This window comes from Crocodylus siamensis, chromosome 6 (assembly GCF_052110815.1).
Source record: "Crocodylus siamensis isolate JL-2025a chromosome 6, ASM5211081v1, whole genome shotgun sequence".
Classification (NCBI taxonomy): Eukaryota; Metazoa; Chordata; order Crocodylia; family Crocodylidae; genus Crocodylus; species Crocodylus siamensis.
In genome coordinates this window covers 7227730-7361909 of record NC_143400.1, presented here as the reverse complement: position 1 = coordinate 7361909, position 134180 = coordinate 7227730, and the positions used below count along the sequence as shown (strand labels likewise).

At 62.9% G+C, this 134180-nt stretch overlaps 10 protein-coding genes across 21 annotated transcripts; 3 read left to right on the top strand and 7 right to left on the bottom strand.

Moving 5' to 3' along the window:
- Positions 1-15102: 15102 nt before the first annotated feature.
- Positions 15103-19419, bottom strand: SMUG1 (single-strand-selective monofunctional uracil-DNA glycosylase 1). Its single transcript, XM_090052974.1, has 2 exons — positions 17719-19419; positions 15103-16493 (listed from the first exon to the last, which is right to left on the bottom strand). Exons 1-2 carry the CDS (start codon positions 17989-17991, stop codon positions 15966-15968), a joined length of 801 nt encoding a protein of 266 aa, XP_089909100.1. The 5' UTR covers positions 17992-19419; the 3' UTR covers positions 15103-15965.
- Positions 19420-19563: 144 nt separating this feature from the next.
- LOC149860826 (uncharacterized) lies at positions 19564-24690 on the bottom strand. 2 transcript variants are annotated; one of them, XM_090052973.1, is made up of 4 exons: positions 24559-24690; positions 22745-22880; positions 21696-22322; positions 19564-20876 (listed from the first exon to the last, which is right to left on the bottom strand). In XM_090052973.1, exons 3-4 carry the CDS (start codon positions 22294-22296, stop codon positions 20431-20433), a joined length of 1047 nt encoding a protein of 348 aa, XP_089909099.1. In that variant the 5' UTR covers positions 22297-22322; positions 22745-22880; positions 24559-24690; the 3' UTR covers positions 19564-20430. The 2 variants fall into 2 exon arrangements, with proteins under 2 accessions (XP_089909099.1, XP_089909098.1); XM_090052972.1 differs by lacking the exon at positions 24559-24690 and adding an exon at positions 23190-24549.
- Positions 24691-40445: 15755 nt separating this feature from the next.
- On the top strand, positions 40446-43527 carry LOC149860825 (uncharacterized). Its single transcript, XM_090050518.1, has 6 exons — positions 40446-41811; positions 41934-42037; positions 42368-42680; positions 42801-42901; positions 42981-43104; positions 43224-43527. The coding sequence occupies exons 1-6, from the start codon at positions 41792-41794 to the stop codon at positions 43297-43299; spliced, it is 738 nt and encodes a 245-aa protein (XP_089906644.1). The 5' UTR covers positions 40446-41791; the 3' UTR covers positions 43300-43527.
- Positions 43528-43633: 106 nt separating this feature from the next.
- CBX5 (chromobox 5) lies at positions 43634-62187 on the bottom strand. 3 transcript variants are annotated; one of them, XM_090050521.1, is made up of 5 exons: positions 62072-62187; positions 50206-50384; positions 49279-49465; positions 46683-46780; positions 43634-45536 (listed from the first exon to the last, which is right to left on the bottom strand). In XM_090050521.1, exons 2-5 carry the CDS (start codon positions 50340-50342, stop codon positions 45386-45388), a joined length of 573 nt encoding a protein of 190 aa, XP_089906647.1. In that variant the 5' UTR covers positions 50343-50384; positions 62072-62187; the 3' UTR covers positions 43634-45385. The 3 variants fall into 3 exon arrangements, with proteins under 3 accessions (XP_089906647.1, XP_089906645.1, XP_089906646.1); XM_090050519.1 differs by lacking the exon at positions 62072-62187 and adding an exon at positions 61770-61919; XM_090050520.1 differs by lacking the exon at positions 62072-62187 and adding an exon at positions 50696-50813.
- HNRNPA1 (heterogeneous nuclear ribonucleoprotein A1) lies at positions 62032-67710 on the top strand. Of its 4 annotated transcripts, none has more exons than XM_090050514.1 (11): positions 62032-62177; positions 62820-62936; positions 64076-64222; positions 64830-65040; positions 65149-65241; positions 65332-65424; positions 65755-65826; positions 66124-66240; positions 66612-66737; positions 67119-67190; positions 67394-67710. In XM_090050514.1, the coding sequence occupies exons 1-10, from the start codon at positions 62145-62147 to the stop codon at positions 67181-67183; spliced, it is 1074 nt and encodes a 357-aa protein (XP_089906640.1). In that variant the 5' UTR covers positions 62032-62144; the 3' UTR covers positions 67184-67190; positions 67394-67710. The 4 variants fall into 4 exon arrangements, with proteins under 4 accessions (XP_089906640.1, XP_089906642.1, XP_089906641.1 ...); XM_090050515.1 differs by lacking the exon at positions 62032-62177 and adding an exon at positions 62323-62479; XM_090050516.1 differs by lacking the exon at positions 65755-65826.
- A 2982-nt stretch (positions 67711-70692) lies between these two features.
- NFE2 (nuclear factor, erythroid 2) lies at positions 70693-76615 on the bottom strand. Of its 2 annotated transcripts, none has more exons than XM_090052024.1 (4): positions 76477-76615; positions 73887-73961; positions 73057-73260; positions 70693-72279 (listed from the first exon to the last, which is right to left on the bottom strand). In XM_090052024.1, exons 2-4 carry the CDS (start codon positions 73935-73937, stop codon positions 71254-71256), a joined length of 1281 nt encoding a protein of 426 aa, XP_089908150.1. In that variant the 5' UTR covers positions 73938-73961; positions 76477-76615; the 3' UTR covers positions 70693-71253. The 2 variants fall into 2 exon arrangements, with proteins under 2 accessions (XP_089908150.1, XP_089908151.1); XM_090052025.1 differs by lacking the exon at positions 76477-76615 and adding an exon at positions 75243-75318.
- A 4202-nt stretch (positions 76616-80817) lies between these two features.
- On the top strand, positions 80818-85066 carry COPZ1 (coat protein complex I subunit zeta 1). 2 transcript variants are annotated; one of them, XR_016442936.1, is made up of 9 exons: positions 80818-80902; positions 82643-82711; positions 82990-83071; positions 83273-83364; positions 83768-83882; positions 84261-84451; positions 84561-84612; positions 84774-84812; positions 84936-85066. XR_016442936.1 is itself a non-coding variant. In XM_090051591.1 (9 exons), the coding sequence occupies exons 1-9, from the start codon at positions 80885-80887 to the stop codon at positions 84981-84983; spliced, it is 534 nt and encodes a 177-aa protein (XP_089907717.1). In that variant the 5' UTR covers positions 80818-80884; the 3' UTR covers positions 84984-85066. The 2 variants fall into 2 exon arrangements, 1 of the variants encoding a protein (XP_089907717.1); XM_090051591.1 differs by having other exon boundaries at positions 83768-83823; positions 84261-84338.
- Positions 85067-87274: 2208 nt separating this feature from the next.
- GPR84 (G protein-coupled receptor 84) lies at positions 87275-89308 on the bottom strand. The gene is made up of 2 exons (XM_090052122.1): positions 89098-89308; positions 87275-88567 (listed from the first exon to the last, which is right to left on the bottom strand). The coding sequence occupies exon 2, from the start codon at positions 88542-88544 to the stop codon at positions 87450-87452; it is 1095 nt and encodes a 364-aa protein (XP_089908248.1). The 5' UTR covers positions 88545-88567; positions 89098-89308; the 3' UTR covers positions 87275-87449.
- A 605-nt stretch (positions 89309-89913) lies between these two features.
- Positions 89914-105169, bottom strand: ZNF385A (zinc finger protein 385A). Of its 4 annotated transcripts, none has more exons than XM_090053458.1 (9): positions 104922-105160; positions 104652-104710; positions 101104-101246; positions 97486-97596; positions 97151-97307; positions 95974-96222; positions 95285-95463; positions 92427-92519; positions 89914-91770 (listed from the first exon to the last, which is right to left on the bottom strand). In XM_090053458.1, the coding sequence occupies exons 2-9, from the start codon at positions 104683-104685 to the stop codon at positions 91546-91548; spliced, it is 1191 nt and encodes a 396-aa protein (XP_089909584.1). In that variant the 5' UTR covers positions 104686-104710; positions 104922-105160; the 3' UTR covers positions 89914-91545. The 4 variants fall into 4 exon arrangements, with proteins under 4 accessions (XP_089909584.1, XP_089909587.1, XP_089909585.1 ...); XM_090053461.1 differs by having other exon boundaries at positions 97151-97319; positions 104922-105078; XM_090053459.1 differs by lacking the exon at positions 104652-104710 and having other exon boundaries at positions 97151-97319; positions 104922-105169.
- A 2322-nt stretch (positions 105170-107491) lies between these two features.
- Positions 107492-123857, bottom strand: ITGA5 (integrin subunit alpha 5). The gene is made up of 30 exons (XM_090051960.1): positions 122947-123857; positions 121103-121233; positions 120510-120610; positions 120311-120434; positions 120165-120226; positions 119942-119987; positions 119677-119802; positions 119318-119362; positions 118982-119025; positions 118512-118568; positions 118300-118352; positions 117925-118133; positions 117311-117502; positions 117139-117184; positions 116898-117005; positions 116308-116363; positions 116003-116157; positions 115770-115907; positions 115494-115561; positions 115235-115385; positions 114961-115053; positions 114756-114835; positions 114528-114608; positions 114338-114440; positions 113979-114131; positions 113616-113711; positions 113184-113297; positions 112692-112793; positions 112279-112401; positions 107492-108241 (listed from the first exon to the last, which is right to left on the bottom strand). The coding sequence occupies exons 1-30, from the start codon at positions 123579-123581 to the stop codon at positions 108158-108160; spliced, it is 3576 nt and encodes a 1191-aa protein (XP_089908086.1). The 5' UTR covers positions 123582-123857; the 3' UTR covers positions 107492-108157.
- Positions 123858-134180: the final 10323 nt, after the last annotated feature.

The window sequence follows — 134180 nt, the reverse complement described above, 5'->3', positions numbered from 1 at the left end:
CAATCAGCTGAGATCTGCTGGCTGGGCAGGATCGAGCCCATTTGCTACATGGGGGGCAGGGGAAGCAGTGGGGGAAAAAGCAAACACTCAAATAATTGCCCTCCCAGGCAGGTCTGGGGTCCCCAGTCTCAGCCTTGGCACCACTCAGATTCAGACTGCAGTTGCTACTCGTCTCTTATGGGCCAAATCAAAAGCAGAAGGAGGCTGGGAGCCCGGATGCCGGGGTTTGGTCCTCGCCTCTAGAAGTGCAGACTAGTAGTTAGAGCAGAGAGGTCTGGGAGCCCGGACGCCTGGGGTCCATCTTCCAAAAAATCCAATTGTAGCTCCAAAGGCGATCGTCTAGCCCGTGACAAACCAACACGCGTGCCGCCCTACAGTAGACAGAAGTCGCAGCTGCTATGGGGCAATCAGCTTCACTTCAGCACTTGGGATGAAGTCGGCCTCAAAGCTGAGCTCCAGGGACGTGAGACCAAGGTAGCCCCTTGTTGGGCTGAAAGCAGCGGTGGGGGGACAATGACATTTGGAGAATCCAGCAGGTGAATGCAAGAGCAGTGACCACCTGCCTCAGAGGATGGGATAGACAGACCCTGGCATCTCACAGCAGATGCTTCTGGCATGTCTCTGGCAGGACTTGGAGCTACCTCTGCTCCACCCAGCTCACAGCAGAGCAGCCCTGGGGTCATTCGTGTGTGCCAGCCTCCCCAGCCCTGCTCTGGAGACAGTCCAGGGCAGATTTTCATGGACCCAAGGCTGGAAGGGCCTGTGACTACAATCTTGCCTTGAGTGCAAGTCCTATCACAGCAATAGGGAACCCCCTGTTCACTCTGGGTTGCCCATAACCAGAGCCCACATCGAGATGCCCCCCATAAAAAATTGGGCAGCCACCAGGCTCAGAGCCTCTGAGCAGTGGGGAAGTGGTTAGGCCAGATCCCTTCAGGGTGCATGGGTCCCCGCTCTTTGCTAAAGCATCCTGTAAAGCATCTGGCGGCTGAGGTGGGCCCATGCTGTAACGCTTTCTTCCCCTTAACCTGCAAGATGGGTGCAGATCCTGCTGTCCAGCCCCAGCCCAGGGGCGGACAAGGCCAGATGGAGCAGCTGGACACAGCTTGTGGGCTGCATATTTGACGCCCTTCTTCTAGGAGAAGTTAAAGAAACTACTTTCCCATGAAGTGTGGGGCTCCAAGCCGCAGGAGGTGGGCACAGTCAAGCCTGGAGCAGCCACTCTCATGCTTCAAGGCATCAAGCAACTAGGACATCAGGGGTCGGGAATGGTATTTTACCCCTCTGTGGGTTTTGCAACTCCGCAAGGTCTGGCACTGCCTGGAGCTTGCACCTCCTGCAGGCTGCTGGCTTGGAGTGCCAAGCAGGTTGGTTCAGCATGACAAGGGGTGGAAAGCCAGCTGCGATGGTGCCAGGGCACTACCAAGACACCGAAGCCAGCATGACACGCTGCTCTCAGGCTACAGTTTCTCAGCAGTGGCCATGAAGTCCACGAACAAGGGGACGAGGCTGTGTGTATCACAGGGAGGAGGGGGAGAGGCAGGAGAGTGCGAAGCAAGAGAATCTGCCAGATCCCCGTTCGGCGCCCCTGCGCCCAGCGCTGCCTGTCCAGCGAGGCCCCCGCTGTCGAATCTCAGCTGATCGGCACCGGGAGTGATTTATCCAGGCTGCGAAAGACACAGGCCAACGCGGCTGTTATCAGTGCCCAAAAGCGCCGTCCGTAAATAACACAGCAGGCGAGAGTCATTCCGCTCGTTATTTATTAGGAGTCGTTTGTTCGGTATTCGTAGGGACGCAAGGAGGAGCTCGCGGGGCAGGGCAGGCTTGAGCTTTGGCGCCGGACTCCTGAGTCCCATCCTGAGTGTTGAGAGGGGAGTGTGGCCTAGGGGTGAAAGGAGAGGGCTGGAAGCCAAGACTGTGGCGCTCCAGCCTTCGGGAAGGAAGAGAGAGCCAGGGCTTTTCCAGAGAGGGCTGGGTGCCAGGACTCCTGGGTCCCACCCCCACCTCCAGGCTTGGAGTCTAGTGGGCTGTCGAAAGCCAAGATTTCCTGGCTCCTATCTCTGCTCTGTGCCTCAGTTTCCCCACAGACATTGCAGATTCATGACCTCCGTGGGAGGCCGGGGAAGGCGAAAGACAGAAAGACAGCAGATTGGGGGGTGACTTGATTTCAGACCCCTCCCCACCAAACACCTGGAGAATCAGCCAGTACAAAAACTCTGACTTGAGCGACTTTTGGTTGCCAGCATTGAACTAAGAGAAGGGGGGGAAGCCACCAGAATCATATTTCCACCCACCCCAGTTCATCATCAAAGACACAGAAGATTTCAAAAGCAGGGAAAGCACCCGTGAGCACTTTGATGCGGAAGAATCTTTCTATTTTTCTTAAGTGGAAAAACATCTGGTGGAAGCCAAAATTTCCCATAGTTCCCTCCTCCCCTTTTCACGCACAGTACTGCTATCGCTAGCATCAAAGGCACCACTGAGGGTGCTGGGGCTGGGTTTAAAATACAAGATTTCTAGTTCTGGCTTGTTTGCAATTTACCATACTTTCTAGTATACCATACACCCCCAAATGAGACACACCACTTGTCTTCGGAAGACCGAATGAAGGCAAAAGAAAAAGCTTTCTTGGAAAATACCAGTACGTACAACATATGCAACAGTAGCCGGATCAAAACCAGGGGGTCTGAGCCTCAGGCAGGGCCAAATCAATAAGCAGAGAGGATTCAGGGACAAGCCACGTCAGGACCTTGGAGACCAGAGCTCTCAATGGGTCTGCATCAAGAAGCTGCAGTGGTGGTCAGGGTCTGGGCAACGGGACAGCAGATCTGGGATCCAGAAGCAGCAGGTGATCCAGTGTCAGCAAAAGCCTGGTCGTTCAGACAGCTTCCTACTCCCTGCCCAAACTTTAGAGGGACCAAAGGGAACGATCCATAGCCAGAAGCCCTGACTAATCAGGGGCCAGCAGTAGGAGGCCTTCCCTGCCACACCATAAAAATCAAGCTACATCCTGGTGGACGGTTGAGCTTGTGATAAACCTATAAGGTGGGGGTTTGGGCTGCATCCTGATTGAACAGAGGCCAGACATCCTACAGCATCAGGCCCTCTTCTCCCTACATTTCTATATTGAAGACCTATGCCCCATGGGGGTGGGGGAATAGATAGATACGCATTGCACATGAGGAAATACGGTATGCGGGACAAGCGCCTGCTGTTTCTACCCAAACAGATCTTGGCCAGTGACCTAGACTACAAGATGGGAAGCATTTATTTATTTATTTCTCCCCTTCCCAAAGGCTGTTGAGAGCATCTTGGAAGCCAGCAAGGCTTTTAAATGATGCCCTTGCAAAGCAGCGGGTGTGCGAGAACTCTTGGAGGCCGTGTGGTATTTAGGCCAATGATATATACCTTGAACGGAGTCCAAGAATCTCGTCTGCAATGATGAAGTCAGTGCAAAAGAGAGAGAGAGAGAGAGAGAGACCTTCTCTTTGTCTTTTTAATTACATTATTACCAAACGAGGCGTGATGCACCCAGAGAAAGGAAGGAGAAGGGCCGGGAGGGGATATAGCAAATTCCCCCAGACTTCGCAACTTCACTGGCTCGCCTCTACGTCCATAAATTCCTCACACTCAAAATGGCCTGGCAAAGAGTTGAACCCCTTTGGTCTTCTCTGCCAGGAGAGAAAGTCAGGCTGCCGTAACAGCCCCAGCGTGTGATGAAGGGGAAGAAGGGACAGGATTTGCTGTGGTAAAAGGGTCCCACAAAAAATGGGGGACCTGATCCTGATCCCCCATTACCCTGTCACTTAAAGGGACTGTGTGCCAGCAGTTGCTCTCCTTTTGAACAGCCGACTTGCCTACTGCAGTGCCCACAAACAGGGTGGTATCTCTTTAAGAGTTGATGAACCCATTAGGGGTGCTGACTGTGTGGCGTGGAGAGGGGAACACAGAGGAAGATGCCTGCAGCGGAGATGGAGGAGATGAGACAGACCCTGCTCCACCCTCCTGACATGGCTCGTTACCCCCTTCCTGGCTCGGCTTTTTGCCCGTGCTTGACTGGGACCATGCTGGGACCAGGGCCATCGCCCGTACAGCACCTAGCACGGATCACAGGTCAGGTACCATGCTACAGATCATCCCTCACCCCCAGCCAGCTCTCTCCTCTCCCGGCCAACCCACCGTTCTCATTCCTTCCACCCCTGGCCCAGGGGCCCTGTGAGTCCGTGATGCCAAGAGGGCACTGGCAGCTTGCAAAATGCCAGCAAGCGGATGCCTGCTTGTCCTCCCACTGTCTGTGCTTGGAGGCAAGAAATGGCTCCTGGACTGAGCTCATCAGCACCGCACCCCACCCCAGCCCTGAGGCATCGGGAGCAGGGGGACTCTGAATTGCTGTCCCGCCCCCAGAGCCAGGCGCAAGAGAAGAGGGGAAGGGGCTGCTCCATGATCCTCACCCCTGACCCCACTTAGAGCTGCACCCAGGCTGCTATGTTTTGCACTGCTGGTGTTGGACAGAAGCTCAGGACACCATGGACCTACTAGCATGGAGTGATTTTGGGGTACAATCCTGCAGGCAACCACACTTGTGGGCAACCACATTGTAAAGTCCCGCCAGCAAGGGCCAGATTGCAGCTCCTTGTCGTAGCAGGTCCAATGGGGTCTGTTATATTAGCATAAGGCCCATGGGCTTTGGGGTTCACAACAGCCAGCCATTTCCCAGCCCTCTGCAAAGACTTTCACAGCAGACTCCTTTCAAGCCAACAGACCTGGAAATAAATACAGAGAACTGCCTGGAAGGACAGGCCAGCTCAGATTCCCCCTGCAAATGGCTCCCACCGTCGCCAGAGATGACCTTAATTTCTGTCGGCTGGCAGCTGGGTTATAACCTCCAGGTTATTTCACTTAACACTGAATCCATCTTCCCCACGAGGCTTCATCGCCCTGAAAGCCATGATTAAAGAGCCTTAAGGAAACTTGTTGCCACTGGAACCGTGTCCGGCACGAAGCAAACAGCCTGGGGAACGGTGGCGCATGGCCCTGGACTCCTTGCGCCTTCTCAAATGACCTCCTGCCCTGCAGCACTGCTGTCGGCTGGTCAATCATCCCTGCGTCCCACCCCAGAGGTGGCTGCATTTCCTCAGTGGAATGGTATCGTCTAGCCCCTAAGTACGTTTCCAGCCTGTTCCGGCTTCGTGGGTCAGGGAAGACACTGGTAGACAAAGGGTTAAGCCATAGCTACAAGTCGGGAGTGCAGCGAGGAAATAAGACTTATGATTTTAGCCGAGAGGGTAATTAACCCGTGGAGCAGATTCCGGGGGGAGCCGTGGATCTGCCGTCAGTGCAGTCCTTAAATCAAGGGAAGGAGAGAAGCCGCTCGGCGTGGCAGGGTCTCTGCAACCATTGCAGGCTGGGATGCTTGGGAAGGGGTGTCAAACATTGGTTCCTTCACAGCCTCTCTTACTTATTGCTGTCTTAGGCTGGCTAGGGATCATGCGAGGAATCAGGGACCTTTTGGGGTACAGGCACCATGATCTCAGCCCCCACCCCAGCCTGCACACACGTTCCTGAGTGCCTCAGAGAGAGGGTGATTTCCCCATCATGACCCCTGCACCCAGGCATGAGAGGTCACTTGGGAGGAACTGATGGCCTGGAAGAGCTGACATAGGCCACAAGCCTGAGCTTGTCACAAGTCCCAGAGAAATACTGGGTGCATCTACATGAGCCGCTTACTGCGCATTAGCGTGGCAGTTAAAAACCGTGCTAATAGCCTACTGCTCAGTGTTATTAAGCTAATGCGCAGTAGGCGGCATAAAATAACCATGCGCCAGTGCTACTGCACAGTAACTCTAGTTACTGCGCATTTAATTAGTGCTTTATTAAGCAAGTATTTCACTGAGTGCACAGTAATTAGGGTTGTGGCTGTACCTAAAGAACCAGTAATTAGGGCACATTAATGAACGTGTAGACGTGCCCACTGTGTCACCAGCACTCTCACACTGGGTTGGGATCAGATCTGTTTCCACCTGGTTTTATGGGCACCAGCAGGTCCCTGCTAGGGCATAGGGGAAGATGGGAGCCAAACAGAGGAAGGTTTTAGGGGGCCGGGAAGAGAAAGAAAGAAGAGGGGGGCCAGGAACAATGAGACGTTGGAAAAGGAAGGCAGAGAGGGGCCTGATTCTGCCCTGCCTTGCATAAAGGCATGCGATGTGGATTTAGGATCCCAGAAGGGCAGGGAAGCCACGGTACCTAATTCTTTATCTGCCTCTTCCACTGCAAAAGGCAAGAAATCTTGGGGTCAATATCTGATGGGAACAACTGCCTGGTTGGGATAGACATAGGCAGGCATTGGGGCATCACGGTGCCCTTCCTCGGACCTCTGGGAAAGGAGGAGACACAGGAGAGCTAAGTAGCAGATGGAAGAAAAGCTGGGGTAAAACTCCAGGTGTAAATAAGAACGGGATATAAGATAAATGAAACCAATAGCAGAAGAACAGGGTTGTTCAGGCAGGTCATCATCCCCTGCAAAGTGCAGAAACCCCCCTCTACCCACCAAACCAGCACTTGCACCAAAACCGTGGCTGCGTGTGATGTCTGTTTTCAAGCTCACCGCTGCAAGGGCTATTGAATATCGGGGCTGAATGAAGCATCTCAAGGAGCTGAGGTCCTCGCTATGTTCCCTCGTCTCTCTTTCAGCCCCGCAGGGCACGGACAGATTTTGACCCCTCCGTCGTCTCGGCGCTGGCAGCACTTCCCGGCACTGAAGTCACAGGCACAAATAGCAGCGCTGCTCAGAGGCTGGCTGGCAAGAGCTGGGCTGACAGCCACCTCTGCTGCCTGGGGCCCTGCCAAGCTCCCCGCCCACCTTGGATTTCAAGGGCAGAAATTTCACACCCGCTTGAAAATGAAGCTGAACTGGGGCCTTCGAATTCCAGCCCTCTACTCGCTGTGAGACACGGGGCTGTCCCTCATAAAGGGAGCGTGGGGCCACCAAGAGAGAAATCCCTGAGAAAACGAGATGATCTAATATTTAACGAGCTGGGGATGGACACAGGTGATCTGGTGTCTGTTCTGTCCTCTGCCACAGCCTCTCTGTGTGGCCCCGGGCAAATCACATCATCTCCTTGATGTGATGGTAAGCCTACACGGGTGGTAATGGGACAGCGACCTGTCTTGCTCTCCACCCATACCGCATAAGGGAGCCCTGAGTGTGACCGTCAGCCCCTTGGCGACATCGAGGAAAAGCTTCCTGTCAAAAGGGGAGAACAGCAGAAGCATTATTGATGGAGACCTGGAGACCACTGGGGACAGTCTCCAGGTCTGCAAGGAGGTCCATCACCACCAGTGAGAGTCTTCTTGCTTTGCCTCTTGCCTTAAAAGCCGAAATGAGAGAGCAGAAGTGACCAGCCCCGTGCCTCCAGGAATGGTGGCAGATGGTGGCACCGGGACTGGAAACAGGGCAGGGTGAAACATGAGTCCTGAGTGCAGAGATGTAGTGAACCAGGCAGGCAATGTCCTTGGACCCATCCGCAAAGACAGGGCTGGCGAGGGGGAATACATGCTATGAGCCAGGCCTTTGCCATGTGCCACCTGCCTTGTGTGCCAGCTGGTTCTCAAGGACTGAAGCAGGGTGGAATAGGATGGCATTTAGGTGCTTAAATCCCATGGGTGAAACAGGCAGCAGTCTAGCAACAGCAATATGGAGCTGGGCATGATCTCACCGCCCCCCCAAGCACCCTTGTGATGACTAGCAGCATCTCAGCAGCCTCGTCTGATACCAGCTTGGGTGAATCCATGCAGTGTCTGTAAAGCGGGCAACCCTAAAAACAGAGCCAGGCCCAGGCTGAAGCTGGATACATCCAGATGAGGCATCAGGTCCTAATGCTCATGGGCAATGAGAATTCATTCTTGGAAGAGCTTCCCCGGACAGGGGGTAGTCCCAGGTCCTTCCATTAACCTTTGGGATACTGTGGTGTGGACAGAATACAACCAGGGTATTAAACGGCTTCCCAATGAGCAGCTTGGAAAGCGCCGGGGCTCTTAGCAAGCCAGGCCTGAGGCCTAAGGCTTGCAATGAAACATGAAGCCGGGAGAGCATTTTCCTGGTCCAGGAGTTTGAGGCTGGGGTACCAGAACTCCCTGCAAGGTCTGATGCTTCCAGGTCTGGATCTCAGGAGGGAAGAGGTCTCTGGGAAGATTTCAGGCCCAACCTGCTGGGATTTTCCCTGGGAAGCGCAGAAGTGGGGCCGTTCCAGAGATGCGCCGTCTAGGCTGGAAGGAACAGCAGGATTTTCTCGGCTTCCCATTTCCAGAGGGGGTATAGGGATGGGGGCTGCATCATGTGATTCCCCCCCGCCAGGGAAGTAACGGGTGGGAGGAGGGGGCAGAGGCAGTGGGTGCTGACAGGTGCTGGGAAGATGCTGGGCTACCCCAGAGGTGACCTTGCTCCCATTCCCCTTTCATGGACTGCTGCGAGGCATCCTTGCCATTGCCTGGGCTGAGCATGCTCCTACATGCTTGCACACACCTGCACACCCCCGAGCCCTCTGCAGGGAGCAGGTCAAGGTCTTGGCCCTGCTACTGCCTTGCTCCTTTCCCCCTATCCAGGTCCCCCACAGTCAATGACATCCACCAGCCCTGGCCCTGCCCTGGGCGCTGGGCCTGGGGTCGAGACAGGAGCCCAGCTGACCCCCCAAGCAATGCACACCCCTAGCAGGGGGCTCTCAGGGGGCTGCAGGACCAAATGGTCTCCCTGGCTGAAGCCAGCCTGCATCAGGCTCAGGGTTGGACCTGCCCTGGACCTGTGGCTGGCTGGACTTGGATGGCGTGGCACCCTGCGGCACCTTTCAAAGGACCTTGTGGCACCCCAGGGCATCCCAGCTGAGAATCACTGATCTAGGGCCAATTACCAGGGCTAATTATCCTGGGAGCTGTGCCTCCTGAGTGTGATGACACTGCTCCCAGCCCGACTGGAGCCAGCTCACAGGGTGAAATGGCGCCACCCGCATCCACACACACAGGGCAGACCTGGCAGAGACACTTTGCCTTTCCAAGCCCTTCTTGGGGAACTGCGACAGCCCTGAAATTCAGGAATGCCCTGGAAAATCTGGGGTGCTTGGCTACCTTATCGGGGGAACATTCCCGTCAGGCATCCTCCGCGGTTGGCCACAGGGGTCTCAGTGGGGCCAGGGGGCTCCTGTCTCACTAAAAGGGGTGCTCGGTGGGTTGAAAGGTGAGTAGAAAGGTCCCAAAGCCAGCTCTGGAGGCCAGTGCAGGGCAGGATTCCCATTAACAAGGGAGAAAGGACAGCACTTTTAGCTTTCAGCCAGTGCCGGGGTCAGGCCAGTGTCTCCAGCCTGCTCCCAGCCTGGCAGCTGGGCAGGAAATGGCTGGTGCGACCTTGACCCCCTCCAGGGCAAGGGGCCTCTCCTCAGAGACCAGAGGGCAGGACCGTGGCCCTGGGCACGGGGGACTCAGGGCCTGAGGCCTGACACCAAACACCTACAGCAAGGTCAGGGGTATGCTGAGAGGAGGGACATACCCCTGGGCTGTGTGCACATACACTCACACCCACGTACACATATACACAAAAACACACCTGCACACGTGCATACATCCAGAAAGACCCTCACACACATGCACCCGCACACAAAGCAACACCCCTACGTATGTACATGTACTCAAGAATGCACACGTATACCACACATGCACATGTCCACTCTCTCTGAAACACACACAGCCAGCAAAACACTCCACATTCACATATGCATGTACACAGAAATGCACATGCACACACATACCTACAGAAAGACACACACACATGCACACAGAACAACAGCCTACTCATGTGTGCACCCATAATATGCACATACACCACATATGCAAATGCCTGTTCTCCCTTAAACAGTGCCCAAAACTAACGCTCCACACTTACATACACATATACACAGAAATACACATGTACATGCATGCACATGTACATACCTAAAGACCAACCAACTCACCCCCCCACACACAGAGTAACATCCCTACTCACATATGCACACAAACTGCACATGCAAATACCCATTCTCCCTGAAACACAAGCAGTCACCGAACCTAACACTCCCACATGCCCTCGCACAAACTCACAAGGCCTCTTGGTAAGACCCCAGTGCTACACACACACATTCACACACACACAAATTCACAAGCCCTTCTGGTGAGACCCCAGTACTACATACACTCATTCACACACACATGCACACTCACATGCCCTCCCTGGGATGCCCAAGGAGCTTGCACAAGCTCTCACCCAGTCCCCCCAGCACACAAAAACACACCCAGAAACCTGTGCACACCTGTATGGGCTGTGACACACAAAGACATTCACTCAGCTTCTCTCCCAGCCACCCTGAGACACTGACACAAAGATGTATGTTCACACCAGCACAACCTCACACTCCAACCGGTGACATCCTCACCCCATCGCTCCTATCAGCTCACCCCATGCTGAGAAGCCCCTCAGAGCCACAGGCCCCAATGGCAGGCAGAAAGATCAGCATATCCAGACCGGTACCAGCTTGCAGCCAGGTCCTCACCAGTTCACCAGTGAATCTAGAACCCACTTGCCAATGAATGTAGACCAGAAACCCACTCACCAACCGATCTAGAACACAGCACCCATTCACTAATTAATCTGGAATCTGCTAAAGGTACACTAAGCTACAGGCTCCTTCCTCAAGCCACCCAGCAGCTCCAGAGCTTGTGTCCAGATCCTCCTGAGGGTTTACCAGCTTCTAGATTAGCGGGGGGGATGGGGGGAGGGCAGTTCTGGACCATTTGGCACTGTAATCTCTAGATCACTGTACGGCTCGGTTCCTGACTCTCCAGCTCAGGTCCTGGACACGTCTTTGCAGGTTCCAGATCACTCTTGTGAGCTGGGTTCTAGATCCACTATGCAGGTTCTAGGTTGGCCTTGTACGTCCATTTTAGACTGGCCTCCTGCTCATGTTCTAGGTCCGCTGCTCCCAACCAGGGCTCCACAGGATTCAGAGTGCCATGAGATCCTTTTAAGGGTGCTGCATGGTGCTAAGCAATTTCAACCCTAAATCGGGTGCAGATACCTACACATGGTTCACAAGAGAACCCCTGAGATTTCCAGTAGGAATCATAGAAAACGAGGGTTGGCAGGGACCTTGGGAGGTCACATCTAATCCAACCCCCTGCTCCAAGCAGGACCAGCTCCATCTAGATGAAATCATTCCCAACTAGATCAGCATCCAGCGTGTCCAAACCATCCTGCCCGGTTGTGGATTTGCTGAGATTTTTGCAGTGGGAGAATTGCTCTAGGATTTTCCCATAGCCAAGAAATGAGTGAAAGCCAAGAGCTGGCATTTCCTGAGGGTGACCTGCAGTCCAACAAGGGGCCCTTGACTAGTGTAGGGGACAGTGATGAGGTGCTTTCCCTTTAAAGAGTTTGGGACCCAGCTGAGGGAGGTGTTCACGGTGTGCCACGCTGCAGAAGCTGCAGTCCACTGGGGCAACAGTAAGGGTGGATCTTGGACCAGGATGAGGGTTGGGAGGGAGGGGCTCTCTGTATAGAGACCATCACACCATACAGCCAGGCAGAGCTGTGATCTTCCTGCAGCGGCTGCACTTCATCTTGCTCCAGAAGGTGCTCTGGGGTTAATGAGGTGTGCCGTTATTTATAGCCTCGCACTCGGAGAATCACGGTGGATTTATCAGCAGCTTCTATAAATAACACATACACCCCTACCTTCTATGTGTCATGGACCCTGCCTAGCCAGCAAATCTAAGAGGCTCTCCCTTAGGGCTGGAGTCTGGAGAAACTGAGGCATGGGGGTGAGTTAGGGTCAGTCCAGGGGGACGGAAACCAGGCATCCTAGGGCTCTATCTACAGGCTCTCTCCTGGGTGGACTCCGGGCTAGTGGGGTCTTGAGTTCCCTTTGCAGCCTGTGGTTAATGCCAGAGAGGGGGTGGCTAGCAGAGGTGGGCTAGCACAGTGGGACCAAGCCACCGGGCATTTCCATGGAGCCTAAATCCAAAAGTGCCCCATCCTGGTAGCAGGAGGTGATGGTGGTTATGCATGGTGGGGAATGGTGGAAGGGGCAAGACAGGGCTCTACCCTGCAGTCTCAGCCCTGCACCCCACGGTGCTGAGCCTGTCTCAGGATTGGGCCCCTGGGGTCAGGAGGGGTCATGCCACATGCCTCTGAAATCCAGAGGCAGACTGTATGTATTAGCATATGCACACCAGCTGCTAATCACACAATAAGAACAGAGGAGAGGAGGTCGGAGGGCAGTATGACTCCCCCCATCGAACCCCCTCGCTCCACTAAAGGGGTCTGCAGGGAACCCAGGCATCCTGGCAGTGCCCGGTTGACCTGCATGCAGTGAAATCGAACCCCCAGCCGGGCCCACGGACAGCTCCCCCAGCTGCCCCTCACAGCTTTGGGGCTCCCTTGTCACTGCAATGTTGACCCCAGCTGACTCCAGGGCAGGGCAGATGCAGGAGCCTCCAGAGAGGGGATGGGAAACTCTCCAGCTGGACCGGGAGGGAGACCCCAGGGGTCCCCACCCCAGAAGCCCGGGCCCGATGCCAGCAGCTGGCTCAGGTGACTGGATATTGAGTGCTGGGAATGTGCCGACCGGGTTGCAACATAAAGCCGGGGCTGCGGGGATCACTTTCGGACAAATGGCCCCCACCCTGGCCTGCCCCATGCCAGCAAATCTTGCCCCTGCAGGAGGAGCCTCCCAAGCCATGCTCAGGGGAAGGGGGGCAGGGATTGGGGACCAGACCCCCCACCCCCTCCAGTCCCCAATAGCTAAAAGCCTCTGGGCCTGGCTTGCAGCTGAGCTGGAGTGAGTGCAAGCGTGGGGGGGACACACCTCTGCCTGGTACCCCAGTGCTGCCCTCTTCTAGGCAGAGTTGGCACCGCCCAGCTGCGTGTCTGAGATCCTATAATGTCCGGCTCAGAGGGGGAGTCTCCCATAGCTCCTGTCTTCCCAGCTTGGCTGCCCTCCCAGTCACCCACATTGGGGGGGGGGGGAATCACATGGGCCTCACCTCCCCCCCCACCAAGAGAAGCAGGACCCACAGTGCAAATCCAGCGAGGTACTTAGGCACTGGGAGGCCTAAAGGAGTTAGACACCCCCCTGCTTTGAGGATGCTGGTCTCATGTGTATGGTCATGTGTGTGCATACACATGTATAGGCATGTGTTTGCATGGGTGTGGGTATGGGTGTGCGCCTGTGTGCATGTGCTCACGTATCTGCTTGTGCGGCATGGTGCACCCTGCCTGGCCCAGCCCTCCAGCTTGTACCTCACCCTTCTCAAAGCCGGTGACGGTGCTGCCTTCCCCAGGGGTGAGACTGTATGGTAATCAGAGAAGACAAGGCTGGCATCACAGAGGCTTCTGGGAGACCCATGGAAGAGGGTTTCTCATGGGAAGATGAGTGGGGCAGGACACCCTTGGCTAAAAATAAAGGATGCTGTTTTCTTGGCCTCCTGGGGGGGGGGTAGTACCCCTCGGAGCACAGATGGGGAAACTGAGGCATGGCCCCACTGGGCTGGACCTGGCTCAGGGGGACTGAGGGACCTTGAGAAGAAAGCATCTGCCACAGGGAACTGCTGAGATCAAGGCAGGGCTTGCAGCCGGCCCGCAACACCCTGGCCACACGCCCTTCATTGGCTCCTAACCCTGGCTGCTAGCAATGAACCATCCCTCCCAGAGCCCCAGCACACTGTGTACAGCACCGAGCGCCTTCCCAGCACTCGCAGCTGGCTGGAATACACCACCCAACACCCAAAAGTGCCTCCACGGGAAGGTGCATTCATCCCAGGCCCAGCTGCACGGGTTTGGCTGCCAAACAGGGCCAGTAGCATTCGTGGAGAAAGGAGACATCTTCAGACAGGGAGCACATTTGCCGACGGCAGCTACACGATCCCACCTGGATCCCCCCGCGGCCGCGGGCGGGGACGCACCCAGAACAAACGGCCTTTGATCTGGCACCTGGGCCCCCGTCAACAGCCCGGGGGCAGGGCCGGGGCAACAGACGCCCGTGAACGCAGAGCCAGTTGCTCTGGGGAGGATGGGAGATGCGGGGGGGGGGAGCAGTATCAAGGTGCTGGCTCTGACCCTGCAAAGTCCTTCGTCACATACAAGCCAGCACAGGTTTAACCAGTGAGTCTCAACTGGGGTTAAACAGGTTCTTTTAAGGGTGCAACAACTTACCCACAGCTCACAAGAAAAACCTGGAGATTTCCGACAGGAATCCAGAGAGCCCCCAGCGTCCTGCCCTGCTGCACAGTCTGAGTTGCTTCCAACAAAAGAACGGTGCTAGGATTTTTCTGTAGCCAAGAAACGGGTGAAAGCCAAGGGCTGGTAACCAGAGTCTGCCCCGAGCAAGGGGACCCCAGGCTGCATGGGCCAGGAGTCTGCACTTTTACAAAGAGAAAAGAGCCCAAGGGGAAACTGAGGCAGAAGGCACGAGGAGGCGACTCCCCGCATGGCAGCTGGGGAATTGCAGAGCCATGTCTCCAGACCCATTAGCCCCCACTGCCTCTGACCAGGGTGGCGGGGGCACATCCTCGACACCTCTGTCAGGCATCCTTGACCCCTGTCTTCCCCAGAGGGTCGTGAAGTCAGCAGGGAAGTGCAGATCATCCCCACCCACCCCAGCCCAGAAGTGGGCACAGCAGCATCCAGCCAAGGAGAACATGACTACTGTCGATGGGGCTGGACCGGAGGCCCGCTCTAGGCAGGGCTCCGACCACCAAACTTCTCCAAGGACATCACACCCGCTAACACCCGCCGAGAGAGGGAGTCAGAGGAGACAAGAGGCCCCAGCAGAAATCTTTAATGCCTTGTCATCAGCTCCCCGACACCCCCCCCACCCCCTGCTTGCTGGGCAGCAGCATCCAGCCCAATCTTCCCCAAGACAGAGATTTTGCCAACCCTAACAGCAGATTTTTAACCCAGACCGTTTCTCTCCAAAGCGCAGCTTCAGCCTTGGAGTGAAACAGGCCATTGCACAGGCCATTGCACAGCCAAAGCCAGGGCAATTCACTTGTCCTCCTGCTACATTCCCCCAAGTCCCGTGTATGCTTGAAAACAACACGCGTCTCCTGCCAAGCAGATTCAGCTCCTGGAATTGGGGGTGGGGGTGGGATGAGTATAAGTGAGGAAATATGGAAATAGTAGTTTCTGCTGGTTGGGGCTGGAGTGTAAAAGTTAGGCTGTACTTGCTGCTGACTGTGGACACCCTTCCTGCTCCCCCTCCCCGCCCCATTGCAGAAGCAAAGACAGAGCTTTTCCTCCCTCGTTCTGCCTTTCTAAAACAACAGGCGTCTAGTTCAGGGGTGCATGGTATGCAAGACTGTATGGCAATCAGAGCCAGCAGGTCTGGAGATACAGAGGCTCCTGGGAGACCTGGGGCAGAGGGTTTCTCATGGGAAGCCGAGCGGGACACGAGCCCCTTAACTAAAAATAAAGGGTGTTGCCTTCTTGGGCCCTTAGGGGGTAAGGAAGTTACAGCACCCCCTCCTCTCCCTCCCTGCCCTGCACAGATGGGGAAACTGAGGCAGGCTCTGGGACTCGGTCCCAGCAGAAGGCTGCAGCACGGGAGAGGCTTAACCCCTCACCTCCCATGGCCCCATCAAGAGCCCTAGCCACTGGAGTATTCTTCCATGGCCCAGCTAGTCCCACCGTGATGGAAACCAGGGGGGCAGATAGGGTGCCCCTGAAACCCCGGCAGCCCCCGCGGGAACCCAGGCATGTAGTGTTAAGTGGGTGAGAGGAGAGGGGGCTGTAAGGCTGTGGGGGGAGGATGTAGTGTGGCTGTGAGCTCCATCTTATTAGCTGGGGGGCCCAGTAGCCAGTGGCTAGCACCATAAACACGGGTGCCCATGGAGGCACCAGGCAGAGGATGGAGAGGAGGAGGGACCCCGGCCCCGCAGCAGGACAGAGCTCAGGGGCTGGGCAAGGGCAGCACCCCGAGCTCAGCCAGCCGGACCTTGGCCGCAGCTTCCCAGCCCTTGTTGGCCTGGGGGCTGCGGGGAGAGGGGTGCAGGAGCCCCTCCACCCGCACCTGCAGGCCAGCCGCAGCCAGCGCCTTGCGCGCACGCTGCTCGGCCAGCCGGCCCACGCCGATCACCAGGGAGACCCTCAGCAGCCCAGCGGCCCGGGCCAGGCCGTCGTCGCAAGCCCGGAGCAGGGCCTCGCGCTGGGATGCCGGCAGGTCGGCCGGCGTCAGGTTCTTGCCGCTGGCGCCGAGGAAGAGGAGCGGGCAGAGGTTGTGGACAAAGCAGCGGCGGAAGAAGGCCTCCGGCTCCGGGCACAGGGTGCGGAAGAGGCCCCAGAAGCGGGCGCCACTCACCTCAGCCTGGGGGCAGGCCAGCCCCAGCACGGGGCGCTTGGGGTGCTCCTGCACCGGCTTGCCTACGTGCCCCCCAACCTGCAGCCAGTCCCGCACGGTGCTCACCTCGCCGAAGGGCACCTGGCAGGGAAGGAGAGGGTCAGAGAGGCTGGGCCCCTTCCCATGGCAGTCCTGAGACCCCCCACATACATATACACCAGGTCTAAGACCCCCCCACACGCCCACCAAGCCTAGGACCCCCTCCCCCTCTAACCGGCCAGGCATAGGACCCCCCCCCACACACAACCAGGCCTAGGATCCCCCCCACACTCCCACCAGGATTGGATCCCCCCCAAACACACTCTCACCAAACATAAGGACGCCCCCCCCGAACACACACCCACCAGACCTAGGACCCCCTCCCCACCCGGCTTAGGACTCCCCCAGTACACCCCCCAGGCTTAGGATCCTCTCCCAAACACACTCACCAGGCATAGGACCCCCTCCCCACCCCACACCCACCAGACCTCCTCCACACACACACACACCCCAAGCCTAGGACCCTCCCCCAGGGGCCAGCACCACAGCAGGAAGTGGGTGCCAACACAGGAGCCAGGACTCCTGGGTTCCTTTCCCAGCTCTGCCAGCGCCCTTCCCCTTACGATGAGCTCTCTGGGAACCCAGGAGTCCTGCCCCAACCACCTATTAGATATTCCTACTCTTTGCCCAGTGCTGGTGGAGAGCCCAGGAGCCCCAGCACCCCCTGCTCTGCCCCACTGGCTCCCAGTCAGAGCTGGGGATGGACCCCAGGAGTCCCCAAAGGGACCCGTAACCCCCGGCCAGCCCAATCAATCAATGCATTTCAGGGATAGCAAATCCACCGCACCCCCCCCCCATTATAATTGCCCCTGGGTCTCAGGTCAAGATAAACCCTCCCTGGCCACCGTCCCCAGAGCTGCTAATTAGCCAGGGCACTAACGCAGCCTGGCGGGCACCCACCGCCCCCCTCCCTTTACCATTTAAAGTGCATTATTGAATGATTTTGCTGATCCCTTGACCTCTGACCCCAGGCCCGGGGGCTGTCAGAGGGGGTCAGGGATGGAGCAGCTGTCAGGCACTGGCAGGTGGGGGGTCAGTCTTGGCTCACAGTGCCACAAGAGTCCAGCCTGGGCCAAGGGAAGGTTCCAAGGGCTGTAGGGCAGGCAGGATCAGGCCCACAGGGTGTTACCTGGAGCCCCCCATACCCATGTCTGAGGCCCTATGGGTCATCCTCTGCCACCCTATGAGCCACCAGCCTTACCAAGACGCCTCCTGCCACCCCTGTGTGCCCCCCGCACCCCTCCCCTGCCCTGCCCAGCTGCATTACCCCGGTCTGGGCCATGCCGAAGGGCCCTGGGTTCATGCCCAGGAAGAGGACGTCAGCGCTGGGCCGGCAGTAGCGGCGCACGTAGTCCTGGTGGGGCTCCCAGGCGTACTCCAGTGGGCTGTACACGTAGCAGACGGGCTCAGGGAACACCATCTCCCGCAGGCGGGCGTTCAGCTCCAGCTCGGCCTGCAGGAACTGGGCCGCCAGGCTGTCGCCCTCCGGGAAAGCCAGCACCGTGGGCAGGGCGCTGGGGGGCCCCGCCACCCCCTCCATCGCACAGCCAGCGCCTGTCAGACAGAAACCTGCTTGTGAGACCCCCTTGCTGGGGGACACAGGTCAGAGGGACCTCAGCAAAGCCCCTATTCCCCACGTGCTGGAGCTGGGGGCCTATTCCAGCCCGCACTGGGGGTTCGAACTTGGAGCCTGGAGGGGGGTGGCACTGTTATTCCCCTGAGGCTGGTGGTGCCATTGAGCAGGATCCAGAAACACAGGGGCCTGGGCACCACTCAATGCAGCCAGTCTGGATATCCCACATCCCCTGGCACCCCATAGCATCCCGTCTCCCTCCCCAGCGGCCAGCCCTCATTGCAAGCCCTCTCTGTCTGGCATGCCGATTTCCATCACTGCCTTGGTTCCCAGTGAACCGGGAGAGACCTCTGCCTATAGCCCTCCATGGGGAATGGGCTTTATAGCCAGTTTTATGGCTGCCATTAGCGACGCCACTACAAGCCATCCCTGTAAATAATCTCTAAACGCTTGGCGCTGTGATTAAAAATATCAAGCCCCGCATGCGCTACTGGTGAGCTCCCCCCTATGCCCCAGCCTCCGACGAAAGAGCCCACGCCCTGGGAAGAACGCGCCTTTGGGTCCCACGCCACGGAGATGGGGGTCCCGCGCTGGAGCACCCAAGCGGCCCCTCGGCAGGCTGAGGCAGCAGGGTGTCAGGCGCTGTACAAATCAGAGAAAAAAGGCAGCTTGCGCCTCCAAGAGCTACAAGGCCAAGTCGAAATTGGGCAAACAGGGGGTCCGAGGAGGTCATGTCATCACGGATCAGCTGTCAACACACATAGACAGCCCTAACAACCCCATAAAGGCTACCCACATCATGGACCAAGCGGGTGGAAACTGAGGCACACTGTACCCACATCATTCACACGGTACAACGGCGGCAGAACCCAGGTGTCCTGCGTGACAGCCCTGCGACCCAGCCTGCCCAGGCCAGGGCTTTTCAATTCACCTCTCAAGGTCTAGAAAGCCTTTGAGGGCCCTCGCTGCCAAGTGTGTATCAACCTGGACAGGTGTTTTAAGACCCCTGGCTGGAAAAGAGAGATGGACTTTCCTCCCAGACCACAATAAGGCTGCATGGGTCCCCTGGTCAGACCCCCCCAGCCTCACACCCTGTCCAGGTGGATGGGGCAGCACAGCAGCTGGACACCCAGTCCCTGCCACCTCCACCCAACCTCTGAGCCCGGGCGAGGAGCTGCGGCATCGTGCTTCCACATTGGAAACCTCCAGCAGCATGGAGCATTGAAAAACCCACCCACTATGGGATGATTTGGGCCCTCCAGGGCACCAAGCCCAGCTCACTCCGACCCCTCCAGCCTCCAATGCCATAGGGGTGGTGGGTATCACTGAGGGACCCCATCTCAAGTGCTGAAGGAGAGTCCACCCCAATCTCATGAGGCCTAAGCATGTGCTGGGCAGAGGACAGAGCAGTTGTGGAAGGGTGGGACATGGGAAAGGGCTCAACGGATGTGAAACGGGAGCTTGCACCCAGCTCTGCCGTCACAACCAGGGACGGGGAGGCCTGTCATGGGGGGCTAACAGAGGCAGTGATGCTGCAGCTCATGGGATGACCCAAGTTACTTTTATTTAACAGTCAAACCAACCAGGAATCAGTTCATAGGGAGGTGGGGGCAGGTAATTGCCTTATTATAGAAAACCAAGTTGGAGGGGGACTATTTACATTCCTGGGATGTGGGGGGGACCTCTAGAAAGGGGGAGCTAGTCTGTTCAGCAGGGATCCGGGTTTTCCGTCTCCCACGGAAAAACAGAGAAAACCACAGATTTCCCTATTTTATCAGAGAAAACCCAGTTTTTACCTTTTGGCAGAGAAACCCATGGATTTCCCACTTTTGCAGAGGGGGAGGGAGACGGGGGAGGGCAGGGCAGGGCCCGAGGCTCTCAGTCACCCAGGGCTTGGCCCACGCTCGGTTTCTCCTGGAGCCTGTCACGTAAGTGAGGCTTGCAGGTGGGAGCCAGCTCCGTGCTCCTGCTGCAGCAGCCGTTGACTTGTGTTCGGGGGCAGGGGGCTGCGGACCAGGGTCCCTGGCCCTATAGCCCTGGCAGCTGGGGGCCCCCTCCAGCAGGGCTGCAGGGTAGAGGCTGTGGGTCAGAGGCGAGGGGCATGAGCAGGGCTGGGGAGTCTGGAGTGGGGTGAGGGGCACCAGCAGGGCTGGCGGGGGGGCTTTCATTTTAATCATGGATTTGGGGTTTTTTATCATAGAATTTGCAATTTTTTTTATCAGGGAAAACCAGGATCCCTGCTGTTCAGTGTCCTGAGGAGAGAGGGGGCTCCGGCATAGTCGTGTGGTCCTAGGAGGGGGTCAAAGGTCAGCCGGTCCCAGCAAGCATGGCTCCCCCGCCGAGGAGGGGCAGGGGTGGCCCCATGCACCACCGGCCCCTGTCCCCCCAGTGCACCATGTGGGGGTGCTAAGAAGGGGGCTGCGAGGCTCTGCCACGGGCGGGCGGGTGCGGGTGGACGGCGGCTTCCATGCACTCGGTCTGGCGGGCCAGGAGCCCCAGCAGCGTGTGCTGTGTCTCGCGCTCCATACGCAGGTTCTCGCGCAGCAGCTCCACCGTCTCCCGGGCCACGGCCACCACCTCACGGGTGCCCTCGGCGATGCGCTGGGCCTGCAGGCTGGCAGCCCGACGGGCCTGGAGGATGCCGCGGCGCAGCAGGTCGGCACACCGGTCCTGGTGGTACTCCATGCGGGAGCGCCACTCCTCAGCCGCCCGTGCCCGCCGCTCCGACGAGGCCACCAGCTCTCCCAACATCTCCTCCTTGGTTCGCCGCCGGCGCCGCCGCATATTGGTCACACGCTGAGCTGCCGTCTGCGGCGGGAGCCGCGAGGGCCCGATGACGGCCGGGGGCGGCCCTGGAGGGGGAAGAAGTGGGACAAGACGGTCATGGCTTGGCCAGCTGGGGGTCTGCTAGTGCCCCCAGCAGGTCTCCCTGCCCCCAACCAGGTAGGGCATGGCCTATGCTCAGTAGGGTGATGCCCACCCAGCCCCTACAGGACGTTGCACTGGTGGGCAGAGGCTCAGCAGGAGAGAGGACCCCACAGGTTGGCCTTACTGCCATCTTCCAGGACAGTGCCACAAGACAGGCTGGAACTATGGATCAGGACAGCTGTCAGCACCAGGCCTCTGTGGCTCCCCACCCATGGGACCCAGCTCTGTACTGGGCACAGGGCATAGCAGCAGGCCTCAGCGGTGTCAGGAGGAGTTTGGGATCAGTCACAGCTCGGGGCTGCCATGTGACACCCATAGGGTAAGGACCCTGGCAGGGCTCCTGCATGGAGGGCAGGGAGGGGCCCAGATACCAAGCGAGCAGCATGGGGCTGCCCTGATAGACAAAGCACTCAAGGCAGGGGGGGCCCCGGGTGTTAACACAGACATGCTGTCACCTCCAACCTGGGCCCCCCAGTGCCCCCGGGTGGTGGGAAGGGGGTCAGGGAAGGTACCAGTGCCCCCGCTCTACAGCCAAGGACCTGAGGGGCAGACAGGGATCACTCATGGGAGAGGGGTAAAAAGGAGCCAGCAAGACGATACCCTCCCCGGGACGGGCTCCTGCTCTGAGGGGCGGGGGTGAGAGGAGTTCCATAGCTTCGCTCAGGGTCACAAGCTCCCGGAAGCAGGGGACATGTTGGGGGTAGAGGCAGGCATCTCAGAGCAGGCCTATCAGCCTCACTCACCGGGGTCGTCGGAGTCCGAGGTGGGGGGGGTCTCGGCAGGCTGCCCCGGCGGGGGCTGGCTGTCAGCGGCCACGGGCAGCGGGGGCAGCGGGGGCAGCTGGAACTCAGCCAGGTTGGTCTCATCCGAGCTGCCCTCATGCAGCAGGGGCACAGCCTCGTGCTCCTCTGTCTTGAAAAGCACCAGGCCCTCGCCGGGGTCCTCCGCCACCTCACACGGCGCCTCCTCGGACCCGCTGACATCCGTGTCCTCGGGCTCCCGGCCCGGCCCAGGCAGGAGGCGCGGCCGCCCACCCGGGTTGCCCGCCAGGATGCGGGACAGCTCCTTGTAAAAGGGGCAGGTGGCGCGCTTGGTGCCGGCCCGGCGGTTGGCATCCCGCGTCTGCTTGTAGTGGCGCCTCAGGTCCTTGGCTTTGTTGCGGCACTGCTGCCCGTCGCGATTGTGGCCCCGGGCCGCCATGCGCAGGGCGATGGCGTCGTACACAGCCTGGTTGCGGTGGTTTTTGCGCAGCGCCAGCTGCACCGACTCTTCCCCCCACAGGGCGATAAGGTCACGCACCTCTTCCCGCTTCCAGTTGGCCGCGCGGCGGATGGCTCCGGCCATGCTGCTGGGCTGGGCGGGCAGGCAGGCTGTGGGCGGGGAAGCCGGAGTGTGAAGGACAACGTGGGGAGTGGGGAAGGAGCCGGGTCCCAGGGAATGGAAGAAGGGGGGCTGAGTTTGGGCCCGGAGCCATCGTGGACACAGCTGCCTGATGGGGAAAGGGAAGGCCGCAAAGGGATTTTGCCGGGCTAGCCTAAACCAGGAGAGGAGCAGACAGACGAAACCTGCCCCATGCAGATTTAACCCTGATCCACCCCGACGAACTAAGAGCAGAGCTTGGCCCACCTGTCCCTCACTTGCCTTAACCTGGCTTCAGGCTTAATGCGTATCAAGCGCTTCATCTGTCTGCACCCCCAAGCGTGCTACCCACCAATGAGCTGGCCCAGGGGCTATGTGGACACGGGCGGGGGAGTCCAAAGCTCTGGGGTCTGTTCCCAACTCTGCCACTGACCTGGTATGCGAGCATGGACAGGTCACCACCTCTGTGCCTCAGTTTCCCCTGGGCTACTCAGCTTCTTGTGGCGGGGCCTCTCTTTCTCTGGCTCTGTGCAGCACCCGGCGCCACGGGGCCCAGAGTTTGGCAGAGGCTGCAGGAATATAAATAAGAAGCAGGGGGTTGAAGGGAACAGGGGTCAGAGAAAGCAGCTTGGTTCCTGTCCTGGGAGGGGGAGACACTGCCCCCCAGACAAGGTCAAGTCAGCTTCTTGGAGCACGGGGGGGGGGAGGAGGGAGTAAAACTCGCTTCTGCCTGCCCTGAGATTGAGTCCTGCCGCCAGCTGCACCAGACGCAAATCCTGCCCCCCAAGCAGAGCTGGTAATGAGATCCCCACCCCAGGCCCTGTGCCGTGGGGGAAAGGAAGCCGGACTGGGTTCCCCAGGTGCCCGGTCCCTCTCACCTGCCAGGGCGTTGGTGAACGCCAACCGCCAAGTGTCAGATGTCGGCTCCATTCCCAGCGCCGCAGATACTGTTTCTGCCCCAGCTCCCTTGACCCCGGTCCCAGCCCAGAGCCCGCTGGCGCTGCCCCGCTGTGCCCCCGTCCAGTACAGGCTTGCACACATGCCACAAGCTCTTACAGGCAGGGGCAGCTGGTTCGGTCATTGTACAGCACCTGGTGCAGCACCCAGGGGTGCTGGACACTGCCCTGAGAAGCACGTCGAGGATGGACTTTGCCCTGTGACGCTGGGCTGGAAGGAAGCAAGGACTAGCAGGGAAGACACATGACACAAGATGTCAGGAAGACACCTGGGTGTCCAGTTCAGAGGGCTTAGGCGATCGCACCCCTGCCACACTGTGCCTCAGTTTCCCCTCTGTCTAGTCTCACAGCAGCAGTGAGCTGCTGCCCCACCTGCAGCCAGCCCAGCCCAGCCACCCTGCCAAACCCGGTCGTCCCAACCCCTCGGCATCGACCTGGGATGCAGGGGAGGCGCCTGGTGAGCCTGATCCGGCTCAAAGAAGGAGCCAAGCCCACCCCTGCAAGAGCCCGGGACAGGAGCCCACCAGCAAGAGACAGGCGCTGACTCCCCCAACCCAGCTCTGGGCAAAGCTGGACCCCACAGGGCTGCTGGGGGGGCACACCTGCCCCTCTTCCATGGTGCCAGGGCAGCCAGACTGCACCAGGGACCTCTCAGGACCGCCAGCTCCAAGGGACAGGAGCCGGGTGCGGGACAAGGTGCCGGGGGCACCGAACTCCCCCGCCTGACCCCCAACAGCCCCACGCACAGACTCGCCCCAGCCTCACCCTGCAGGCCCCGACCCTGGGGGCCCGCCAGGACCCGAGCGCCCCACCCTGGCGAGCACCCCCGTCACCCCTGCCCCGCGAGAAAGCGCCACTCGGGATTCGAACCCACGGCCCCCAATGCCGCTCGGCCCTCCCGTTTGGGGGAGCGCATGGCGATGGCATCCCCCGGCTGCCCCCAAGGGCTCCTTGTCCGGCACCCCACCACGCGCCCTGGTGCCAGGGTCCTGCAAAGACCCCCGGGGGCACCCCCATGCTGCAGGCCTGCGCCTGCAGGGGTCAGGCAGGACTCGACCCCCCCGAAGGCGGTGGCCAGGTCCCACCCCACGAGGGCAAGTGATGTCAGGGGGTGGAGATGGGCAGGAATTGCCCCCCCAACTGGGGGGCACTGGCTGGGGGGGGATAATAGGGGAGGGGATGGGGGTCCCCCCTATGCAACCCAGTAGCACCCCCCAGTGCAGCCCAGTGGGGGGTCCCGGGGCGGGGGAACCAGGGCAGCGCCCCCACGTGCCGCCCCCGCCGGCCCTACCTGTCGTCTGCGCCGCGCTGCGCTCGGCCGCGACCCGGGGCGGCGCGCGGGGGCTGCCGGGAGCGCGAGTCCGGGCTCCCGCCCCCCCCCGCCGCCGGCGCGGCGCCCTGGACTACAGCTCCCAGCAGCCCCCGCGCGGCCCGCAGCAGCCTGGGGCGGGTAGTTCCCGAGGGGAGGGGGACGCGCGGAGGGGGCGGGGCCGGGAGGGCGCAGGTTGGAGGGCGTGGGGGGCACGTACTGCGTGCGTGCGTGCTTGCGTCAGGCCTGCGTGCTTGTGTCACGTGGGTACGTGGGGTTATGTGGGTGTGTGTATACACACACGCATATATATACATGTATATACACAGACATATGCGCACATATTCACACCGCGCCATACACTCCCTGGGTGTCTGTGACACGCACAACACAGCCTCTGTCTCTCACACTCATCAGGTCTATGTGTGTCTGTCTCACATGCGCACACACCAGGTCTGTGTGTGCCACTTACATACACACACATGCACCTGGCTCTGTGTACACACCAGGTCTGTGTGTGTGGTGCGACTATACACCACATCTGTGCATGCATGCGTATGTACACTGGATCTGAGTGTGCATGTGCGCCTGTCTGCTGGGTTTTAGTGTGCGCACAAACCTGGTGTGTGTGTATGCTGGATCTAAATGTGACTGTGCAGGCTGCATCTGTGTGTGGCATGAGGGTGTACACTGGATCTGGGTGTGTGGGTGTGTGATATGTATGTATGTGTGTACACTGGATTTGTGGGTGTACAAACCAGGCCTACACGTGTGTGTACATTGGATCTGGGTGTTCACACCAGCTCTGTGCACATGTGTGTGTGTACACAGCACATCTGTGTGTGTGTGGTGTGAGTGTGTACACACCAGTCTGTGGTGCACGTGGATGTATCCTGAATCTGAGTGTGTGTGTGTGTGCGCACAGGCGCGTGCCCTGGATCTGAGTGTGCACATAAACCAAGTTGTGCATGTACCCTGGATCTGAGTGTACACACCAGCTCTGTGTGTGTGTGTGTATACACAGCATATTTATGTGTATGGTGCGAGTGTATACACACCAGTCTCCGTGTGCATATGTTTGTACGCTGGATCTGAGGGTGTCTGTCTGCCCGCGCACTGGATCTGGGTGCATGCACACAAACCAGGTATGTGCGTGCACTGGATCTGTGAGTGTGTAAACATTGCACCCTGTGTTAGTGCGTGCGCTGGGCTCAAGGCCAGCATGGAGCCGGTTCAAGCCCACTCAGAGACCCCGGGTAGTGCCCGCGCCCCCCAGTCTATCCCAGCTGGAGCAGGGGGCACATCCTGCTCCATGCTTGGCAGAGCGTCTGGGCGGCACAGGGGGGCAAGACCCTCTAACCCTCCCCACATCAGGAGCCCTGGCACAGCCCCACTGGGGCTGCAGCCCACTCCCATGGCGGCCAAACCCCCCCCCGACACCCCTAGCAGCAGGGGGAGGGGAGGGCGAGTGTCCCTTCCCAGCCCCACGCAGCACAGCCCAGGGGCTGGGGGAGCTGGACAGGGTGGCTGGGACCATGCCCCCTTCACCCCAGTCCTTGCCTCGTCCCTGCTGGCGATACTCTCCCACGAGGGATGTTGAACCAGGGGCCCTTCAGCAGTGTGGGGCTGGCACTGCCCTGCAGGCCGCATCCAGCCCAGCGGCTGTGCCTGATCCCCAGCTCCGAACCACGTCACTGCCCTGTGGGTGAAGCAGTCCCTGAGCGCTGCTTGGGTTTGATTCTGTCTCCATTGATGCATGAAGACCCCCAATGCAGTGACCCTGATATCCATCAAGGAGGTGAGCTCCTGTCCCATGGGGCGGATTAAAATTCATTGGCGTCCTGGGCCCCTCCACCCACAACCCACATCCTGCCTTGCAACCGTGGCCAGAGCAGGATGAGCTGCCCCCCAGGCGTGGGGCAGGAGCCACAACTGCCCTCACCTGCAGGTCCACACTGGTGCTGGTGCCAGGGGTGTGGGGCTGCAGCCTGCCAGGTGCATGTGGTGTGGAACGAGCTCCAGGGGTGGCGCCTTGTTCTGCCGCGGCTTAGTCCGGCTGCAGCAGCACCCAGCAAACGGTGCACAGCAGCCACAGCCCACCACATTGCACATGCCCAGCCATGGGTTTTATCCTCGCCATAGCAGGGGCTCCTGGGCCCTCGCCCGGCTGGCCTGTGCATTAAGGTGGCTCTTTGGCTGGGTGACGGGGGTCAGGCATGAAGCCTGGCATGGCTGAGAAGGAAAGCCAAGGGTCCCACATGTCACGCGAGTCCTGGGGCTGGTTAGCAGGAGGTACCCGGGCCTGGCCAGGATCCCAGTTAAGCATGGGCTTTAGGTGTTGGATACAGCCTGGTGCAAAGGGGGCATCACCCAACCTCCGAAGCATTGGGTGTTGGCAGCAGCTAAGACTGGGGGTCACGACTGGGCCAGTGCTCCTACTGGGACTCAACCCCGGAAGCTTCTCACTCCCCTGCTCCACGTCAGCCCAGCGCTGCACTGGGGTCAAGAGGGAATTTCCCCCAAGGTCAGACTGGCATGAACTGGGCAGGGGGTGGGGGGCCTTCCTTTCCTTGCAATGGTGGGGCACTCCCAGCCCTGGGCTTTACCTGGGGCAGGTTTGGAAGCACTCCCAAGCAGTGGAGATTTGAAAACCTGGTGCCCAGGCTTATGGTCCCCGGGGCAGCTGGCTCTGGGGTGGAGCAGGCCAAGGTTTCTGTTAAACCCAGGATGTTGGTGGCACCTGTGAGAGATGCCAGGGCTCTCTCCTGGCACTGTGCCTTCCAGCCCCTTGCCCCCACCACTCCCTCAAATGGAGCCTGGCTGCAGCCTGGAAAGGGTTAATGCCCTCATCTTCAGCAGAACAGCCCCCCCCACACTGGAGGGGCTGCGTTGTGTAGAGGGCGCCATCTATCGGCCACGCCGAGGAATTACACCTGGGATGCCTGTGTTCACGTGTGTGCATGCATGTCACACATGCGTGCATGCATGTCACACATGCGTGTGCATGTGTCGTGTGTGCACATATGCGGGTGTGAGAATGTGTGTGCATGAAAATATTTGCCAGGGCATCTGTGTGTGCACATGCCAACATGTGGATGTATGCAAGTGCATATATAGCTGCACACGCATGTGTGTGTGCTCACCTAGTAGTGCACACACATGTTCACATCTGCAGGTGGGCGTACACATGAATGCAGGGGCAGGTGTTTGCCGTGAGGGTGTATGCACACCTGTGCCCCAGTGCATGCACGTGTGGGAGTGGCTGCTTGCACTGAAGTGTGTGTACCTACTTAGGAAGACGTACATGTGTGACCTAGCACATTCATGCACTTGTGTGTGTAGGCATGTGTGGGTGTGGGTGTGCATGTGGGCCCCTGTACAGGGGTGCACCCATGTGTGTGTGCATCCAGGCCAATTCATCTGTATGTGCATGCATGTCTGCGTAGGCATCCGCGTGGCTGGGTATGTGTCCGTGTGTGTGTGTGTGTCCACATATGTTACTCCCCTAGAAAATTCAGAGACCTGTAATGCCTGTGTGCACATGTGTGTGCGTGCACATCACGTGTGCATGGATATGCCCCCCCAAAAAAAATGATTTTAAAAGCCATGATGAAACCACCCTCTGATTCTCTCTACTGCTGTCCAGTGCCAGGCCTGGAGCCATGGGATCACGTGTGTCCCAGGCACTTTCAGCCCAGGTGGACACAAAACCACGATGGCTCCCCCTCACTGGGTCAAACCCAGCTTGCCTGGGAAAAGCAGCCTGGGGCAGTGGTGAGAGCTCAGCCAGGACACCTAGCTTCCATTCCCGGCTGCGTGTCGTCACAGGGCGACCTTGGGGAAGGCAGGTCCCTTTTGCTGTGCCTCAGTTTCCCCTCCCAGCCCGGCCTGCGAACTCTGTTTCTCATGCCATGGCCTCATGGCAGCCAGCACGGAGAGGGCTCAGAGAGTCGGTGAGCTTTTGGGGAGCAAGCACAGAGCTTTCAAGGCCCAGAGAAGCCTGGGAGAGGAGGGGAAACCTGGGCTGGGAGCAGGTGCTTGGGGGTTACACCAGCTCCTTCCAGTAAAGGGAGGCAGGACCCCCACTCCAACCCCCAAGAGGCCAATTTCTGGGGCTGAAAGGTCACGGGAGCTGAGGGAGGACGTGGCTGTGGCACATGAGACATGGCACCGTGCAGAGAAGCTGGGCCGTGCAGACACCAGCGTGCCCACCTGGGAGCCCGGACACCTGGGCCCCCCTCCCAGCTCTGCCAGGGACCTGCCAGACGCCCTCAAGGGAGTTCCTTTCCTGCCCCGTGCCTCAGTTTTTCTTCCTGTCCTGTGTCAGCTCAGCTGAGGCAGGAAGGGCGCTGCAGCCTCTGCACATACATGCACACCTGGCACACGCATTCCCCTGCAACATGCACTCGCTGCCATGTGCACACGCACTCCCACAGCCACGTGCTGCCACACAGCACATGCACCGTCCAGTGTGCACACACTCCTTCCCTGCAGTGTGAACGTGCACCACTTCCAGCACACGTGTGCACAGACACACACACTTTCTGCCTCTCTCTCAAGCATGTCCACACATGCACACTCACTCACTGACCCAAGGTTCCCTTTGCAGCCTACCATGCATTCACGCATGCTCACACATGCACACACATGCTCTCATGCACACATACAGGCTTGCACGCATATGTGCACGTGAATAGACATGCACACCCCCCCTGGAGCCAGAGGACACAGGCTAGCTCAGGCCGAACCCCACTGCGATCAGCCCCAGCGTGTCCACATCTGAACCAAACCTGGGGTCTTTGTGTTCCAGAGCCCCCCAGGGCTGCTCCCACCCCCACCCCACACCATTGTTGCCCCCTGGCCCTGCCAATGGGGCATCCTATGGTTGCCCTGTGGCCTCCAGAGCTTGGCAGACCCCCCCAGCTGCCTGGGGCAGAGGGAAGCGGCCGGCGGAGGGAGGGGAGGTAGAATTAGCCTGGCCGTGTGAGCGTAGCAAGGAATGACATGACATGACGTGACCCATGCATACGCCATGTGCATATCCCTGGCTCCACATGTGCTACACGTATGAACCAGCGTGTGTTAGGGAAAGGGTCTCACACACACTGATCCCAGGAGGACATGTATGAGCATCATCGGAGGATCTCAATACACATGTGAGACCCAGACTGACTCCCTCCCACAACTCCAGTCCACCCTGATTAGCAGAGACTGAGTTGTGTGTGCATGAGGACTCCTGGGTTTTGACCCCAGCTGTACCCAGGGAGTGAGACCTAATGGTCAAAGCAAGGATAGCTAGCCTTCCTGGTTTCAATGCCACCTCCAGGAGGGACACCAGGACTCCTGGGTTCAATCCCAAGCTTCCCCCCACCCCAGCATGTAACCTTGGCACTTGCCCCTCTCCCCCCCAGATCTGCCCCTACACCTGAGCCCTCCATTGGCTCCTGCCTCCAAGGTCAGGGCCTGCCCGGGACCCCGTTTCCAGGCCATGGCCCCAGCCCTCTCCTCCAGCTCGGGCTCCCCCGACTCCCAGGGCCCCATCGCACCGGGGGGCTGGCTGGGCTATTATGCGTGTGCATGTGTGCACACGCCCGCCCCCACCCCAGGCCGCAGCGTTATTAAGCATGCCGGCAGGCAGCGAGCGCAGCGCTGGGTGCTCTCAGCAAATCAAAACTCCATTCAGGCAGGTGATGGATGGCTCTGCCCTGCCGGTGAACCCGCGCTTTAATACAGAGGAAGTTATGAAACCCACATCCATCAGCGCGCCAGGCGCTGGCCGCCCCAGGCTGGCAGCTCCGCTGTGCTGGCGCTGCGTCGGGCTCGCTGGAGCTGGGGGGGGGCAAGTCTAAGTCCCATTGCTGCCCCCCCCTTGCACACATACCCCGCTGGAGGGTGGGTTTGCCAGCAGGGAGGGGTGTTGTCTGACCCAAGCCGGGTGCGGGGCGGGTGGAGAGAGCCCCCAGGCACCCCCCAGCCTTGCAACGAGCTTGTGGCCTTTTTTGAATTTTCTGATATTTTATCTGTCACCCCATACATCGCTGTGGCGCCTGCAGGGAACCAGGGTGGGGGTGTTTTGTGTGTGTGTGTGTGTGCATGTATGTGTTTGTGTGCATGCCTCTGTGTATGTGTGTACCTGTCTACATGGGTCTGCATGTGCATGCAAGGGTGTGCGCGCCTCTCAGTGTGCATGCAGATGTGTTGGTGCCTACCTCTGTATGTGTGTGTGCATGTCTATGTGCTTGTGTGTCTGCATGCATGTGGGCGTGCATGCCTCTGTGTATGTGTGCACATGTCTGTATGTGTGTGCAGCTGTGTCCGTGCCTCTGGGTGTGGGTGTGCCCATGTATGCATGTATGCAGGTGTGTGTACATCTGCCTTTGTATATGTATGTTCATGTTAGTGTGTGTGTGCCTGTGTGCATCTGTATGTGTGCCTGCATGCCTCTGTGTATGTCTGTATATGTCTGTACAGGTCTGCATGTGCATGCAGATGTGTGCGCGCCTCTGTGTCTGCATGTGCACGTGTCCATGCCTCTGTACGTCTGTGTGTGTGCATGTGTGCAGGTATGTGTGCGCACACATGGCTCTGTATATGTGTAGGCATGTCTATGTGTGCGGGGGTGCAGGCATGTGTGCATGTATGCCTCTGTGTATGTGTGCATGTGTCTGCATGGATCTGCATGAGCATGCATGTGTGTCTGTGCCTGTGTGTCCCCCCATGTGCATGAGTGTTTCCATCCTTCTGTATATCTGTGTGCATGTATGCAGGTGTCCCTGCCTCTGTATAAGTATGCATGTATGTATGTGTCTATGTGTGGGTGCATGTGCATGTGTGTGTGTGCAGGAGTTGCATGCCTGCGTGTGTATGGGCGCACATGTATGTGCATGGGTGTGCTTGTGTGCATGCGTGTGTCTGCACGCATGCACCTGTATGTGCATCCTTTGGTATACACATGCGCATGTGTGCATGGGTGTATGCATGCATTCATGTACGACCATTTGTGTCTGCATGTGTGTGCATGTAACCATGCATGTGACAGCACATGCATGTGTGCGGGGGCTGCAAGTATGCGCATGTGTGTGCTGGCATGCATGCATGTGTGCATCCGTGCACACCAACGTGTGTGCACAGCCCAAGGGGGTCCCTTGGCATTGGGGGGTGGCCACAGGGTGGGCAGGGGGCAATGAAGAGAGCGGACGAAGGGAGGAGGGCGCATGCCAGAGGACACTGTGGCTTCTGTGGGGATAGGGGACAGCGCCCATCTGTCTCCTCTGTGCTGACGGTGCCGCCTGTCCCTCAGGGCACCATCCTGGGGAAGAGCACAGCGTCTCCCCGCACCGACCCTTTCCTGGCATGGCCAGCGCCCACGTGCTGACAAGCCGGAGCCAGGCTCAGGTGGCTGCCAAGACCCTGGGAGGAAACCCAGCACCCCAGTCTGCCCCCACCATGCTGGGGGAGGCCACTGTGAGGGGCTCAAGGCCGGGGAGGCCCGGATGTGGCCCCAAGGGGTGGCATCCTCACTGGGGGGACGTGTGGGGAGGGGGCCGAGGCTCAGCAGAGGGCAGGGGGCTCAGGGAGCAGCCCCCATGAAGGCAGCTGGGGCCTCGTGGGCGGCAGCCATCTTGGCCACAGCAGCCATTTTGGGGCAGGAGGCCTCCAAGCCACATGGGGTGTCCCCCCCCCCCACGCACAACAGCAGCCGTGGTCATGGATGGGGAGCGGGGGAGGGCACCCAGCCCCTGCCCATCCCTCCCCACGGGGCAACTCTGCCACGTCAAGCTGCCCTAACGTCTCCCGGGTCAGCCACAGCAAACTGGGTTCACGGGCGGTACACGCTGTGCACGTGCCCTGCAGCCCCCTCACACACACATGTGCGCACAGGCACGGAGCCAGGCAAAACGCACGTGCTGCCTTGTGCATGCACGTGGCCACCTCCTTGCACGCCTGCCCCACCCCTGCCTGCACACACAACTTGTGCACTGTAGCTGCCCCCACAGATGTCTCCATACCGTCCTAGGCCCTCACATGCACACACACACAAACATGCACATACATACACACGCACATACGCACACACATGCACACCCAGAGCTACCTCCTTGCACTCCTGCATACCCCTGCCCTCACACACAGCCTATGCACTGAAGCTGCCCCCTCACAGTGTCTCCATACGCCGCTAAGCCCTTACACGCACACACACACGACCTATGCACCATAGCTGCCCTTCTCACAGGCATCTCTATCCCCCCATGGCTCTCACATGCACACACATGACCTATGCGTCATAGCTGCCCCTCTCACAGGCACCTCCATTCCCCCTAGGCCCTCACACGTATACACACACACATATGCACACACACACAACTTATACACCATAGCTGCCCCCTCACAGACATCTCCACACCCCACTAGGCCCTTGTACGTGTACACACATACACTCACACCTGACTTATGCACCATACCTGCCCTCTCACAGATGTTTCTATACCCCCTAGGCCCTCACACACACATGCACACACATGCACACAGCTTCCCACAGGCTCTGGGCTGTCACTACAGGAGGGTCCTGGGGTGGGGGGGGGGCCTCATGGCTGGGCTCCAGGTGCAGGGGAGACAAGACCCCCCACCCCAAGACCGCAGGGGACCCAGCCCTGCTCCTTCAGGGTCCATGGCACCTGCGGGTGCCAGTGCCCCTCACTCCCGACCCATAGTCCCCAAAAGGCCAGGATCAGGGTTACCACGCCAGAGCCCCCACCCCTACCCCATGATGCCCCAGAGCGGCTGGGGGGCACTGGGCAGAGAGGAGCCCCGGCTCCACCCCGGCGCGCAGCTCAGGGGCTCAGCAGGGTGGGGGGACAAGCTATCCTTCATGCTGTTTCTGCTCCGCTGCTCCAGCGATGGCGGGATGAAGCATCCTCATTACCAGCGTATTGATGTTGAAGTGATTCACGTGGCCCTTCATCACCCAGCCGGGGTGGCGGGGGGGAGATCAGGCCAGGGTCTCCAGTGTCTCACCCCCTGCTCCACACAGGGGGAAGACCCCAGGAGTCCTGCCTCTTGTCGCTGAGCACTGGGCCCTGCTCCCCTCTGAAAGCTGGGGAGAGCCCAGGTGTCCTGGCCCCCTGCCCTCCCCCCAAGAAGCCCCTGCTGGGTCCAAGATTGCACTCCCCTGGGGGGTATCTGGAGCCCCTGGGGCAGGACAAGGGGCACCCATGGAGTGAAGCCCCCCAGGCTGGCAGCACTGGTGCCCCCCAGACCCAGGGAGCTCCCCCCCATCAAAGGGGAAGGGCAGCCCTTGGCCAAAGGCTGCCAGGTAGGGTCCGCTCCCCGCTCTCTCATTGCCTGTATGGAAATCAGCTCCTCTACCCCAAAGCGGGCAATGCCTGGGGATGCCCTGCAAAGCCACCGCCAGCTGGATTTGAACTTGCGGCCTCACCTGCCCCTGCCAGCTGAGCTAACAGCAGCAGTAGGAGGCTGTTACCCGGCCCAGTGTCCTGCGTCCCCCAGGCCTGGGCTTTGGGGCACAGCTCAAGTCTTCTGCTGCCTTGGCTGCTTGGTACCAAGGGCTGGGGCGGGATGCGGGGGGCACAAAGGGGACACGGGGGGGGCAGCGGTGGCAGAAGGCCAAATGCTACCTTGGGGGGCAGAAGGCACCCCCCCAATTAGAAAGGCCCCCCTCCGCCTGTCACCCCTGCTCAGGTCGGAGGGTGCGGGGGCAGAATCCAGGCATCCCCGGGCCCTTTGCTCTAACCACTAGGCCCTGGAGGGAGAAGCCAGGTGTGCCGGCTCCCTGCCCCCACCATTAGCAGCCACTGCCCAGGTGTCTCGTGGCCAGGTCTTGTCCGGCCGTGCTGTGCCCCTCCTCTGCTGAGCCCCGGCTGGTGGAAGAGGGGGATCCTGGCAGACAGGCGCGGGGGCACCTCGAGAGTGAGGCATGGGTGTGAGGAGCCCAGAGCTGGGCTGGGGGTTGTGGTCGGGAGTGAGGAGCACCAGCAGGGCTGGGGGTGCAGCGGGTTGGGAGTGAGGGGCATTGGTGGGGTGGGTGGGGGTGCAGGGGGCTGCGGGTTAGGAGTGAGGGGCACCAACACAGTGGGGAGCAAAGGGCTGAGCCCTCAGGCCTGGCTTAAAACAACCTGTTACACCTCAGCACAGCCACACGCTGCCAACCCCCCCCCCCCCCCCAATCCGCTACTGCCCCCTCCAGCTTCTACGGTGAGACTCACAACACACGCCAGCACACGCCTGCGCACACACACACACACACCTCAACCCCTCCCCAAAGTAAGGAGGGGGCCGTGGCCGTGGCCAAGCCCTGTCCCAGCCCCGAGCTCCCTGCCTGGGGTCACCCCACCTCCTGCCAAGCCCCCAGACCCCGCACTGCCCCAGTGCAGCTGCACATCCCGAGCACCCCCTGCCACCCCGCTCACCCTAGCATGGTCCCCCCGACAGGCAGCCAGGCCCTGCCCCCTTTAGGGCTGGTCCAGCCCCCCAGGGACACTCCAGAGCCCAGGGAGACGATGGGGACCCCTGCCCCTGCCCTGAGCCCTGGGCCCATGGGGGTGCAGGAGGTCTTGGGGCAGGTTGTGTGGTGCAGCAGCGCCGTCTGGTGGGGACATGGAGCAAGTGCAGGCCAAGGCCAGGCCTGGCAACAGGGGGGTCAGATTCAGGCCTGGGGGGTGCATGGGACCCTGGGGGCTTCCATAGCCCTGATGCCTGCTGGGGTGGCGAGGGCCCCGCCAGGCCTGGGGTTCACGGGGGGCCAGGACAGGTGGAAGGGGCAGGATCACGGCCCCCCTGGGGAAACTGAGGCAGGGACCTCTGACCACTAGACCCTGCTCCCATGCAGAGAAAGGGCCCAGGAGACCTGGCTCACTGACCCCCCACCCCCACGGAAACACTGGCCTATCCACTACATCCCACTCCCCACCTATCCTAGGGGATGCACACATGCACACATGCACATCCCAGGCATCCTGGCCTCCAGCCCCGCCCCCCACGCATTTCCTCCCCCAGTGCCTGGTTTCCACACAGCCTGGTGTAGTGCCTGGGTCCCAGTCCAATGGCGGGCAGACCCCCGTTCCCTCCCCAAGCTGCTGCCCTTGCACACGCATGCAAACGCGCTCACACACACCTATGCAGATGCATGCCTTCAGACGCACCCCTGCACACCCACCCACGTACGCTCACCTACAGGCACATGCATATGTGCAAGCACACACGTGCGTGCATCCTCACATGTGCACAAGCACACCCACCCATGTGCATACACACAGGCGCAGCCACGCACACACAGGCGCCCAAATGTAGGCGTGCACACCCATGCATGAACATGCACACAAATGCACATGCATATGTGCCCATACCTACATGCATGCACATGTGCACACACACACACACACACACACACGTATGCACACATGCACATGCCAGCATGCGAAGCAGCTGGTGCTTTGGCTCAAGCTGGAGGTGGCCCGGGGGACACGAGCCCTTGGTGTCCTCACAGTTACCCCCCAGGGCTGTGCAGCAATAGAGGCAGTCAGAGCAGGAGATGGGGCTGACAGAGGGATGGGGGGCCGGGATACCAGCATGAGCCCACGGGGGCTGCACACGCCCATGAACATGCAAACACACATGTGTGCATGCACACACATGCACACGCATGTGTTGGGGCAGCCCAGGCTGCTGTCCTGAGACCTGGCAGAGGGGGAAATAATTGAAGATTATTATCATCATCATCGTCATCACTAGTAGCGGTAGCATTAGTAGTAGTAGTAGTATTTACAGTAGCAGTACTGTTATTGTTATCATCATCATCATCATCACCACCCTGGCTGTTGCTACTATCATTATTAATACCATCCTTTCTCACATCCAACATGCCCTGGGATACACGCTGTCTTTGAAAGGCAGAATGAAAGGAAATTCGCTCTTTCCCTAGAGCCAGGAACTGTGCCAAAGCAGCCAGGAAGCCCGGCGTTTTAATTCATGTGAAACTTGGTCTTACAGTATTTCATGCATATCACATGCATGCCAGTGCCCAGAAGCTGGTTTGGGGGGAAGCGGTGCACGTTGTGTATGAGAAAATACGGCACCTGGCTATAGCTCTTGGGTATGGTTGAAGGCAGGTATTTGCGGTGCGAGAAGAATTAGGAAGGCTTCATATGCCAACATGCGTGTGAAAGAGCATTGACGCCGGCCAGGTGTTGCTGGATGCGGTTTTCTGTTCGATGCCCTCGTTATTGCTGCTCAGCTGATAATGACGATGAAGGTCATATCCACCCCCACCCCATGCTTGGTCCAGGACCTCCCTTCCTCCCAGCCCCAGACCCTCCCGTGTCCCTGGCTGCGTTCCAGGCCCCAAGGGCTTCGGCTCATCCCCAGCACTGGGCCAGGCTCAGGCCGGACCCCTGTCCCAGGGTTTTTTTTGGGGATCACAGGTGTCTCCAGGCCACATGGGCCAGGTGGACAGGGCTGTGACCCCCCCGCTCCCCACCCAGGCTGCTCAGGGAGACTGAGCCTTGCAACGCGGGGGCTGGGACAGTGGGGAAGTCCCCTCCCACCCCTCCACTCCAGGGTCAGGGCAGGGCTGGGGGCGCTGTCTGGGCGTCTCCCCTCCAGCAGCCACATTCCTGCCGCAGTCGCGCCTGCGTTCAGAGGTGCCCCCGGGCACGGGGGAGAGCAGGTGTGTGTCCTCCCCACCTGCCTGCCGCAGGGGGAAAGCAGGGGGGGGGCTGCAATCCCCAAACCAGCACCACGAGAGGGTCCCAGCAGGGCCGGGCCACAGCCCCACAGCCAGGGCTGGCAGATGGTACTATGCAGGGCACCCTCGTCACGTGGCATGCATGCAAGGGCACATATGCAAACACACCTGCCTCACCATGGACAAGTCAATACACAGAGCCCGTGCACAGAAATGCACGCCTGCAGCCCACTCACACATGTAACACCCTGGTGCACATATGCGTCACACAACACATGTAACGCCCCTGTGCACCTATGCAATAGCCGCACGTGCCTGCAGCACACCCACACGCACGTGCAAGCAATACCCCTGCCCATGCCCACAAGTCATGCCACACGTGCACGTAGCATGATTGCATGGGGCATGCTACACATAGGCATGCATGTAGCCTACATGTGCACACTGCACACGCATGCACACCCACTGGGACATCTTTGCCTCCCCACACAGGCCAGGAGGCTGCTGCCCCCTGCTGGACACCCTGGCTTCAAAGCACCCAAGGGCTGGAGTGGTGGGTGCCCCTGGCACAGAGCCCCTGAGAGAGCCTGGCATGGTGGGAACAGGGATGGCAAAGCGGGGCCCAGCCTGTAGGAGGAGAGAGGGCCAAGGGATCTGCCCTGGGTGGGGGGGAGGCATTTATCTGGGCCCCCCTCCAGCACAGACTGCAGATCAGCCCACCCCATGGCCAGCCAGCACTGGGGGCCCTGCCCCCCCGCTCCCTCCCCCCCGCCCCCCCAGTGCCAGGCCCGGAAGCACCTTAGGACAGGAAGCTCGGGGGAGGGGGTCACCTGTGGCACATGTCGGCCACTCCTGTGGCAGCCCCTCGGACACAGCGAAAGGGAGGAACAAGGCAGCACATGAGAAAAGTGGCACATATGGGCACCCTCCGACATGCATGCACACCCACGCATAGGCACACATGCATGCACACGCACAGCCTCATGCACAAGCATTCACATGGACGGGCAAATGTGGATGCCCAGGCATGCACACGCACAGATACATGCATAGACACACATGTGCATGCACCTTCACGAGGACAGACCTGTGTGCACATGTGCACAGAGACATGTGTATGCACACTCACACACACGTGGGCACATTTGTGCACCCAGGAGCCCACCCACAGGCAGGTGTCTGCCCACAGAGACCCACGCCAAGGCGCATGGCTTGCGCACATGTAAACACATGTGCACACTCACAGAGGAACAAGCGTGACGTCCTTTGAACCCTGCACGCACAGGTGGCCAGACCAGGCCCTGGCTTGTCTCACAGGCCTGGCGGCTGGGCTGGGGAGAGAGCCCAGGTGTCCTCCCCCACTCCGCCATGCCCAGGGGCTCCCATCCCAGCTGGGGGTGGGGGGCTTGGAGAGGATCCACTTGTGCCTGCATGCCCTGTGCACACGTGATGTCTGTGAGGTGTGTGTGGGGGGGTGAACACACATGTGCACATGAAAGTCCTGCTCCCTGCTCCTTCCCCCCTCTTTGGCCCCTGACGCCAGGACACAGAGACCCCCCCACCCCTGGGGCCCAGACCCCCTTGCCCCCCTCCCCCCCCCCCCCCCCCCCCCCGCCTGGCTCCAGCCACCCTCCCCCAGCCCAGGGCTTGGCAGAACTGGGGGGGTCACCCCCCAAATAGGGGGCTGAAAGCCAGCCGGAGGGGTGGCTGAGCCTGGGCCAAGCTGGGGGGCTCTAACCCCCCCCCCCCAGCCCTGCCATGCCCCAGGCTGGGGGGGAGGGGCGGGGGGAGCCGGTGCGTCTAACAGCGCAAGGGCGACCCCTGGCGGCCGCGGGCGGGGTTGCACCGGCGGGAAGAGCGGGGCGGCTGTGCCCGCCGGCGGCCCCTGCAGGGACCAGGTGTCCGGGCTCGGGACCCGGCACCGTGCGGCAGGTGCCCGCCGCCCCCCCCCCCCCATGGGCAGGAACGGGACCCGCGGGCCAGGCTCGGGTTACGGGGGGGTCGCGATCCCCGGGGCAGCGGCTGGCGGCCAGGATCCTGCCTGGGGCGGCGGGGGTGCATGTGCGTGCGCGCGCACAGGTGCACGACCATGCGTGTGGGTTTGCACGCGTGCCTGCTAGGTGTGCACGCATGTGTGCACACTGTGCGTGCGTGTGCGCGCACGTGCGCACGTCCATGCATGCAGGTCTGCACATGTGCCTGCATATGTATGCCAGACGTGTGTGAATGCATGTGTGAAGACTCTGTGTGTGTGTGTGCGGGTTTGCAAGGGTGCCTGCGTGTGCACACCAGATGGTGCACACTGACTCTGTGCGTGTGTCTGCACACTTGCATGTATCATGTGTTCATGGCACATGCATGCACATGCATGGCTGTCTGCATACATGCACTGCTTGTTTGTGTACATGCCCGGGGGTGTATGTGTGCCTGTTTGCACACACATGCATGTATTTGCATAGGCAGGTACAGGCGGGAGTCTTGTGTGCACGTACATGCTGGTGGGTGCACATGCACATGTGAGTGTATACATGCATGTCTGTATGTGCATGATGTATGTGTGTGCGTGTGTGTGCATGTGCGTGCACACATACAAGGGCCTGAGCATGCATCTGTGAGCATGCATGGGGCTGTTCGAGAGGCTCTGGTGCCTGCACAGGAGCCTGTGTACGTGTGCGCACGTACAGGGTATCAGCAGCCACGTGTGTACCCACCTGCGCGCATGTGCATACACATATGCATGGGAATGCAACGTGCACTGGTGCAAACTGGCACATGCCTACACGCATGCACATACACTCATGCCCAAACGAGCACACACTGACTCACTCTCACACACCTGAGTGCAAGTGCACACGCACACACAGGCTGTGGCACATGCACATGCAGGACACTGCCAACATCTCCGGAGCGGCTCAAGTCTCCACCTGGCACTGGGGGAGGGGGGGCATCTCTGCCATAACTCCAGTCCCCCGTCCCCCCACAAACATGCTGCAGATGCTTCATATTAATTAGTGCCATTAGCTCCCCGTTTAATTACCCACCAGCTTGTACTGCCTTAATTGGGGATAACCCCTTCCCAGCCGTGCTGCAGAGGGGGGGTGGCGGGCAGAATTGCTCCGTCCTCTTGGGCATCAACTCCCCAGCTCAACGTGGGGGGTGGGGGGCAAGGGCCAAAGGTCAGGAGTGCGGGGCACCAGCAGGGCTGGGGGTGGGGGCAAGGGGCTGCGGGTCGGGAGTGAGGGGCCCCAGCGAGGCTGGTGAGGCAGGGGCAGGCGGTCAGGGGTGCACCTAATCCCACGGGGAAGCAGCATCAGGAGACCTAAAGAACCCAAGTGTCCTGGGTCCCACACTGCCCCCCTACCCACCCCCCTCCAACCCTGAGGCCCCGGGGGGAGACAGGCCCAGGACCCAGGTTTATGTAGCAACTGGCATCCCAAGGCCCTACTATGACATCACTGTGCACCACCATGACATCACAGCCACAAAACCTGTTCCAGCAGCCCGGGCCCAGCAGCGGGGGCTGGCCATGAAGGCGGGGGGCACGCCTGGGGCCCTGGTGCTCCGCCTGGTGCTGGCCTGGCTCCGGGCTCTCAGGTGGGTGAAGGCATGGGGTGGGGGGCAGGGGCCACAGCAATATCCCTTGACCCCCCCACCCACCCCCCGTGTCCCCACAGGGCAGCAATCACCAGCCTCCTGCATCTGGCACAGCATGCCCTCTGCCACCTGCCCCTGCCCTGGGCCATGCCATGGCACTGGGACCCGCTGGCTGTGGTGCTGTCTGGTCCCCCGCCCCCACCCGGTCTGAGCCCCCCGGACGGGGTGGGCGCGGGGGGGGGGCACCCACTGGCCCAGGAGACAGGTACAGTTGGGGTCAGGGAGGGGCACCCGCACACCTGGGTTCCTACCCTCTGCGCCTGCCTCAGTTTCCCCTTTGAGGCCAGGCCTGCACTGTCCCAGCTGCCAGCATGGCTCACCCCCCCGCCAATCACCCCATTGCTGGCACTGCTGGGTCCCTCTGGGCTCCAGCCACACCTCGGCCCATGCCTCAGTTTCCCAAGGAGCTGAGGCGCCTCTCGCTGCAGGCAAGGCCCCTGCGACGGGGGTCCCGGCCTGGCCAGGGGCAGAGGCCGGCCGCGGCCCGTGCACCGTGCGCTGGAAGCTGCTCTTCGGCGTGTACCCGCCGGAGGCCACGGCGGAGGCGCAGCGGGCGCTGGACCAGCGCCTGGGCGCCCGCTACCGCGCCATGAAGGCGGCGTGGCGCAGGCGTGTGCCCAGCGCCCGGCACTGGCGCGTGCGCTCAGACCGTGAGTGGCCCCTTTGCCCTTTGGTGGCAGGGACACCCAGCCTAGACCCTGGGACCCTCCATTTATAGCCCCCCACGGCTCCACCCACTGAGAAGCCCCGCCCCCGTCCTTAAAGAGCCAGGACCCCTCCAGGCCTGCTCTGTGCCCACAGTGGAGCTGGCGCTGGCCATCCAGGAGCACGAGGGGCGCGAGGAGGAGGAGGCGGAGGAGGATGAGGAGGAGGCGCTGGAGGTGAGTGGGCAACGAGGAAGGCTCCAGGGGGCCAGCCTGGGCTCTAGCCACCGGGCACCACTGCCCACCTGGGGCGGGGAGAGGACCCGGGCGGCCGGGCACTGACCCCACTGCCCTGCCAGGCCGAGCGGCAGCTCCAGGGCCTGGACGAGGCGCAGTTCGGGGCAGCGCTGCGGGACATCGACGCCGACGTGCCCCGCACCCACCGGCACCGCACCTTCTTCCAGTGAGTGCGGCCGGCCGGCCACGGCCACGGCCCGGCCCCCGCCCCCCGGCCCCGGCCCCGGCCCCGGCTCAGCCCGCGGCTCCCGCAGGCGCCAGGGCCTGGCCCGGCTGATCCAGCTGCGCGACCTGCTGGTCACCTACGCCGCCTTCCACCCCGGTGAGCCCCGCCCCCCGGCGCGCCCGGGCCCCGCCCCCAGCCGCGGCTAGTCCCCCGGGCTCCACCCACCACCCTGCCCCAGGCCCCAGCCGCTGCCCCGGGCCGCCCCAGGCCACGCCCACAGCTTTGCCCGCGTCGCGGTGCCCCGCCCCTGACCGCCGCCGCCCCCCGCAGGCGAGCGCTACCGCCCGGGGCTGCCCGCCGTGGCCGGCCGCTTCCTGGAGGCGCTGCACGCGGAGCCCGCCGCCTTCTGGTGCTTCTCGGCCTGTCTGCGGCGCTGGGCGCCCTCGCTGCGTCCCCCCGGCGCCGCCCGCCTCGCGCGTGAGCCCCCCGCCCCCGCCCCCGGGCTGGCATCAGCCCCGGCCCCCCCCCCGAACCCGCCCCCCTGTGCCGCAGGCCGCGCCGCCGAGCTGCTGCACCACGCGGACCCCGAGCTGCACCGGCACCTGTGCGGGCTGAGCGCCGAGCCGCTGCTCTTCTGCCTCGGGTGCGGCCCCCCGCCCCGTGCCCCGGGTCTCGAACCCGCGGCCCGCCGGGCCCCGCCGCCGCCCCCTGGCGGCCAGAGGCGACCGCGCTCGGCCTGATGTGGGCTCGGGGCCGCCCCCAGGTGGCTGCAGCTGCGCTTCCAGACCGACCTGGACCACGAGGACGGGCTGCGGGTGCTGGAGCTGAGCGCCCTGGAGGGCCGGGCCGGGCAGCCCCAGGGAGGTGCGGCTCTGCCCCCCCCCACCCCGCTAGCACCCAAGGGGGGCGGGGGGGGGTCTCTGATCCCCAGGACTCCCCGCAGGTGCGGATGCCCCCGGGGACGGGGCCACCGTCGCGCTGCTGCTCTGCGCGGCCCTCCTGATCCAGCACCGCCAGCACCTGCTCCGCTGCCAGGGCCCCCACGACCTGGTCCTCTTCGCCCAGAGGTGGGGGGGCAGAGGTCAACCGTGGGGGCAGCCTGGCTGGCTGCACCCTGGCTCCCCTCCCCGCTGGGAGCCCTGGGTGAAGCAAGGCTGGGGGGCCTCATGCACTGCCCCCCCCACAGGCTGCAGGGGAAGGTGGCACTGGGGGCGCTGGGCCGGGATCTGGGCCCTCCGGAGCCACCAGGCGAATTGCAATGAAGCTCTGCTGCGCCGGGAGCTGGATCCTCATCTCTGTGGCCACAACCCCCTGCCCCCCCCCATTTGCCAGCCAAGAGCCAATGGGGGGGGGAGCTGTGGGTGAGCCCTGGGGGTTGCAGGTTGGCGGGAGGGGCACTGGTGGTCAGGGGGGAGGAGCCACCGGGTCCAGACAGTTCACACAGCAGCAGGATCTGGATTGGGTCCAGGCTGCCTGCAGCAGGGGGGCACTCGGGGCAGGCCTATGGGCACCAGGGATGGGGGGGATTAGAGAACCCAGGCATCATCCCATCCCCCCCACCCCGGCAGGGGACAGGCAATGAGCACAGGCCGCAGATGGAAAAGTCACCGTTTATTGCCCCGGGGGGAGGGGCAGGGGGGCCTCACACATCAGTTTTATGGACAGGAAAAAATTCCCCTAGTTTAAAAACACCTATGTTAAAAAAACAGCAAGGTCAGGGGACGGGGATGGACAGAAGACAGGGCAGGGGGCAGAGATGATGCCCGCCCGGGGGGCAACCCTGGGCTGTGCCAGGCTCCCCGTGGCCAGAGCAGCTGCCAGCCTGGGGTGGGGGGGCGCACAGGCACAGACTGGGGGGGGGGGGGGGGGACTTGCCTCCAGGGATGTGGACGCAGACAGGGCAGCCGTACAGAGGCACCAGAGCCAAGGCCCCCGTAGGGGCCTGGGACGGAGGGATGAAGGCCCCAGGAAGAAGATGGAGGCTGCAGGGCACTGGGGAAACCTGGAGAGCTGGGTAGTGGGGAGCTAAGCCCAGCTGGCATCATCCCCCGCTGCCCTGGTCCCAGCCCTGGGGGTGGGGTGAAGGGGGCTAGTCTGCTTCCACCTAGGCCGGTGCCCTGGCCCTGTGGGGGCAACACAAGGACAGGACATTTGTCTTCTGGAGGACAAAGCCAGGTCTGGCAGTGCCCAGAGGCTGTCCCCTGCTCCCTCCCTCGACCTGTCAGGACCTGCCCCCCCTGCCCCGGGGTGAACACTGATGCGGGCGTGCGCACGTGGTCGAGGCAGGTGGTGGCGGGACGGCAGGGGCAGGCACGCGGGCTCGGTGATGCAGGCTGGGTGCCTGGAGGGATGCAGCTCTGTCCCTGGGCCAGTGGGGGTTTGGCACATGGTGCCCCATGTCCCTGCGGGGGTCAACACTTCCCTGGGCTCCAGCCCCTACTGCTCCCCCCACCAGCTTCCCTCTGCGGGGCTAATACTTGGCCTGCCTGCAGCAGCCTCCCCCCAGGAGGGGCGGGGGGGGAAGCTGGCACAGGTCAGGGATGCAGAAAGGGGGCAAGGGCAGCTCCAGACCTGCTGGGCCAGGCCCTCTGGGGTAAGCAGCCGGGCATGGGTACTTCCCGCTGTGGTTTGGGGCTGGCCAATGCAGTAGTGTCAGCAGGGAAGGATGGCACAAAGCAAGGGGGGGGGGCGGGCAACAACTGCCCCAATAACTTCCCTGCTCCAGACACTGACCAGCTTCCCTGAGGCACCGGTGCCAGGGTCCAGGCCGAGACCCAGGGCAGGGGCTGGACTAGATTACCTCTGGGGGGTCCGGTGGCTCTAGGTCTCCATGCTCCAGCCTGAGATCAGCCACAAGGAGGAATCCGGTGCCTGGTCACATGCTGCCCCCCACAGAGGGACAGGACCCTACAGGGAGGAGGGAAGGACGGACGAGAAGCCCCCATCCCCCAATTAAAACAGCCCTTGGGGCAAAAGCTTTCCTCAGTGCCTGGGAGCGGGTGATGCCAGACAGGTCCAGACAGAGGACATGCTCCCGTCCCCTCAGGCAATCAGGCCAGGGCAGACAGCATCCCAACAGCGGGGACAGGGCTGGAGCCCTGGCGCAGCGGCCGGAAGGGAGGGAGGGGGTCCCTCAGGGTGGACGGACGGTCCCACGCAGGCTGCGGCTCCCGCCCACGCCTGGAGGGGCTGAAGCCAGAAGGGAAGGAACTACTCTAAGCTCCGGCCATGGCTGTGGAGCAGGACAGAGGGAGGGGAAGGGAGGGGAGGCGAGGGCGGGCGGGCAGCGCGGGGCCTCCTGCAGGGGACACAGTAATCAGCACGGGGCAGGCGGGTGGCGCCGGGCGCCTAGCTCTTGGCAGCGTCGCGCTCTTTGCTGTCCGTGTCCTCAGGGTACGCGTGCCAGGTCAGTCTCTCCTCGTAGAAGGCGATAACGATCTGCGGGCACTTCACGTTGGCCTCCTTCGCCAGCACCAGGTCCGCCTCATCCGTGTCCTTCCTAAGGTGGGGGAGACGAGGAGTCAGGGCAGGGGCAGCCCCCATGACTTTTTCTGCTGCCTCCTCTGTGCCTCAGTTCCCCACACACAGAGGGGTGGCAGGGGGACATGTACCTCCCTGGTCCTTGATACCCCATGCAGATGGATTTTGCTGTCAGAGCCCCCTACTGCAGGGTAGGTAACTACCCCTCCCATTTTAGAGGTGGGCAACTGAGGCACAGCAATGGCAGGAGCCTGCACTGCGTCTCCAAGGTGAGATCTACCCATGGGCACCGGAGCACAGTGCAGGGTGAAAGCTGCGCATGGTGATACCTGAGGGGGCCTGGCGGAGGGCACCAGCTTCATCTCTCCTAGTCACTTCCCTGCCAGGCTCCGGAGAGATCCTGGCAGCCCCAAGCTCTCACTGCCCAAACTCACATGCCACCGCACGCCTGTCACTGGGGTGGGCAGGAGACCCCCTGAACCGCACTGCAGCCCACAGAGCTGCTAATGCACGGCCCTGGGAAACCCTGGGGCTGCTGACCTGCCCTGGGCCCTGGAGGAAGGGGGAACCCAGGACCTAACATGAGCTGACAGCCTGCCTTGGGGGGGCCCTGGTGGAGACTAGGAGCAAGGGAATGGAGGGGAGGTGCCAGCGAGCGCCTTGTGCCAGCCTGGGCAATGAGGAGCTGCCCGTCTGCTAGAACTGTGAGGCTCAGCGGGACATAGCGAGCCACAGCTGTGCTCAGCCACAGCCCCCCCCCCCCCAACTCGGCCACAGCTGCGCCCAGAGCCGTTCCTGCCCAGCTGGGTCCCAGGGAGACTGACAGGGAGCCAAAGCTGCGACCCAGGGAACTGTTTGGGGCAGAGCCGGTGGCCAAGGCAGGGGAGGAGGGGGGTGTTGAATGGCACAGGCCTCCCCAGGAACCTGTGATCAGCCAGGCAGGCGCTGGCCAAAGCTCTTTGTCTGGAACAGCAGAGGAGGGACCCCCTTTGCATCATCCAGCCCAGCCAGGCAAGAGGATTGGGCCCCGCAGCGTTGGGAGGGGAGAGAGAGAGAGAGAGCTGTGGCTGTGGGCACCATGGCAGGAGGGTGCTGGGCATGCATGGCAGTGCCTGGAGGCTGCTCCGGCCGGGGGGTATGGGGGGTTGTGGAAAACCAGCCTCACCATTTCATCAGGAACATCAGGTCTCCGCAGGAGTCAGTGGCCCCGATGATCTTCTCGGGCTCCAGGCCCCGCTCGAAGCCCCTGGCGATGTCGTTGCTCTGGGAGGGAAAGAGGAATGACTGGGATTTATATCCTCTGGGGCCGTTTCTTTCCACCCTGACAGGTCCAAATGAAGCCAGCTTCAAAAGGGCACCGGCAGCTCCTGCCAGGCAGAAATACTGCCGGGCTCTCACCAGCCGTCTAGACGCTGTAGCCCCCCTCCCCGACCCCTCCACGCTTCGGTCCCCCTTTCCTGGGCTCTGCTATTCATCAGTGGGTCGCAGCAACCAGGGACAGAGTGAACCAAGACAGCCAAGGCCCTGCCAGGGCTGCTGAGAGGGCCGGGATGGCGACCCCAGGCTGTGCCCGGCCTTTGGGGAAGAGGAGGGTTCAGGTCTGGTGGCACCAGGCATCCTCCGTGCATTCTCCGGTGCTCAGGAGGGGTAGACAGGTCTGCGCATGTCCCTGCTCCCAGCCCCACCACGCCAGGCTGCCTCCCCCCTTCCCCACCCGCCGCTGCTCAAGCAGCAGACAAAGAGGCAGGCGGCCCGGCTGGGAAGCTCTGCCGCGCTGGCAGACAAAGGAGCGGCGGGGCGGGGGGACTGGGAGGCAGACCCAGCTGCTCTGTGGCCGGCTAGACAGAGGCTCCCAATGAGGCACCTAAGCTAACACACTCCAGAGCTGTGCTGCAGGGCCTCTCGACCAAGCCCCAAGTGCCCCAGGGCCTGCGCAGAGCCATTGCCCCGACCCACGACTGAGCTCAATGCCTCAAAATCACCAAGATACAGGGGAAATGGCCAGCTTGGGCAAGGTCAGGGAGGTTTCACTGCAGTGCACAGCCTCACCCATGCTACAGAAAGAAGGGGAACATCTATACCACGGCAGGGGCAGGCCCCCCTCCAACAGGTTTCAGTTGATTTTGAATTGTCAGGTTTTAAGATGTATCTTAGAATAGTCCCACAAAGAGCAAAATCTATTGCCCTAGTGAGTTCTGTTTGCTGGCAGCCAGCTCCCCCAAGCCGGATCTCAGCTGTGGGCACACAGCTCTGGAGACGGATGCCAATTTGTACCAATGTTCACATTCCCAATGCAATGTCTCCACGGACAGCAGCACCGCAGGGAGCTCTCGGGCTAGGCCCATGGGGCAGCCATGAGGCCAGACAGCTTCCACCACCCCATCTTCAAGCAGGGCACATAATGGGTTATAAACCTGTATAAACCTGAGATCCCCCCCCACAGAGGTACCTGCCTGCTGTCAAATATACGACCTTATTACCCCTTATGATTTCATTATGCACAGGCGGCAGTGAGGCAGGCTTGGCTCTCCGACAGCTCGGCCGTAATTCTGTGCAGACGCCACCGTAAAGGGCAGGGCATTTCTTCAAATAAGGTCATAAAAAAAACTAACGAATGCAGAAAATCTCCTGCAGATCTCACCCGGCAAGGGGGAGCAGGGCCATAAAACCCCGTGCGCTAGAGCTGCGGGTCTATGTGATTCCATATATTAGCTCTGCCGTGGAGACGGGCTCCGACAGCCCGCTGGCTTGCGCCTCTGGCCAGGAATCCTGTGCACTGTTGGGGAAGCCAGGACCTTGCCCTGTTGTTTTGCCCCAATGCTGTTGTCCCCGTGGATTCGCTGGGGGTGACAAGCTAGTGGGCACAGCGAGACGCAGCCAGCCCAGCCCTGGTAATCCCTGGCCCGTGCACTGAGGCTGTGGCAGGCAGGGCCACAAAGCACCCAAGCACTCATGTGCATGGTGTTCAGGCCAGGCCGAGGGGCAACGATTCTGGAGAGAGGCCCTAACAAACATAAGCCCATCTACACGGGATCCCTGCAAGCTCTTATGGCCAGCACCGCTGGGGTCCGGGCCAGGCAGCTGCCCTGGCCCAGCTGTGGGCACCCAGAGCTTCGCTCATGTTCTCAAACAGGCTGGGATTTCCACTCCCCACCACCCTGTCCCCAGTGCCGCATCCCAGCAGTGCCACAGCCAGGGTGCCCAGGACTCCACAGGCACAGACACCAGGTGCCAACCAGTGCTCGCCAGCTGCATGAAACAGCGTCTGGCAGGGGAGGCTGTTCCCAGCGCCAGAGCCACAGAAGCGCCCGGCGACCATGGGCTGCAGGCAAGGGAAGGCAGGGACACAGCTGGGGGCACTTCAGAGACTCTACAGGGAAGGAACAGGCCTCTTGTTCCTGCCATGGCCAGGGCCCTGAGCTATAGCTGTGGATGGGGACACATGGCACTAGAGCAAGTAGCTGGCATCTGGGGACTCATTTGATCTGAAGTTTCAAGGGGTGCCAGACAGCGAGTGGGGCCCTGTGCTCTAGTGCCTTATCTCTCTTGGCTGGGGCCAGGGCAGCAATCAGCTGGGCCCAGTATAGGGCTCTGGAGCCAGCACTGGAGCACAGTGTGGTCTTCCTGCCCTCTCATTCTTCTTTGAAAGCTGCCCTCAGCCACAGGAAGCCTTGGGAGGACCCATATGTGCCAGCACAGCCTGGCACATGCTGCTTCATCAGGCCAGTGCTTGAGGCAGGGCAAGGAAGCCGCAAGCTCACCTCTCTCTTCTTCTTGGCCTTGATGTCGTCGGTGCTGGCGGGGAGGCTGGACTTGCGCTTGGCACCCTCTGACTTCTCCCGAGATTTGTTGTTCTCACCCTCCTTCATCTTTTTGTACTTTTTCATAAACTCCGCAATCAGCTCAGGGCAGTCCAGGTTCTTCTCGGGCTCCCAGGTGTTGTGCTCCCTGCCAAGAAAACAGCCCTCATCAGTGCCAGGGTAGGGACACCGGACACTACCCCAGGGAAGGACAGGAGGCGACTGTAAGTGGAGGTACCCCCAGGGACCCGCACGGCTCTGGCCCCGAGCTGGGGCTAGGCGGCACTACAGAGCGCGGCTGTTGAACCGTGGCACCACAGGCAGAGACGCCAGACCAGGCCAGGCCGAAGAAACCGCTACCAAAGCCCTCAATGCCACGTGCCCGCGCGGCCCTGGCAATCATCACAACGCCCTGCCCCCCCGGCATACAGCAGTGTGCATCCATTTAAACAGCTCACCCCAGAACACACGCCAGAGTCCCCCACTCCACCACGGCCGTCGCATCCCCCACAGGCTTGGCCAAGGGCCACGGGGAACGCGGAGGCCCCACGGCAGGTCCCAGCTCGGCCCGCGCACCCCGGCGCCCACACGCCAGCCCCGGCCCCGCGCCAGGAGGAAGCTGCAGACGGTCGCGCTGGTGAACGGCTTGAGTGGAACGACCAACTCTGGGAGGGGGGACGCAGAAGCTGGGGAGGGGAAGGGAGCTTTTGCCACAGGGGGTTCGAGAAAGTGCTTCGGAGCCCCGGCCCTCTCCTGGCAACCCGCTCGCTTAAATGGATGCACGCTGCCCACCCATGGGAAAGCAGGGGGGAGACCAAGGAGGTCGCCCGGGGAGCGCTGCCTGCTGTGAGACAAGAGAGCCCAAGGCAGAAGGAAAGTTGGACTTACTCGGAAAATCCTTTCCACTTGAGGAGATACTCCACTTGCCCCTTCACCACACGCCTGTCTAGCACCTTCTCCACAACATACTCCTCCTCATCTTCAGAGGACGAACTATCTGCTGTCCTCTTGCTTTTCTTTCCCATAGTGCAGGAAGCTCCACCTAACGCGCCAAGGCCACCCAATTCCTGCAAATTGGAAGCGAGATGTTGTTAATCGCTGGCCCTGGCGCGGGGGGAGGGGGGGTCTCGGCACCGCTACCCGCCCAGGGGTCGCCCACACCCACATGCCCCCCACCACCCCTTCTCCCCCCGCAGAGCGCAGGGAGCTCCCTGGCCGGAGCTCGCTGCAGGATCAAGCCTGAGGGGCCCCCGCGAGGACGGGGAGACGCGTGGGCCTGTCACAGCATCTGCCCAGGGCTGGGGGACCCTTGTGGCCCTTCATGAGAAGCCAGTGGGGCACCAGGGTAGAGCTGGGGGTCCCTTGACTTCTAGCCTACCAAGGGCGCAGCGAGGGCCCAGCTCTGCATGGGCTCAGGATCCCACGCCAGGGCTTTGTTGCTGCTGGGAGGAGAACCAGGGAAGGAGATCCGCCCACAGGGATGGCAATGTCAGAAGCTGCAGAATAAAGGGTCTGGGAATTCACTCATAAGCCGTCAGCGCCGGGGACCTGTCTACAGCAGGGCTCCCCTCCTTCGCTAGGGAGAGCCTGGAGGTTCTTGAACTAATGCTCCCTCCCCCCGCCCCCTCCCCACAGCTTACAAACACTAATCCATGTAACCACCCTGCCCCAAGAAGGCCCCGTCACGGGGCTCCGACTTCGAAGTCCTGCCTATGACATGAGATGCGGCTGTAGCAGCCCACCCCGAACCCACTATTCCAAGCCTACAGCACAGACGGCACCCGGAGCTCTGAGACACAGGTCCCCCTCTGCCATATCTAGCTCTTACAAGAGGGTTAAATTCATTACAGGCAGCACAGAGCTCAGGGCCTGTAACCATGCGGGACCCAACAGATGGGCAGTGGGTCACAGGATCGAGGGCTGGGAGCCGCAGCGACGGTGCAGACTGCCACCCAGAAGCTCTGACTTGACCCCAACCCAGGCGACAGCTGACCCTACAGAGCAGCCCAGGCCCTAATTCAACCGGGTCGCTTCCACGAGACACATGGGGCAGACGCGAGACGAGTCAGCCCCCAGCTAGAATCAGACGGCCCCAGAGCTGAGCTAAAACATAACGATGGCTCCTTCTTCTTGGACTGGCTGCAGTATCCCAGATGGTAGCTGGTAACCACAGGTATTCATGGCGTGACAGTCACATTGCTGCCAGGCTTTGTTACAGAAAGGGGTATTTTTCTGGGGGGGTTTATAACTCAGCTGTAAATATTCATTCTGTGAGCCTGGGAGGCTTCAGGGCCAGGGCCAAGTTTTTGAATAAAAATTAAATGGGAAGAAAAGGGGGGAAAAACCCCACAATGAGATGCCGCTTGACTTACAAGAGCAAACAGCTGGTGCGAGCTATAGCAGGTTCCTTCCTGTTTAACAAGTCTGAAGGCAGCCATGATTGGTCCCTAAACACCATGTGGGTCAACTGCAATGGAGTCGAAGGGGCTCATTTCATCCTTAATTACAGACCCCCTCAACTTTACGAAGCCTGCTGGGGGCTCCCGCAGACAGCACGCGGGATTCGACAAGGGGGCTCGGTTTGTTGCAGGAGAGGGAGCCAGGAAGGCTGTGAACACTTCCAGGGCAAATCCATGCTTTCTTATAACTCTGTTACTGTTATTACTTTAAAAGGCCTGGACAGACCCCGGGAATCCTGCAGCCGGCAGTCTCCCCTCTCTTAGCACGGGATTGCCTGGCAATGCAGCTGGGTCAGACGGTGAGGAAGGACATGCACAGGCATGCGATGGACCAGCTGGGGCAGAAATTGCCTTGAGAGACCAGCCTGGGATGGATCACGGGAGACCCGTGCTGATCGCATAGCTCTGCAAACCTCAGATGGCAGTCTCATTTGGGAACCTAGCAATATGACCGCCATCAGTATCGAGAGCAGAGCCACGCTCCAAAGGATGTCCTGATCCCAGGCTGTGGGGAGGTCCTAAGCCAGAGGCAGGGCATGCAGGGCACAGAGGCACCCCCCCACTCATGAGGGTCTCATGAAATCCATCCAGGCAGTGAACGGGTATGGACACGGTCACAGCCCAGCCCACCCGAGCTCCCTGCTCAAAGCTGCAGGCAAGGAGACATATGCTAGCAGGCTGATCCCAGAGGGCTTGATTCTGCCAGGCACCAAGTGCCTGTGCCCCTGAGACCACAGCTCCCACGGCTACGATTGGCACAGGACTCCCGGGAGAGCCCGTTCTCCGTAGCCGGCTTCCCCTCGGGCTGTCGGCGCTAACGTTCCAGCAGCCTCTATCGAGAAGCGTTTTACAACTAGTCACGTTAAGCCTGCTTAGCACAAGCTTTGTTGCTTCTGTCCTACAGGGAAAATCCTGCCTCGGACACGCTATTATTACTGCTGACAGTTTAAAGGAGCAAGAATGGGTGGGGGAACCACCCCAGCATGCCATAAAGAGCCATTCCCCATGCCCCCGGGGTGGGGATATATGCCAGCGTGGGGGGCTAGGCAGTTAATGAAGCTTAATGCAGACCCCGACGGCCACCCATGGAGCCGCAGGGACACCCCACGCTGGCTCATTTGCATTGGGCCTGGAGTTTCTTGTAAACATTGCAAAACGCAGGCATGCGGGATGCAGCCTGCCAGAGACCGGCCAGCTCCAGATGCTACCCAGACCCAGGGAGGCAGGGAGAAAACCCTGGGCAGGATTCCCTCCTATGCATACACCAGCAGCTTGGGAGGCTGTAGCCCCACAGTCCCAAGTCGTGATAAGGGAGGGTGACAGGAAATCGAGCCAGTCAGAGCCCGTTGTTGATCTGTGGAAGCCCAAAATTAAGGTCACACAAGGAGGGCACCATAAACCAAGCCAGGCAAAGGCAACTCTGTGCCTGGCATGTACCCCCAAGTAGATGGCTTGGTCCCGTTGCCACAACCAACATGACTTCTGCTACCTGCAGCCCACACTGCTCTGGCATTTGAGATGTCCTGGCAAGGCTGGAGCGTCTCCTCGAATGCCACCCTTCACAATGCCTCCTGGGCTGTGGCTGCTCACAGAGCAGTGCCCAGGACACACAAGATACTGCCAGACCCCCATGCAACACAGTCACTAAGGACAAATGCTGCTAGTGCTGGGAAGACCCCACTGGACCCGCACTCCCATGCCTGCCACTGCCCAGGGGAGACGAAATAAATCAACAGGCCGCCTTTGTTGGCTGTGCGGGGAGCAGCTTGGATGGCTTTGATCCCAAAACATTGTGAGCCCAGATCTGCTCCTGGCCTGACTGAGGCAGCGGCTGGTGCCGGGGACCAGGGGATCGCCACATCACCACTGGTGATTTTCAGAGCACCTACGGTGTCAGCTGTGCTGACCAATGTATTCAGAGACCGGGGATGTTTTGCAGGCAGAGCCCAGCTCATCCCCCACTCTCCCCAGGGATTAAACCAATCCAACCAGCTGGCTACTCTGCCTGCCGCCTGCCGCCCACCACCAGCTCCCGGACACTGCAGTGGGGAAGCTGCCAGATGCATACTTGTCTGCCCAGCCATGTCCATGAGCCGGTCGGGGCTTTCCACTTTCTGCACTCCTCCCCACTTTCTGCTTTGGGAAGGGAACCGCACCCCCCCCCACAACTCCCAAGCGCTCTCTGGGCCTGCTGCCATGAATATGACACTTCCTGGTGGCTTAGGGGACCCAGGGGGAAGGCCTAAGAGAGAGGTAGTAGGAAGCAGCTGCTCAAGGAGAGGGTAGGGGCATGCAGGGATCGTTCACAAATGCAGCGCTGCAAGCCTAGCACCTGAGTCCTGGGGACCTCCCATGTGCTTTAGCCATTGACATACAGGCTCCGGGCTCGGGATCAACTTGAGCTCAGCTACCGCGTCAGGGTGTTTGCTCTACAAATCACCCAGACGCCCTGGTGCCGGGACCTGGGTAAATACAACCCAAGCGGCGCTGAACGATTCCTTTGCCCCACACAGCGAGGGGATCCTGGCAGCCTCCTACCCAGCCATTCCACTCCAAAGCAATTTCTCTCTGTAGCAATTTAAGAGCTGTAAAAACTCTAATGGGCAATGACAGGAGAAACAAACCACACCAGAAGTTATTGAACCTTGCTGGGCCTCACGAGCGTCTCTATTGACATTTAAGCGTGAGTTATTGGGCCACAATATCATAAAAGTGTGCCCCGTGCTACAGATATATTGTTATTGAAATGACACCAACAACGGCTAGGGCCGGGGGAGGCTGCTTCTAACTGAGCTGGGAGTTTCCAGCTCAGAGATACAAGGCTGCCTAAGAGCGTGCTCTTGCTTTGCTCTTCCCCAATACACAGGACAATAAATGATCACCCCCAAACCAGCAGGCCTAAGGCTGTCTCCCCTATCCCAGGTATGCTCAAGGCCAAATATAAGCTTAGGAACGGAAACGCTGTGCAAAAGCTGAGCCTATGAGTGCTCTCTTGCAGCATCGCAAACCCAGCTCTATCAGCATTGGGCTAATTTGAGGCCAGTCCATGGTGTGAACTAAATGAACAGCAAGCCCAGAATAGCATCGATGGACAGACCGTTGCTGGTAGAACAGGGGGTTTACCTCCCAAGGAGAAAGATCCAGCGCAAAATGGAAGCAGCTCTTTGCATAGGCACACAGCTGCTTGGCAGCAGGGACGTGCCTCTCGAAGGCGTCTCAGACGCCTCCGTGACAGAGGTGAGGTGTGCTGTATGCACATCTTGCAGATGAGCTACTGAAACATCTGCTCGGGATCCGCAGCCTGCCAGGGACAAAGGGGTTTTAGCCGGCATTCGTTAAACACACCCTCTCCAGCAGCTGCCTGCAGATGGGGCCCTGGAGGAGCCCTCCAGGACCTCACACCGCTAGACATCAGCCAGCCCCACACCTCCCAACCCTCCCCAGCATCACAAAGGCCTGCCAGGCTCTCAACATGCCCAGGCAAAGCTGCATTCCCTGATCTACAACCCTGCTATAGCGGCTTGGGATACAGCTGTTTCACCAACGCGTCGTTTCAGTGAGAACAGCTGGCCCCAAACATCTCTGTAAAGCCGCCATAAGGAAAATTCACAGTTCTCCCAGCGTGGGGGGCTGTCAGTACTGGGCCTACCCTATCCACAGCGGTTCTAGCACTGCCCTCCTAACTGACATGCTGTGCCAGCTTAACTGCATCAGCAGGAAAACCCCCAGGTCCCTTGTCAAAACAGTTCTCAATAGCAAGAGCCGTGGGCAGACCAAGCCTTCGACCAGCAAAAAGCCCAAACAAATCCCCATCCTTCTGGCATCAGCTGCAAAGACCCAGCTGCAAAACAAGCGCTGGTCGTTTATGAGCAAATCCAGGCAACTGGGGGGGGGGATTTAAAAGGCAGCAGTCGACAGCATCTTGTCTACACAAGGGCTCTCTGCAGCCTGTAGAGTTGACACAGCAGGGAATGTTTTTTGAAGGCGAAAAGGGAACAGCAGGCAGCCTGTTCTTGTTGAGCCAGAGAGGGGAGCCATCATTACTGTAAGGCCTGCAAATACCAGGGTTAATGAGTTTCCAGCATTCGCCCCCTCGCAACACTGCACTCATGCCCAGGGCTGATGGTTCCCATGTCTGGACTTAGCCAGGAGGTGTTTTCTTGAGAGCCTGAGCAAACCCACTCCCCCAGCCGTTCCTGGTTACAGGAGAGAGAGAACCCACTTCCCGCTGCACAGCAGGTTCCAGCAGCGCAACAGACTTGGCTGCTAGACTGGGCCTGGAAAGAGCCAGCGCTTTGGGCATTGTGGGGAAAAGCTGTTTTCCCGAGAATCCCCAGAAGCCAAAGCTGGAAGCCAGAGGGGCCCAGCTCCCTGCATGTTTTGGCGAACACCCCTGTCCAGACTCTGCTTTTGCATGGATCCTCTAGCCTAACAGCACTCGTGCTTTGTGGTGCTACCAATATCAGCCCGGAGATGGTAGAATCGTGGCTGTATTTTGGAGCAGGACACTTAAAATCAAATTGGAGGTCTGGAGTCAGGGCAGGGTAGCACCTTAGAAAACTACCTGGTTGAGAGAGGCAACAGCTGACTTCATCCGATCCCTGCAAATCAACTGCTGTAACTTGACCAAGCCAACATTTAAGAGCTAATGCAGACACCGGTGAGGCCCACTTGGGTTGTATTAACTAGCCTAATTATAGCCTTGGGAAGCAGCTTAATCCTGACAAGGCACCAAAGGGGCAGTTTTCAATTGTGTTGGCTCAATCAGGGCTGAAAAGCCTCATTAGCACATGGGAATCCAAGTTATCTGGCTGTGTGTTTCCCCTGGGCCAGAACAGGGCGAGTTAACTGACCTGCAGGCTGCTTCCCCAGCCATGCCCACGTTATCTGCAGCACTAAGAAACAGGGGAAATTGGTGACTCAAGTGAAACAGCGTTAAATCAGCAGGTTGAGATAATTTGCACCTATGAGCTTTAATCAAAGACTGATGGAGGAGCTCTCTGGCCCACTGACAGGGATCTTTATTAAATCCTGGAACCCCGGGAAGCTCCAAGACGGAGGAAAAAGCTCACATCATGCTCGTTTTTGATGAAAAGTTGTCTGGCCATCACACAGGCTCATTAAAGAGACAACGGGTTTCAAAAGGGAGCCTTGAAGGGAGAACAGGACGCTGAGCAGGCGCGTCGGCAGTGAGGACCCCCGGAAGCGGGCATCAGCTGCTGGCTCAGGCCAACAGTCCATCTAACCCAGCTGGTGGTCCCCAACAGTGGCAGATGCCAGGAATTGGACGGCTCTAGAAATCTGCCCCCTGCTCAGTGCCCTCCCCAGCATCCAGCATTTGTGGGGTTCGACATTCCAGAGAAAACATCTCCAGCCATTCATTCTTTTCAACAGCTATCAGCACATCCATCATCTGTGAACTTATCCAGCCCCTTGCTGAACCTGGCTCTGCTCCCTGCCTCCACCCCCTGCTGTGGCAAAGAATGCCACACATTAAGGATGTAAAAAGGTCCTTTCTCTTGTTAATTTAAAATCCATCACCTACTAATTTCAGCAGGTTCCAACCTGTTCTCCTATCCTAGGACTACCCTGTTCACTTGGCTCACAGCTTTCATAATTTGATAGACCTCTGCCCTATCCCATCTCTGCCTTCTCCTCTCCAGACAGAAGAGTCCTGGCCTTTTTAAGCCCCTACTGGCCTGGCAGCTGCTCCACGTCCCTGATCATTCTGGTTGCCCTTCTCCAGACCTTTTCTAGTTCAGCCATATCCGTTTTGAGGCCTGGGGACCAGAACTGCATGCAGATGATTTAACGTGGTTATTCACGCCCAGAAGGAAATGCAGCCATGATCTGGAATGCGAAATAAAATGTTGCAGGCAAAATAAAAACTAGGATAAGGGACAAAGGGGGAGCTGATGGGGATGGAGTGCTGATATCAAGGGGGACTCCATCACAAGGGCAGCAGCTGGACTGTGGTGGGCTGTGGCTAACAGCAAGAAACGAATACAGGCCATACTGACAGGATGAGCCCTCTCCTGGCAGCAGTGACTTGGGGCATTGAGGATAATCACTGAAAGCAAGTGCCTCCAATATAACCCTGCAGCAGACAGGGCAGAGGAACCACAAGTTGTTTCTACAAGCTCCTTACCTGGCACTGGAGCAACTGGTGCTGGAACACCACATGCAGGCTGGGGACCACCGGTCAAGGGCTCTGAGCTGGAGATGGCTCAGAGAAGAGCCATGAGAATGACTGAAGGATGGAAACCCCCACCTTGCCATGAGAGCAAGGAGTCCAGAAAGAAGACTGAGGAGACCACCCCAGATACCCACCCAGGTACTGGAAACTCTAAGATCAAGGACTCCTCAACCAAGCGGACAAGGGCACAGCGAGCCAGAAGCTGAAGCTAAGGAAATGCAGACCAGAAATAAGCCACCTGTTTACTAGCAGAGAATTTAGCTAAGTCCTGGAGCCACCACAGGCACCAGACATTTTAATCCAAGGCATTTCCCTTCCTAAAGAGCTTGGGATCCCCCACAGCTCTCTGCCTCTGTGCAGAGATCAATCCAGGGAAGCCCGAGGGCCAGCAAGACAGACAGGATTTAGATTTCATTGCTCAAAGTCTATACAAAAAGGAGGGTGCCTAGGCTGTCAGGAAACATGCTGAAACCACAGCTCCCTTGTCTGCTATAGGGTATTGACGCTGGTTAACAGGATCACTAACACCCACCCACCCCTTTTCTTCTGCCTAGGGACAAAAGGTGTGTTCAGCATCCAGGTAAATCCCCCATTCCCTTCTTGGACCACAGAGCCACTGCATATTATATAATTTTATGGGGAGCCTAATTTAACCAGTCCAGCACATGGTGCTTAACAAGCATCAACGTTCCTCCCGGCCTAAGCATGGACAAAGGAGGTGTCTAGCACAATATACGGCAAGCAACTCCTTTCCCCATCTGGCCAGCTTCCTGTGGAAGAAGGTCCCTCGCACATCCTGTTACAGGCCTGAGCCAGGCTCAGAAAAGCCATCAGGCTCTCAAACAGGGGCTGGCAGTGTGGCTGGACAAGGTGCTCACTACCCGGGTTCACAGGACAACCCTTTCTCCCACAAGGAAGAAAGAAAGAGCTCTTCAACAAGCAGAGGTGCTTGAAGTGGAGGGAAATGGCCTCTGTGCCCTTGGATTGTGCTAATGCCTCTGAGATGGATGAACTTGGCCCTGCTGGAAAGCTCCTTCTCGCCTGGTCTAGGGATAGCTCCTACCGGCTCTCCAGTTTGAAGGCGCTTCCCGGCCTCCTTTGTTCCTCTCACACCCTCCCCTTTCTGTTAAAAAGAAAAAGAGCACTGGAAATTCAATGTACAGCAACAACGTGGAGGAAGGAAGGGCAGGACGCTCAGGCGGGGAACGCGGGAGCGAAGGCTCCAACAGCAATATTAGCCAGATTCCTCAGCGCATCCATCTTCCATGCTCCCAGCTCAGGTTTAGTGTGGAGGTCACTATTTTACTTGCCCGTGCTCCCTGAAAGCGTCGGGAAAGCGCAATGCAGCAGAGTTAATGTTCCCAGCGGAAACTCCACGGCTGAAATTTCCTGCCCTTTTAATTGTGTAACCAACCTTAAATGTCTCATTAGCGCCAGGGGCTTGCATTCAACATGAGGTCATATTTATTGCTGGAGGCAAGATTCCAGCACGGTCTGGTGACAGGCGATTAATTCACCTGGAGAGGTGGCGGCTTGGAGAGGCCACCGAAATGCGGGGGTCAATCCTGCTCTGTGGCTGAAGCCCAGAGCGCCAGGTCTTCTGCACAGGGCAGGATTTAGCCTCTGGCATCTTTCCCAAGACTCATCTATTTTGTCCCATGTGTTCTCCGACGGCATGGAAAACCCCAGCCACGGCTCGACACCCCACTGGGCCAGCCCACAGACCAACGCACAGACAGGACAGTGCAGGGAGCCTCCCAGCAATGTAAGAGTTCACCTAGCTGAGGCCCCCTCAACTGATCCATCACCTCCCATCGATGCCACCCCAACTACCCAGGACAGCAGCGGCAGATGCACGCACACACCAGCCCTGGTTAATTTGGGAGAAACAGGCAGCAGGAGCCTGCCGGGGTCTCCACGCAGCACCAGCCCCTCCCAGTCTGACACAGCTGCAGTTGCCAGCCCGTCTGGTTACTAAGATACTGCAAGGCTAGCCGAGCCCTGCTGCAGCAGTCTAGCCAGGCAGACAATGGCTCAGCAGCAGGAGCTCCCCGTTCATCCCAGTGGAGCCTAAAGGCAAGCCCCGCTGCCGGTCGTGCTGAAGTTACCGCCGCCCATTGTTAAAGCTTGGGCCGGGGCCTAGCACGAGGCTGAGGCGCAGGCAGGGGGACTCCACTGCTATGGCCTCCGGGGGGCAGAAACCCAGTCTGCTCCTGCACGGAGCCCGTTCCCCTTCTCGGTTCTCCAAGTCGCTCTGTTTAAACACAAGGCTCCCCTTGTTAGCCACCGCAACGCATCTGGGACCCAAGTGCTTCTTTCCACTGGAACCGTTACAAAGAGAAGTCACATACACAGGGGCGTTGTAGGGGGCAAATGGTTAAGAGGCCGCAGCCTCAGCCGCGTTTGCAGACTGGGCATCCTCTGGGGGTGGGAGGCATTAAAAAAATGCAGCAATCTTGCCTTGCTGTGCTCTGGGAGCAGAGGAGGCCCCCAAGGCTAAGCCTAGGCCCCTTGTCAGGACCTGGCTGTCTGATCCAGCCCAGAGGAGACCTCATGGCTCGTTCTTGGCCGAGGAGCTGCAGTCTCACCTCTCCAGCTCCGTTTGCAAAGAGCCCTGATCTACCGCGTGGGGCAAGCAAGGGGCTGCACGCTGCAGCCAAGGTACGAGATGGCTGCAGCTTCCACCAGCAGCGCCCATGCTCTGAGGCCTCGTGCAAGGGAGGCAGAGAAGCAATTGATGCTCGCTCTGGCTTGAAGGCCAGAAAAGCTTCCACTGTGGATGGCCCCCACACTATTGTGCAAGCCAAGGGGACCTCCCTTCCTCCCCAGCAACCCCCCCCCAACAAAGAAAAGGTCTCCCAACTGGAACCTTTCCCATCCGTGCTTCAGCCGTGGTGCTAGGACCCCCAAAGCCAGCCAAAGCCTTCGCGCACGTGGGTCCCACCCGCAACGCGGGGCGGGGTTCTCACCCGCTGCCCTCATAAAGCATCACCCCACATGCCCATCCCTTACTCCCCACTGCAAAACCGGCTTGGGGGAAGGGAGCGAGGTGGGCCAAGGGTGCCCCTCCGGTGAAGAGCAGCCCCCCCCCATTAGCGGCACGCAAGTGAGGTGCCTGCTTCGCTCTCCCGAAAGGGGCGGGGATCCAGCCGCGAGGACCAGCTGTGGAGACTGGCACAAGAACAAGACCCAGCCCCCTGCCCCAAACCGGAAGCCAACCCCCCCCCCACTCGGAGCCATTAAAGGGGGGACCCAGGGCCACGTGGGGGGGGTCCCTCGTGGGCACGTGAGTCCAGACAGGGGCCCAGCCCCCCGCCCCCGGTCGGTGCGGTAACCCACTCCCCCTCCGACGTCACAATGAGGACCGAACGCTTGGCTCCATTCTAAAGGGGGAGGGGGGGGTTGCCCGATAACGGGCATCGGGGCGGGCGCTTAGCCCCCCCCCCCCCCACCTCGGCCGCCGATTGGCCGGCACCGCTGGCGCTCCCGCCAATCCGGCCGCGTTCCAGGCGCGCGCGGAGAAAAGCGGCGCGGCCATTGGGCGCCGGCGTCGCCCGTCCGCCGGCGGGGCCCCGCCCCTCCCCGGTGCCGGAGCCGCCGCCCCATTGGCGGAGCCGCCCATCCCTCACGGCCCCGCGCCTCGCTCTCCCTCTCCTCAGGCAACGGCGCCTCCGCCCCGCCCCCCCCGGAGCCAACGCGCCACGCCACTGGCCTGCGCGCGTGTCTGTCAAGCCCGCCCGCCCTTCCCCGTTCATTGCATACAACGAGCCCCCTAAACCGCGCTGCCGCCCGGGTACCTCGGGATGCAGCGGATCCGGCGCCCCTGCCTCTCCGCTACGCTCCTGCGCAACGCCCGCCGCCCGCCAAAACAGCCCGCGAGCGCGCATGCGCCGGCGAGCCTCGCACCGCGCATGCCCGCCCAGACCCCGCCCTCTCCAGGTGCCGCCCCCCCCACCGCCGCGCCTGCGCAAAAGGGCGAGCCCCACGCGCTGCTACGCATGCGCGAGCCCGCCCCCGGCCTCTTCTTAGAGCGCGTCTCAATCGCGGCGTGGCTTCTTGCCCCGGTAAAATCCGCACGGCTTCGCCTCCCCGCTCCCACCTGTGCCCGGACACCGGCGTGAGGCAACAGCGGCGGCGGCGGCGGCGGCGGCGCAAAACAGGGGCGACCCGCGATGGAGCGGATGGAGCCGCGAGCGGGAAAGAAGGTGAGTGCGGGGGGTGGGGAGAGGGGCGGGGCTCCGCGCATGGCCGCCATGATGGGGGTTGGGAACGTCTCTGTCCCGGCCAATGGGGGAGGGCGCGGGTGCTCTTCCGCCAATGAGAGGCCGCGGTCTCTAGGACTCCCCCAATGGGAGGCGGTGAGGGAGGCGGGGCGCAGCGGCTGCCGCCCAATGAGAACTTGCCGGCGGGGTGAGACGGCGGCGCCGGCGCCGCTCGGCCTCTTTCGGAGCCGGCGCTTCAAGGAGCCTGCATCACCGCTGCTGCCGCCACCATGTCCAGGGCCGAGGTGCGTTGGGGCCTCCCCGCCCGCCGGGGTCTTCCCGCCTGCTGGGGTCCGTGTCTGCGTAGCGGAGGACACTAAGCGGCTTTTGCGCCTGCGCACGGGGGGTGGGCTCGTGTGGCCGGCGGGGCGGATAGCGCATGCGCGGCGCGCGGGACCATGCGGGCGGGCGCCTTTGTGCTCGGCCCGCCGTGGCGGCTGCGCATGCGCGGGAGCTTCCTTTCTCCCGGGCTCCCGCGTGGCTTGTGGGGGATGGGGGGGATGGTTTTGGAGAGGCTGGGTTGGTGCTTAGTTCCCAGTCCTGCGAGGTCTTATCCCCCGCTAACCCCCTGCTCTTCCTTTCTAGTCTCCCAAGGAGCCCGAGCAGCTGCGCAAGCTCTTCATCGGCGGCCTGAGCTTCGAGACAACAGACGAGAGCCTTCGCAGCCACTTCGAGCAATGGGGCACGCTCACCGACTGCGTGGTGGGTGTCCTGGGCTGGTCCCCTTGCCTGAGTTAAACCCTTTTAATGAGCTTCTATGTATTCTCCCTGCATGGGAGAAAGGGTGGGGTGGGGTGGGAGATGAGATCATGTGTCACTTTTACTCAAGAAGACTGAAAATTGGTCAGGGTCTTCTTGTCATAGCCGTGGTCCTACAGAGTATTGAAATGCTTGGTGCTTTGGGATTGCTGGATGGGTTTCCTTAAGCTGCCTTTGTGGTGTTGAAGATGCATTCCTTCAGGTTGAAGCTACTGTAGCAACACAACCTGATTAGGTTAGAAAGGAGGATTGCTGTGGCTGATGTGTTTATTAGGTTCATTATTGTTGAGGTGATTAAACAAGGGCAAACATGTCTGAGTAAAAGCCAGCAGAGCATATGGGATGAATGGGGAGAAAAGTTCCCAGGGGTAGCAGGCAGAAGGGCAGGAAAAAAGGACCTGATTGCAGAGAGATTAACACGTATTAAAATGGGTGGTAAAGACACCCCCCTTTATAACACGTTATAAGTACTTAAAAGTAATTATTTGCACAAATAAGGGTACAGACAAGTGACAGTTTTCGCCCCCTCTGGCCACAGAAAGCAGCTTATGAGGAATCAGATACACAAGGTGCTACATTCTGTAACATCTTTAACTTGTCTGCATAGCTCCCAGCCTGTCTCCCTTTTCAGAATGGGAGGGTGGAAGGGAACAGGGAGTTCAGTATGTGGAGTTTTCCATCCCCCTGGGTGGGGGTGCACCAATTCATCCACCCCATCCTTCAGTACCAGCTGGGGAGCCCCAAGAAGAGCTCTCTCTGCAGCCTTGCCCCCCCTCCCATCCTGAAAGCAGTGGCAGAGTTCTGGCTGTTGGTGTTGAAAAGTACTTCGATTCCCCTCACCCTGGAACTAACAGCGAACTTCTGTTTGGTCTGGGGTAATTTAACTCAGTGCTTAGAAAAAATCTTCTAAGTTACAGCTGGGAGCTGCACTTCTGTCTGCAGCTTAAAACTAATCAGGTAGGCTTAGTCATGCATTTATAAGTATTTTTGCTCTGAAATGCCAGTTACTGTTTTGTCTAGGTTTCCCTCTGTGCTCTTGTGTTGTCTTTGCTGGGTTGCTCATGGGAACTTGTGTTTTCTAGGTGATGAGGGACCCAAACACCAAGCGTTCCAGGGGCTTTGGATTTGTCACATACTCCTCCGTTGAAGAAGTTGATGCCGCCATGAATGCCAGACCACACAAAGTTGATGGCAGAGTTGTTGAGCCAAAGCGGGCAGTGTCCAGAGAGGTAGGAACAACAAGTCTAGTCCAGTGAGTCAGTGATAAGTGTGCTCCTCCATCTCATACCAAGGCTGAGTTAGCAGCGGAGCCCTTCATTTGGCTGGCTGCTCTGGTCATTTGAGACTTAGGCATGCTCCAATTTATGGGTTGCTCTAGCTCCTTATGTTCTGTGTTGTGAATGATTGCTCCCAAGGTAGCATCTGCAGTCTGTTGTTTCATTGGCTGTTGGGAGGTGGGGGAAGGCAGTGGTCTCTGTGCTATTTCTCATAGAAAGACTGGGTTACAAAATTTTCCCCATCTCACTTGTGGGTTTTGGGGGTGGGCTGCAGTTTCCATCTCAATTTCAATCCCCAGTTGTGCTTTTATGGACACATTTGCACTGGAACATAGCTGAGAATTGGCCCTTTCCCCTTCGTGTGGGGTCTGGTGTAGGGGTGGGGGTTTGTTAACCACCTACCAGGTGCTACTTCAGGCAACAAGAGAGTGGCCAACTTCAGTGCACTGGTTTGTAACTTCTGTGCTTCTGGTCAGTGCGACTCCACCTTTATTGCCTAGAGATGGAAAGAAACATGACACAAGCACCCCTTCAAGCATTTCCACTCTGTCCTGTGCAGGACTCTCAAAGGCCTGGTGCTCACCTAACAGTAAAGAAAATCTTTGTCGGGGGCATCAAGGAAGACACAGAGGAGCACCATTTGCGGGACTACTTTGGGCAATATGGCAAGATTGAGGTGATCGAGATCATGACTGACCGCGGCAGTGGCAAAAAGCGAGGTTTTGCCTTTGTCACCTTCGATGACCACGACTCCGTGGACAAAATTGTCAGTAAGTACCTGGCTGGCTCTTATGGTCCCACTTGGCTTTTCTGCCTGGATGCTCAGGGGTTGGTCAGACTTGTCAGTCACATGGAGGTAATATCCAATTCTCTTGCAGTTCAGAAATATCACACAGTCAATGGCCACAACTGCGAAGTGCGGAAAGCCCTGTCCAAGCAGGAGATGGCCAGCGCCTCAGCCAGCCAGAGAGGTGAGTGAAAGTGAACTTGGCTAGTGTGATGCCAAGGTACAAGTGTCCTTCCTGGACAGGCTGATCCTAATGGCTTTCCCCTTCCCCTAGGACGCAGCAGCTCGGGGAACTTTGGAGGGGGCCGCGGAGGTGGATTTGGTGGGAATGACAACTTCAGCCGGGGTGGCAACTTTGGCAGTCGCGGTAAGTAGCTTTGGGCCCTGCCAGGGCAGGCAGAGGGATATGTCAGGCTAATCTTGCAACTCAGCCCAGCTCACGCCAGGTGTATCGACACTGCCACCATTTCGGCTGCCACCATTTGTGGGTCCCTTTGCACTTGTCAGCCCGGGCTTGGGGCTGGGCATGCTTCCTTGGTCTCGGTTCTTGCCTGCTACCAAATGCGGAGTGGCCTGATTTGGAATCCCAGCTTTCGGCGTCAAGCTCCATGCCACACAAACAGCCCATGCCCTGGGTGCCCACGCCTGGCAGCATCCCCTCACGGATGGACTGAACACAAAGGTTTGTTCTTTTCAGGTGGGTTTGGTGGCAGCCGCAGTGGTGGCTATGGAGGCAGTGGAGACAGCTATAATGGATTTGGCAACGACGGTAAGGCCAATGTGTAATTCTGCTGACTGGCTCCCAAGATGCCTTGTTTCCAGGTGGAAAAGCACGAAGAACTGTCCTGTGAGATGAGGGGAAGCCTCTGATCTCCATTCCTTTGGCCTAGCTCGGGGAGCCGAGACACTGACCACAGCATGTAGAGCTTCCAAGCGATGTGGACCCGCTGGTCCATGCTTTAGCACCCCAGAGCAGAGGGCACGCTGTGGTCAGGTCTGGAGGGGAGCCAGCGTGCTCTGTCAAGGCAGCTTTGGGAATTCAGTGGGCTACTGGTCTTCCCTGCAGGGTATGGCAGCAGTAGCAGTGGCCCTGGCTACTCTGGAGGCAGTAGAGGCTACGGGGGCAGCAGCAACTATGACAGCTACAACAATGGTGGTGGCGGCTTTGGTGGGGGCAGCGGAGGTGAGTGCCTCATGGACACGTGCTGTGGGGGGTGCTTGGTGCTTCTGACAGCAGCCTATGGGCCACCAAGGCAAACTCCAGCCCCCAGGCTGCTTGGACCACTCCCCCTGGCAGAAGCCTGTCTGCCCTTGGGTGGGGGGATGCCTTGGCTGCAAGTATTCACTGCATGACACCTGCCCGGTCTGTCCTGAAGCTGTTACTGTTGCTCCAGTTAATGTCTCAGGGTTGGCGAAGGGGTTGCTGCTGTCCTGCCTGCCTCCCTCCCATGCAGCCAGGGCTGGTGTGCCTGCTGGACACATCCCAAGCAGCAGATTCTGCCCCTCTGCATGGCACGTTGCATTAAGGAGCTCACCTGGCTTCTCCCTCCTTAGGCGGCAACTTTGGCGGCGGTGGCAACTACAATGACTTCGGCAGTTACAACAGCCAATCCTCTAACTTTGGCCCCATGAAAGGAGGTGGCAGCTTTGGAGGCAGGAGCTCTGGGCCGTATGGTGGTGGTGAGTTACCCCAGGAGGGTCTCCGCCCTTGCAAGGAGGCAGCATCGGGCATGCCTCTGTTCTGGAAATGCTGATTTCCTGCCCAGACTTTGCAAAGGAGCCGCTACCATCATAGTTCTCAAACTCCCCTGCTTTGCCCGTGAAACTCCCCACGCTCTTACCCATGGCATGACTTGCAGCCTTGCTGCATGGCTCCAGCTACAGGGCTGTGCTGTAATAGGAACTCCCAGGCAGCCAAGCATCCTCCTTGGCGCAAGTGTTGCTTACCTAGAACAAGGGGCTGTAACGAGCTCAGCTCCTTCCTGTGCCCCCGCCCCCCCCATCAGCTTGGTTCAGTCCCCGTCTCTGCCCCCCTGTAATGCTCCCTCACCTTTCTCACAGGTGGCTACGGTGGCTCCAGTGGTGGCGGCGGTGGCGGCAGCTATGGCAGTGGCCGACGATTTTAAGCCCCAGGTAAGTGCCAGCGTCGTACCTCCTGGGCTGCTTGGTGCTACTGACTAGCGGAGCGAGTGCGACGTAGTTAAAGCCATAATTGCAGTAAATGTCGATGCTTACGCTAACTGGCTCGGCAGTCTGTGGGAAGAGCGTGCTGTTGGGGTGTAGCCTTGAGTCTGGATGTCTTTAGATTAACACCTTTATTCCATGTTATTCAACAGGAAACAAAGCTTAGCAGGAGAGGAGAGCCAGAGAAAGGACAGGGAAGCTGCAGGTTACCACAGTTTGAACTCAGCCAAATCACAGTGGTGGCAGGGGGTAGCTGCTACATGAAGACATGTGTTAGCCACTCTCCTTGCAAACACAAGGACTGTATTTGTGACTCGTACTCCAGGTTATTTTAGTTTCTGTGCCGTGGCCGTGCGAAGCGCTCCACCGAGGGCTCTGGGGACTCACTGTCCGTTTCCGCGCCCATGCCGTCGATTTGCAAACTGTAATAGACTGATCATGACGCTGAATAAATGTGTCTTCTTTTTTACCTGTGCCGTGTAAGGGAGTGTGATGTGAGCCCCTGCCATGCCCTTGTAGCCGTCGCCTGCTGGTGACAGACTAGGCCTAGCTCAGACGGAGGGGGCTCCGCTATACTGGAGTGCCAGCATGGGCGGCAGCGGGTCCAGTACAGCTCCTAGCATGAGACCCCCTTTCCTTTCTCTTCCCTCCAGAGCTGTAATGCAGGAGCTGTCCTCAGCTGAGATGCCTGCTAGTGTAGCCGGATCAGAGTCCCTCGCAGCCCCCATGCAGCCTGATGCCAGGCATGATGGCTTCATGACTCAGTGCTGGGACCTGACACGCAGAGCCTAGGACCAGTCAGCTCAGGAGCTAGGGCTGGGATCAGAGTCCCTGCCTGCTCCCTAGCTATCCCAAGAGCAGGGAGATCATGGCTTATGGCATGATGGCCCTTGTTCACAGGTGCTGTTCAAGGCCATGGTTGCCTCAGGGCTCTGGAAGGGAGCAGCCCCTTAGCTGGTCTCCAGTCCCACAATCCGGGTGGTGAAGGGAGCAGAGCACGGCCAGGGCAATATGGAAACAGGGCTGGCTTTGACCAGGGCTGTTTTGGTGGCCAGGCTGGAGTAAGTGTCCTGCCCCTCTGCTCAGGCAGCTGGCACCAGTCTCTCACCTTAGGGCTATTGGGGGAAAGTTGGCATGTGATATTGGACCAGTCTGTAGCTTGTGCTGGAAAAACTGGAGGCAAGCCAGACTTGGGGGGGGGGGGGGGACTGCAGGCAGAGCTGGGGCCAGCACTGGGTAATCAGCAAGCTCTGGCCCAGGCAGCTCCCTCAGCTGGACAGTGTCAGAGTCCACCTGCAGTGGCAGCCCATTGTAGTTGCTTTGAGGTAGTGTTACTGTACGGGGAACTCCTGGTCATGTTGGTGGGTGACAATGCATTGGCCTGTTTAAACGGAGCTACCAGCTGGAGAGCTGGCAACCCAGCCGAGAGTCCCTCACTCGGTAGTTCCAGTAGCAAAATGGGTTCACTGAGGGGTGGGGGGCTCCTAGTCCTTCCCTTGTACTGGTGGGCCCAGTTGAACGGCCTCGGCCCTCTGTAGAGCGCCCGGCCCCGTGTAACCTGTTTGCAGCAGACCTGTCTCTAACCTCCCATGGACCATGGGGGGTTAGTCCGTGGCTGAGTTGACGCTGGCTAACATTGAGGACATGGTAGCGTGCGACCGCAGAGGAAGGCAAGCGACAAGGAGCCGTAGCTTACAGCCCAGGAGATGCAGATGTAGAGCGGCTAGCAAGCATAGCACCATGGCGTCGAGGCAGCCCGCAGCGCAGACAGCTAGAGCCTTGTGTACAGATAAGCCAGGGGCAGACGCCCGTAGAGGCAGTGGCTATGAGTGACCGGCGGAGGCAGCCCCTTGCTCTTAGGACTAGCAGGGTTTGTTACTGTGCTGCTAGGTAAGAACAGCTCTTCCTTCCCTCCGCGGGGGTTCGCCACTTTGGCCACAGCTCCCAGACGGATGCCGCGAGCTCCCTGGGTCCTGGGCTGCTCTGCACCCCCCCGGCCCCCTGTGTTAGTCTTGTTGCTGTTCCTTGAGCTGCTTCTTGTTAACAACATGATTAGTGCAGAGTCTGAACCTGAGCCTTCCCATCCCCCTGCCCTGGCCATGCCTTTGGGGCACACTAATTGGCTGCCAGCTAATGAGAGGCTCCTGGGTGGGGGTGGGGGCAAGGGGCTGGTGCTGTGTGTCTGGGACTGTTGATCTAATGCATGCATCTGCTTTTGCAGGAGGTGCTGCCCTACCAACCTAGCTGGAGGACTCCACGCAGCTAGTGGCTGCTTTCCCAGGTGAGCAGGTACTGGGCCTGTTGGCAGGGTAGTGCTGTGGCAGCGGGTGCCATGTGGCTCAGCAGTTGTGGACCTGCCTGTTCCCTGACATCTCCTCTCTTGCAGGTGGCCAGAAACCCAGGCATCCGGGTCCCGTGGCTGCTGTGTAGCTGTGGTTGATCATCCCTATGGGAATAGTTCTTATTTTAAATAAAGTCTTTTTTTAGAAATCCTGTGGCCTGATTCTGTTGCAGGGCTGGGCACTGTGGCAGCCCAGGTGCCTAGCACCAATGGCCCAAGTCTGCTGAGTGCAGCCTTCCTGGGGCCTTTCCCACAAACTGGCAACCCTCTGGGCATCCTGGCTGGCAGCATCTGCCCAGAGCTGTCAGCACCAGGTACAGGCCTGTGCTTCGCAGACCGCCCCTGTCCTCACCACCACCCAGAGGGAGACCTGGCTCCCTGTCTCACACCCCAGCTCTTTTCCCTTCCAGTCTCCGGGTGACCTCCATGGGCGTGAAAACTCGGCTCTGCTTTTCCCAAGATCCTGGTGCATGGCCTGGGACCTGACCTCCTGGCTACGTTGCCCTCTGCAAAGATGCTCCCCTGGCCAGGGGTCAGGGGTAGAGCTTAGGCCCTGGGAGCCAGAGCTGGGAGTCCCGTTCTTTTCACTTAAATTTTTTTTGTGTTCCAAGCCAAATCAAGTCCAAATCCATCAGTGAGGCAAGAACTGTATGTGGTCCTGCAACCCACAGCCATCCCCTGCCCCTACCTGGGGCTTCAAATCTTTCCAAATTACTTGGCAGGCATCCTATGTGCAAGCCTAAGCCTGGAGGCTTGGGGTTTGGATGCCTCTGAGTTTCACTTGCCCTCGGCTGTACAGCTGCAAGAGCAAGCTAGGGCGAAGTCTTCCACTTCCATAAAGTGCGCGTGAAGCTGAGATCTTCGTATGGGCTATGAATGGGGGAGGGTAACTACATGTTCCCTCCATGGCTACTACCCCAGGCCAGGAGAAAGTGATTATCCTGTCCCTCACAGCCCTGCTGACCAGGGGTCTGGCAAGGTGGGAGTAACCAGGAGCCCCATCCATGCTGGAACAGGCCCTAGCCCACCTCCCCCTGCAATGACAGACATGGACGCAGTCACAGTTTTCTGGTGGCCCCTGGCAGGGGCTTTATTCCCAGTTGTGGGACAGTTGCTATTTACAGCAGTGAAAAGCTGTTGGTGCCCCCACCCCATCCTGTGCCCCATGTGCCCCTGCTCCCATTATGCTCTGTCCTCAGTGACCCCCATGTAATCCTCTCCTTGTCACAGCCCCCCCACCCACCCCCAATAGTGCTCAGGGTGGATAAGGCAGCAGGCTGGGGACCCTCCTGCTGCCTGGGCAGGGGGGTGAAGGAGTCAGGGGCCCTCTTAGGTCTCATGTCTGGGGTGCTGCCATGTAATTCCCCCCCAAACTTCATCAGGCCTCTGGGACTTGGAGTGCAGTGCATTAACAGCCCCTCCTGGCCCCCAAGAAGCTCAGCAGTGCAACACATCAATGTGCCCCCAGAGATGCAATGTGTTTAAGCCCCTGTTGGGCCCAGCCTCAGGGGACCCTCGCTATAGCCCATCCATGCTTGATGCCCCCTGCTGTGTCCCCCTTGGCAGGGTGGGGCAGGGGACTGCTGTTTGAGGGGCACCCCACATATGGAGGGGCTACAGCCAGGGGCTGCCCCCGTGAAGGGGCTGCAAGCCTGGGGTGGGGGGACGCCCTCAGTCAGGCCCATCCACCTTGCACCCGCGGGGCACGAGGAGCACAGTGCCATCAGCCGCCAGCTGTAGGCTGTAGTGCTCGGGTGAGTAGGCCTCACCAGCCTCGTCCCGCAGGCGCTGGAAGACCTGGCGGTAGAGCTGGGCCAGCTGACGCCGCAGCGTGCCCAGCGCCTGGTCGGCCTCGTGCCGGTCCTGCAGCAGCCGCTGGCGCTCGCAGTCCAGGCGCTCCAGCTCGTGCTCCAGCTGGGCGATGCCTTCCAGCTTGCGCCGCCGGCAGTTCTGCGCTGCCACCTTGTTCTTGCCGCGGCGCCGGATGTCCCGGATCAGCGCCAGCTGCGGCTCTGACAGCGGATGCCGGGACACCAGCTCATTGAAGTCCTCCACTGGCAGGTTGATGATCTTCTCCGTGGGGATGGGGATGTTCATGGCTAGCGCCCGTCGCTCATCCCGGCTGCCCCCCAGCTCTGCCCGCGGCGTCGCCCGGCCCTTCTCTGGGGGGGGCAGGGGCGGGCAGGAGGGTGCAAAGGGGGGCACACCCTGCAAGCCAGGGTAGGGCAGCCCGTAGTCCACCGGGTACAGCTCAGCATAGTCGGGCCGTGCCTGTCCCAGCTCCAGCCCTTCGGGCTCCCCGGAGTCAGCGTCGCTGTAGTTGAGAGAGAGCCCCGAGTCCGACTCCAGGTCTTCCTGGGCTTTGCAAGGTGGCAGGGGTGCCAGGCCCAGCTCAGGCAGCGCCCCCACCTCTCCAGGCAGCACCTTGCTGGGTAGGTCCATAGCGGAGGAGATTAGCATGCCTGTGTAGCCGTACGAGGGGTCCATAGCAGGCAAGGGCCCCATGCCAAGGCGGGCGCAGGGGGCTGGCATGGTATCCATGTAGGGGCGCTCATAGCCCGGGCAGGGCTGGCCACAGCTGGGCCCCGGGGCATCGCCCAGCGCCGGGCAGGGCCCATAGCCGCCCACCGGTGCCAGCGGGTGCGTGAGGCTGTAGAGCGCGGGGTCATAGGGCAACTCACTCGGGAGGTCCAGGCCCTGCAGGGAGTCAGGAGGGGAGAGATAGCTGGGGAAACTGAGGCATAGGGTGAGCGAGACGTGGCCACATGCAGGTTCAAGGTCAGTGGCAGAGTCGGGAACAGAACCCAGGAGTCCGCACCCCCCCCACAGGTGTGGAGGGGACAGGGCTAGCTGGAAAGGGGTGGGGTTGGCGGGGAAGGGCCCCACGGCTGCGGCAGGTGCCTGTCCTGCGCGATGGCCAGGGCGATACCATCCCCCCTGAGCACAATGGGGCCGATTCACAGCACAGACAGATGCCCCTTTGTGCGCTGGCCCCGCCACCCCCCCGGCCTCCGCCAGACAAGGCTGGTGGGGGGAGCAGGTGAGCAGAGCAGGGAAGATTAAAGAGCCAGCAGCTTGGAGGCCCCCCCTTCTCCCCCACCCTTTGACCCTGCTGGGGAGGGGGCTGTAGCCCCCTCCAGCTCTCCAGGGACGTCACCTGCTACAGCCCCATCTCGGCCACGGGCACCTGGCCACCAGGGGGCAGCATCGCTCCCCGCCCAGCACACCCCACCAGGCTGCAAGGCCAGGAGCCCACAGCTGGGCTCTGGGCCATGCCCACAGCAGACAGTGGCACCTGCCATCCGTGGGCCCAGCAGGAGCTGGCTCCCCCTGCTCTAGAACTGCTCCATTGTCTCCCATCCACATAGTTAACAAGGCCAGCCCTGCTTAGCTTCCAGGCCCAGCCAGGAGCCCAGCAGGGTGCAGGGGAGGGCAATGGGCATCGGCACCTTGAGTGCAGGCAGTGCCACTCACCTGCAGCTCCGCAATGGACAGGATCTCCTGCCAGGCCAGGTCCATGTCGCCCGGCGGCCCATGCTCGCCCCCCAGGGGCCCGGACAGGAGCGGGGCCCGGGCCCGGCTCTGCTGTGGGGGGCAGGGGGGCATCTTGCCGGGCCAGGGCCTGCCCAGCGGTGGCTCCAGCAGCGTCGCCCCAAAGCCAGCCGTGGCAGCGAAAATCTGTGGCACAGAGAGAGCAAGGGTTGGAGAGGCCACTCGGCCTCCCTGCCCCCTGACTGGGGCAGGCAGCATCTACCTGAGCCATCCCCTCTCCTGATTGGTAGAAAAAGGATCTACCTAAGCCATCTTGCCTGCTGACTGGTGGAAGGAGGATCTACCTGAGCCATCCTGCCCACTGATTGGTGGAGGCAGGATCTACCTAAGCCATCTCCTCTCATGATAGAGGCAGGATCTACATGAGCCATCCCATCCCCAGATTGGTGGAAGAAGGATCTATGTGAGTCATCCTGCCTGCTAATTGGTGAAAGAAGAATCTCCCTAAGCCATCCTGCCCTTTGACTGGTGGGAGAAGGATTTACCTGAGCCAACCCAGCAGCTAATAAGAGAAGACAAACAGATCCATCCCCTCTCTACCACTCGCTGGTTGGTGAGGGTCAGACCCTACCTGAGCCATGCTGCTGGCTGATTGGTACCCAGAGAGGCCACCCCAGCCTCCCTGCGTGCTGATTGTTGCCCTGCCCCCAGCCATAGGGTGCCACCCAAGGTCCCCCCACCTCACCCTGGCCCCCCCCACCCCGGCCACCCCCTCCCTGCACCCACGTGGGGAGCCCCCTGATCCCCCTCACCTCGGCGCCAGCCGGGTCCCTTTGCAGCCACCCGTCGGCAGAATCAGACATTCATGAGGCCACACCGGGCAGCGTCTGCAGCACACGATAGGCCCTTATCAGCCCTGCCGGCCCCACTGCATGCCTGCCCCCCCATCACACACACACCCCCACCCTAGGGACGGAGCCAAACACTGGGGTTGGGGAGCAGATATGGGTCAGGATGCCTGGATTCTGCCCCCCACCATGGCCCAAGCGAAGCATTGTGCCTCGGTTTCCCCTCCCGGTGCAAACTGAGGCAGTGGAAGACAAGGAGCAAGGCTGGAGGAGGGGTCTCCTGGTGCCCCCTACCATCCACAGCCCTGCACCAGCTCCTGGGAGCCAATGCACAGTTGCACAAGAGCGGATGGTGCCAGGAAGATGCAGAAACTGCCCCCTACCCACTCCAGGGGATCTTTCCCCACCCCCTAGCTCTGCCCACTAGGCCACACGTGGGACTGAGCCCCCCCCACCCCCTTGCTCCTAGTCCCACCCCCACCCATGTGCATGAAATTGGGGGGCCCTGGGCATGACTCCCCCACCCTATCTGACCCTGAAATACCTCCCCTGCCCACATGACACCCCCTGCTGGTGCCCCCATGCCACACAGCTTGATCCGGCTCCCCCTGAAGACTCCCAGTCTGACCCAGGGCTGATCCACTGGGAGCACTGGTGGGTGGGAACCTCGATTCCCTCCCCCCGCCTGACCTGGAGCCAAGCTGCCCTGGCACGAAGACCCCGCCGTGGGCACCGCGAGGCCTAGGGGCAGCGCAGCGGGGCTGGGAGCCCGGACTCCTGGGTTTCTACCCTCCGGCACCAGGAAATGTGGTGCCCAAGGGGTTAAACCCCCCCGCCCCACCCGTAGGCCGTTAGGGCCCCCGCCCGCCGGGCTTCCCGCTCCCCTTTCGACACCACGATTGCCCAAGGCCCCAGGGCTTGCACAAGACACAACAGACGCCCCGCAGTGCCCAGCTAGGACCCCCCCCCCCCAGCATCAGTGCTGCCCAGTGGTTAGGACGCCTGATTCCCTGGGGAGGCTGGCTCCATCCTGCTCTGTGCCTCAGTTTCCCCACCTGTAGTGTGGGGCCACTGCTGCGCCGAGGGGGATGGTATTGGTGCAGTTGCAGGGTGGGGGTCAGAGATCTCCCTACCCTGCTGCTGCCCCCCAGCCAGGGTCTCTTTCCTCCTCCGCATCCCCTGGTTGGGGAACCGGAGTTGCTCCGCCCATAGGATTCCCCTTCACCCCTAGGTGATCCCTTTGCTCTCTGGGATCGGGGACCAGGGGGATGCCAGTGGGGCTGGACTTCTAGGTCCCTCTGCCACCCCCCCACTACGCACCTCTCTAAGCCCAGCCGCAGCGCGAGGAGGATCCCCACTGGCTGGCCACGGTACGGGGCCCAGGACATGCAGCGGAGCCAGGGCTAGGGGGCAGGGCCATGGGCCCGGATGTGCCCTCCCGTGGGGCCGAGGCCAGGCCAGGCTGGGGCTGGGGGGCCCCGGGGAGCGTTTCCCCTCCTGCTTCCCGCTGTTACCAGCCGGAGGCAATGCAGCTGCAGCCGAACCGCAGAGATAGCACAGCTCCCCCACACCTCCCTGCGGGGCCTTATCAGCCCCTGGCATGGCCCAGACCTGCCCCCGGCTCTGCCCCACCCCGCTGTGGCACCCAGGCCCTGATACACCCTGTCTCAGCTGCACTGCCCCCACAACCAGCTGCATTTGGGCCCTGGGGTTGCTGGGGTGGGGGAGGCATCTAGATGGGGCTGGGGAATCGCTGTGTGGGGTCTAGGACACATGGCAGTGCCATCTCTGCCAGCCAGCAGGGGGTGGTGACATGTGAAACCCACCCCACCTGTTTTGTGGTCCCCGGGCCAGGCCAGGAGGACGTGCAGGGAGCCCTCCAGCAAGGCCTGGAGGAGACTCACCAGGTAGTACGGGGTCTAGGAAACACGGGACAGGGTGCAGTGCCTGTGCAGAGGCACGTGCTTGCACATGGATGCAGGCTTGCACATGCACACACCAGCCTGCCCACAATGGGACAAAGTCGCCTCTGGGCTAGGGGGGGCCCAGAACGCGGTGGCTTTGCCAGCCCGGGTGCGTGTGCATGCTTGTGCATACATGTGCATGAACGTGCACACGTATCGTGCCTACTGTGCATGTGCAAAGTCTCCCTGCCACAACTCCCCTCCCCTCCAGGAAGAGCCAGCCCACCCCAGCCCTGATACCCCCAGAGTCGGTGGTGTGCAAGACCCGTAACCAGCCCCCGCTCCCCTGGCACACACGCACCTGCTGCCCCACGCCCCCACCCCTGCCCTGGACTCCTGGGTACCCAGCACTCGGTGTCCCCCAGACATGCCTGGAGAGCCCCAGCCAGACCTCTCTGCACCCAGGGAGCTGAGGGGAGGAGGGACAGGGAATGGACCCAGGTGCCCAGGGGGGTTGATCTGGGGCCCAACTGGAGGTGGGGGGCCTGGAGCAGCCCCGGTGCCCGCCCCCAGCCCACGGCTCTCAGGTTCCCATACCGGCCGCGGCATCGGGCAGAACAAAGTCCTCATTGAGAAGCCGCAGGTCTTACCTGCTGGAGTCCCGGGGACGCAGGCACGAAGCCTGGGGGCTCAGGGCACCCCCATGGCGCAGGCGGCAGGGCCGTGGCCGTGGCAGCCGTGGCTCTGTGCCGGCCCCAGGCGGGCGGCGGTTACATAAGCCGGGGCCGCAGCCCAACGCCTCCCCTGCTTGTGGCCACACAGGCACCGGCAGCCGCCCCCCTCCACCCTCCCGGCCCTACGGTGGAGGCCTCACAGCAGGGAAACGTGAGCCTGAGGGACACGCATGCCCATGCATGCGGCACATGATGGGCAACACATGCACGACACTTCCTCTGTGCGCACACACACGGAGCACACAGTGCCCTGCATGCACTCACGCACAGCAGTGTGTGCTGCACTCAGTCAGCCCCCACAGAAATGCGCACACCACACATGGGGCCACACGTGTGCACAAACACACAGCAACACGCGCATGGAGACACTTCAACATGACGCACGGGGCCACGTGCACACGGAACAACACATGCAATGCACACAGCAGTATCTCCCGCACACACATACTCTCACACATGCGTATGCTTACTGACATGCTCTGAGCCCAGGGGGCTCAGGCCCAATGCACAACATATGTGGATGTGCACGCGTGCCTGGTGCACAGCCACGCATGGCTGCTCCAGAAGGCACGCGCGGCGGCACAACATCGACTCACACAGGGAGTCCCCGACAACATGGGGATATGTGTGTGACAAGGGGACCCCTGCAGAAGCACTGCACCAACGTGGCAACACACATATGCACACGGACAGGGCTTCACGCAGCGATCCACAAACACTAAGGCAGTGAGACTTGTGCAAACACACACACATATGGCGCCAAGCTGGCTCCGAGTCTCCTGGGCCAACTGCAGCACAAAGCTAAGCGTCTCCTCCATCCCATTGCCCGCCCAGAGACTCCCCAAATCACCACACGTGTGTGTGCATGTGTGTACATTGAACAGGCTGCATGTGTGCCCCCCAGGGGGCAGCATCTGGGGATGGGAGGGTATGAGGGGGGCACTGGAGGCTGCGCCATTTATGGGAGGATCCCACCCCCACTGTGGGAGCCAGCCAACAAGCAGGGAAACTGAGGCATGTAGAGGGGACAGCCCAGGCCAGGGTCACAGCAGGAGACCAAGAAAGAAACCCCAGGCACCCCGGCTCCCAGCCCTACCCAGGACCCCCTGCTCGCCTTTCAAAACTGAATGCAGAACCCAGGAGTCCGCAACAGTGGTGGCCCTGTCCTGCCCCAGCCTGCTCCGTGCCTCAGTTTCCCCATGGGGGCGGGGCAGGGTGTGGGCTGGCAGGGTCATGGCTTGGCACTGCCCCTCCAACCACCCCCTGCCCCAGATTCAGGGCCTCTTGGTGCATGCAGCCCATAAGCATGGGCACACGTGTGCCCAGCACACTGCAGAGCTGGGATGCAACCCAGGCGTCCCGGCTTTGAAGAGGGGACCCTGAAGCTGCCCCACAGCAGTGGGCGGGGGGAGACCTGGGGCAGGAGGGACCATGCCTGGGCGCTTTCCCCACCCCCGCCAGCAGCAACAAAAGCCCCTTTACGGGCCTTAAACGTACAGGCCCAGCCCCAAGTTGTGCCGGGAACACACGTTGGGAGCAGGGTCGGCACACGCCTATGACACATCACGCATGGGGAAGCTGGGTTGGGGCACACCTAGAGCACACCAGGAACACAGGGGCCTCACACACCTGTGACACGCCACTCCCAGAACACTGGCTTCTCATGTACCCACAGCACACGCAACACGGGAGTGCAGCTCAGCACATACATGGGCACGTCAGGGCCATACACGTCTGCAACACGCACCACACGCTTAGCGTGTGCCTGCCCCATGCTCAGCATGTGCCTGCCCCACGCTCAGCCAGTCTCCTGCCTGGCAAACGAGGGCAAATCTGTGCCAGTTGCTGCAGGGAGGCACAAAATACACTAGCGGCACGTGGCCACATGTCTGCAGCTCTGGCCACGGGGTCACACTGAGCTGCAGCAGGACCCAGCCCTGTGCTCTGACTTATGATGGCACTGAGAGCACATGCATGTTGCATGCACAGGCCATGCATGTGGCAGGCGACACGGGTGGGCATGGTCTCTCCTGTGCCCCCGGGGCTCCTGGGCCAGGCTCCAGCTGGTGGCCCCCCCCCACCCCTTGCCCCACGGCCGTTACTGTGGTTTCCCACCCACCTCCGGCGCCTGGTGCCAGATGGACCATTTATAACCAGCACCCAGCGCCCCCCCGCCCGCCTGGCCATGCTGGGCTCTGGCAGGGCTGGAGGTGCAGCCTGAGCTGGGCCCCCGGCACTGCAAGCGCCCCTGGTGTTGTGTGTGGCGAAGCAGCCACCTGCCCACCCCAGAGGTGGCTGCATTCCCAGGCCTGGGAGGCACTGATCCTGGCAGAGCTCCTCACCAGGGCATGGTGCGGGGAGGGCAGCCCAGCTGAGAGCAGAGCCCACTGCCCTGGAGCCAGGCTGTTATGGGGGAAAGGGGGGGCTGGGCAGGCAGGGGCCGCCGGCTTATCAGCACTGCACAGCGGATCCGCCCAGCAGCTTCCTCTGCAACCGGCGGGGCCTCGGGCGCTTCCCCCGGCCCCAGCACTTCCCTGCCGAGGAACCCAGGCGTCCGGGCCCCCCCCCTCCTAACCCACTCAACCCCACTCCCTGCCCTGAGCTGGGGAAAGAAGCCAGCCCCACTGGGCTAGGACCCAGGTGTCCTCCACCAAGTCCCTGCTCTACCTGCTGGTCCTAGCTGCCCTCCCCCAGACCCCGAGTTTCCCCCTGGCTCGTGCCCACCCGCCACAGGGCCCGGGGAGTTACACACACGTGTGCAGATGCACTAGTGCCAGGTGGGGGGCTCCAAGTGCCTCCAGGTGCCCAGCAACAGGCAACAGAAGGCAGCAGATGTCAGCTCTGCCCAGGGTAGGGCTCACAGGGGGGCTCTTGCCCATCTACCCCCCACCCCGTCCACTTGACTGTGGCTCAGCCCAGGACAGAGCTGGGGTTGTGCAATGGGACACTCCCCGCCTGCACATTGTGCAATGCAGAGGACTCACCCCTGGAAGCCCCTCCTCCCCCGCCGCCCTGCCCCGGCCTGGTGCAGCAACTTCCTCTTTCCAGGAACCTGGGGCTGCCCATGGGCATCTGCCTGCAGGCGCTGGGGTGAGTTCCAGGCAGGGGCTGGGGGGCTCTGGACAGTGTGGCCAGACCCACCTACCCAACCCAGAGAGTCGGAGGGCTGGGCTGCCTGGAAGGAGGGAGGGTGCAGGCCTGTGTGCATGCCCCCTGCGCCCATGCGTGGCTGTGTGTGTGTGTATAACCAAGCGTGTTGGAGGGCATCTGTGTGCATGTGTATGCCAGTGCTCATGCATGCCTGTGTTTACACGCAGGCAGCCCCGACCTCTTTGCCAGAAGCCTAGGAGCTGATCTGCCCTTAACAAGGGGGGCAGCGGCTTGGCAGGCGTGTGAGCAGGCATGCACGTCTGAGTCTGGCGTGAGTGTACGTGTTGCATGTGCATGCCCACGCACAGATGTGCACGTGCCAGGGGAGGAAAGCAGACAGCTTGGCCCCTCCACAAGCCGTGAGAGCTGGTTTGGGGGGAACGCAAGTCCCCGGGACAGGACACGCGTGTGCATGACGTGTGCACGGGGGTTGGAATACCTACGTGCTGGGTCCTTCCCTGGTCCCAGCACAACAGTGGCAGCAGGGGACCCGTTTGTGTCAGAGCCAGGTTCCCCCGGATCCCATGTCCTGAGAAGTCATGAGCCCAGAGGTCAAGGGTCATAGATCAACGTCCCACCCCAGGGTCATGACCCCAGAAAGGGTCACGCATCAACTGCACCCCACATTGGGGTTGTGACCCAGAGGTCAAGGCTCATAGGTCAACAGCAGCCCACAACAGAACCATGACCCCAGAAAGGGCCACCAATCAATTGCACCCCACGTCAAGGTCATGACCCGGAGGTCAAAAGTCATAGGCCAACTCCAGCAGATCTCCGGACCATAACCCCAGTTGACCTGGCTGCAGCCCCCAAACGCACTCGAGGCCAGCCGCACTTCCGGTCACGTGATGCAAATCCTCCACCAATCCCAGCCCAGGTCTTGCAAAGAAGATGTCATCGCTTCCCCAGTTGCCGTAGGAACTGTCCCGCCCTTCGCGAGGAGGAGCGAAGCCCGCGAGCGACAGTAGTGTCGCCCAATCCTCGCCGCAGTGGAGGGCCGGGGTCCGCCTATTCATTGAAGCGCTGCTTCTGGTTGGCTAGAAGGAGAAAGAGGGCTAGCCAATGAGCAGGGAGGGTGCGGGCGGAGGCGGGGCGTGGAGCCGGGATTGGCAGGCGAACAGCCAATGGCCTGCGGCGTGTGCTCCTGCTCCACGTCGGCAGCGGGGAGCGCAAGATGGAGGCGTTGGTGCTGGTAGGAGCGGGTTCAGCCGGGCCCTACCACCGCCGCGGGGGGGGTGGGCCGTACCATTGGGGCTGGGGTGGGCCTGCAGGACCTTACCACTGGGGGCAGAGAGTGGGGCAGTGGGCCTTGCCGTGGGGAAAAGTGGGGCTTGGGCCCTACCATTAGAGGCCAAGGGGTGGGCTACCACTGGGGAGCAGGGAGGGGTAGCTGGACCCTACCATTGGGGGGTAGGGGGGTCTGGGCTCACGATTAGGGGATGGGGGGGTCTAGGCTCTACTACTGGGGCATGGGGGGAGCTGGGCCGTACCATTGTGGAGTAGAGGGATCTGGGCCCTACCATTGGGAGCCAGGAGTAGGGCTGGGCCCTACCATTAGTGGATGGGGGGGTCTTAGCCCTACTGTTGGGGGGCAGGGGAAGCTGGGCCCTACCATTGGGGGATGAGGGGGGGAAACAGCCTTACCATGATGGGGCTGGGTCCTACCATGGGAGGCGAGGGGGGGCTGGGCCCTACCATTAGGCTACACTTAGTGCCAGTGCCAGGCGAGGCGCATGGGCGCTGCCCCAGACCTAGGACTTGCCCCCCACCCCCTTGCCAGTGCCCAGCGTAGCAAAGGCTGGGGCCTGTAGGGGCAGGAGATGGGGCAGCTTGCCGTTCACTCTGAACCCTACTGACACACCTCGCACCCTGCCGCGCTGCTGACGGCTGCAGCTGCTCCCGGGCCCCGTCCCCCTCTCCCTGCAACTGGAAAGGCCCCGAGCAAGCCCCGCCGGCTGCTCTGGCGTCCTGCCGGCGCCTGGTGCTGCACAGGGCGCCGCGTGCTGCAGGGCGGGCGGCCTGCTCCATCGGTCCCGGGGGCCCGGTCCCTGGCTGCGGGCAGACGGACGGGCTGTCAGGGGTAGGGCTGGGGGTCTGAGCAGGGCGGGGGCCGGGGGGCTGCCCTGGGGGCGGCTGGTGGCCTTTGAGGCGGAGTTCTGTCATACACTCGGACTGTGCTACCTGGGGTCAGTGCATCACAGAACTTTGTCTCGAGCGTCCGGATCCGTCGGTGCTCCTGCGACCCCCGGCCCAGCCCTGGCGCCCGCTGGCAGTCACCCCCGGCCCACCCTGCCCCAGGGACCAGCGCTTCAGTACCCGTGCCCCCCACTCTGCGTTTGCCTGGAGACCTGAGCAATGCATGCAGGGGGGCGGCTGATGGGAGGGGGTGGGCAGGGCTTGGCATGGACCCACTGGCACTTGCCCCGTGTCACCCTCTGACAGCTGGTACGGGGTGGGGGGGACTGGGGTGTTCTGTGGAAGCCACCAGTGTGTGGGGGGGGACAAATCCCCATGGGGCCCTGTCCGTGTTGGGGCCAGCCTCCCATCAGGCCTTGCTGGGGGGTAGTGGGCTGGGCTGAGGGCAGCACCCACTGGCACCTCCCGGGCATCAGATGTTGTGCCAGCCTCCGTTGGAGGAGGGGGCTGACAGCAGGGGGCACCTACCCCAAGGGCTTGGTAGCGGGTAGAGCCCAGGCTTGGTTGCCCCTCAGCTCCTTAGGGAGGGCGGGCACATGGGGCAGGTGGGTGAGAGCTGCCCTGGTGGCATCGGTGCCCTCTGTTTCTCCCCAGTGCAGTGCACGGCTCCGTGGCTGGTGTGAGCCCCCCCCAAGCCTAGTGCCGGGGCCTGGACCTGCCTGGGCAGCCCCAAGGAGATGGGGGGCACCTGCTGGGTGGGGGCAAGGCTGATGCTGATGGTGCCGTGTCCCCACAGGACCCGTCGCTGTACACGGTGAAGGCCATCCTCATCCTGGACAATGATGGCGACCGGCTCTTTGCCAAGGTGAGCGTGGGGCGGCTGTGTCAGGGACTGAGGGATGGTGCCTAAGGGTGGGGGAGGGGGACTGCACCTAGGACCTGGGTCCTTTGCAGGGCAGAGGCTGCTGTGCCCACTTGGGGGAGGGAAGTTCAGTGCCCACGGCCTCCCCGGCAGCCCCAGCAATAGCAGGTGCTCCTGGCCCTTGGGCTCCGGCCCAAAGGCAGATGCGGGGTGCTCCAGTGGGCCGGGCTGTGCTGGGTGGGTGCAGTGCCAGGCTGACGCTGGTGCCCCCTCTCCCCCAGTACTACGATGACACCTACCCCAGCGTCAAGGAGCAGAAGGCCTTCGAGAAGAACATCTTCAACAAGACCCACCGGACAGACAGTACGGCCTGGCAGAGGGCACCGCTGGGGGTGGGGGCGGGAGGGGGCACTGGAGGGCACTGCCAAGGGCTGGTGCCTGGCAGCAGAGGGGGCTGGGGGTGACCAGGGCCCCTGGCCTGTGCCCTGCCTGCCCCCCCCCAGCCAGGCCCACTGAGGGGGGGGTCTGCAGGCGGCGTCTGACCCCATTTCACCAACCGCCCAGGCGAGATCGCGCTGCTCGAGGGCCTCACTGTGGTCTACAAGAGCAGCATCGACCTCTACTTCTATGTCATCGGCAGCTCCCATGAGAACGAGGTGAGGGCAGGGGGCAGGGCCTGGGGCAGAGCTGGGTCAGGCAGGGGTGGGACTGGGCAGGGGGCAAGGAAAAAGGGAGTGAGTGGGCACTAGGGGCAGGGCTAGGTGTGGGTGGGACCTGGGGTGGGTTGATATGGGGCAGGGGCAACTATGTGGGGGTCATGGGGGGGCAGTCCTGGTGCTGCCCTGGTATTGTGTGGGGGGCAGAGGAGAGCATCAGGGCTGGCGGGCAACACGGGCCTGGCTTGGGTGTGGGGGCTGAGTGCGGGGCCCAGCTTGGCCTGGCCTGGGGGTGCTCTCTGGGCAGGCTGGCGCGTTGTAGGAGGGGGAGCCTGCAGGCAGATGGGGGAGAGGGGGTGTCTGGACAGTGCCACCCTGTGACCCATGTGTCCTGTGCCCACAGCTGATGCTTATGGCTGTACTGACCTGCCTCTTCGACTCACTTAGCCAGATGCTGAGGTGGGATTCGGCAGTCCCTGGCAGTTCCAGGCAGGGTGGCGGGTCCCTGGCAGTGCCAGGTGGGGACAGAGGTGGGGGGTCTAGGCACTGCCACATGGGGTGGGGGGGTCATGCCATTGGCTGGGCGGGTGCAGAGCCCTGATGCCAGGGGCAGCTGGGATGCAAAGCTGGCCATCGGGTGCCAGGCTCGGCCCCACTGGGGATAGGACTCCTGGGTCCAGCTCCACCCCTGCTCCCCACACCATTGCTGCCCCCAGCCTGGAAGTAGCAGGGTCCTGTCGGTGGCGGGGCTAGTGCCCGCGCTCCTGGGGGAGCTGGGCTGGGGGCTTCTGAAACCTGGCAGGCACCACCTGGGGCAGGTGAGAGGGCCAGGGCAGGCTGCCGAAGGCCCCATGGTGCCCCCCTCCCTGCCCCTCTGAGCATCTGTGGGTCCCCAGGAAGAACGTGGAGAAGCGGGCACTGCTGGAGAACATGGAGGGGCTCTTCCTGGCTGTGGATGAGATCGTGGACGGTGGGTGAGTGCTGGTGCCCCCCAACCCGTCCCACCCCTGTGGCTCAAGAGACCTGGGGCTGCTGTGGGATGCCCATCGGTACCCGACCACCGTGATCTCAGCTGCCAGGTGCCCATGTGCGTGGCCGTGCTCAGGGGTGGCACCATATGGGACACCCAACCCCCCACCTTGTGCCAGGCCGGACAGTGCAGGGTTGACCAGCTGTGTCCTCTTCCACCTCCACAGGGTCATACTGGAGAGCGACCCCCAGCAGGTGGTTCATCGTGTGGCTGTGCGGGTGAGTAAGGGGTAGGGGCCACCAGCACTGTCCCTGGGTCCCATCCTCAGCACATGGCAGCAATGCCCCCTGGTGGGCATGGAGCAAGGGGGCAGGACCTGGCTGCTTGTTGAGGGTGGGTAGTGCCCATGGCAGGCGCTGATGCCCTGTGTCTGCTGTAGGGTGACGACGTGCCCCTCACGGAGCAGACAGTCTCTCAGGTACGTGCCTGGTGCCAGAGGGAGGGAGGGGGTTTCCCCTGCAGGCCCCTGAGCCCCGGCAATGCCTGGGGCTGGGGCTGGGCCTAGTGCCCCCCCCCGCTAACCTCTGCTCTCTGCCGCCAGGTGCTGCAGTCGGCGAAGGAGCAGATCAAGTGGTCCCTGCTGCGATAGGGGGGGCTTGGTGCCCCCTGTGCCCATCTACTGTGTCCCCTGCCCCCCCGCACTGATCGCGCCAACATGCCGCCTCGCTCCAACCCGCCTCTGGCTTGTTACTGACCTCCCCCCCGCCTCCCCCCGGGAGGCCTGTGCCGCTGCTTGGGTGTGGGGTGAATGGGGCAATGGGGCCAGCGCTGTGCCCAGCTGGAGAGGGTCTGCCCACCTCCACCCCCCCAGGCTGGCACAGGGCTGGAATGCCCCCTGCCCCCGCCACACACATCAGGCCCAAGATGCTGTTCCGTGGGCTCAGGCCCCTCCCCACCTCCCCACAGGTCTGGCCTGGACTGGATCTGGGCACAGTGCCCGCAGCACAGAAAGAGGAATCAGGGCAGGATGAGAGTGCCCACAGCTCATCACGTTGGGCACCAGCACATTGACTCACTGGTGCACACATGCACCTTTGCACGCACATGCACATGCGGTTTCACACACATGGGCACAGTTGTGTGCTGGCACACGCTTGTACGTGCAGGGATTTTGTAGCTGTGCAGAGTCAGCCCTTTGTTCACATGCACCTGCATGCACGCATACGCACATCTTTTACCATGGGAGGTTGCTACACAGCTGCATCTTGTGCCCCCAAGGTTGCCTCTGGCAGACTTTCCGAGAATCTGGGAGAAGCTCACAAGTGTGGGGGCTGCAGGTTGGGAGTGAGGGGCATGGGCAGGGGGCTGCGGGTTGGGAGTGAGGGGCCCTGGGAGGACTGCAGGGGGGGTGCAGAGCACTGCAGATCGGGAGTGAGGGGCACCAGCAAGGGACTGTGGGTGGGGAGTGAGGGGCACTGGCAAGGATGTTGGAGCAGGGTGCTGTGGGTCGGGAGTGAGGGGCACTGGCCAGGTTTGGGGGGCAGGAGTGAGGGTCACCAGTGGAGATGGGGTGGGGGGCAGGGGGCTGCAGTTTGGGAGCAAGGTGCACCGACCAGCCTGAAGAAGTGGGGGTCACGGGTTCAGGACTCCTGCTGGCGGGGCACTTCTCAGCTGCTCCTTGCCCTCCCAGCCCAGCTGGTTCCCAGTGGGGGGGTGGGAAAGGCCGTGATTGGGGGGGGGGGGGGGGGGCTGTCAGGCAAAGGTCTCAGCCCCATGAATCAGCCTTAATTAAACCTGTGGGTGCTGGCTAGGACCTGCCCTGGGGGAGATTTATGGCATGGGTGGGGGTTGGGCTTGGGATGGCTATGCCAGACCCTTGGTGCCAGCCAGGGCAGCCTGGCCAGTGCCCCCCCCCCACCTGTGCCCTTGCTGGCATCACTTTGTGGAGGGAGAGTGTCTTTCTTACCTATCTGACAGATTTAAAAGGTGGTGCCCCGGGGCATCTCCATGCAGACCCCAGCTCCAGCAGGAGGTCCAGGGACCCCAGATGCCATGGCCACCAAGCCAGGAAAAACTGGGTATGTGGGCTCCAGCCCTGCACCCTGGAGCCAGGGGAGCCCAGGCATCCGGCCCCCCACCCCCGCTTCCCAGAGCTGGGGAGAACCCAGGTGTCTGGTGCCCGTGCTGCCTTGCCCGGCTGGCAGAGGGCCCTGGAGAGGCACGGGCCAGGGGCCAGTCCCCCAGACTCCTGGGCTCCCCCTTGGAGCTGGGGCAGCCATTGGGCTTCATCCCAGCTCGCTGGTGCCCTTGCTCCGGCCCCTCGGCACCCCCAGCCTTTGGGGGCCGGAGCCCTAACAAAGCAGCACCATGTGCACGTGTGTGCAGGTGTTTGCACACGCGTGACCTGCTGGGGCAGGGCCTCTGAACCCTGCCAGGCCTATGTTAGGGCCTGCCCCATGCCATGGCCTCAGGTTCTGGGGGTATGGGCAGGGCTGGGCCCTGCGGGGACGTGGATGCCTGGCATGTAGCACCTCCAGCCTCCAACGTCTGCTCACGGCCCGGGGGGGGGGCCGGGGCTGTCCCAGCGTCTGAGTCAGCGTGGAGCTCCGGGAAGGGAAGGAAGCGATGCAACAAGCCATGGCACCCTGGGGCAAGGGCAAGCCTCAGCCATGGGGCCTCAGGGTGGCCCTGGGCTTTCACTGTCAGTGCCCAGCACTCCTGACCTGCAGCCCCCTGACCCCAGCCCTGCTGTTGCCCCTCACACCGGCCATGGCTATGGCCACATCTCGCCCTGCCCTCTCTCCCCTGCCAGCTTTGAGCCCAGCCCAGGCCCAGGCTTCCCCTTTCCCTGCTCCTGCCAGGGCCCAGCTGAGTGGGGGCCCCCGGGCAGGGCCACATATGGCCGCAGCACACAGCAACGAGCCACAAACATGGTTCAAAGTGTGTGGGGGGGGTCTCTTTACTGAAACAAGCTCCGCCTAGACCCCCACCACTCTGCCACCATGGGCCGGGGCAGGAGGGGCAACCATGGGCGCCCTGCTGGGCACGGGGAGGCTCCCCCGGGCCTTCCTGAGCAAAACTGATGGCCACGTATCCAGCCAGCAGCTCTGCCGTCTCAGGCCCTCTGCAGCCTACAGAGGCACCGGGGCCCCGCCTGGAGCAGGGCGCGGTAGGCGTGGCGGAAACGCCGGTTCATGGCGGCGTAGAGCAAGGGGTTGATGCAGCTGTTGAGCCATGTGAGCTGCGCGGCCGCCATGTGCAGGCCAGTGGGTGCAGCAGCCCGCGCATCGCCTGCCGTCACGGCTAAGAAGGGCGCGTAGCTCAGCACGAACACAGCAAACACCGCAAAACACATGCGCGTCACCCCAGCTGCCTCCTTGCCGCCACCGGCGCCAGCTTCGCGGGGCTGTGGTGGGGGTGCCGCAGCGGATGCCTGCTGCACAGAGCTGTGGCCCGTGGCGGCGTCGCTGGATGACTGCGTGATGCCCGTGTCTGTGCCGCTTTCCATCTCGTGGTACTGCCCCGGCACGCCGGCCTGGCCCCCACGCAGGCTGCGTTGGTAGCGCCGCAGGGCCTGGGCCGTGGCACGCACACGCCGGTAGATGAGGAAGTAGAAGGCACCCACGCAGCCCAAGCCAAGGCCAAAGTAGATGCCCAGCAGCACCGTGCTGTAGGGCCGGCTCTGCTCCCGGTGGAAGCTGCAGGTGCAGACCTTGGGCACGAACCCGTAGACGGACCACAGGGGGGCAAAGCTGACAAAGGCCACGGCCCACGTGGCACCAGCAGCTGCCAGGGCCACGCGGCGACGGGCAAAGAGTCGGGCAGAGCGCGGGGAGCCGGCAATAAGCAGGTAGCGGCTAACGGCCACAAGGCACAGGGTGAGCACAGAGGTGGCATTGGCCACGAAGAGCAGCAGGCCGAAGGCCTGGCAGGCTGTGGCACCAGCCCGCCAGTGCAGCCACAGGTAGGAGTCCACAGAGAAGGGCTGCAGCCCGGTGCAGTACAGCAAGTCGGCCAGCGCCAGGTTCGCCACCAGCACGTTGAGCCCCGTGCGCAGCCCCGGCTCGGCCACCAGCGCGAGCAGGGTCAGGACGTTGCCCACTGTGCCCACCACGCTCACCACTGAGCCCCAGGCCACGGCCACGTAGCGGTAGCCCACGATGGCTGGGTCATAGCAGGAGAAGGTGTCAGACTTGCTCACATTCGCCATGCCTGGTGCCAGGGTGGAGGGACCTGGGGACGGAGAGGGGGTCAGGGGGTGCCCATGGGACCCGGGGTCTTGGGGCTGGGGCTGGCTGGACCCGGGCTGGGGGGTGTGATGGGGACCTGGGCCCAGCTGATGTGCCTCAGTTTCCTCTCTGGGGGCCGAGCTGCGTGCTGGGGGGCGGGGGGTGCTCTCCAGCACTGCCCTCTCCTCCATGCGGCGAGGTTAGCAGGTGGGGGGCAGCCCCCAGCTCCCAGCCAGGGTCAGGTTCGGGGGGTGGGGATGGGACCCCCTTGTCCCATCTCCACAGGCCAAACTAGGGTGTTACCAGGGGGCGGGTGGCATCACTTGTCAGCCCCCGGGGGCGGGGGGCAATCCGACCCCCCCTGTCCATGGGCGGCTGTTACAGGGGGACCAGGACCGCGGAGCCGCACGGCCGCGCCCGAGCGAGAGGGGAACGGAGCACAGCGCGAGGGGGGCGCAGAGCCCGCCCCCCCGGAGGGCCCCCAGCCCCGGGGCCCGGTGTGCGGGGGGGAGGGGGTGCTCGTGGGCTACTTACGGGGTCGCGGGGTCCGGTGCAGGCGCGGGGCTGGCCGGGGACCGGCTCCTTCAGGCCCCGCGGGGCGGAAAGGAAAATCCCCGCGTTGCCAAACCCGGTGGAGCAACTTTCCTGCGGGCGGCCCGAGGGCGGGCACTGGGCGGCACCGGCCCCCCCGGATCCGGCCCCGGCGCCTGCCCGGGGGGGCGCCCGCAGGAGCCCGGGGGGCACCCGGGCAGGCGGCGCGGGGCGGGGCGGCCGGGGCCCCGGGGCTGGGCACTCACCTGCGGGTCCCGCCGCGGCCGCGCCCGCGGGCGAAGTCCCCGCAGCCCTGGGTGGCACCGGCCGGGCAGGGGGTGAGAGGCCGGCACCGGGCACGGGGGGGGGGCAGAGCCGGTCACACCCCGAGCTGGGGGCGGGGGGGGGCGACATCCAGGGCAGGGGAGGGGTCTCCAGGGCTGGCCCCCACCCCGGGCTGCGGGTGGGCACAGTGGGCACAGGGGAGCCCGGCTCAGGCCTTTGGGGGGGGGTCTGGGCATGAATCCAGGACTCCTGCGACCCCACCAGCCAGCTCCTTTGCTGGGCCTCAGTTTCCCCCCCCATGGAGGTTGGGGGGCACCCCATGTCCTTGGGGCTGCAGGGGCACACCCAACCCCCCCCCAACTTTGGGGGACTCCTGTCGAGTCAGGCCTGGGCCCCCTGCTCCCCCCACCCATGGCACAGTAACCCCCAATAGCCCCAGCCCCGCCCCCACGGGGCAACCGGCCCCCCAGCATCTACCCTAGGCGATCCCCCCCCGCCCCACCCCCGTGCGCTTGAAGGAGATGGGGAACGTGGGGGGGTCACACTGGGGCTTTATTGTGGTGGGGAGCAGCCAAGCGGGGACGCGGGGATCCCGCCCGGCGACAGACGGACGGACAGATGTGGGGGGGGCTGGGGGGGCAGCGCTGGGCTGAGGTATCGTGGCCCCCCCGGACCCTCCGGCTATTGCTTTTGCTTGAAGTCACAGTTTTGCTGGCGGTCGGGGCAGGTGGGGGGGCATGGACAGGGCCTGATCCTGAGCTGGCTGGAGACCCCCCCCAACCTCTGCCCCTCCCTCCTGCAATGGGGGGGTGGTCCCCCGGCTCTGGGGGTGACCTTCCCTTCCATCTGCCCACGAATGGATGTCATAGACCCTGCACTGCCTTGCCAAGGGCGATTCCCCTACCGTGGGCAGCAGTGCACCTTGCCAGCAAATTTGGGGATGGGGGTGGGCACGGAGCCAGGCTGAGGGGGCTAATGTGCCCTCCCCCCCCGCTCTGGCTGGGGCATTAACGAGCAGCTGGGATTTAACGAGCAGGAGAGGTGCCAGGCATGACCTGGCTGGGCAGGGTGGGGTTGGGGGGCACCGGGCCAGGCAGTGGAGGTGGGGGGGGCACAGGCTGCCATGGCAACTGCAACACAACAGGCCTGAGCTGAGTTTTCCAGCTGCCCCACCCAGGCCAAACTGCCCCCCCTCCCCAAGTCTTTGCTGGCAGGGGTGGGGACAGGCCTGGGGCTCCCCCCCACCGGGGGCAGGAGCTGGGTGGGGGGTTGGTGCCAGCTCAGGGGGGCACAGACAGGCCCTGGGGGGGGTCAGGCTCTCTCTGGGGGGGGCACAGTGAGGTCTGCAGGCTGCTGCGGGGTGGTGGGGAGGGGGGTATGTACATGGAGGGGCCCAGCCCGGGCATTATTGCAATGGGATCCGTCCTGCCAGGGGCGGGGAGAAGGGGCGCATCGGGGCCTCTCAGTGCACGTGGCCATGGCTTGTGTGGGGGGGGGCCCGGGGGGGCCCTTAGCTCTGCGACAGGTGGGGGGGGCGTCCCCACGAGACACACAAGTGATTGCTTGCTCATCGGTTCCCTGAGGTGCGGGGACCCCGGACCACCCCCAGGGCCAGGCCGAGCCCCCGGCCCCCGGGATGGAGAGATGGAGGGGGCAGGGGGGGCCCAGCCATTGTGCAAGGGGGGGGCTGGGCCGGGGAGCTCATCCCTTTGCTGCTTGGAGGAATCGCCCCCCTTCCAGTTTCAAACGCAGTCCGGGGGGGACCCTGTGTGCATGCGCCATGGTTGCTGGGCACCCGTCACCAGGAGCTGGTTGCTAGGGCCGGTTGCCAGGCACCCTCACTGATTGCTGGGCAGCTGCTGGGGGACCGGGTGCTGGGTGGTTGCCGGGTGCTGGTTGCCGGGTGCTGGTTGCTGGGCACCAGTTGTTGGGCAATCGCCGGAATGGGTTGCCGGGCACCAGTTGCCAGGGTCTGGTTGCTGGGTGGTTGCTGGGGCCGGTCGCCGAGCACCAGTTGCTGGGGGCTGGTTGCTAGGTGGTTGCTGGGGCTGGTTGCCAGGCACCAGTTGCCAGGCGGTCGCCAGGGTGGGTTGCCGGGCAGCTGCTGGGGGCCGGTTGCCGGGTGGTCACCGCGTGGTTGCCAGGCGCCGGTTGCTAGGGCACCCATCAGTAGGGCGAGAAGAGGATGGGCCCGTGGGCTGTGCGGATGGGGCCGGGCGCCGGGCGCAGCAGGGGGTGCGTAAGGGGGGGCCCCTGCAACAGCGGCGCAGCGGGGCGCAGCGCCAGGGGGGCCGAGGCCGCTGCCGCCATCGCCATGGCAGCTGCCAGCGGATTGGGCAGCAGCCCAGCTGCCAGCGCCTTGGGCAGCTCCTTGGGGAAGGCCAGCGGGGCCTGCGGGGGGAGGAGGCCATCAGGGGTGTGAGGGCACACACGGGCCCCCGCAGCCCCCTCTCTCTGCCCCCCGGCCACACCCTCCAGCCTACTGGCCCAACCCACTGCGAGTGGCCGGCCAACCCGCCCAAGGCCCCATCAGCCCATCTGCCTGCCCCAGCCCAGCTGGGCAGCCGTCCCTCCACCCGTCCACCTGCCCGTGCCCTGTCCCCCCACTTCCACTTCCTATATCCATGTGTCCATCCACCCACCTCTGTGTCCGTCCATCCATCCAGCCAGCCACTTCTGCCTGCATCCATTCATCCATGTACCCATCCATTCACCCACCTCTGCGTCCATCCACCCACTAATTCATCTGCCCATCCATCCATACCCTCCCTGCTTTATCTAGCCATCCATTTGTCCATCTACACACCCCACTCCATCCATCCATCCATCCATTTCTGCCTACATCCATCTGTCTGTGTACCCGTCCATTCACCCACCTCTGTGTCCACCCATCCACACATCTGTCCATCCATCCCACTCCAGCTATCCATCCATACACCCCATGCTCTATCTAGCCATCCATCTGCCCATCTACATACCCCACACTCCATCCATTCCTCCCTCTCTCCCTGCTCCCACGGTGTTCCTGTGTCCCCTCCCCTGCTCACCGCCAGCTCGGGGCCACGCAGCTTCTTGTGCCGGCTCAACAGGGGGTTGGGCTTCCCAGCCACACCGTCCCGGTGCCGCCGGCTGGAGATATGCTGCAGGGAAGGGGTGCGTCAGGGAGTGTGGACCCAGGAGTCCTGGCCCTGCTCCGCATCTGCCGGCAGACACAGAACCCAGGTGTCCGGGCTCCAGGTCCCCTCACCACTGCTCTAGCCACTAGACCCTGCTCCTTTCCAAGTGGTGGGGATAGAAACCAGGAGTCCGGGTGGCTGGTCTGTCCCACTCCAATCGCCAGACTCTCCCCCAGGCCCCGTCCAGAGTCAGGTTGGAACCCAGGCATCCGGGCTCCCGGCCCCAAGTCCCACTGACATCGCAGGGTCCAAAGGGGTTCACCGCATGCGAGTGGTTAAAAGGAGCTGTGCACAGAGAGTGTGCAAGCTTGTGTGGACAGGTGAGGCCATGGATGTGCAAGCCTGTGTATGTGTGAACACAAGGCAGCAGGTGTATACAAAGCCACACGTGTGCAAGGCTGTGTGCATGTGCCAGGTCATATGTATGTGCAAACCTGTGTGTGTGCAAGGCAGCATGCCTGTGCAAAGCCACATGTGTGCAAGGTTGTGTGTATGTGCCAGGCCATATGTAGGTATGTGCAAGCCTGTGTATGTGCAAGGCAGCATGTGTGTGCAAGGCTGTTGGCACATCAGGCCGTGTGTGTACAAGGCACGATACATGTTCAAAGCTGTGTGTGCGCGCGCAAGGGTGCATGCATGTGTACGGCATTGTGCAGGTGTGTAGGGCCATGCATGTGTAAATCCAATGTGTGCAAGGCCATGTACATGTGCAAAGCCATGTGTGCAAGGAAGCATGTTTGTGCAGGGCTGCACACATGCAAAAGGCACTGTGCATGTGTGCAGGGCCATGCGTGTGCAAGGCACTGTGCATGTGTGCAGGGCCATGCGTGTGCAAGGCACTGTGCATATGCAAAGTCATATGCACATGAGAGGTACATACAAAGCCATGTGTGCAAGTGCAAGTGCACAAAGCCATGTGTGCAAAACTCCATCCCTGTGTGTGTGCAAGGCCATGTGCATACGATAAGCACGTTGGATGCATGCAGGGTCGTGTGTGCAAGGCTATGCGTGTACACAAAGCCACACATGTAAGAGCACATTCACAAGGTGGTGTGGGTGTGCAAAGCCATGTGTGTACGTGCCATGTTTCATAGTTTCATAGTAGCTAGAGTCGGAAGGGACCTAGGTAGATCATCTAGTCCGACCCCCTGCCTTGGCAGGAAAGAGCACCGGGGTCAGATGACCCCGGCAAGGTGCTCATCTAACTTCCTTTTAAAAATCCCCAGGCTAGGAGCCTGCACCACTTCCCCCGGAAGCTGGTTCCAGGCCCTAGCCACCCTGACCGTGAAGTAGCGCCTCCTAATATCTAATCTAACCCTACCCTCCGCCAGCTTGTGACCGTTATTCCTGGTCACTCCTGGCAGCGCACGGGGGAACAGGGACTCCCCCAATACCTGCTGATGCCCCCTGACCAGTTTGTAGCAGGCCACAAGGTCCCCCCTTAACCTTCTCTTGTGGAGGCTAAACAGGTTCAGGTCCCGTAGCCTCTCCTCATAAGGCCTGCCCTGCTGACCCCTGATCATACGAGTGGCCTCCTCTGGACTCTTTCCATATCGTCCACGTCCCTCTTGAAGTGCGGTGCCCAGAACTGGACGCAGTACTCCAGCTGCGGCCTGACCAGTGCCGCATAGAGGGGGAGGATCACCTCCCTGGGCCTGCTGGAGATGCATCTGTGGATGCATGACAGGGTACGGTTGGCCTTCTTGACTGCCTCCCCACACTGCCGGCCCATGTTCATCGTGGAGTCAATGACGACTCCAAGATCCTTTTCCGTCTCCGTGCTGGCAAGAGGGGAGTTCCCCAACCTGTAAGTGTGGTGCCGGTTCTTCCTCCCCATGTGCAACACCTTGCACTTATCAGTGTTAAACCCCATCCAATTCTCATCCGCCCACCGTTGCAACCTGTCGAGGTCAGCTTGTAGCCTATTGCACCCTTCTAGTGCACCCACATCCCCCCACATCTTAGTGTCATCAGCAAACTTGAACAGGGTGCTTTCTACCCCCTCATCCAAGTCACTGATGAAGATGTTGAACAGTGCGGGCCCGAGGACCGAGCCCTGCGGGACCCCACTGCCCACGTCCTTCCAGGTCGAGAAGAACCCATCCACTACCACCCTCTGGGTGCGGCCCTCCAACCAGTTGGCGACCCATTTGACTGTGTGGGCATCGACACCACAGTCTCCCAGCTTTTTGATGAGGACAGGGTGAGAGACAGTGTCGAAAGCCTTCCGGAAGTCCAGAAAGACTACATCCACAGCAACCCCTGCGTCTAATGATTTGGTGACCTGATCGTAAAAGGCCACCAGGTTGGTCTGACAAGACCTGCCACTGATGAACCCGTGTTGGTTGCCCCTGAGCATGCATTCCCCCGCAAGGCCCTCCTGGATGTGTGCCAGGATAATTTTTTCAAAGAGCTTACCCGGGATTGAGGTCAGACTAACTGGCCTGTAATTTCCCGGGTCCTCTTTTTTTCCCTTTTTGAAGATAGGGACCACATTGGCCCTCTTCCAGTCCTCCGGCACCTCACCAGAGCACCACGAGTGCTCATAGAGCCGCGCCAGGGGTCCCGCAATGACCTCGGCCAGTTCCTGTAGCACAAGGCCACGCGTGTGCAAACTTGCCTGCATACATGGCTGCAGGGCAGGATGTGGACTGGAGCCCCAGGATGCAGTCCCACCCAGAGCCCAGGGGAGGCAATGGGGGTCCCTGGGGGGAGGGGGGGGCTCCCACCTGCTTGAGCTGCACCTCGGAGTTGACCTTGACGTTGCAGATCTCGCAGTGGAAGGTTCGCTCGGGGGCGCCAGTCTCGGGGCTGCCAGGGGTGCCGGGGCCGGGGGGGCCGAGGCGGGGGTACGCCTTGATGGGCCCCAGCCCGCTGCGCGCCTCCAGGATCGTCTTGTGCTTTGTACCTGGGTGGGGGCAGTGGTGGTCAGGGCAAGGGGAGGAGAAGCCCCCCAGCCCCGCCCCCAGCCTCACTGGTGCCCTTCACTCCTGACCCACAGCCCCCTGCTCCCTACAACCAACCCGCAGCCCCCGCCATTCTTGCCGGTGCAGCTCACTCCTGACCTGCAGCCCCCTGCCCTCTTCCCAGCTGTACCAGTGCCCCCCGCCCCGCAGCCCATTAAGGTGTTGTGTTCAGCAGTTCCTAGCATGCTTTGCTCCCGTGGCTCAGGGCCTCGGTTTCCAGGAGCGCTGGGTGGAGCGGGGGCGGCTGCGACTCCAGAGCCCCGGCCAGGTCCAGCGTCAGCTCGGCCCAGCCACGCCAGCCCAGGGCTCGGCCTCCCCGGGGGCCCCGCCAGCATCCCAGCCCTGGAAAAACCGACAGGGACTGACGGAGCCTGGGCTGCGGGCCGGGCGTGAGCGGCACTGCCAGAGCTGGGGGGCATCGAGGGACACCTCCAGGCGTGCCCCCCCCTCACCTTTGTTGTGAGCCTCGAGCTGGGACAGGGAGTTGACGGCCACCTTGCACAGGGCGCAGTACAGCAGCTTCTTGGCCTTCTCCTCCTCGGCCCCGGCCCCCCCCACCCCGGCTCCCGGCCCTGGCCCCGGCTCTACCCGGGCCCTGGCCAGCCCCCCCCGGGGGCCCTGCGGGGGCTCGGTCGGGCCCGGCGCCTTGGCGGGCGAGGGGGGGGCGGGTGCCGGCGCCCCTGGCCCGTTGGGCAGCTCAGCTGTAAAGGGAAGAGATGGGTCAGAGCCGCGGGGGGGGGGGGGCAGAACCCAGGTGTCCTGGTTACCCATGTACCCCCCAGGTTCCCATAGTAGCCCCCCTCCCCATGACCTCTGGGGAGCCACTGCTGCAAAGGATTCTGGGAAGCAGCATCAACCCCCCCTCCCCTCCCAGCTTCTCTATGATCCCCCCTGCCCCCCCCCGCTGCTCGGGTTTCAGGCCCCGGCACGATCGGGTTCCAGCTCACGTGCACCAGGGCAGCAGGGCGGTGTCCCTCCGGCACCAGGAAGGGGCACCTGGCGGCCCCCCCACCCTCTAGGCGGGGTGTGGACCCAGGTGACCGGGCCGAGCACCCAGGAGGGGCCCTGTCCTGACTGCCCCCCTTGCCACGGCTGCCAGGTGTCAACGCCCGCATGAGCTCATCCCACCGCGCCTTCGCAAGCTGGGGGGGTCCACCCGGGTGCGGGGAAACTGAGTCACAAGACCCAGCCCAGGCCGGGCAGCGCTGGCCAAGATCCGCCAAGCCCCACTCCCCTGCTCTAACCACTAGACCCCACTCTGCTCCCCCCACCAGAGCTGAGGGAGGAAGCCAGGGGTCCAGCTCTGGCTGCTGGGCCTGGGGGGGCGAGGGGCAGGGTATGTGGGGCGGGGGGGGAGATCCATGCCCTCCCCAGCACTCACCCCGCGACATGGCAGGCCGGTGCCCCTCACTCCCGACCCGCAGCCCCGCGACACGGTGCCTGGTGCCAGCCTGGCGCAGCGGGGGGAGCAGGGGGGTGGGGGCGGGCACGGCGCCCTCGTCAATGTTTAATGAGATGCCGTTTCATTAGCGGTGGCTCGGGTTCCCAGCAGGCATGGGGGTCCCACGGGCGTTAACCCTGTGGGGCCCAGGCCAAGGGGGAGAGGAGTAGGGGGCCGGGGGTCTGTACCTGTCTTGTCCGGGACGTCCGGCTCGGCCAGGCCAGGCGAGGGGCTGCCCACGGGCGCCAGCTTCTCGCCCGCCTCCTTCTGCCGCGTCTTGGCTGCCTCGATGCCCTTCACGCGCCGGGCGTGACGGTTCCCCTTGTAGTGTGCCTCCGCCTGGCTCTGGGGGGGCACCTGGCTCAGGGACCCCTGCCCTTGAGGCCTGGCCAGACGTACCCCCCGGGCCTGCCGGTGCCCCCCCCCCACAGCCTTCTCAGAGCCTTAGTGGGAGAAACTGAGGCCCGCCAGCATTGGCACGAGGGGACGCAGGTGTCCGGGGGCGGGGGGGTGGGTGTCTCACCTCAGAGTTGAAGCGGATCTGGCAGACGTTGCAGGAGATGACAGGGCGCTTGGCCTTGAGCGGGGGGGTCCCAAACGTGTGGCTCAGCACGGCCTTCTGCACCGGGTCCATCTGGGGGGGGCAGGTATCAGCACTTGGCAGGCACCCCCCTCCCCTGCCAGCCTGGGGGTCCTGTTACCACTGAGACCGGGGACCCCAGGCAAGCCTGCCTCCCCCCCCCCGATGGGCTTGGATGCGGTCTGCCCCCGCCGCACCCTGGAGCCCCCGGCACTAGGGGCAGAGGTAGGTGCCACCCAGTCCAGAGGCGGTCTCAGCTGCACCTCCCCCTGCTAGCTCAGGGAGTGGCCCCAGCAGGTCCCCCGACACCCAGCTCTAACCACTGAGACGCGCTGTTGTCCCAGAACCAGGGCTGGGACCCAGGAGTCCAGGGGTTTGGCTGCAGGCGCCTGAATGGGGCGGTGGGGCAGCACCAGACACCCCCCAGGCCTCCCGCTGGGACCCCCTGGCATGGAGGGTCCCCCCCCGCACCCAGCTCAGCCTCAGCCGTGGCTGGGGGGCAGCACAGCCCCTGGGTCAGGGGTCCCCCGGATGTCGGAGGGTGCCAGGGTGGTTTGGGGCAGAGGAGCCTGTTGCCTTCGTCGCAGCCCCATTCGAACCCCCCCAGATGTGCCCACCCCACGGCCTGGGGGGAGGGGGTCCAGGAGCCCACGAAGCAGTGCTGGGCCCCGGCGCCCAGCCAGGCCTGCGTAGCGGGAGAGGAATTTCCCTCCCAGCCCCGTGGGGCCTGGAGCCGCCCGTGGCTCTTGCGCCAGAGCCTTCCAGCCCAGGCCTCCCCCAGCCCCGGGGTCGTGCCCCCCCCTTCAGCCCGGGGTGCGAGAAGCAGCTGTTTGGGACAGGAAGTGCAGCGCCGCGGGCGCCAGCTGGCCCAGGCCACGGGTGGGCGGGCGGCCAGGATGCCGGGGTTCACGCCCGGCCCCGGCGCCACGTGATGGGGCTGGTGGGGGGAGGGGGCCTATCCCTGCCCCTGCCCCCTGTGCCCCCACAGGACCCAGACCCCAGCCAGTGCCCCCGCAGGACTGGCCCCCTCCCCCACTAACCTCTGCCCCAGACACTGCCTGGCGAGGGGGCGCGGACGCCCGGGCCCCCCCTCCGTCCCCAGCCCAGGGTGTGTGTGTCCGGGGGGGTGGGCAGGAACAGCTGGCCTGACTCAAACTGGGGGATTAGGCTGGGTCATTGACTGGGGGGACAGGCAGGGAATCCAGGCATCCGGCCCCCACCAGCCTCCCGGCCATACATTAGGCCAGGCCAAGCCCCCATCCCCTCCACCGGGCTGGGGCACGGGGCAGGCTGATGGGGAAGCTGGCACTGCCCACCCCCCCACCGCCCAGGGATGGGGAAACCGAGCGGGGAACCCGTGAGTCCTGGCTCCCAGCCCTTGCCTGCATCCTGCTCCTTTCCCAGGCCCGGAGCAGGACCAGGCGTCGGGGTGGGGTCAGGCGTCCCCCCAGCTGCTCTGGCGCAGCCCCACCCCAATATCTGAACGCGCCCCCGTGCCAGGGCCCTTGCCCCCGACTGCCTGGGGGGGCCCTGCCGCTGTAGCCCCTGGCAGGCACTGGGCTGCCCCCTCCCCCTGTGGCCTGGCCCTGGGCAGAGCTGAGGGGATGCGGGCACTGGGGCCCCCTCCCAACTTGGGGGCCAGTCACAGTGCCCCCAGGTGCTCCCAGTCCTCTCCCACTGGCTTCACCCACCCCAGCCCCCTGCCCCGCAGCGCTCAGGCCCAGCGCCACCCGTGGGCCATGCCTGCCCCCCCCCCCCCCCCGCAACTGGGCTGTCTGGGTGGGAGGTCAGAGTGGCGGGAGTCAGAGCGGGGGCTGGGGAGGGGCCTGACACTGGGCTGAGGGCTGTGGGTTCAAGCCCCAGCTGCTGTGACAGCGACCCCTGAGTAGCACCCAGGGGTCCCTGGGCCGGCGGGGGGAAACGGGGCAGCCGCCATTCCCTTCAGCCGCATGCTTCTCCCCAGAGGCAGCTGCATATCAGCGCTGTCAGGACCCCTTTGACCCCAACAGCCAGGACGGACCCCGGGGCTCCCCCCCACCTCGGGCACCCCACAGGGCTTTGGGAGCTGGGGGAGGGCCCCGGGCGCCATCGCCCGCAGGTGCCTGCGCCAGGTTCTCGGCCTGGTGCTCGTGCGGGAAGGGGGCCGGGGGGGGTGCCAGCCCGGATGCCAGCGGGTTGCCTGCCGGTGGGGGGGGGGGGATCCTTGCCAGTGCCATGACCTTGCCCAGCCCCGTGCCTCAGTTTCCCCAGCAGCCCCTCGGGCCGGGGGAGGGGGTCTCTGCCCTCGCCCCCGCCCCCCGGATCCGGCAGGGGCCCGCGCCCCCCCCCCCCGCGCCCCGGGCCCCGCTCACCCCGCTCCGCGCCGCGCCGCTCCGGCCCCGCCGCCTCCCGCATCCCGGCCGCGGCCCCGGGCGGGGCGGAGCGGAGCAGCGGCGCCGCCCCCCGCCCCCCCGCCGCCCCCGGCTGCAGCTCGCGCGGCCCGGCCCCCCGGCCGCGGCGTGGGCACCGGCTCCGCGGCCCCCGGTGCCGGGCTGGGCGCGGCGGCCGCGGCGACACGCGATCCGGCCCGGATCCATTACAGCCGGCGCCGGGTCTCGCACCGCCGTGCCCGCCGCGCTGCCCCCGGGGGAGCCCGATCGGGGCCGCGCTGCCCGCCCCGCCAACGGCAGCGGGGGCCGTGACCCCCGTGGCCGTGGGGTCTGTGCTCCGGCCCCTCGCTGGGGCCTGCAGCCCAGCGCCCGGCTCCAGGGGGCCCGGCGGGGCCACATGCCACGGGCCACGTCTATGCAAAGCCGCGTTGAACGTGCTAACTGCCCCCCTGCATAATTTGTGCCGAGTGTCAGGCTGTGCCCCCCCCCACCCCCGCCCCAAATCGGAGGCATCCCGGGATCCCCCATCACGGCTTGGAGACGTGACCCCAGGACCAGGCCATGCTCACACCAGGGGCAGCTGAAGCAGCGTGCAGGGCTGTAGCCCCTGGCACTCTGGGGAAACTGAGGCACCGTGGGTCCCAGGGAGACCGTGGCCAAGGGGCCTGGGCACCCTTGAGCCCCAGGTTGGGTCCTGCACCGGGGTCACAGCCCCCTGTCACCTGCCAGCTGATGCCAGAGCTGGACACAGGTCACGGGGCATGGGCTCCCCCAGGTGGCTCCCTGCAGTGTGGGGGCATTGTGCCCAGCTGTGAGGGGGGGAAGGTGGGGGGCACTGGCTTGGAGGGGGCATGGAGCAGGGTCATGCCCACCCTGGGGCTGGGGCCTGAGGCCACAGGTCACGCTCTGAGCTCCTGTTTGGGGCCGGGGGTCACACACTCAGCGTGGCAGTGTCTGGGAGCAGGTCGGAGGTCGTGCTTTCGGAGCATGGCTGGGATCAAAGGTCACACTGGGGGTCATGGGTGGCATCAGGGCTGTGCCCTAGGGCAGGGCACGAGGTGCGGGGACCCAGGGGAGTTGGGCACCTGGAGACCAGCACGAACACCCCCTGAAGCCCCTGGCACGTGACCCCCCCTGTAGGATGCCTGTGACCCTGAGCCACCCCCCGCCCCAGTGCCTGACGGGGACTTACCGTGCCAAAGGTGGGGAAGACGCCGGCGGGTGCAGGGGCCTCCATGGGGAAGGACAGGAAGTGCTTGAGGTCCAGGTGTGGCTGGATCATGGCCGGTGGCGCCCGCAGCATGGCGGGCATGGGGGGTACGCGGCTCAGGGTCCCTAGGAGATGGCGGGGGTCAGCAAGGGGGGGCTGTCCCCAGCCCTGCCTGGCACGGTGCTACCCTGGCCCCGCACATGCACGTGCCAACCCACACGCAGGCACGTGCCATGGCCACCAGTACATGCCACCCCCCGCACCCCACGGCAGGTGTCAGGGTGCCCACCCCTGGGAGCCCACGAGTAACAACCTCCTTCTGCTGCCAGGACCCCGAGCCCCTGGCACTCAGCTCCCAGGCCCTGGAGATGTTCCCCCCCCAAGTCCCCCCGGGACCAGATCCGCTTTCAGGTCCCGCTTCCTCCTGCTCCAGCCGGGGGCGGCAGGGGGGAACTGAAACCGTCCCTCCCCCCACACAGTCTGCACCCCCATCACCCCTGCCCCCCAGCCCTGCCGGTGCCCCTCACTCCCAACCCACAGCCTCTGCCCCCCAGCCCTGTCGGTGCCCCTCACTCCTGACCCACAGCCCCTGCCCCCCCCAGCCCTACCGGTGCCCCTCAGTCCCGACCCACAACCCTGCCCCCAGCCCTGCCCTCACTCCAAACCTACAGCCCCTGCCCCACACGAGGCTGGGCCTGGGGCCGCACAGCCCTGCCCCCCCGCCACGCCGGCTGAGCTGCCGGGGATTAGAGCAGCTTCAGGGCCCGCCAGACCTGGCGAAGGGTGATGGGCTGGGGCGCAGGGGTGGGGGGCTGGCACAGAGCAGCCCAGACACTCCCCCCCCATGGAACCCGGACCACCCATCCTCAGGCCTCAGCCGCACTAACGAGACTTCTCCCTAACGAGCCTGGCGGCCAAGTGGGGGCAGGCCAGGACAGGCCTCAAGAAGGGGGTGGGGGGCTGGGCTCAACAGCAGCTGTAGGAGATGGGGCCCCTGGATACCCGGGTTCCCTCCCCTGCCTCGTGCCTCAGTTTCCCCACTAGACAGGCACTAGACTGCCTCCCAGCCCTTCACACCCGCCAAGGCCCCCCCACACTGGGGGTCTCCATAGAAACCTTGCCCCCCTCTGCCATGAGGATGGAGGGGGGCAGGTGCCAGGCGCCTGGGTCCCCTCCCCGGTGCGGCGGGCGTGACCGTGGGGGCCGACCGCCAACCCCAGCCCCGGCCTCCCCTTGGCGTGACCCCCGCCCCCGTCCAGCCCGGCCGAGCTAAGCCAACCTGACAGGCGCGCAGGCCTCGGCGGGCGCCCATTGTCCAGGGGATCGGACCGTGCCGGCCGGGGGGGGGTCGCGCGCCCGGGCCCCGGCGCCAAGCAGCCCGTTATGTAAAGGGCTCCGCGCCGCCCCCGGCCCCCCCGGCCCCGCGCCCACGTCAGCAGCCAATTACCGGGCAGCAAAAGTGGGGCAGGCGCGCGGCGGGGAGGGTGGGGGGGTGAGGATTAGGGGGCGGGACGCAGCCGGCACCGCCCTGCACCCGGGGGCCCGGACGCCTGGGTTCCCTCTCCCCCGCCCTGGCTTATGGGGGGCAGCAGGGGAGAGCCCGGGTGCCCGGGTCCCCGCCTGGCTCGGGGTGGGGGCGTGATTCCCAGGCTCTCAGGGCGGTGTATGCCAGACCCCCCCATCCCCTGCCCCCAGCTCCCGGCACTGGATCTGGCCTCCGCCCCACACAGGTCTGGGCCTGCCGGGCTGCAGCTGGCGCCAGGCAGGAGACGGGGCGGGATGGGCCCGATCCGGGCCACAGCATCTGCATCTCCGGAGGGGTCTGGGGACCCTCTGACCCCCCCCACCCCCAGTGAGGGGATGCAGGCAGACCCCCCCCACCCAACAAAGGCCTGTACAGGCCCCGCAGCCCCCAAGGCAGGCAGCAGGGGGCAGGGCAGCTCCCACATGTGCTGCCATACGTGTCCAGGCGTGTGCCCGCCCCCGCACCAGCACGGGCCCAGCCCCAGTGGCGTCGCCACGGAAACCCACCCGCGGCCCAGCCAGGCCCCGAACCCAGGGTGTGGCCGGGTGGGGCCAGGGGACGCTGGCACAGGGCCGGGGCGGGGGGGCAGCCCTGTGGTGCCCCCCCATGCTTGACCTGCAGCCCCTGCACCCCCAGCTCTGCCCATGGCCCTCACTCCCAGCCCGCAGCCCCCTGCCCCCCACCAGGCCACAATGCCCTGGTCCGAAGCCTACTCCAGTCTGGGCCGGGGGATGTGCCAGGCTGGGCAGGGGGAGGGGGGGGGACCGAAGGGGACTAGACCCAGGTGAGACAAAAGCCTTTTGTTCAGGGACAGGTGCGTAGGCGGAGCCAGTCAGGCCCCACCCCCACAGGTCACAGGGGTCGCGGCCTGGGCTTGGGGGCGCTTGAGGCCCAGCATAAGGGACTTGGGGGGGCATCTGTCCCCTCCACCTCCCAGGTGCCTGGGGTAGGTGAGGAAACTGAGGCAGAGGCAGGCACCAGGGCAGAACCCCGAAGGGACCCAGGAGCCTGGCCCCCGACCCAACATCACGGCCTGTGCCAGGGTACGCGGCCCCCGTGATGGCTGTGACCCCCGGCCCCAGCCCAGGGAAGCTGGTGGGACTCAGCTCCGGCTGGCTGGGACCCTCTGTCGGGGCGCTGGCGCCATCCATAGCACGGTGCCCCACAGCCGTGACCTCCACCCCCCTTGCCCCTGCCAGGGCCCCTACTGCGTGTCAGCCCCTGGACAGCTCCATGCCCCCCCCCAGCTGGAGGGGCACAGATGTCTGCCCTGCCCCCACAGAGACCCCCTCCATCCCCCTCGGCCCCCCAGCCAAGTCCCTGCAGCAGCCGGGAGCAGCCGGGTGGAAGAGACGGATGGGCCCTGACAGGCCGGCCCGGGGCGGGGGAAGCATGCGGGGGCTGCGGGCAGGCGCTGAGGGGGAACCACTGCAGTTACCCCCCCCAGCCCTGCTGGTGCCCCTCACCTCCGATCTGCAGCCTCTCCCCCCCCCAGCCCTGCGGTACCCCTCACTCCTGCCCCCCAGCCCCCTGCCCCCCCAGCCCTAGCAGTGCCCCTCACTCCTGACCTGCAGCCCCTTGTGCCCCGAGCCCTGCCGGTTCCCCTCACCCCCACCCCGCACCCTCCCTTGGGCCCCCATCCCTGCCCGTGCCCCTCACTCCTGACCCGCAAGCCCCTGCGCCCCGCCAATGCCCCTCACTCCGGACCTGCAGCCCCTCGTGCCCGTGCCCAGGGCTCCCCCGCTCGGCGGGGGCTGGCAGCGGCCCGAGGGGTGCCCCGGCTGCCCTCTCCCCCGGGCCCTGGCCAGCCCCCCACCCCCGTGCCAGTGCTTGCTGCCCCGGGGCCTGGAGATGCCTCTGCCTGGTGCCAGCCCTGCCTGCCCCCACGCCACGAGTCCGCGGGGTCTCAGCTCCGGCCCCACGCTCCCTCCTGCCCCCCCGGAGACCCGGGGGGGCACGGCGCTGCCCCTGCGCAGGGCTGGGGCCCCCCGCCCGCGCCACCTACCCGCCAGGTACCGGGGGCCGGCGCCGGGCTCCATGTCGGGCCGCGGGGGGGTCCGAGCCCTGCGGGGGGAGGGGGCAGGTGAGTGCGGGCGCCCGCCGGGGGGTGCGGGGCACTGGGGGGGAACCGGGGGAAGGGGGCTGGGGCCGGGAGGGGTGCGGGGCGGGGCGGGGGGTGCGGGGCACTGGGGGAGGGGGGCCGGGGCGGGAGCGAGGGGCACGGGGGGGCGGGGGGGAGCGAGGGGCGCGGGGGGGGCACCGGTCCCGCACTCACCGGGCGCGCTCCCGCGCTGTCGGTCTCGGCCGCGGCTGCGGCTCCAGGTGAGCGCCGCGTGCGCCGGGCGCGCGCCCCGCGCGGCCCCGCCACGGTCTCCGGGCGAGCGCGGCCCCGCTGGGGGGCGGGGGGGCCCGCGGGGCCCCGCGCCAGGACACGCCCCCGTGGCGCGCGCGGCCCCGGGGGGCGGGGTCACCCCCCTCCCCGTGCCTCAGTTTCCCCGCAGGGGCCCGACCCCAGCCCCGGGGCGGGGGTCCTCAGCGGGCTGGGGGCACGGGGGCTGCGGGGCACGGCGGGGCGGGGCGGGGGCAGGGTGCCCCCCGGCGGGCAGAGCCGCCCAGAGGCGGCGGGGGGGGGGCGGGGGGGCTCGGGTTTCGGGGCCATCAATAATGCAGCGGGGCTCGGTCGCGCTTCGCGGCCTCCTGCTAATTTGCTGTCCCGGGGCTTTGTTGCCGGGCTCGGACACGGCTTTAATGGATGTCGCGGAAACCCGAGCCCCCGCGCCAGCCCCGCCCGCGCTGCGGCCCGCGCTCGGGTGAGGTCATCAGCCCAGCAGTGACATCACAGGCAGCGCTGGGGAGTGATGTCACGAGTGATGGGAAGCGCTGGAGGCCTCCCCGGATCCCTGTCTTGGGGGGCGGGGGGAGGGCAGGAAGGGGTTAACTAAGCAGGTGGAAAAGCAGCGTGGCCCCTTTAAATCCCCCAGTGCCCCCCCAGTGGGCGGGGCCTGTGTGAAGCCCTGCCTCTTCACACGTATATAAGGGCCCTGTTATGGTAGGGCCTACAGCAATAGCAGCCCGGCTGTGCCGTGGACCAGTGTTTCCCCCCCCATCTCCGGTGCCCACAAGGTGCCCGGGCGGCTGGGCCCTGGCGCAGTGCCCACGGCCGCGGTGGGAGCCGCTCTCCGGTTACCGGAGCCTGCATCGATCCCTCTGCAGCAGGAGCCGCCGCCAAGGTCGGCCTGACCCTGTCCCCGCACCGGGGCTGTGCGCGCGCGTGTGCGCGTGCAAGCGTGTGCCCGGGCCCTGCCAGGCATCCCGGGGCAGCTCCAGCCCGCAGGGCCCACAGGGACTCCTGCCGCTTGAGCGTGTGCAAGCATGTGTGAGGAGGCATGTGCACACATGGGAACAGGCAGGGTGCGGGTGTGCATGCAGTGGCAAGCCCTGCACGTATCTGGGGACAGGCCTGAGCAGGGGTGATGGTGTGTGCCAGCTCCACGTGCCCCCCCGTGGCCACACGGTGCCAGGCAGACACATGGGGGCACCCACCAAGGCCCCACCGTGCGTAGCTCCTAGTCTGCACCAGTCTGAACTGGGAGACCCCTCCACCAGCACAGTGGCCACCCCAGGGCCCAGCCAGTCCACAGGCCGCAGGCACCAGTCACCAGTGCTGGGGGACACAGCAGGGACACACAGGGACCATGACCTTACCTGAGCCCATAGCGCTGAGCCTGGAGGTCAGAGGTCATATGGAATCCCAGTGGAGGTCAGAGGTCATGGGGGCAGCAGTACGGGGGGGGGGCCAGCGCGGGGTCTTGGGGCGGCGCGGAGTGGCGTGGAGGGGGTGGGCAGGCGCGGGCGCTGTGCTGAGCCAGCAGGCGCCGGCTGGCAGCTGGGCCCGGTGTTGGCTTTCACCCGCTAGGCCCAGCCCGGCCTTTGGGGCCTGGGTGGGGGGCATCCAGGGCCATTCCCTCTCCCCTCCCCTGCAGGGCATGCAGGGGAGTTCCTGGGGGGCTACCAGCCCTGACCCCCACCCCCAACCTGCCCCAGTTACATGTGCACTGAGTTTGGGGGGCTCAGCCTGGGGGCTGCTGGCTCTGGGGAGGGTCTGCAAGAGGGGGTGTTACCCTGGTGAGGCTGCAAAACCCATGGGACAGGGTGCGGGGAGGGACTCTGGGCAGAAGTATGGGGGGGTGCAGACGTGTGTGTGTGCACGCATGCTTGTCATGACAGCCACATGCATGCACCCCCCCCATACTTCCTTTGCCCTTTTAGTGCACACAGCTGTCCTGACAAGATGCACCTATGTGCACACCCAGCCCGCTCCACACTATGCACACGTGCATGCCCACGTGTGTGTACACACACACGCTCTCCCTCTACTTCCCCTGTTGCATTGGGGCACACAGCTGGGCCCACAGGACATGTACGCACACCCCCAGCCTGAGACCATGCACTGTGCACACACATACTCATGTGTGTACATACCCAACAGGCACATGTGTGTGCACACAGTCGCCCCCTCCCCCACTTCCCCAGCCCCTTTGTGCACATGGCCCTCCTGACATGGGCGGAACACAGCTGTGCACACCCACCCTGAGCGCTCGACAGTGCACTGGCACACGTGTGGGCGCGCACATACCTCATCACAGAAGATTTTTTTGACACATTTAATAACCCCACACTGCAATGCGCCTCCCTGAGGCAGGAAGGGGTGCCCCCCCCCGGTGTGCCCCCCCATTGCCCCCACCCAGGGCAAAGCCCTTTGCCCCCCCACCCTCCCTTCCTCAAACCCACAGCAATTAAATACAAAGCCGGGGGGGGGGGGTGAGAGGCCCCTCTGGGTGCTGGGCGCTGCCCCAGCCTGGCACCGTGCCCAGGAGCCCCCCTGCCAGGCAGTGCCCCCCCTCCCCCCCGAAGCAGAACCAGCACCGGTGCCCACGGGGGCTGTAGTGCAATTTAGGCCTCTTAGGAGTGACACCAGCCCCATGCCCCTGCCTGGGCATCGCCCACAGCCCAGGCAGGCAGGGTCTAGTGTCCTGGCAGCAGCAGCAGGGCACGCACCCAGGCAGTAGCTGCCATGTCTGCATGGAGTCCCGAAGCCCAGCGCCACGGGGGAAAGGGCAGGGGCATGCAGGGCCCGTGCCCCCAGTGGCCTGGGGACTCCCCGGGCAGCACCACGTGGGCTGGGGGTCTATTGCACTTGGAGACACATCCATGACATGGGTCCCTGGCCCGGTGCCACCCGTGCCCGCGAAGAGGGTTCAGGGGCTGATGCCAGGTGCAGGCTCCTGAGCTGCGTCTCCAGCCCGGTCCGCGCCCCGTGCATCCTCTTCAAGTATGGCTCGGCAGGCGACCCGCTGGTCCGGCGCGGGGCAGCCTGGAGGTGGTGCCGTCGTGGCCCTTGTGTCTGGCGGACCCGGGGCTCGGCGGCGGGTGTGTGCCCCTTTCCTGCAGCACCAGCAGGACGGCTCGATGGATGGACGGGCTGGGGCGGCAGGCGAGGCCCAGGCCTCGCTAGGCCTCCGAGGCCGCCTGTGGCTTAAGCTGCGCCTTCTCCATGGCCGTGCCGTAGGGTAGGGAGCGCTTGAAGAACCCGACCTGCAGAGAGTGGGTGGGAGTGAGTGGGCAGGGGGCACTGCCAGCTTTCCCCCCCCCCACTGGGCAGCTGCAGGCTGCTGTCAAGAGCTCAAGGGCCAGAAGACTCGGGGGGGACCCCTCTGGAGGTATGCGGGGAGCAAATTAAGTTGCTGAGAACATATTACCATACTCTTTACCTTTTTCCTGCTCCCTCCCTTTGGCCCATTGACTGGTGACCCCTAAGCCTTAGGATCTTCTGTATGAAAGTACGACTCCCCCTTGCCCTTTGTGCCAGTTTCTGGAGCTGTGGGGCTGGCTCAAATTGGTGGAAGCTGTGGGATCCTGAAGTGGGACTATCCCACAAGTGGGGCAAAAGGGGACTGGCGGTGCTGCAGTGAGCGTGTCAGTCTTGTTGGTTGTGCAATGTATACCGCAGAGGAGGGGGGACCTGCAGTGCAAGGAGGGCACTGTGTCTGGATCCAGTTTCTCCTGGTAGATAGCCAGATACAGGAGCAAGCTACAACAGAGGCAGAGAAACCTCTGGCCCTGTAGACCAGTGGTCACAGCAGCCAGTGGAGAAGCTCTTCTAGGTCTGGAGGAGTGGTACAACTGCCAGCTTCCAGGGCCTACAGCCGCCTTGTAGCAAAGACTACCAATCGAGATGCTTTGTTAGGCACCGAGGTCCTACAAAATTACCAAGGTGCTATGAAGTTTGCAGGCAGTTTGTGTCCCTTCCTGGGGAGGCATTTCCCCTCATAGACCTCCAATGGCCAAGTGAGGGCAGCCAAAGTGGTAGCGGAGAACCTAACACCTCCTAGAAGTGAGATGATGATCACTGGCCAACTGAAGAAATGGTGCCGTGAAGAAGAGGGCTTATTTGTCCCTACGTTTACTGCAACGGTGAAGAACCGCCAGGCTGAAATTCCTGTGCACGTTGCCGACACGATAGACCTATGGGTTGCATATCAGGACCCTGTCACGGGGCCGTTTGAGACTAGTGTAATTGTCCTGCAGGAGAACCCTGGATCAGAGAACGGACCAGAGCAGTCGGTTGCTTGCAAGAGTGCTGAGGCCAGACAACACCTTAGAGAGCCAGGTGATAACCTTCAAGAGATGCAGGAAAACTGGAACATGAGCTTATCTTAAGTCACTGTGCAAGCAGTCTCCAGCTGTATTCAGCCTTGGAGATCACGACCTAGGGCATGCAGGCCAGGCAAAGCACCAGATCAACCCTGACAATGCCAGACCTCAAACAGGGAGGACCATCCATTTCCAGTAGGGGTTTGATCAGCAGCTGCAAGAGATGGAGGAAAAAGGCATCATCCTGTCAGCCCATACACTGCCCCTGTAGTGCTGGTGCAGAAGAAGAGGGTCTGTGTGGATTATCACAGACTGAGCGACACTGCTGGCAAGGATGCCTACCTACCCTTTACCATGAACGACACACTACACCTCCTGGCCAAAGCTGGGCGGCTTTCCACCCCAGCAGGTGGAAGTGCATCTAGAGGACAGCGCTAATACAGCTTTCTGCACTAAGCAGGGACTGTTGGCGTTGAATGTCATGCCTTTCGGTATATGCAAAGCTCCTGGCACATTTCAGAGACCGATGGGTATTGTGTTAGCAGATTTGCAAGGGACCTCCTGCCTGGTGTACCTGCATGATATCGCGGTGGTAAGCCAAACCTGTCAGGAGCACTCGCAGAAACTGGAAGCAGAGCTTAAGAGGCTGAAGGAGGCCAACTTAAAAAAAAAAAAAAAAAAAAATCAATCTGCTCAATTGCCAGCTTTTTTGCAGGGAAGTGAACTTTTTGGGACACATGATCTCCACAGAGGGAGTAGCCCTGATCTACAGAAGGTAGAAGTTTTAAGGCTTGTCCAGTACCTTGACATGTAACAACACTGCGCAACCTCCAATTATAAAAGATTTGTGGCAGATTTTGCTCCCGTCACAAGTCCCTTACATAAATTCTCCAAGATGGCAAAGTTCATCAGGACCAGAGAATATCTGGACCATACGTCATCCCCTCTCCTACCATATCCCAACCCAAGGTTACCCTTCTTGTTGGACACGGATGCATGTGACATTGGCACCGAGGTCATTCTGTCACCAGCTGAAGGAGGCCAGGAAAAGGCGATGGCTTTCTCTTTGGTGGCTATGCAAATCCCAGCCACCTGACGGACAGCTGGCTGGATGGTGGAGTTCAACTACCCAACAGCTCGTTGCCCTAGCGCCAGAAAGCTGATGGCTTGTCCCATAGGCCTCATGTAGCAGAAGCTGACCCTAAAGTGAAGCACTGGGGATACGGCCACTATCAGCAACCAGGGCTGAGGCAACCGCAAAGGCAGGAGAAGCTGGAAGGCTGGCAGATTAGTGTGCAAGACAAAAAGACTAATGAGGTGCAAGGAAATGGATAGCAAGCAGTTCCCTGAAGAACGGCAATGTCATCCCTGCCTGAAGAGGTGCCAGGGAGCGTGGCCTGAGCTAAGCACTCGGCAAGGAGGACTGGTGCGGGAACTTGCTGCATCTGCCCAAAGACCAGCGCTTATTCAAACAGCGGTACTGGAAAAGGAAATAGCAATACTTCTGCAAGCTCTGCACGATCCCATGACGGGGGGGACACTTGAGCATGGAGGTCTCTCATGAGGTTTGTATTTCTGGTTGGGCTGGAAGAAATCTGTTGAGGATGAATGCAGGTCAAGTGAGGTGTCTGGTGTCTGAAAAGGACTGAAGAGAAATCCTAGGGCCCCGGTGGCCTCCATGCAGGCTGGGTGACCCCTGGAAAGGACAGCAATGTGTATCCTGAGTCCCCTACGTGCTACACCTCATGGAAACACCTCTGTTTTAGTAGCGGGTGACTATTTTTCTTTAGTGGGCAGAAGCCCCCCCTCTCCCTGATTAGGAGGCCCCAACTGTGGCCAAGGTGTTTGCCAACAGATGTGCATGCTACCGCGGTGGACCTCAATCCCTTCATACAGGCCAGAGGAGACCTTTTGAATCTCGGCTATTTCATCCTGTATCTCTTTTCTGGAGAGCAACAAAACCTGCCCCACACACTATCACCCCCATCTGATGGATTAGCAGAAGGATTCAACCAGCCACTGGCTGACACACTGTCCTCCCTGATCAAAGACAATCAGATGCCATGAGATGAGATACTCCCCTCATGTCATGACGGCCGACTGGAGCAGCGTGCAGTCGTCTACAGAAGATGCACCACATACGGTGTTGTTTGGATGGGGGATTTGCCTACCTGATGTGGTCTCTGGAGGAAATATCTCAGAAGAGTTTAAGAGTCCACCTGAAGATGTTACAAGGGTGTTGAGACACCTACGTTCATTTAGCTAAGCTGTTAAAAGACATCAGGCTGCAGCCACACAAAGGCAAAAGAGTGCTATGACCTCTGGGTCACCAGACGGTGCATGATCCAGGAGCGTCCGTGTGGGTACAGAGCCAAACCAGGAGGGGGCAGGGCCAAGAGCTGTGTAAGAAACCATGTGCTCTGATGGACGTGAAGATAGCGAGGGTCAAGGCTGGGTATAACAGGGGACACCCAAGACCTACCAGAGCCAGCAAGGGTCTATGCCCCCAAATCCCCAGGTAGAGCACAGCAAGAGCAAAGACCCCCAAGGGGCTTGGGGACACCTGGTTTGGGACTGACGGCTGGTTGGAGGGACCCTCTGGAGGTGTGGGACAAGGATGAAGGTGCTGAGTGCATGTTACCACAGCGCTGATGTTTCTTCACCTTCTGCCTGTTCCCTCCCTTTGGCCCATCAGCTTGAGACCTGAAACACTAGGATCTTTTATATAAAAGTGGGAGCTCTCCTTGCATCTGGTGCCAGTCTCTGGGGCTGCGGGGTTGGCACACGGGCATCTGGGCCCACCAGTGCCCTGCTGTAACCCACCACAGCCCCCGCAGCCCTCCAGAGCTGGGGGAGAACCCACGTGTCTGGGCTCCCAGCCTCCCTATTCCCCCCCCTTCCACCAGCTCCAGCCTGGCAGCTTTCCCCCCACAGGGCAACCTCTTCCAGGAGCCCCCACCCAGGCCCCCTGCCCCCACCTTGTACAGCCCATAGATGAGCAGTGCCAGCAGCAGCAGCCCGAAGAGGACAGCCAGCACGATGATCCACAGCGGGACGCCAGGGCTGCTTTCCGCCTTGGCCCACTGCAACGTTGTCGACACCTGCCAAGGCCAATGTCAAGAGGGGTGGTGATCCCAAGCCCAGGACAGGTGTCCCCACTGTGGCCTGAGCTCCACACAGCACTAAAATGCAGCCAGCTCTAGGGTGGAACGGGCCTGGCTGCTGGTCCAACCCCATCAGCAGGGTGGCAATGGGCCTGCTGGGTTGTCCCAGCTGCCCCCTGCCCTCACAGTGCCCCCCTGCTGCATTCCCCTCCCACAGCCAGGCAATGCCAAGAGGTCCCTTGCCCCCTCCCCCAGGCCCAAGGTGCCCCCATGCCCTTGGCACTGACCTTAAGCGCGGCACTTGGGTAGTGCTGAGGCAGGATGCGGTAGGGCATGTGCAGCACTTGGTAGGAGGCCTCGCACTGCAGTGCTGTCGGCTGGCCTTCCTTCTGCGGGAGCAGGCCCCCAGGAGAGGGTGGGTGCAGTGCAGACACAGCCAGGGGCAGGCAAGGGGCTCCCAGATACCCCACCCATAACATGGCACCCTGGGCTGGGACCATCATAGCTGCCCTCCTCGTACCCGCTGGAGTATATGGATGTGGAGCCAGGGGCTGTGGAGCTGGAGGGTGCAGGGGCCAGGAGCTCACCTTGGGCCCCTCAGGGGCGGGGGAGCTGAGCATGGGGCAGGAGCAGGGCAGGTGCCATGGGCTGGGGGCAAGGGGAGGCTCTGTGGAGCTCTCTCCAGCTCTGGGGCCGTGAGCAGTTCTCAGCACTGGTCCCCAGGGGCAGAGGATGGGGCAGGACTGGGGAGGGGTCTGGAGGGGGAGGTCCAGACTCACCTGGTGGAAGGTGTTGGCCCAGAGCCGGAAGTGCAGGCGCAGGGTGACGCGCTGCTGCCGCTGCAGCACCCCCACCTGGCAATGGAGCTGGAAGCACTCGGCCTCAGAGCACCGCTGTGAATAGAGGGGCCCTGGGTCAGTGGGGAGAGCACCCGGAGGCCTGCCCGATGTCAGCTCTGGGTCCCGTGCAACCCCCAACCTTTGGGCAATAGGGAGAGGGTACAGCAGGGGCTGGGGGTAGCAATGTGGGACCAGAATGTGCCCAAGTCTGGGGTGGGACACGGCCATGTGCAAGGCTGAGCCTGTGCTGCTGCCCTGAGAACACAGCCCAAGGGGGGTGGTCTCAGAGCTAGGGGGGTGGGCTGGGAGCTGCTGCTTGGCCTCAGGATCTGGGCATTAGGACATGGGGAAGGGGTGGAGGGACACACTTACCAGTGGGTGGGGGGCACCGGGAGCTCCCCCGCCACGCGTGTCCCGGCGCTGCAGGAAATGCTGCTCCAGGCTGGGAGGTGCCGGGCTGTGCTCCAGCTGCAAAGGACACAGAGAAGGTGTTGGGGGGGCACCGGGGGACCCAAGACAGAGTTGGACTTGTGCCCCCCTGCCAAAAAACCCCCACTGGGACAAAGGCAGGAGGGACACACAACCTAGTCACATTGGCCATGGCTCCACCACCCTGGATGGGGGGGGCAGGGGCTGCTGGGAAACCCCTGGAGCTCCTGACCCCCCATGCCCCTGACCCGGTGCAGCCCACAGTGCCTGTGCCCTTCCCCCCTCCGCCCACAGAGCGCCCATCACCTGGAGCTGCAGGGAGTTGATGGGGTGGCTGGAGGTACAGTTGCCGGGCGCCACGTAGCGCGTGACGTACAGCACCTGGCGCCCCTGGTAGCTCAGGGGGCAGCTCAGCTCCAGGGTACCTTGGCTGATAGTGCTGGGCCCCTCGTTCACCAGCTGCCGGAGGAGATGAGGGGGGTGGTCTGTGCCCAGCTGTGCCCCATGGCCAGGGGGAACCCCTCAGGACTGGCCCAGGATAGACAGACGCCCCCATATCACCCCACAGACAGACAGACAGATAGTACCCCCCACTCCAGACAGCCCCACAGCCCCCTGCACCTCTGCAAACCCTGACCACCCAGTCCGGGGGGGGCACAACCCACCTCGTAGACATGCTGCACCTCAGGCCCCACGTCTTGCTCCCTCTGGGGCTCTCGTCCCGGTTGCCCACCAGCCGTGAAGATCACAGCCTCAGGCTTGGATACCCTGCAGGGGGTGGGTGTCAGCACGGGGGGCCACGGGGCCCCCTCCCCTCCCCACACAGCGGCCCCTGAGTTCGGGGCGGGCACTCACCCGTGGGTGGAGACGCGGGCAGCAGCACGGACCTGCAGCGAGAACTCGACCAAGTCGCTCTGGGAGTTGTTCTGGTTCTTGCTGCAGAGACAGCAGTGCCATCACGGGCGGGCCAGGCCCGGACCCCCCCGCGGCTCCAATGGGCTGGGACAGGGGGTGCCCAGGGGCACTGCCAGCTGGACACAGGAGCAGCCCCCACAGTGCCCGGGGCTGGGGTCAGGCCCTTACCTGCGGATCTGGAAGTCGAACTGGACGGTAGAGCGGGTGTCGCGGAGGTGAGGCACGGTGAAGCGCAGCCCGCCCCGCAGCTGGGGAGACACGTGGGGTCAGAGCCACGCACTACCCCTGGCGGCTGGCAACTGCCCCCTGCCCCCACAGCATCAGCCCTACTCCCAGCGCTCCCCAGCCCCATGGGTGCATGGCAAAAACTCACGCTGGCACCGGCCTTCATGGGGTTGCCCAGGTCACACACCACCAGCCGGGTCCCATTCTGCAACTCGTACCCGCAGCTCAGGCTGGTGAAGTTCTGGGGGGCAGAGATGCAGTCAAATGATGGTGGGGGGGGGCTGGGCACTGCCCTCCCAGTGTGTGCCACGCCACAGGGCCACGTGCCTAGGTCCTCCGGCTCCATTGCCTGCTGGGGGAGCAGGGACCTTCCCTTCTGCCGCCAGCCCAGAGGTCCCTACAGCCTGTGACCCCCCACCTACCGCGTGGTCGCGGATGATGCCCGAGTACTCGGCCTCGGGGGGCAGTGTGACGCACAGCTCGGCCTCGTAGGCGCCGCCCTCGCCGCGGTTGCGGGCGTGGAAGGTCAAGTTCAGCGCGTTCTTGTCCCCCAGGTACACGACCCGCTGCTCCCTGTGGCGCCGGGGGTGGGGGGGGTGTGAGAGACACTGCAGCCCCCCGAACCCTCCCAGCCTTTGCCCCCCATCAGCACCTTGCCACCCTCGTGCCCCCTCACTGTACCCCAAGACTTCCAGCTGCAGGTCAGGCACGCAAATGTTGTCCTCCCCACAGTCCAGCTGGATCTGAGCCTGGGGGGGAGCAGGAAAAGGCAGGAGGGGTGAGGGTCTCTTAGGCATCAGGCTGGGGTGGGGTGGGGGGCAGGAGGATGCCCACCCCATCCAGTGGGGGACCCCCCCCAGATCCATGGGGGGCTCCCATGGACCCCCCAGACCCAAGGAGGGTCCCAGGGATCCCTGCAGGGTGTCCCCCCTACCCCAGATGCCCCCCAGCTCCCACCTTCTGCTCGATGCGGTCATGGGCCAGGTAGTGGAGGATGGGCTGCAGCCCGTGGGCATCGGGGGCGGCGTGGGGGTCCAGGCGGAAGGTCAGCGCCACATGGATGGGCGACAGCTTGTCCCTGAACTCCGACTCGTTCTAGAGGTACAGGAACGGGGGCGTCACGGGAGCCGCAGGGACCCCGGCAGTGCCCAGGAGCCAGGGGCAGGGGCAGGCAGGGGGCCAGGGCTCACCCGCAGGTAGATCTTCATCTCGCGACAGGTGTCGACAGCACCATTGGGCACCTGCAGGGGCACGTCTAGGACAGGCTGGCGGGTGCGGAGGAAGAGTGCCCGCTTCACTGCCCCTTTCTGCTTCAGCCGGTCCAGCTGCAGCTCCACTGTGAAGTCTGGGGGGGCGGCAGGGCGGGGGCAGGGAGTGGGCAGAGGGCACCTGCCGGGAGCCCCCCAGAGCAGGACCCAGGAGTCCTGCCTGCCCTCAAACCTAGACTGAGCCCCACCCCCCAGGGGCACGGGGAGGCTCCCCCGACCCCACTCACCGATGAGGTCAGGCACGTGTTTCCCTGAGGCGTTGAGGCAGAAGCTCAGGTTGATGCTGGGGGGTGAAGGGAGGCTGTAAGCAGGGTCCAGTCCCCCCCCTCCCCCCTCCTTGTACTGCAGGGAAACTGAGGCACAGCTACAGGCTAGGAAGGTGGGGGGGGCAGCCAAGCTGGATGAAAAGGGGCCGGGCCAGGGAGCCCAGCAGCTGGGAGGGTGGGAGCTGGGGGGGGGACCCCCGCATTCCCGCGGCCCCTCCAGCTGCCGGCGCGGCCGCACAATTGCTCATTCAGCACCTCGGGCCGGCTGCCAGCAAAGCCGTTGCTGTGCGACCGATCAACTCGGCTGCTATAAATAAACCCCCCCGGCGGGGACCCCCCCAGAGCCGCGGGGGGCGGCCCCATGCTGCAACAGCAGCCGGCAGCGGGGGCTGGAGGCCCCCCGGGCCTCCCCGGCCCTTCGCTGCAACCGCCTCTGGGGAGGAACGCAGCCACCACCCCAACCCTGGCGGCTGGGGGTGGGTCAGAAGGGAGTCCCCCCCAGCCCATAGGCTGGAAAGGGGCCAGGACACCTGGGTTCCCACCATACTTACCAGGCCACGTGGGTGTCGGTGCCCTCCAGGGTGCAGGTTCGCTCCTCGGGGTTGAACATGGTGGGGTAGATGCTGAGGGAGGCGATGGCGTGGACAATGGGGCGGCTCCTGTAGTGGTGACGAGGGGTGGTGGTTAGGGAGGTGAGGGGGGCTGGGGGACCCCGGGTAAGGGGCATGCCAAGGGACAAGTGGCACTGCCCCCCCCCCCAAAAAAAAAAAACAAACCAACCCCAGCACCCACCTGTATACGACGGCCGTGTCCACGCCAAAGGCGCCCACAATGAGGTCTGTGGGGGGGTAGAGACAGAGCTCAGTGCTGGGGGAATGCAGTGGGGGGCAGGGTGGTGCTGCACGTGGCCCTGCCCAGGCTGCAGAGGCTGGGTATGGGCATGGTGGGGCTGGTGCCCCCATACCTGGGTATCCATTGCCGTCTAGGTCCTTGGCACCGCGCAGGGAGAAGCCAAAAAAGTCGGGGGTGCGACCAGGGGGCCACAGGCCCTTCAGTGTCTGGGAGGGCTCCGGGCGCAGCCCCTCTGACTGCCCGTTGTGGATGAAGACTACGCCCTGCTGGGCCTCGCCTCCGAACGGCGCCCCCACGCCCACGTCTGTGGGACGCACAGTCAGGGCACTTGCCCGCAGGGTTCACCCGCACCACCCACGCGGCGCTGGCCCTTTAAATCCCAGCGGGCCTGGCCAACCCTGGCACAGCCCCGCAGCAGCCACCAGGGGGCGACAGATGCTCACACGCCAGTGCACTGGCAGCACACTCATGCACAAGCATGGACCTATCTGGCCCTATGCACGTGTCACAGATGCAGACCTGTGCGCAAGTGTGCACACCCCTGTGGACCTGGGCAAATGCCCGGAGACACGCATATGCAGGAATGCGCATGCAAACGCGCAGGCACACGCACACCTGTGCGCATGCCTGCAGACACGTGGGCCTGGGCAGACGCAGGCACGGCCATACGGAGCCACGGCCCTGCGTGCAGCCCCGGTCGCCCAGCCTGGCCCCTGCGGCACCTACCGTTGTAGCCGTCCTGGTCGAGGTCCCCCAGGGGAGCAATGGCACCGCCGAAGCGCCCGAACTCCTGCGTCCCGGTGAGCACGGCGTGGGGCTGCGGCTCCATGCCGTGTGCCTGCTGCAGGTACAGGTAGACCCGGCCGACCTCCTGCACCCGCCCGTCCGCCGTCTTCTCCATGAACAGTGGTGCCCCCACCAGCAGGTCATCCAGGCTGTGGGGGGTGGGGAGGGGGCATCAGGCCCAGCTGAGCTCTCGGCCATGGGCACCCCCAGTCCAGGACTCCCCCTGCCAACTACCCCAGGGGGCCAAGGGCTATATGAGCTGAGTGGTGGGGGGCAGGCTGGGGTGGTACATGCACCCCCCCAGAACACACTCACCCGTCACTGTTGACATCGGTGGCAGCCACGGCGTAGCCGAAATATGCCGCCATCTGCAGAGGCACGGCGGGGGGGGGGCATCAGAAGCTGGCAGCAGACCACTGTGGGGGGCCACATGGGTGTCCCCCCCCTGCCAGGCAGTTGCTAAGGTGGGAGGGCACAGCCCAGCGGGGTCTGGCATCACGTGCCCCCGCCTTGGCCCTGGCACTCACCTGCTCCCCGGAGAAGTTGTACAGGGACCGGATGTCAGAGCCGTTCAGGATCGTGACCTGCAGAGGCAACAGCCCCGTCACCAGCCCGCTTTGGCCCCTGGCCCTGAGAGGGGAAACTGAGGCACAGCACGGGGTGCGGCCCAGGCCGCTCTGCCCGGCCGCGGCCAGAGTCCCAGCCCCGGCCCGGCCCTGCCCCACGCCCGGCACAGCGGAGCCAGGACCCAGGAGTCCAGGCCCAGCCCAGGCCACGTTGCCGTGGAAACAGGGAGAGCAACAGGAATTGCACATCTGGGCCTGGCGGGGGGCCAGGGGCTGCGTCAGGCGGCGGCCCGGCTTCCCGGGCGGGGCCCCGTGGCTCCGGGCACCTCCGCAGGGGCAGATCCACGTCTCCAGGGCCCCAGCCTGGACCCCCCACCCCGGAGGCCGCCCCCAGCCCCAAGCCCAGCCCCCGCAGCGGTGCCCGGTCTTACATAGCCATAGGTGAGGTTCCCCTTGGGCACGCCGGCCACGAAGTCTGTGGGGCAGAGACATGGTTTCACAAGGGGCCACGGCCGGGCCGGGCCGGGCCGGGCCGGGCCGGGGCCACGGCATGGCTCAGCAGGCGCGTGCGTGTGTGCATGGGGCGGGGGGGGGTCGAAGCCCCCAGCTGGGATGGGGCACCTCAGACCCCAGCCCCTGCGGGCACCTGATGCCCCCCCTGCACCCTGGGCAGCAGCTTGGGCTCTGGCCCCCCTGCCTGTACCCCCCACCAGCCACAAAGGGGGCACCCAGGGACCCCCTGCCCTGGCCCTGGCCCCGGCTCTTACCTTCGTTGGAGTCTCCACTGAACTCACCCACAGCCACCGAGTACCCTGGGGGGGGGGGGGGGAGAGGAGTCAGAGTGAGACCCCAGCCATGGCCTCCCCGTACCCACCCCCGCACCCCACAACATGGCACCCCCACCCCCCAAACCACCGAGCGGGGGGAATAGTCGCTGGGCAGCAGCCTGGGGCATCACTATGCGAGGAGGGGGCATGGGGACGGGCTGGGGACTCGGACACCTGGGCTCTCTCCCAGCTCTGGGAGGCGAGTGGGATCCCAGGGGTTGAAGCAGGGGGGCCCAGACACCGGGGTCCTGCCCCCGCAGGCCCCTGGGGCTGCTGCTGCCCCCCACCGCCCCGCTCACCGAGGTAGCTGTCGTCGTAGGTGCCGGCCGCCTGGCGTGTCTGCAGCTGCCCAGTCACCTCCAGGATGAAGTACTCGGGGTAGTAGGCATTGCGGATCTGCTCCTGCGTGGCCGAGATCACCTGGCCTGGGGGGGCACAGCGCTCAGAGCCGGAGTGGGGTACCCAGGGGCAGCCCAAGGGTGGGAGGGGGGTAGCTGGAGAGTAGGAGAAGGGGGGCTCTGAATGGGGGGGCAGAGGATGGAAATGGGGGGGGGGGGGTCTCACCTTGCCAGTAGTAGCTCCCGGGGCCTCCCAGCAGCACCCGCCCCGTCTGCAGAGAGAGCGGCCCCGTGAGCACCGGGGGCACCGGAGGCAGGGCCCAGCAGTCCCCGCACGTGGGTGGGGGGTTGCATGCAGGGGGTGGCAGGCAGGCTCAGAGGGTGTAGGGGGCCACAGGCAGGCTCAGGGGGCCGTGGGGGTCAGGCAGGAGGGGTCATGGGGGGCTCACCTTGGTGAACTCGGCGCTGAAGCCGCCCTGGCAGTAGCCTTGCCCCTCAGGCGCGTTGTGGTCTGTGGGGGCAAAACTGTGAGTGTGGGGCTGGGGGGGTTGCCCCTAGGCCCCCTCCCACAAGCCCCCAGCCCCTCCACCGGTACCTGAGCGGCAGGGCGCGTACTCCACAAAGGCGCTGAAGTTGCCGGTGGCCAGGTAACAGCTGCCCACGGGCTCCCGTGCCGCCTCCTCCTTCTTGGTGCTCCAGCTGTACAGGGGGGCGCAGGCCTGGGGGCCACGGGGGTCAGTGCCAGGCCATGGCCCCCCCATTGTCCCCCCAGCCCGAGCCCTCCCCACACTCACCAAGATGGAGCTGCCGTGCGCTCGCACCGTGGCACCGAACCACTGCAGGGACTTGAACTCCACGGCTGAGCCATTGCCGGGAACCTCCTCCTGCCGCGGCCCTGAGGACCAGCAAGGGGGCTAGGACACATGCACAGCCCCCCCAGCCCAGCGCAACCCCCCACAGCTCCGGCACCCCTCGACCCCCCCGCCCTCAACCCAGGCCCCCCTGGCCTGCCCTGACCCCCAGCCAGCCCCCGCCCCCCGCGCCAGGGGCAGTTGATCATTAACAGAGCCTGACGCTGGTGCCCAGCCGGGCTGGGGGGGCCGTGGGGGGGGCCGCGCTGGGATCGGCAGGGCCGAGCGGAGCCGAGGGAAGCCCCTGGCCCTGAGCCAGCCAGGCCAGCCAAGCCCGCGGGCGCCTGCTGGGATCCCGTGGCCGGGGAAGCCCCAGAGCTGCCGGGGACCGGCACTGCCTCTGCCGCCCACCCCCACCCGCCCTGCCGGTGCCCCTCAACCCCAACCCACAGCCCCCTGCCCCCCAGCCCTGCCCTTGCCCCTCACTCCAGACCCGCAGCCACCTGCCCCCCCAGCCAGGCCTGCAGCCCCCGTACCAGTGCGGTCAAAGGCGATGGGGGTGCAGTTGCCCACGCTGGGGGGCCAGGGGCAGTAGAAGACGGCGCCGCCCTCCGTCACGTCGGGCTGGCTCGTGTTGGCCTTGGGGGCCCCGACCAGGACACTGACGCTGTGGGGAGATGGTGGGGTCACCAGGGGGTGCTGCCACCCTGCCGACACCCTGTAGTCACCTCCCACCCCCCACCTGGGGCCTGGCACAGACAGAGCTGGCAGGCATGGAGACAGGGACAGGGCGGGAGCCGGCCTGCCTCCTGTCCGGAGCTGGTGCCTCATGCGCCCTGGTGCTGGCACAGCCGCCCGCTCTCCCTGGCACAGGGCCTGGTCCAGCCCCTGGGACCACCCGACCGCCCAGGCAGGGGCCTTGGAGGCCACAGCGCCGTCAGCCGGACACGGGCTGAGACCCCAGGGACGTGTCCCCAGATGTCCCTGAGCTCTGGGAGCTGGCAGCATCCTCTGCCTGGGGCGAGCACGGTATCAGCCTGGTTCACCCCCACCCCAGGCAAAGGGGGCAGGAAACATAAGACTGGCGCCTGCTGGTGCCCCTCACTCCTGACCCGCAGCCCCCTGCCCCATTGGTGCTCCTCACTCCCGACCCGCAGCCCCCTGCCCCATTGGTGCTCCTCACTCCCGACCCGCAGCCCTCTGCCCTCTCTTACTCTGCACCGGGGGCCCCATCCTGCCCGGCACAGGTCGGTGTAAACAGGAAGCCGCCTGTCGGCAGGGACAATAGGTCCCCGGTTCTATGTCTGCAGCTACACAGAAGCAGCGGGGAGGCGGGGGGTCAGGGCCAGGACCAGGATTGGGACCCGCAGGGCCAAGCTAGAGCCAGCTGTGAGCCCAGGCAAGAGGCCGGGGACCCCCAAGCACCCTGGGCCCAGGGGGGCCAGGGGACAGGAGTCTGGGGCTGGTCCAGACAGGGGTGGCCTGATGCCCCCGGGTGGGGGAGTCAGTGCCAGCCCCAGCCCTGGGCCCAGCTGCTTGGACAGGCCTCCTCCCACACAAGCAGCCCCAGGGCTGTGGGCACCATGGGGCTGTAACCCTGACCCAGGAGGAGGGGTGGGGATCGGGGGCCTGGACGCCTGGGTTCCTCCCCGTCGCACTGGATGTCCAGGCAAGGCTCTGCCCTGCTCCATGCCTCAGCTTCCCCCCATGGCAGGGCTGGTGGCTCGGCCCAGGAGGGTATCCTGGGACAGGGGGCATTTATCTGCTGGGGGAAGCGGCTCCATCCCGAGGGGCAGGGCGGGGCCGGTGGGCACACAGCCGGGGCATGGGGCACATGCGTGTGCGCACCCGTGACAGCCGTGCCGGACCCGACCCCACCCGCTGCAAGGCTTGGCGCCTGCTCCCAGGCTGCCAGCTCTTGGGCAACCGCTCCGTTTAACCCCAGGGGTGCCGGGCTCTTCCCAGCTGATCCCCTGAGCCCCGGGGAAACTGAGGCACAGCTGTGACTTTGGAGCTGGGCAGCAGCTCCGGCTGGGTCCCGCAGCTGGCGGACGGGCCCAGGAGTCCCGGCTGCCTGGGCAGAGCTGCGCCCACCCTTGCCCCCCCCGGGCCGGGCAGAGCCCCCTACACCGCGCGGGGGGGCTGCCCGTCGAGCCGGGGCTGGGGGCTGGGGGCGGGGACGCGGGGGCCCCGGGCCCTGCTCTACCCACCCGGCCACACAGCCCCGGTGCCTGGGGTCGCCCCCGGCGGGAGGGGAGGGGCGCCCAGGACGCCTGGCTTCCCTCCCGGCGGCCCCCCCCGGCGGCTCCGGTTACAGGAAGCGGCCGGTCCCGGGACCCCCGGCCCCGCGCCCGGCCCGGCCCGGCCCGGCCGCACTCACCCCCTCGGCCGCGGCTCGTAGAAGTCCACGGAGAAGCCGAAGCAGCTGCCGGCGGCGCCGCGGAGCCGGGCGGGGGCCGCCACGTCCAGGTTGAAGGCGGCGGCGGCCGGGAGCAGCAGCAGCAGCGGGAGCGGCAGCGCCGGGGGCCGGGGCCGGGGCCGGGAGCGGGGCATGGCGGGGCCGGGCCGGGCCGGGACGCGGGTCTGGGCGCTCCGAGGGGCCGCGCTGCCTCCGCCCGGGGCCGCCGGCGCTTCCCACCCCGCCCCCGCCTGACTCACGGCGGGGAGGAGTCTGCGGGGCAGCGCCGGGCCCGGCCGGGGAAACTGAGGCACGGGCCGGGGCCGGGGCCGGGTCAGCCGGCGGCCGGCGGCTAGGCGACCCGGCTGCTCGCCCCGGACGGGACCCGGCTGCCGCCCCTTCGCCCCCCGGACATAGGGCCCAGGTGTCCGGGCTGCCCCGCTGGAGCCAGACCCCCGTGCCCGGCGGCCCCGAGCCGCGTGGGCCTTGGCGGCCCCGGCCCCTCCTTTCGGAGCCCTGCCCACACGGCAGGGGTGCCCGAGAGCACGCTCGTGTGCAGAGGTGCGCACACGTGCCCTGGGATTTGCTTCCGCCCAGGCCACCAGCCCCCGGGGCATCTCAGCTGTGGTCTCCTGGCCCCAGATCTACCCTCCTACCCCCCCCCGGGGGGCACTGGTGGGAGGCAGCATCTCCCGGCCCAGGCCCCCGCTCCCTGGGCACTAGAGGGGCCATGTAGGCCTGACCACACTCCTTCTCCCGGGGCTCCTGCCTCTCTCCCCAGCCAGGTGCTGCTGTGGCTCTGCTGCCTGCAGGCAGTTTCCTGGCCTGGAGGAAGCAGGAAAGGGGGGACATGGAGGGGGACACGTCCCTTCATGCAGTCCATCTGCCCACAGCTCTGGGTGTCCAGAGAGCGGGGACTCTCCGTGGCAAGGCCCTGTCCCAGCAGGGGCAGAGGGCACCAGGGCAGAGGGGGGGCATCTCCAAGCACATCAGGGTTCCCTCTTGACTCCTGTGCACCCCTCCGTCCCGGGATAGGAGAACTGTGCCTGTCTGTCCCTCTGTGCCGGGGTGGGGGGGGCGTGGTGCGGCAGGCAACGCAGGAAGCAACAGAGCAGTGTTTACTGACAAAACCCATTGCCAGTGGGGCCGGGGCCGGATGTGGACTGGCACACGGATGCCTGTACATGTGTGTGCAGCTGTGTGTGCATATGCCTGTACATGTGTGTGCATCTGGGCGCGTGGCCCTACAGCATGTCCAGGCAGAGGGAAACTGAGGCAGGGAGCTGGGGCTGGAAGCCAGCAGAGCTCTATGTTGTCTCCATCACTGCAGCCTGGCTGGTCTGGCACGGACCCCCCAAGTTTGGAGGCCCCCCTGCCCCCAGCCTGTTCCTCCATGAAGGGGGCATGGGCCTGCAGAGATGGGGACCCCCTGGGGGGGCATGGGTGCCCCCCCATCCCTGTGTGGCGGTCCCGTGTCGTGGGGGCTGCAGGGGGAGCTGAGCACATCCCGGGGGCCGGGCAGGGGCAGGGCAGGCACAGCTGGAGCACGGCTCCCGGCGCCCCAATGACTTGCAGATGTTGGAGCAGCCGGGAATTCTGGGATAGGCCAGGAAGAGGCAGGGCCGGGCTGGGGGGGCTACACATCTGGGCCGGGGCTGGAGTGGGGGGGGGCGGTGCGAGAGGCCCTGGAGCGTGTGCAGGGCTGGGCTGGGGGACAGGAGGGCGTGTGTGTGTGTGTGCAATGTTCCATGAGCCATGTGGGTATGAGAAGGTGTGTGTCATCCCGGCTCTGTGCGTGCGTGCGTGTGTCCCGGATGCCTGGCTTCTGTGATAAGAGGGGCAGTGTATGCATGTTAATGTCCCCTGGGCCAAGTGGGTGTGAGCGTGTGTGTGCATCATCCTGGCTGTGTGTGTGTTTCTCTGTCCCGGATGCCTGGGTTCTGTGTGTGTGTCTGTCCCAGACGGCCAGATTGTGTCTGAGTGCGTGTGCATATGTACGTGTGTGTGTGTGTGTGTGTGTGTGTATGTGTGTCCTGGATGCCTGGGTTCTGTGTTGCAGTTATGTGGGCACGAACATGTGCACATCATCCTGGGCATGTGTATGTGTTCATCCCTCACCCCCCCACCAGGAGTCTGGAGCGCCTGTGCCCAGTCGCCTGGGTTCTGCGTGTGTGCATATGTGCACATGTACATCCCCAGGCCACTTTGGTGTGAGCATGTGTGCGCATCCCTCTGGCTCTGTGCGTGTACACACCCACATATGGGCTCCCACACGTGTCTTGGGCACCGGGCTGGGGCCCAGGACACTGGGGACTCCAGGTTCTGCACGAAGCTGCCAGTGCCAGAGCCTGGAGCAGGACCCAGGCATCCGGGTGCTGTCCGGGGCCCTGGCCTGGCTCCCTCCCTGTCCTGGCCAGATGCTCGGCCCGGGGGTGGGGGGCAGGGGTGGGGGCCATCCCGGGCCTGGCGCAGATTCCCGGGAACAAAGGCCCGTTTCCTGCCTGGGGAAGTGACGGTGGCTCCCAACAATGCGCCCAGCTTCCTGCCCGGGGCCGGCCGGCGAGCAGAGCCTGGGGCAGCCCCACGGCACTGGCTCCCTGGGGCCCCAAGACCCCTTCCCCTGGGAGTACTCTGTGCTGGGGGACAGGGGGGGCATGAGCCCTGTCTGTAGATGTGGGACCCAGGATGCTTTGTGCACCACCCCCAGGCCTCTCCATCTGGGCCCTAGCGCCAGGCCTGGGGGCGGGGGGGAGCTGGGGGTCAGGCGTGCAGTGCCCCCAGCTAATTATGGCCATGTCCCGGTGGTGTTTACAGACGTCGGCGCTGAGTCAGGCCCGAGCCGCGGGCCGGCCTGACTCACCGCTCCGCAGGCCCTACATGGACCGGGCGCCCACCGCACAACCCGCCCCCCCCACCTCGGGAAATCCCTCCCGCACCCGGTTCCTCCCCCCATAGCTGCTGCATGAGGGGGAAACTGAGGCAAGGCAAGGGAAAGGGTGAGAGATGGGGACAGAACCCAGGTGTCTTGGAGCAGACAGGCCATGGGCTGCCCGTGCTTGGTGCCGGGGGGGCATCGGGCCCCCATGCTCCCCCTCTACCCCAGTGCAGGGGGCATCAGGCAGCCGGCATGGCCCCACCTGGGGGGCTACCGAGATCCGGTCCCTTGCCCGTCCTGAGCACCAGACCCTGCCTGTCGGCCGTTCTGCCCCCCTGCCCGTGCCCGTACCTGGTTACTGTCATCCCACGCCAGGGGCTGCCCATGCAATGAACCTCATGGCCTGGATGAGGGCACAGGCCTGTGACCCCTGCCCTGCACCAAGCCTGAGACCCCCCTACCCCCCAGCCTCCTCTGCACCCGCTGCCCAGGGTGCCCCCCTGGAGGCTGTTCAGAGCTGGTGCCAGGGGGGCACGGGGCCTCCCTGGCTGCTCCAGGCCCCCCTGGCCCCCTCTCCCGGAGCGGGGCCGGCAGCCTGGCTGCCTTTACCATACAAGTCCAGGAATGCAGGAGCCAGCCTGAGTCACGGGGCCGTTACTCAGGGGCCCACGGGCTCCGGGCCGTGCCGTTCCTGCCAGAACACAGGGTGATGTGGGCAGGACAAACAGATGGGGAACCGGGAAACCCCACGGATGCACCCTGGGGGTGAGGCAGTGCCAGGTGCCCCCCGGCTACCCTGACTTGCAGCCACCTCTGGTGTGCGCCACCCGCCGTGGGAGGTGGGTGGGGGGACACACACCCTGTGCTGCCCCTGGAGATGGGGTCCAGGTTCTGGGGCCGCAGGGAAGCTGCTCTCCTACACCCATGTTGGTTGGGCTGTGCTGTACGGGGGTGCACTCACTGCCATGCCCCCACCCTGCTGCCATCAGCAGCGCCAAACATCAAGAGATCCCCATCCAACAATTTTAGTGATGTCTTCTGGTGCTGGTCGTCCCTCAGCCCAGCCATGATAGCAGCAGCAACCCCAGCGACCAGCGGGACCCACCCCATCAGGGGTTTTTTAACATCGGATCCATCCCCACACCCCATCGGGGGTGCGGGGTCCACATCCACCGCTGGCTGCCATCCGCAGGCGGCCCACAGTGACTGGCGGTAACTACTGCGAAACTTGAGGACATCAAATAGTCCCCCCACCCCGCTGGCTTGTGACCTCTGGCCCAGAGCAGGGTGCACTTGGAAAAGCTGGGGCCTATAAAGCCCAAGATGGACAAAGCCCCAGGCTAGGGTCCCCCCTGTGCCTCAGTTTCCCCACATGGCTGGCCTGACCCTGAGCCCTGGAGCTGCTTCCCAAAGGCCCCAGTGGCACCTGCAGCTCTTGGGAAGGGTGGGCATGCACACACATCAGCCACGCACTGGCACTGACACACCACACACTAGCACTTGCACACACAGAGATCCTGATGCACTTACACCCCAACACACACACCAGCCATGCATTGACCCTGACAGCCACACACCAGCATGTGCGTGCAGACCCTGACACACCTACAACCCCCCCCAGCCACGCACTAACACACCATGACACACTGATGCTCACATGGAACCGCACAGATGCACATGCATGCACAGTGCGGGCCCATGCCCCATACACACCTGCCTCCCCACGGGCCAACACATGTGCATGATGTGCTTGCCCACACAGCTGCCTAGGCAGGAAGGCATGCGCCGTATGTGTGGTGCGTGTGCACATGCAGTCCCTCCCATGCACATCGGGGGGGCATGCACATGCAAACATGTACATGACACACATGGGCACCACTTGGAGGACAGGGCCTGTGGGTCCTCTGGCTCTTGTGTGAACACTGAGCAGGGGCACATGTGTTCAAGCAGACAGAGCTGCACACGTGCATGCACATAGACTGACTCTTGCTGTGTCCCTGTCCCCCGGCCAGGCCCCTCTGTGTGGGGTTCCCTGTGGCCTGTGCGTGGCAGGGCCAGCACCTCCCGCCCGCCCTGGCTCGGCCAGGCGCCCCGCGGGGTCGGCGCGCGGGGGTGGGGGAAGCCGCTGGAGCACATGGAACATCTGACATGCCGGGATGAAGTCATCCGGCCCGGGAGCCCGCGCTGGGCCTCGGCCAAGTGCTGACAGCTCGGCCAGGAGGTGGGGGGGAGGGAGGTGTACAGAGAAAGCGTGTGCATGCACACCATGCTGATGCATGTGTGCATGCGTGGTTTGACAGTATCTGCGTGGCACACGTGCTCTGTGAGGGCATGTGGGCATTGCGTGGGCAAGCACACATGCAGACATTGTGTGTGCACGTGTTCAGTTAGGGGCTGTGTGCACGAGGTTGCAGGAGTGTGTACACATGTGCATGTGTGATGTGTTAGGGAGCACCTGGGAGCTGCCCAGTCTGGGTGGCTTCTGCTGTGGGGAGGGGGCATGGTTTGGCCCCAGAGCTGCAGCCGGAGCTTGGGCAGAGCCAGGAGCCTTCAGCCAACTGGGACCCCTCCGCCCTAGGGGAGACTCACAGCCACGTCTCCCCCGCCCCCCCAGCATACATAAACACCTGAAACCAGGGTGATGACAGGGCAGGGACGGGGCACATGGGGGTGTGGTGCCCTCTGCACTCATCCCCTGTGCCCTCCTGCTTGTGATGCCTCTCCCAGCCACCTGGGAGCATGGTAGACCCTCTCCCCAGGAGCTCTCCAGTGCCTGGGCAGCATGCAAGCACACTTGTCACAAGGCCTCACTTGAAACAGCAGCTCCGTGCTCACCCACCATCCTGATGCCACCTACCCCCCAGGCCTGGGGCAGGGGGTACAAATCCCCAGGACAAGCCCCACTGCTGCCCCCTCCCTAGGACATGGGGCCTTCCTTACCTCCTGCCCCGACACCTGGGAACCAGGCCAGGCCAGGCCAGGCCAGGAGGGGAGGTTGCAGCCAGCTCTGGGGAGAGCCCAACCGTGCCCCCTCCATCTCCAGGGCGGAGGTGTGAGAACACCATGCCCCCGCCCAGCCCCAGCTCCAAGCCTGAGTCATGCCCCGGCCGCAGCAAATTGGGAATCCGGGCTCCCTGGGGGCACAGAGCCACATCTGCCTGCAAGGCTGGGGCCCGTGACCGATGGGAACCCACATGCACACCCATGTTAGGACACAATGTGTGCACGCAGGCCTACACCCCTTGCATACTTCAGTCCTAGGTGGGGCGGGGTACAATGCCCTGTCCCAGGCCCAGCTGCAGCCCCGCAGGCCCAGCCTGGCACCTGCTTCTCCCGTGTTGGCTCCGGGTGGTGCCCATACTGTGCCAAGTGCAGCATGCCCAGGTCATTGCGGGACCCCTGGCGCGGCTCTATGAGCACTCGTGGTGCTCTGGTGAGGTGCCGGAGGACTGGAAGAGGGCCAATGTGGTCCCTATCTTCAAAAAGGGAAAAAAAGAGGACCCGGGAAATTACAGGCCAGTTAGTCTGACCTCAATCCCGGGTAAGCTCTTTGAAAAAATTATCCTGGCACACATCCAGGAGGGCCTTGCGGGGGAATGCATGCTCAGGGGCAACCAACACGGGTTCATCAGTGGCAGGTCTTGTCAGACCAACCTGGTGGCCTTTTACGATCAGGTCACCAAATCATTAGACGCAGGGGTTGCTGTGGATGTAGTCTTTCTGGACTTCCGGAAGGCTTTCGACACTGTCTCTCACCCTGTCCTCATCAAAAAGCTGGGAGACTGTGGTGTCGATGCCCACACAGTCAAATGGGTCGCCAACTGGTTGGAGGGCCGCACCCAGAGGGTGGTAGTGGATGGTTTCTTCTCGACCTGGAAGGATGTGGGCAGTGGGGTCCCGCAGGGCTTGGTCCTCGGGCCCGCACTGTTCAACATCTTCATCAGTGACTTGGATGAGGGGGTAGAAAGCACCCTGTTCAAGTTTGCTGATGACACTAAGATGTGGGGGGATGTGGGTGCACTAGAAGGGTGCAATAGGCTACAAGCTGACCTTGACAGGTTGCAACGGTGGGCGGATGAGAATAGGATGGGGTTTAACACTGATAAGTGCAAGGTGTCGCACATGGGGAGGAAGAACCGGCACCACACTTACAGGTTGGGGAACTCCCCTCTTGCCAGCACGGAGACGGAAAAGGATCTTGGAGTCGTCATTGACTCCACGATGAACATGGGCCGGCAGTGTGGGGAGGCAGTCAAGAAGACCAACCGTACCCTGTCATGCATCCACAGATGCATCTCAAGCAGGTCCAGGGAGGTGATCCTCCCCCTCTATGCGGCACTGGTCAGGCCGCAGCTGGAGGACTGCGTCCAGTTCTGGGCACCGCACTTCAAGAGGGACGTGGACGATATGGAAAGAGTCCAGAGGAGGCCACTCGTATGATCAGGGGTCAGCAGGGCAGGCCTTATGAGGAGAGGCTACGGGACCTGAACCTGTTTAGCCTCCACAAGAGAAGGTTAAGGGGGGACCTTGTGGCCTGCTACAAACTGGTCAGGGGGGATCAGCAGGTATTGGGGGAGTCCCTGTTCCCCCGTGCGCTGCCAGGAGTGACCAGGAATAACGGTCACAAGCTGGCGGAGGGTAGGTTTAGATTAGATATTAGGAGGTGCTACTTCACAGTCAGGGCGGCTAGGGCCTGGAACCAGCTTCCGGGGGAAGTGGTGCAGGCTCCTAGCCTGGGGATTTTTAAAAGGAAGTTAGATGAGCACCTTGCCGGGGTCATCTGACCCCGGTGCTCTTTCCTGCCAAGGCAGGGGGTCGGACTAGATGATCTACCTAGGTCCCTTCCTACTCTAGCTACTATGAAACTATGACCCAGGCAGGCCCTTGAAACATGCAGGCAAGATGGGACATCCCCCCGCCCCCACAATGGATGAAATGCAACCAGTACTGGGGAGGGGGCTGCAGCTGCCGGCACACATAGTGGGTGGGGGGGCTCCAGGTCCAGCTGGGACTATGGGGGGTGGGGCATAGACTGCTGAGCCCAACACAGCAGGGCACAGGGCAGTACTAAGGGCATCTGCCCCCCTAGCCCAGAGCCCCAGCCCCACCTCCTGCCCCCCCTACCCCTGTCATTTCCAGGCTCACATAGAATTCCTCGTTATGGAGCAGCCGAATCCACTCCTACTTCCGCTGGGCCCTGGACCAGGTATGGGGGTGGGGGAGGCGAGGCGGGGTGGAGGAAAGGGGCTTGGCCCCCTGCCCTCCCAGCAGAGCCTGTGTGCAGCTGGGCTTGGTGTCGCCCACTCCAGGTGTGAGCTGCACACAGCCACAGAGCATGCACATGCATGTATGTACACACTCCACCCTCCCAGAAAGCAGAGATGGAGAGCGGCAGGAAGGGGCACCCATGTGCATGCACACATACATACAGGCACATGCACACCCACATGTGTACAAGCAGCCAGGTATGCAAAGAGGAACCAGAGGGAGCCTGTGCACATATGCACCCCCCCAACATACATGCAGGGGTGGGTGCATGCACATCTTCCCTCATGTAGACATGCCATTATGCACATGGAGATGCCAAAGGGCACAGGCATGCACACGCACATGCATGCAAAAGTGTGCATATGCTCCACCTATGCAGGCATGTGCACATGCACACTAACACACAGCTGTGTACATGCACACTTGTGCTCTCACATGCTCAAACATGCGCACACACATATAGGAACATAGCCACATGCACACATGCACTTACACACACACAAAGCTCTTCCCCCCTCTCAGCCTAATGAATTCCAGAGATGTGGGTGAAAGTCCAGGCAGCTCTGACAGCGCAGGGAACACCGGTGTCCCCTCCACCCACACCTGGCTGGCTGGGATGGGCTGTGTCCTGCTGCCCCGTGGCACCCATGGCTGAACTGGGGAAGGGCCAAGGGGCCAGGAGAAGCAGCCCAAGCAGGCCTCTGACCCCGACTCCCACCCCTACATCCTCCTGCCTTGGGAGACACCTGCCTGTGAACTGGGGAAACTGAGGCAGGCCAAGGCCGCTGCTCAGCACAGTCACAGACGTGGGAGAGGGGCTGCGTGTGGAGCTCCTCTCCCCACAACTCAGTGCTGCTCTGGGACCTGGGGGATGGGAGCTCCAGCCCAGCCCCCACTGCAGGGGTCACGGAGCAAGGAGGCAGGCGTGGGCGGCCCTCACTGGGGGTGTGTGGCTGGCTGTGGGAAGCCGGAAGTTGGCGAGGCCGTGACCGGGGTCAGTGGCTTCCTGGTCGGATCCATGGGCGGATGAGTCAGGCCCATGGGGTGCTGAGCTGGCCCCACAGGATGGGGAAAAGACTAGGCTGGTGGAGGAGGGACCCAGAGCAGACCAGAGCACCCAGGCTTGGGCCAGGACAGGGCCACTTGCCTCCACCCTGTCCCACAGCAGCACTGCCCACAGCAGCTCCCCCAGCACCCTCCCTGTGGGGAAACCAAGGCTCAGAAGGGAGGACTCCTGGGAGACCCTAACCACTGACTGGACTGCCAGCTGGACCCTGCTGGGCCACCACTTCCAGCCTCAGCTCTCCCTGGCAGGGCAGGGATGCCTGGGACTCCCTACCCCCAAGGCAAGCCACTCAGGCCAGAGCGGGGTGGTGGTGCTGGGGCTGGAACTGATGCCCCGGTGCCAGGAAGGAGCCAGGCGTGCTCTGCAGGACAGCACCACCCCTTCCTTCCTCCCTGCGGTGCCAGGTTGGCACAGCCCCCTCTTTGCCACTCCCCATCCCTGACGCAGGTAACAAATGCTTCTACTGCAGATCAGGGTCTTTGGGTAGACGCAATCTCTTTTATCTGACAAACTAAAAAAGTTAGAAAAAACGTTCTTTGCCAGCTAGCCCTTCTTCAGGCACAGGGAGAGTCTGCCAGTGATTTGTGCACTCTCCTGGGTAGAACAGAAGCCAAAATGGAAAACACAAGACTGTGGAAATGCAAATGCAAACGCATGGCAGTGAGGATCCTGTCACCGGCAGGCTCTCTCTATTCCTGAAGAAGGGGGCTCATGCCCGAAAGGTGGCAATGACCATTATTTTTCCAACTGTTCATTTGGTCTGATAAAAGATATCACATTGACCCAAAGAACCTTGTCTGCTTATGTCTTAGACCAGTACCGCTAACCCTGCTGCAGATAAAAAGCAGCACAGGCAGGGACGGGCATCAGCAGGGGGTCGTTTATTGCCCCCATCCGCACATCAAACCCAGAGCCGCCTGGCCGGGGGCCCAGCAAATGTTGCGGGGAGATGAAAGGGCAGGGGTGGGCCAGGAAGGGCAGGGGTCAGGCCTGGGCTGGAAATCAGACACCGAGCAACTGGGTGGGCACATTCACGGGCAAGTGAGGGGATGGGGTGGCTTCAGCCACTCCCTGGCTCCCATGCCTTGCTCCCACACCAGGAAGGAGGCTGCCAGGAGCCCCCAGTGTCACCCACCTCCTTCACGACATCCTAAGCCACAAAAGCAACCTCTGGCCACGTCTGGTCCCAAGAGGCAGCCTCAGGGCCCCCCCCCAGGTTGTAGTGGGGTGCAGGCCTCCATCTGTGCTTCTGTACCTGCTCTGTCTGCCCCCACCCCATGGGCAGCAGGAACAGGCTAGAGTCATGTGCCCGGCTGGTACCTTGCAGGGTGCACAGAGCCCTTGCCTGGGCTGTCACATGGAAGCAGGATGAGGGCATGTCCCAGGGGCAGGAGGCTCTGCTACCAGGTGCCAAGTACCCTGCTCTTTCTAGTCAAAGCGTGTTAATGGCTCAGCCTATCCCAGACCCCTGAGTCCGGGCCTGGTCTGGGAACAAGACCCTACCTGGTCTCAGCCAGAGACCCCCCCACTCCCACTCTAGCCCCCCTTGCAGCCCCTCTGATGGCATCAGAAGCGGCACAGGCACAGCAGGAGCAACAGGCATGTGGGGGAATTCGAACTTGTGCCCCCCAACCCAGAGGGGCCAGGTTGCATTTGCCTTTGCAGGGAGTCACCTCCCTGTCGCTGTCCCCTGGCAGCCAATGCCAGCGCTGTTTCCATGGCAACAGCCCAAAGTCCAAGGCTGCTCAGACTACACCAGGCAAGGATGCTGGGCGGGGGGCTGGCTCCCTTTGCCCAGGGAAGGGCACAGGACAAGGCAGACATGGGCAGTAGCAAGGGGCTAGCACGGATCAGGAGAGCTGAGAAAGGCTGGTGGCTGCCTTGAGCAGTTCCCTTCCTTCGGACCCTCATGGGAAGGGGGTGGGAAGCCCACAGCAGCCCCTCCCTGCCCCTGGGGTGTGCACGCATGTACAACTGGCCAGGTAGGCTAACCACAGGGAGACAAGG

Bases quoted from the DNA above. Each gene is read 5' to 3' on its own strand.
- COPZ1 (XM_090051591.1), top strand. The intron at 82,712-82,989 runs GTGAGCGTGGGG...CCTCTCCCCCAG, and splicing joins GCGACCGGCTCTTTGCCAAG to TACTACGATGACACCTACCC. The intron at 83,824-84,260 runs GTGGGATTCGGC...GTGGGTCCCCAG, and splicing joins TCACTTAGCCAGATGCTGAG to GAAGAACGTGGAGAAGCGGG.
- LOC149860825 (XM_090050518.1), top strand. From the start codon at position 41,792: ATGAGGAGGAGGCGCTGGAG. The intron at 42,038-42,367 runs GTGAGTGCGGCC...CGCCCCCCGCAG, and splicing joins CGGCACCGCACCTTCTTCCA to GCGAGCGCTACCGCCCGGGG. The intron at 43,105-43,223 runs GTGGGGGGGCAG...CCCCCCCCACAG, and splicing joins CTGGTCCTCTTCGCCCAGAG to GCTGCAGGGGAAGGTGGCAC.
- ITGA5 (XM_090051960.1), bottom strand. From the start codon at position 123,581: ATGCCCCGGGGGCTGGTGGCCTGGGCGGAAGCAAATCCCAGGGCACGT. The intron at 116,158-116,307 runs GTGAGTGGGGTC...CCGCCCCCCCAG, and splicing joins ACACGTGCCTGACCTCATCG to ACTTCACAGTGGAGCTGCAG. The intron at 114,836-114,960 runs GTGAGTTTTTGC...GTGTCTCCCCAG, and splicing joins CCATGAAGGCCGGTGCCAGC to CTGCGGGGCGGGCTGCGCTT.
- LOC149860826 (XM_090052973.1), bottom strand. From the start codon at position 22,296: ATGGCCGGAGCCATCCGCCGCGCGGCCAACTGGAAGCGGGAAGAGGTG. The intron at 20,877-21,695 runs GTGAGTGAGGCT...TTCCCCCTCCAG, and splicing joins CTCGGACTCCGACGACCCCG to GGCCGCCCCCGGCCGTCATC.
- CBX5 (XM_090050519.1), bottom strand. From the start codon at position 61,859: ATGCGCGCTCGCGGGCTGTTTTGGCGGGCGGCGGGCGTTGCGCAGGAG. The intron at 49,466-50,205 runs GTAAGTCCAACT...TTTTCTTGGCAG, and splicing joins AAGTGGAAAGGATTTTCCGA to GGAGCACAACACCTGGGAGC. The intron at 45,537-46,682 runs GTGAGGCTGGTT...CCCCCACCTTAG, and splicing joins CTGATGTTCCTGATGAAATG to GAAGGACACGGATGAGGCGG.
- HNRNPA1 (XM_090050514.1), top strand. From the start codon at position 62,145: ATGGAGCGGATGGAGCCGCGAGCGGGAAAGAAG. The intron at 65,425-65,754 runs GTAAGTAGCTTT...TGTTCTTTTCAG, and splicing joins TGGCAACTTTGGCAGTCGCG to GTGGGTTTGGTGGCAGCCGC. The intron at 66,241-66,611 runs GTGAGTGCCTCA...CTCCCTCCTTAG, and splicing joins CTTTGGTGGGGGCAGCGGAG to GCGGCAACTTTGGCGGCGGT.
- ZNF385A (XM_090053461.1), bottom strand. From the start codon at position 104,685: ATGGAGCCCGGCGCCGGCCCCCGGTACCTGGCGG. The intron at 101,247-104,651 runs GTAGGTGGCGCG...GCCATCTCCTAG, and splicing joins CGGCCCCCGGTACCTGGCGG to GGACCCTGAGCCGCGTACCC. The intron at 95,464-95,973 runs GTGAGGGGGGGG...GCCCCCACCCAG, and splicing joins GCTCGAGGCTCACAACAAAG to GTACAAAGCACAAGACGATC.
- SMUG1 (XM_090052974.1), bottom strand. From the start codon at position 17,991: ATGGAGGGGGTGGCGGGGCCCCCCAGCGCCCTGCCCACGGTGCTGGCT. The intron at 16,494-17,718 runs GTAATGCAGCTG...CTTCCCTGCCAG, and splicing joins TCGGCATGGCCCAGACCGGG to GTGCCCTTCGGCGAGGTGAG.
- GPR84 (XM_090052122.1), bottom strand. From the start codon at position 88,544: ATGGCGAATGTGAGCAAGTCTGACACCTTCTCCTGCTATGACCCAGCC.
- NFE2 (XM_090052024.1), bottom strand. From the start codon at position 73,937: ATGTCTGATTCTGCCGACGGGTGGCTGCAAAGGGACCCGGCTGGCGCC. The intron at 73,261-73,886 runs GTGAGGGGGATC...TCTGTGCCACAG, and splicing joins GGGACCCGGCTGGCGCCGAG to ATTTTCGCTGCCACGGCTGG. The intron at 72,280-73,056 runs GTGAGTGGCACT...GACTCCCTGCAG, and splicing joins TGTCCATTGCGGAGCTGCAG to GGCCTGGACCTCCCGAGTGA.